Below are 118,680 nucleotides of genomic sequence, written 5' to 3'. Positions count from 1 at the left end.
TACTTCTGTTTCAGCAGTTTATTCGTGCTTTCACACATTTAGTGCTCACTAAACGAGTTTGGTCCCTTGGTTCGGTACGTTTGCGTTGGTGTGAATGCAACCACCTCACTTCGATGAGAACCAAATCAGCCGACCGAGACCTCCCTGAACAGCTGGTCTCGGTTCGCTTCCAAACGAACCCTGGTACGGTTCGCTTGAGATGTGAAAGCGAACGCACCTGGGTCCGATCCACTTCTACAAAGTATATGCCTCTTTGGACGTAACAGGCACTCGCTCAGCCGAGCTCATTATGGGAATTATTGTTTGATTAGCGGTAACTCCAAGACTAGCAGCAAATTGTCGGACCGTCTGGGAATTTGGGCACTATATCATCATGACATACACCTATAGGGGAGAGAGGAGGCCTGTTTCATCTCTCTCTCTCTCTCTCTCTCTCTCTCTCTCTCTCTTAAGGCGATTTTATAGGCAATACCTATGCACTTAGGTCAGTGATTTTTTTATGTATTAGCAAATATCTTTTGCATGAACATACCCTTATAGTCTTTGTTCCACTACAGCAAATTATATAAAATAGTGCACTTTCAGGGAGACTTGGGCCTAACACATTCAGCCACTTTGAACAGAAGAACACACCAGAATAGGCCTGTTTAGTAAGCAGGATTTGATGCCGCATTCCTACACTTATAAAATGCAATTCAATGTGGAAGTAATCCGAATTAAGTATTCAGAATACAATACTCAGATTGAGTGACGAAACGGAATACGTCACATATTACATTTTTGGGCATGTATTCTGTATTCTGTAACTGGATAAAAAAAAATTCAGAGTGAGGTTTGCAAAGACACTGCCGGGTCATCCGATCCCGGTCTTTTTTTTCTTTCAAACTGAACTGTTTTGCATATGGTACGATCGCCTTCAGCGCATGCTCAGAATTACCCAATATGGTAAGGACGGTCAGCCATACATTCCTTTAAGTATGTGGTCATCTCCTGCAGTTAATCTAAACAATGGGGGGACATCAGTACGCCTTGGCCCCAGACTCTCTGGCTCCGTGTGAGCCCCCCCTATGAATACAGAGGTGATTTTGCTGCTTTCCACTATTAATGTATATACATGATATATAGGCCTGATAATACTCATAGTTAATATCAAAGTAATGGTTAATTTCTCCCATACTGCTTCCCCAAACCCAGAGTCCAATCAGACTGACTCTGGGCAGGTGTGCAGCCTCGCCAGCCCCCAGGTTGGTTTTCAGTCATCCCTTCATCTCTCCCTCCCTCCCCCTCCCTCCTTTCCTCTCCTCCCTCTCTACCACCCTCCCTCCATCTTTCCCTCCCTCCCTCCCTCTCTCGCGCTCTCCTTCCCCCCTCCCTCCCCCCTCTCCCCCCCTCTACCACCCTCCCTACCTCCCTCTCCCTTCTTTCCTCTCTCGCTCTCTCTCCTTCCTCCCCCCTCCTTTCCTTTCCCTCCCCCTCTACCGCCCTCCCTCCCCCTCCCTCCATCCCTCCCTCGCACCCTTCATCTCTCCCTCCCTCCCTCCCTTCTTTCCTCTCTCGCTCTCTCCTTCCCCCTTCCCTCCTTTCCTCTCTCCCCCCTCTACCGCCCTCCCCTCCCTCTCTCCCTCCCTCCCTCTCCCTCCTTTCCTCTCTCCCCCCTTCTAGAGAAGTTGCTACTAAATGAAAATGTTGCTAAATGGCTTATGACTCTCACACTTGATGGAAAGACTGTTATAATGTACTTTTATTCTACTTTTGAGTGTGTGTGTGTGTGTGTGTGTGTGTGTGTGTGTGTGTGTGTGTGTGTGTGTGTGTGTGTGTGTGTGTGTGTGGTAACACACAGGAGGTCTCTCTCCTCCCAGAGAGGCTAGGAGGCGCAGGGGGAGCACACATGAATAGCAGCAACATGACGACAAGGAGGTCAACACAATCCCACAAGAGGACTCAAGTCCCGATTAATAATAAACAGTAAAAATTGTCCTCAGATTCTTCAGAACCTAAAGCAATAAGAAAAATAAACAATTGCTGCTCAAAATACGATCAAGCAGTAAAAACTGAATGGATGTAATACCTGTATTGTATTTTAATCCTCATTGCATGAATTCTTACTGCTCATACAATTGAAAAACTGTGTGCGTGTGTGTGTTTGTGTTTACCTTGGCACCTTTCTAAATAGGTGCCTGTAAAGGGTGCAGCAAGATGACTCGTACAGTAAATCTTGTGTATAAAACTAACCCTAACAAGTAAGAATTAGGTTTACCTTGCAAATTAACTATTGATATGATATATTTACTGTTTTTTACTGTTTTGTAGCGTCTTAATATCATATATATTAAATAATATATATATGTTAAATTGGGTACCAATTTTGGTAACCCTTCCCTTTACAGTACCCTAATTACTAGGTATTTACCCGGTAGATATATGGTAAATCGTAGTGCATTACTGGGTAATTACCACTGGTAATAAGAAGGTAAATACAGAGGAATTACAGCTGAAGCACTAAATAAAACCTCCACTATTACCCAACAACTCAACTAAGTACTGTGTAGTTGGAACTGTTTTAGGTTGGTAATAACTCAGATATTAATGTATACTTCCTAGGAATTTAGGCAACCAATTCTTAGAAACACCTATCAATTCAAGTTACACTTGTAGTTATCCAAGGTTTACGTTGGTAACAGCACTCTTTTAAGTTTAATGATGTACTATCTAGAAATTAGCATAGCTAAGGTAAATCGAAAGGGTTTATTCGATTAACCTTAGAATTACTTACCTGGTAACAACCTCCGCAGGAACAGTTTTCCTAAAGTGTCATGGTACATCTTCTTAAATACTGGGTACGAAGCCATTCGTTTCCATGGTATTACCAGGTTCTTACCATATAATTTGAAATAGATTCTTCCCTTTTCCATGCAATCAACACAAACTTGTACCATGCATGTTCTGCAACGTTACCAAATAAAACATGAACATTTACCCAGTAAGTAAGCTGAAAATGTACTGTAAAAGGAACCCTTGTTTGTTTCCATTGTATTACTAGGTTCTTACCATATAATTTGTAATAGATTATTCCCTTTTCCGTTCAATCAACACTAACTTGTACCATGCATGTTCTGCAACGTTAATAAGTAAAACATTGTGGTGACCCACAATTACTGTGTGAGACATTCACATTCAAGGGACTGTACCTTTAAGATAAACAGTTCCGGTTTACGTCAGTTTCGATTTGAACTCATGTGCGAGTATCACTCGTTTGTTTTGAAGTGGAGAGTAAAGCTGACTCGACCCATCTCCGTCTCTTGTCTCATCATTTACATACTCCACAATTGGTGACCCCGACGCGAGTTGGATACGACTGTAAAATGTTTCACATCGACGGTGATAACAACGCGCCCGCCGCGGCGCCGGCCGCCGCTGGCGGTGCGGCTATCGACGCGGCGAACGTCGGCGCTATCTATGCTGCCACCGTCAAGTTACCGGACTACCGAACAACCCACGGTCGTGGTTCCAGCATATCGAAGCCCAGTTCCAGCTGAGAGGAATAACACAGGACATGACTAGGTATTTCCACGTGGTAGCAGCCTTAGATGCCTCGACGACGGCCAGGTGTATGGCGCGGTTGGAGGCTCCTCCAGCTGTCGGCAGGTACGACGCGCTCAAGGCGTTCCTCGTGAACCTCTTTTAACTGTCGGAGCTGGAGAAGGCGGACCGCCTGCTTTCCCTGAACGGCCTGGGCGACGGCAAGCCGTCCGAGTTGATGGAGAGAATGCTGGCTGTGCTGGGCTCGGCGGATCCCTCCTTCCTTTTCACCCACATCTTCCTGCGGCAGCTTCCAGCACCCGTGCGCACCGCACTGGCCAGCTCACCTATCTTTGCCTCCAAGGACTACCGGGCGGTGGCTGTAGAGGCCGACAGGATTTTCCTCGCCAACAGGCAGCAGTTTGTTCATGCGCTGTTGCCCCCCCAGAACACATCGGCCCCGTTTCCGCCGCAGGGATACGACCCGGACACCGCAGCCGCTGTGACCGCCCGCCGACAGCATGACGACGGGTATTGTTACTACCACGCCAGGTTCGGGGCCAAAGCCAAGCAGTGTCGCCAGCCTTGCAGTTTTGGGGCCCCGGGAAAAGCCCGGGCCAGCGCTCATTAACAGCTGTGAGCGCTGGTCGGGACTGCAGGCTGTTGTTCGTCACTGACACCTTGTCCGGCCGGCGGCTGCTGGTTGATTCTGGGGCTCAGCGCAGCATCCTGCCGGCGACGCCTGTGGACACTATGGCTGGCGGCCATGGCCCCCCGATGGACGCCGCCAACGGCACACCCATTCGTACCTACGGCACGAGGTATGTGGATGTGTGTTTCGGCGGCCGGCGTTTTGGTTGGGATTTCGTCATGGCTGCCGTGTCTACGCCACTCCTGGGGGCGGATTTCCTCTGCGCATACAGGCTGCTGGTGGATGTTACGAACTGCCGCCTGATCGACGCCCTCTCCTTTGCTTCGTTCCCCTGCACGCTGGGGGGGGTGGGGGGGCTTTGTCTTGCGAACACGTTTGCCACCGGGGACCTGTATCAACGCCTGCTGGCTGAGTTTCCTGACATCACCACGCCAACGTTTTCATCGGCTGTGGCTAAGCATGGTGTGGAGCACTATATCACCACGGTTGGCCCCCCGGTCTATGCACGGGCCCGCCGCCTGGACTCCGCCAAGCTCGCGATCGCCAGGGAGGAGTTTGCCACCATGGAGCGCCTCGGCATCGTACGCCGTTCTAAAAGTCCGTGGGCCTCCCCCCTGCACATGGTGACCAAGGCTGATGGCGGTTGGCGTCCGTGTGGTGATTTCCGTCGCTTGAATAACGCCACCACCCCCGACCGGTACCCGGTACCGCACATTCAGGATTTCACCGCCCACCTGGCTGGCGCCGCCGTCTTTTCTAAGGTGGACCTGGTGCGCGGTTACCATCAGGTGCCCGTCCGCCCGCAGGATGTCCCCAAGACGGCGGTCATCACGCCCTTTGGACTTTTTGAATTCCTGAGAATGCCTTTCGGCCTCAAGGGTGCAGCGCAGACGTTCCAGCGCCTCATGGATTCTGTGCTGCGGGACATGCCGTTCCTGTTCGTCTATCTGGATGACATCCTTGTTGCCAGTGCGTCCGCGGACGACCACCTGACGCATCTACGGCAGCTGTTCGGTCGGCTCAGTGAGCATGGTCTCATTGTCAACCCGGCCAAGTGCGAGTTTGGCCGGTCATCCATTACCTTCCTCGGCCACCACGTCACTCCGCAGGGGGCGGTTCCCCTCCCGGCCAAGGTGGACGCCATCGCCAGTTTCCCACGTCCGCGCACTGTGAAGTCCCTGCAGGAGTTCCTGGGCATGGTGAACTTCTATAACCGTTTCCTTCCCCATGCGGCCCAGCTCATGCGACCCTTGTACAACGCCTTGCGGGGCAGGAAGCCTGCAGACGTGTTGGATTGGTCCACGGAAATGACGGCTGCTTTCGATGCTGCCAAAACCGCGTTGGCCAACGCTGCTCTGCTGGCGCACCCGTCTCCGACCGCCCCTGTTGCTCTTACTACGGACGCCTCTGATTACGCCGTGGGGGCCGTGTGTGAGCAGTGGGTGGGCGGAGCCTGGCAACCGCTGGCCTTTTTCAGCAGGAAGCTCCGCGACAACGAGAGGAAATACAGCGCTTTCGACAGGGAGCTCCTGGCTCTTTTCCTCGCCACCCGTCATTTTCGCTTCCTGCCGGAGGGCCGTCGGTTCACGGCTTTTGTTGACCACAAGCCGCTGACGTTCGCCATGGCGAAATCTTCGGAGCCATGGTCTGGTCGACAGCAGCGTCAGCTCTCCGCCATCTCGGAGTACACCACCGACGTTCAGCATGTGGCCGGCAAAGACAATTTTGTAGCCGACTGCCTCTCTCGGGTGGTTGTTGGTTCCGTCCACTTGGGTCTCGACTACGCAGCTATGGCTGGGGATCAGGCTATTGACTCTGAGGTGCAGGCCTACAGGACAGCCCCCACGGCACTCCTTATGGAGGATGTGGTGTTTGGCACGGCCAACACCGCGCTCCTCTGCGACGTCTCTACTGGCCAACCGCGCCCCATGGTGCCTGCTGGCTGGAGGCGTAAGGTGTTCGACACGATCCACAGCCTTTCCCACCCTGGGGTGAAGGCCTCTGCCAAGCTCGTGGGGGCGAAGTTCGTCTGGCCGGGCCTGCGGAAGGACGTCAGGGCCTGGGCTGCTGTCTGTGTGGCGTGCCAGCGTGCGAAGGTGACTCGGCATACCAAAGCCCCCTTGGCACTCTTCAAAGTGCCGGTGAGGCGTTTCGACCACGTGAATGTGGACCTGGTGGGCCCGCTTTCACCCTCCCGTGGTTACACCTACCTCCTCACCATGGTGGACCGGACCACAAGGTGGCCAGAAGTGGTTCCCCTGTCCTCCACTACAGCAGCTGAGGTGGCCCGGGCGTTCGTTATGGCTTGGGTGGCCCGTTTCGGCACACCGTCAGACATTTCCTCAGACCGGGGGCCGCAGTTCACGTCGGAGCTTTGGACTGCGGTCGCCGGGGTCCTGGGGGTGAAGGTCCACCGCACCACAGCTTATAACCCACAGAGCAACGGGCTTTGCGAGCGGTTTCATCGGGACATGAAGGCCGCGCTCAGGGCCAGCCTTACGGGCGGCTACTGGGCTGACCGCCTCCCGTGGGTTATGCTGGGCCTTCGCTCCGCCCCCAAGGACGATCTTCAGGCCTCGTCGGCAGAGCTGGTGTACGGCCAGCCCCTGCGCGTCCCTGGGGAGTTTCTTCCGGACGCCACGGCCCCCTGGTCGGCTGCCTCCCATCGTGCTGCGTCCCGGGACATTGCGGACGCTTTCATTCCCGTTCCGACGTCTCGCCATGGCCTCCCCCGGTCCTACGTTCCCAGGGATTTACCGTCGGCCAAGTACGTCTTCATCCGCCACGATGGCCACCGTACCCCGCTGCGGCCCCCCTACGATGGGCCCTTCCGCGTCTTGGAGGGTGGGCCTAAGAACTTTGTTGTGGATATGGGGGGCAGGCCTGAGCGGGTGGCTATAGACCGGCTCAAGCCTGCTCATGTGGATGTTGGCGAACCGCTCCAGCTGGCTCAGCCCCCGCGGCGGGGGCGCCCGCCTGCGGCAGCCTCGACCCCTGATCCTGCGGCGGCCTCGACACCTGCTCCTGCCTCTTGCCCTTTTCCTGTTAGGCGCAGCCGTTCTGGCCGCCTGGTCCGCCCCCCTAGGCGTTGATTTTTCTAGGGACTGTTTTGTACTAGTGTATTCTGTTTAACGCTAGTGGGTGTCTCTGTTGTTCTCTGTGTGTTACCTGTGTGTTACCTGTTCGGTCTGGACCTGTTGGTTTGGGTGAATTCTGGGGGGGCCTGTGTGGTGACCCACAATTACTGTGTGAGACATTCACATTCAAGGGACTGTACCTTTAAGATAAACAGTTCCGGTTTACGTCAGTTTCGATTTGAACTCATGTGCGAGTATCACTCGTTTGTTTTGAAGTGGAGAGTAAAGCTGACTCGACCCATCTCCGTCTCTTGTCTCATCATTTACATACTCCACAACATGATAATTTACCCAGTAAGTAAACTAAAACTTTACTGTAAAAGGAAGCCTCGTTTGTTTCCATTGTATTACCAGGCTCTTACCATATAAAATTATAATAGATTATTCCCTTTGCCATTCAATCAACACAAACTTGTACCATGTATGTTCTGCAACGTTACTAAGTAAAACATGACAATTTACCCACTAAGTAAGCTGAAACTGTAACTATAAAAGGAAGCCTTGTTTGTTTAACACAATTTTTACCATATATGCTCTGCAACATCGTTCACCAGTATTTAAGCTCTTTAATTTTAGTTATAAAACCCCAAACCACAGTTGATGAAAGGCATATTAAAATTAAACAAAATCAAAGGCTTTCAAACAATGAATATCTCACGAACTGAACACTGAAAAAATTGGAGAAAAAAAAGAGCCATCCACATCAGCTAAATTTAAATGTTACTGATGGTGTTTTGATAAAACACATGACAGTGTTATGGCAAGTGACCAAAATGGAGACTGCTTCAACCTCTACAATTTGAATAAGTGGCGAATGCCATGCAGCAATCTGCCTATGGGAGCATCTTTGTGGTCATTCGCAAACCAATGACTCCACTCGATGAATGAGAGATGACTCTTTAGTGTCCTCTCTGTGCGGTATCCCTGCAGTCTCCACACCTGGGATTTGTAGGCTGACCAAGCCCTGAACAGGTACCTCCAAATCTCCCCTTCCATACTGTAATAAAGAATCAGAAGACAAGAAAATAAACATTAGGACTGTCAATGTTAGGGAGCTGGAGGTGCAGGCAGGCAGGTAGGACCCAAACGCAGACGGTATTGAGGAGAACGGCACTTTAATCAAACCTAAAGGCTAAGGCACAGGAATCAGGGAACTCGGGAGACAACAGGGAACTCGAGAGGGAACAAGGAACACGGAACACGCAGGACTAACAACCAACACTAACCACAGCAAACCACAATGACGGCACCAGGAACAAAGGAAAGACGAGGGCTTAAATAACAAACACAACGAGGAACAGCTGAGACACATTAGGGGAGGGAACAGTAATCAACACAGGAGGGAAACACAGGGAAACACACACACCCTGACAGTACCCCCCCTTAAGGGTCGACTCCCAGGCGACCCACGACAAGCAAAAAAACAAAGAAAGTCAAGGGACGAGAGCCGAGGGACGTCAGGCGGGCGGCCAGAAAACTGCCCCAGGGCATGGCAGGGAGCCTCAGGCGGACGGCCTGGGGGGCAAGCAAAGGCAGAGTGACGGCGGAACCCTTCAGGAGGCCGGCGGCAAGGACGATGAGGGCTCAGTCCCTCAGGAGGAAGGAGAGGTAGAGGGCGGATCCCCTCTAGAGGAAGGCCAGGTCGAGGGCGGGTCCCCTCAGGAAGGCCAGGTCGAGGGCGGGTCCCCTCAGGAAGGCCAGGTAGAGGGCGGGTCCCCTCAGGAGGCAGGCCAGGTAGAGGGCGGGTCCCCTCAGGAAGGCCAGGTAGGGGGCGGGTCCCCTCAGGAGGCAGGCCAGGTAGAGGGCGGGTCCCCTCCGATGGAAGGCCAGGCAGAGGGCGGGTCCCCACAGGAGGAAGGCCAGGTAGAGGGCGGGTCCCCTCAGGAAGGCCAGGTAGGGGGCGGGTCCCCTCAGGAGGCAGGCCAGGTAGAGGGCGGGTCCCCTCCGGTGGAAGGCCTTTAAGGGGAACCCCCCTCGGGAAGGAGTGGAGGAGGGCCCCCACAGGCAGGAGCGGGGGGCGTGCCTCCTCTGGACGGTCTGGAGGGCAGACCCCCTCCGGCAGGAGCAGAGGCCGGTCCCCCTCTGGAAGGAGCAGGGGGCGGGCCCCCTCAGGCAGGAGCGGAGGGCGGACCACCTCAAGCAGGCGAAGAGGCCGGTCCCCCTCTGGAAGGCTAGGAGTGGGCTCAGGAACCGGACAGGGCTCGGGGACCGGAGTCAATGCGGGAGCTGGAGTGCCAGGAGGAACCGGGTGGTACCCCAAACTCTCCCAGCGATCTATTGCCTTCATAATAAATAAATCCTCCCACTCACGGCTAACCGGGTGGTACCCCAAACTCTCCCAGCGATCTATTGCCTTCATAATAAATAAATCCTCCCACTCACGGCTAACTTGATCGTCCGCTGGGTCCATTGTGGGTGCTGTCATTCTGTTAGGGAGCTGGAGGTGCAGGCAGGCAGGTAGGACCCAAACGCAGACGGTATTGAGGAGAACGGCACTTTAATCAAACCTAAAGGCTAAGGCACAGGAATCAGGGAACTCGGGAGACAACAGGGAACTCGAGAGGGAACAAGGAACACGGAACACGCAGGACTAACAACCAACACTAACCACAGCAAACCACAATGACAGCACCAGGAACAAAGGCAAGACGAGGGCTTAAATAACAAACACAACGAGGAACAGCTGAGACACATTAGGGGAGGGAACAGTAATCAACACAGAAGGGAAACACAGGGAAACACACACACCCTGACAGTCAATTAATGAACATTTCTAGAACATGTAAAACTCAAAGATTATTTTGTTTACCAGTTAAGAAAGGATGCTGGTCCTCTGGCCATTGTGTTTGGTCATATTAAAAAGAAAAAAAGGCATAGCCATAAATACAGTAAATAGGACGGGAGGGGACATGCTGTTAGCTCCGGTTAGCACCTTAGCATCGAGCTAGCGGAGCTTCTGTCATTCAAACAACTCGGACGTGTTGTTTAAAACCTATAACACCCAACTTATTAAAATATCTGGATTTAATCGGGCTCTCTCCTATAAGTACAGTTAATAGGACGGGAAGGGACAGGCTCTGTTAGCCCCGGTGTTCTGGACCCTATTCGTCGCTGTTTTTATGCTGAGGCTTTTATTTTATCGAGCCGTCTTTATTTGCTAGTACTTCCGATCGGACCGGAAGTGGCCATTCCGGAAGTGATTCCACTGACTGCTACTTACATTAACACTAGAGAAATCACATCTTCCACCTTCCTAGTCTTGCTAGCTGTTTGAACGCAATGTTTGTAAGTACTTCAGCTTGTTAGGTCCTTAGCGACGCATCAGCAGCATTATGTTTTCAGCTATGTTTTCCATATCTGTTTATTTTCTGTGGAGAGATAGAGTAAAGCTCCAACTTTCGTGCACTTAGTTATTGCAATATGTTATATTGTGTCTTGCATTTTCAGTGCATCCCGTTTTGTAACTGATATATATTTATGTTTGTGTTTCAGTTTCACTCTTTGAATTTGAGTAAACCTTCCTAATCGGCACCACGCTTCTTGGAGTTATTCATTATCAATTATTTTAGCTGAACTGGATAGTGGGATTGCTGCTCAGATCCACCCAGACCAGTACAGTGAAAGAAGAGCAGAACATTAAGCTGTAAGAAAGGAACGGCTGGAAGAAGGACTAAAGGACCGTAATACAGGCCCTGAGCAAGCTTACACGACACCCTCCCCCGACGTCTTCACCTCAGTGAACACACACCTCTCCCCTCACCATGGCAGAAGGGGGTTATGAATATACCACAGTGCCCGAAGAACGTTTCGAAGAAGAGGACCACAAGTCAATACGGTCTCGTTCCTCAAAAGCATCAAGCAGTTCTTCATCAACCCAGACCGCCATCAGAGCCCGAGCAAAGGCAGAAGCAAGTCGCTCCAAGTTTGCCTACATTCAGAGGGAAATAGAACTGAAAGTAGAGAAGGCCCACCTCGAACTAGAAAAGGTCAGACTGGACGCCACCCTAGAGGCTCTACAAACAGAAAAGGAAATGGACGCTGCCCTGATAGAAGCAGAAATTCAGGTTTGATAGACTCAGACCATCAGTCACACCGCAGTAGAGCTTCTAAATCTCTCTCACCCCAGACACGACTCCAGCGTACAGAACACTATGTACACTAATACTATGTACAGGAGCCATACCGCCTGAAGTCTAACTCACACAATCCACATGCCACATCTTATCAGGAGTTAACACTAGCTACAAGTGACATAAAGCAGCACGTTGCGCCCATACTTTACACAGCCCTGCCTATGAAAACAGAGGCGCCCTGGCAGAACGATAGAGGGATGGACGGGAGAGGCTGACAGCGACCCCTCAACAATCCTCATGGTGACCAGGGCAGAACAGTCAACCAAAGCAACCCTGACACCTCCACCGCCAACGACCTCGCCAGGTATCTCGCACAGAGTCAGTTGGTGACCTCAGGGCTAACCAATTTCGACGACAAGCCAGAGAATTTCTGGGCATGGAAGTCCACCTTTTATGGAGCCATCACAGGCCTGGGCCAGTCAGCCAAAGAAGAGCTTGATCTCCTCGTCAAATGGCTTGGCAAGGAGTCCTCAGAATAGGCAGGAAGGCTCAAAGCAGCCAGCATCAGGCACCCCCAGGTCAGATTGATGATGGTTTGGCAGAGGCTGGAAGAGTATTATGGCTCACCAGAGGCAATCGAAAGGGCTCTGTTTGATAAACTGGAGGACTTTCCGAAGGTGACGTACAAAGACCCTCACAAGCTCCGCGACCTGCTCCTAAAACTAGAAGCTGTGAAGATGGATGGCTACTTACCTGGCTTGTCTTACCTAGACACTTCCAGAGGAGTGGATCCCATCGTCGACAAGCTTCCATTCACCCTCCAGGATAAATGGGCTTCATTTGGTTCCAAATACAAGGTAAAAAACAATGTGGCTTTTCCCCCCTTCGCTGTGTTTGCTGACTTCACCCGCAGGGAAGCCAGTTAAAGTAGATACCATCTTCAACCTTCCACCTTCCCGCACAGCAGCTGAAAAGAAAGAGAGGTTTGACAGACAGATGAAGACAGCCATATCTGTGCACAAGACATAAGTGTCCCCGACAGAGCGACCGAGAAACATTGACCCTGGGAAGCACTGTCCCATCCATGACAAAGACCACCCACTGAGTAAATGTAGAGGCTTCTGGGAGAAGACCCTCGAAGAGCGCAAGCAGTTTCTAAAAGACAATCACATATGTTTCCAGTGCTGCTCCTCAACAAGCTACTTAGCTGGGGACTGCGTCACAGAGGTGGACTGCAAGGAATGTGGCAGGAACCGTCACACCTCAGCACCCAGGTCTAGCTCCCTGGAAGTCCAAGTCGTCGTCCCCTGCTTCAGAGAACGGGGAGGGAGGAGAACAAGCGGACAATCAGGAAGTCACCTCCAAGTGCACAGAAGTATTTGGAGATGGAATGTGTCTCAGGGCATCTTCCAAGATTTGCCTCAGCGTCTTTCCTGACGAAGGGAGGAGTCGAGATGAATGTACACTATCTTGGACGAGCAAAGCAACCGTTCCTTTGCGACGTCAGAGTTCTTCAGCATCTGCAATGTGGCGTGTGTCCATACACACTCAGGACATGTACAGTTCTCAAGGAGACAGCTGGCAGAAAGGCCCGTGGTTACGTTGTGGAGTCAGCCAATGAGAAGGCCAGTTTCCCTCTTCCCACACTCCTCGAATGCAACCAAATCCTAAACAACCGTTCGGAGATCCCAACCCCCAATGCTGCTCGACACCACGGACACCTGAGACGCATAGCAGACGAGATCCAACCCCTGCTTCCATATGCACACATACTCCTGTTTCTCGGTAGAGACATTCTCAGAGTACACAAAGTAAGAAGCCAAATAAACGGTCCACATGACGCCCCATTCGCCCAAAGCTGGACGTTGGATGCGTCGTCGGCGGCGACGTGTGCTTCGGGGGAGTGCACAAGCCACCCCACGTCGGAACATTCCAAACCTCCATTCTGGAAAATGGACGGCCTAGTTTCCTCAGCCCATGCAGCAGCACAACATGGCTCTCCGGACCAGCCTTTCTTCGGAATCCATCTCCCCACCCTCTCAAAGTCCAAGGGACATTCAACCTTGTTAACCCCGCTTCCGACTCCGACTTACACCCCGAGATTGCTGTTAACCTTACTGTAGTCTCTCGTCACCTTACAGACCCCACACGCTTTTGGCGTTGCTCAAAATGGACCGTCACCACCACAGTCGCACCTTTGATCCATGCTGCCCGTTCTTTTGCACTGCCGGCACAAAAGGGCAGCTGCAGAGGATGGCACATCTGTCCAAGGGGCCCCTCAGAGGAGGAGATGGATAGAGCCAGGATCTTCGTGATGAGACCGTCCAGCATGAGCTTTATGCAGAAGAGCTGAAGAGCCTTCGAACAAAAATCTCCCCCCTCGTAGCAGTCTATTGAAGCTACATCCTTTCATCGACAGCAATGGGCTTTTCAGAGTCGGAGGCCGCATAGCTCAGTCTAAGCTAGCAACAGAAGAAACAAACCCCAGCATTCTCTTCAAGTGTGTCACCTGCAAGAAGCTTCGGAAGAACACCAGCAAATGGCAGATCTGCCGGCCAAGCGTCTACAAGTAGACCCTCCAGGAGGACACGCCAACATCAAAAGATGGGCTGTCATGTTCTCATGTATGTGCACAAGAGCCGTGCACATCGAAGTAATAGAAGCCATGAGCTCCAGCAGTTGCATTAATGCCCTGAGAAGGTTCTTCGCCATCAGAGGCCCAGCAAAGCAAATACGCTCGGACCAAGGCACCAATTTCATTGGTGCCTGCCGAGAACGCAAGATGGATAAACCAAGCTCCAGCTCAGAGACCATGGAGAAATATCTCCAGGAGCACAACTGCACCTGGGATTCAACCCACCCCACTCATCTCACACATGGGGGCGCATGGGAGCGCATGATTGGCATCGCCCGTCGCATCCTCTACTGCTTGCTCCTTCAATGTGGATCGTCGCGTCTCACACACAAAGACTTGACTACCCTTAGGCTGAGATTACTGCGGTGATGAATGCAAGACCCCTTGTCCCAGTGTCTTCAGACCCGGAGTCTCCTCTCGTCCTTACTCCAGCTATGCTCTTGACCCAGAAGACCTGCACAGCCCCTCCTCCCCCTGGTGACTTTGGGGAAGGAGGTTAGCGCGATGCTAAAGAGCAGCTCTACCGGAGCATGCGGCCTCAACAGGTACAAGTTAGCCTCCGGTTTGATATTCGCCGGATATTCAGTTTTGGTTTACCACGCAATCGGATTCATCTACGCAAGTGCACTACATTACGGGCTAAGTATGTTGAGGACAGTTTAGAACAACGTATCGCGAAAAATCACAAAGACATGTTGTTGCTATCATGTCTGTGCAACAACGTCATCAACGTTCTGGCTGCTACCTGTTTTAGGGACCGTCTACAAATTACACTCGCAGACTGGTGGCAGAGACGTTACAATGGAATTGTTTCAGGAAAAAAAATAAAAATCAATAAAAATACATTTTGTCATTCTTATTGATGTAGTAGTTGCCAATGGTGGGCTGCTACTTACTACAGGCAACACTTTGCTTAAATATTGCATTATTGTTAAACGGAGGCAATTAATAGTTTCAAATATAGTTTAGTCGATTTTTGTCAAATAATAAACTATTAACTGCATTCTGATTAACTATAATGCAATATATTTGTGCGATTTATTTCCTGAAACAATTCCATGATAACGTCGCACGGTCGTAGCTCATTGGCGGGCCAAATTCTCTGGGCGGCCAAGGCAGAGAAAGGGGAGGTAACTTGGCCCCTTATGATGACATATGGGGCCACATTCCAAATCAGCTCGCCTGAGCTTTTATTTCTTCAATGGCGAGCAGGATACCTTGTGCTCGTTTTACACCGAACACAAGTTTTAGCTTCTTGGGGACGATAGGCAGACTACGGGAACTCATATTAATGTTAGAAAACCTTATAAAGTGAGATTTTCATGCCATTGGACCCTTAATAAAGTTATTATTCTTCATCACCGAGTGAAGTCATGGAACAGCAGCCAATAGGAGGCTAGTCTGAGAGGAGTGTGAACTGGGAGGAGAACTGGTCCAACTGGTTGGTTCACAGCATCATTTCCTTATAATGAGTCGGACTGTTTGTTGTGGCTCACTCCATTACAGAAGGAAGAAGACGAAGGTACTGTACTCAACTCTGATCCATTATTTATCGGTAAACACATGTGGTTCAAAGCGTTACTAATGTTTACATGGTACATGTTTGAACTGTAGCATACTTAAAATCTCTCACTGTGTCTCCGTCTTTCTATCTGAGCTTTTAGACATCATAGCTCTCTTTATATTTTAAGTCTTAATCACTGGCTAGATCCCAACAAACCTCATGTGTGACAAAGAGTGTGTTAGTGTGGGACAATGAGGGACACGTTACCAATGCAGAGAGGTAGTCTACAAACGTATCTTTCTACATTGAGAAATAGACATTCTCTCATGTTGCTTAACATCGTGTCCAGCGATGGACGTTGAAATCAAGTAACTCTGAGAACAACCTTGCTTTTCCCCGTTTTAAGGTATTTTACTGTCTTTTTTGTGAGCGCATTTCATTTTTCTTTGAGGTGGTTTCCAACATATTCCTCCTGAAACGGCGTAGCGTGAGACTTTTTGGTGACTGGATGTTCTGTGTTGGGCTGAGCACAGCAGGCAGCATAGACGGTGACAGGGTCACCTGCACTCAACCCTCCCCCAATGCGCAGTTTGATTGACGTCAAACAGACCCTTCTGATGACAGCCTTGCCTGCCTTCTTCACAGCCATTGGCTTCAATCCAGATTTTAGAAATGCTGTGTAGTCCCACATAGAGCAGTACATCTTACATTTGTAGCCTACAGTAAGGTCATTGAACAGCAGCCAATAGGAACTTAGTCTGAGAGGAGGGTAAACTTGAAGGGGAACTGGTCCAACTGGTTAATTCACAACATCATTTCCTTGTTACCGAGTTGGACGGTTTGGTGTGGCTCACTTCATTACAGCAGGGAGAAGACTCAGGTACTGTACTTCACTCATAAATATGTATAACTTATTTATGATATTAATAGGTTGATGGTTTGTTTTCTGGAAAAACAAATTGTTTAAAACGTTAATAAACATACGGTTGCATTACTATTTGTCAAAATTAATATTCCCCGTAATCTTTAAGGAGCAGGTAGGGGTTAGACAGTACAGAGACAGGCCATTAAGGAGCAGGTAGGGGGTAGACAGTACAGAAACGGGCCATTAATGAGCAGGCAGGGGTTGGACAGTACAGACACAGATGATTAAGGAGCAGGTAGGGGTTAGACAGTACAGAGACAGGCCATTATGGAGTAGGTAGGGTGTAGACAGTACAGAGTCTGGTCATTAAGGAGCAGGTAGGGATGAGACAGTACAGGTACAGGTCCTTAAGGAGCCAGTAGAGGTGAGACCGTATAGAGACAGGTCATTAAGGAGCAGGTAGGGGTTAGACAGTACAGAAACGGGCCATTAATGAGCAGGCAGGGGTTGGACAGTACAGACACAGATGATTAAGGAGCAGATAGGAGTTAGACAGTACAGAGACCAGCCATTATGGAGCAGGTAAGGGTTAGGCAGTGAAGAGACAGGTCAATAAGGAGCAGGTAGGGGTTAGATAGTACAGAGCAGGGGCATTGCTAGACCTAGAGCTTTACTGGGGCACGGGCCCCCAACTGCCAATACTCTTTTTCTTATTTTATGTTTGCACAATATGAAATAGATGGATACAGAAGGGTATATACAAGCTTCAAAATCATTATTGTCACTGTCATACTGTAGGCTATATTAAAGCACTGGTCAAGGTAAAGATTCAAAGATAGATTCATGAGTAAGTACAATGTACAATGTACATTGTACGTACAATGATATTTATTTAAACACATACACGCGTCAAAGATTTACAAACAATAAGATCCTCTTACTGCAACCATTTAAGATAAGAAAGACGAGATTATTAGCTACCTAAACCTCAATCCACAGTAGAAATAAGTATTTCAGGAAAATAAAGCAACTAACAAACAAATAGCAAAAAGTATTTTTATGACCTTCACCTCTTTATGAGGTGAAGTCTAAGATGTACATCTATACTTATTTACAAGCTGTGTGGAAAAAGCATAAGTTTGCCAGAACGACATGGACTAAAAAGGCAAGAAACAAGGTTTAAAACGAATAGAATTTCTGACTTAAGGTGAGGTGGCTCGTTGCCACCAATCAACCTGGAAAATGTTATAGAACCATCAAAGCTGTTAAATTTAACTAAATAATTCCATACACTACTGCATAGAGCCTTTATAAATGATTATTTTTTTCCCTATTAAGCTGTATCGCCTCGCCTTCATGGTGACAAAGTGGTCAATAACTTGGCTTTGACTCACTTTGCATAGTTGCTCCCTTTCAATGGACAAAAGAGGAAGTTAGTGAAGCCTTCCTTGCCCCATTGTTGACCTAAGTCAGGTGTGGAGCCTTCTCAACACTAGGAAAGATCGCTCACAACTACAACTGTTAAGAGGAATTGTGAGTGCAATCTGAATTATCTGTGTCAGTGTTGGGAACATTGTTTGATCCAGTATGTTAAAAACACCCTGTATATCCATAATTTCCTTTTTTTATGTTAAGGAAGTTTTTGGCCACTAATTTATCAGAGTTAAAAATATCATAATATCAAATGCTAACATTTGACCAAAGTGTTGTAGCAGTAGTAGTGGCATTTGAAAGGTAAACCCACTACTTCTGAATCTAAATTTAGAGACTAGCATGTAGGATCCCTTCCCAGCAGATGTAGCGCTAATCCACCTGTTGTCCTTAACCAAAGAGATGTAAAAAGAAAAATCACAATATTAAAATTAGCATTTTCAATATCGCTTCTGTGTTAACCGTTTTTCATAATAAAAATTCCCTTCATTATTCTACCCGATTGTCCTACACTAACTATTTAAATTGGATGACCTAATCTTCTTTTATTCTACCTATTGCCCGCATTTGATATTGTCCACACTTTGATTCACTCCTATGTACTCAACACGTCTCTCCGTGTTCTCCTTATCTAGTTTTTCTTTGATCAACATCAAGTCGATACATTATTTCCATTTTCTGATCATGACTGACTTGAATTCTCACCGTATGAACCCGTGATCGCCCACTCTCCCGGAGTCCCCCACGAGCCCCACCGTCACCTCTTCGGAACCCGCAGGAACGATCAGTCAGTTGACGAGTGGCTCGGGGATCCCAAGGAGAGTCGCGATCCTACTTCTGACACCAAGTTTGTGGGGGGAATTCTGAGCCACGTCAATCAGAACTGTCTAAACTGGGTAGAATAAAGAGTCATCCGAACTTGTAAGAATTATGCTTATACATTTGGATAATAAAGGTACGGTGACACACAATAAACAAAACAAAAACTGAACCTAAAGAAAAACAAATTCACAAGTTAGTTATTGGTTGACTCAAATGTTATCGTAATAAATTATAATAAAGACCATTTTAACCTTAATTAACCTTATTGTTTTTCCTGAAGTATTCTTTCAGTTCCTCTGAAAGAATAATTCAGAAAAAGCATGTGGTCAACATCTTCGGCTCATCTAAACATTAGGTTGAGGTCACGCCTTGACCCCAGAGTCTCTGGTGCCGTGTCAGGCCTTTGCTATGAATCCAGAGGTGTTTTAGCGGCTTTCTACTATTAATGTATCTATATGATATATAGGCCTGATAATATTCATAGTTAACATAAAAAGTAATGGTTAATTTCTCCTATATATCCCCCCTATTGGAACTAACAAACAAAGCAGTAATACTTCCCTTTTTACTTAAACCATCACTAAGACTACGTGCCAGGCATTTAGACCAGATTAGCACTACATTTGGTTATCAGGAAAAACCTTTAAGCTTTATCAGGGCTTTCAACCTGCAAAATTATCAGGGATTAATACCTGATTTTAGGTTTAAATTTTTTTTTTATATTTTGATCCCTGCAATTCGTTCATATGAAATAATAAAAACCTTTCAAATCATAACAACACAATGTTCCACATTCAGCATGCGATTATATCAAATGTGTACATAGAATTCCCACATAGTAATCATGACATAATATTTTCAGCATTAATTGAAAATTGGCATTTCAGAAATATGTGACATAATATACTCAAAAAAATGACATTTCAAAAATAGGAGACATAATAATACAATTTAAAAATGTAAGATTGTCTGCAGGCTTGCATGGATTTTAATAGCTTAGGTGACCTTCTTGTATTGGTGTGCTGGATACATATGGGTGGTTTTGGACATTGTCGTAGTCGCTTCTCCTGTTCGCCGTCATCAGGCCCTGGAGCCCATGAGTGCAATGTTCATCCCTTTCTCGTCTCGTTACCATGAGGGTCATTTCCTAGGAGAGCCTGGATGCTATCACAGATCTGACTATGGGAATACAACAGCAGAAAATCAATCCTATCAATGTTAATACTATCAAAAGCAATGTACCTATTTTGGCTAGCACCATTCCCCACATACCAAACCTAATTTCAAGCCATCCAAACATACCCTGGTCATGGCCTGCATTGTCCTTTACCTCCTTTCTTAGACATTTTAGGTTATAAATCAGGAGTGTGAATGATATATCTGGAGCAGTGTTATTTGGGATGAAGGTGCAACACATTTCACCTATAAGAGCACAAACTCCTCCCCTTTCTGCCACGCCACAGCGCTTGTGGCTCTCAGTTGTTCACCTAAAGCGCATAAAGCATCATCCGTGTAGTTAATAAACCTTTGTTGATTGTAATAAATGTAGTTGATCCATCCCGCATTTTTAGCGATTCCAATTGCTGGCAGTAGTGCCGCGAGTTCTGCTGTTCACTCCGTGCCTTGAATTTTTCGGGTATGCTTGTGGGTTGTCCTATTTTGTCAATTTTTATGTTCTCGTCTTGTTCATATGCTCTTTTCCGCCTGTTTAGTAATAATAATAATAATAATGGATTGAATTTATATAGCGCTTTTCTAGACACTCAAAGACGCTTTTTTACAGAGAAGGGGGAACCTCACTGACCACCACCAGTGTGTAGCACCAACTCGGGTGAAGCACGGCAGCCAATCTGCGCCAGAACGCTCACCACACACCAGCTTGAGGTGGAGAGTGAGGGAATTAATGAGTCAGCCAATTATACAGGAGGATGATTAGGGGGCCAGATTGAATGAGCCTGGTTGGGCCAGGACACCGGGGAAACCCCTACTCTTTGCGATCAGTGCCATGGGATCTATTATGACCAATGTGAGTCAGAACCTCGGTTTTACGTCTCCTCCGAAGGACGGCACCTTCCACAGCGCAGTGTCCCCGTCACTGCACTGGGGCATCGGGGTTGATGAGTAAGGGGGCCAGAGGGAAGAGTGCCACCTATAGGCCACCACCCGACACCACTTACAGCACCTGGTATTCCCAGGCGGTCTCCCATCCAGGTACTAACCAGGCCCGACCCTGCTTAGCTTCCGAGATCAGACGAGATCGGGCGTGTTCAGGTTGGTATGGCCGTGAGGTTAGTTTAGGTTAGTACTTTCTAAGTTACCGACAGCATAATTTAGTGGTGGTAATATTGCAATCTCTGCGCATCTACCTCTCCACATCTTAGCAAGTGTGGGACGAAGAATCTTATTTCTGCGGATCCAAAACTGATCTGCCTCTGTCCTGACTTTTGAATAGACTTTCATACCACAAGGTCGACATATATGCCCTGTTAGCCATTTGCCCAGGGCTTTGTAGGTGCTGATCACCTTTAATGACAGGTGGTTGTTTAAGCAGCGGTTTCCGGTTGATATCGTATATTGTGATATTCCAAATTATTCCACATTGTTCCTCTGGCATATGGCCTACATCGCTGACCTTCTTGCTTCCTTCGTCGCTTTGGTAACATTTTAAACCCCTCTTCTATATTGAAATATTTTCCTTTTGGCAGTGTCACTTCGCCTATTGCCTCTGATAGAGTTATGTCAATTTCTCGACATTTTTTCATAATTTTGTTCAGAGGATTTCAGTCCCATTTATCTTCATAATACATGTTGTAAATGTAAACACTCAATCCTAAGTACCATAAACATTGCAATGAACACACAATGTATTATCTTCTATTCGTGTTGTATTTGAATTGTCTTGCTCAGTGATCTGTTGTTTCCACTCTTCTATGCATAATTCCCAATTGAATTTACTATTTATTACGTACAATGCTTTCTGACGATTTCTACTACATAAATAACAATTATCTGTTTCTATGTGTTTTCCAGTGAATTCCACCCATTTATGCAAACTTTTTTTTTTTGCTTGTCTGAACAACTGGTCTGTTCTTACCCTAATGCGTCCATAGGGGTCAGGTTCATAATGTTTTAGGGTTCTTGCTGTTGAGTGGCGACCAATACTTTCAACATTCTTACTATCCTCAGGAATTATAGCCTGCTCTACAAGAGTCACTTCAAGAAACATGGGTGTCGATGTTAAGATTCTAGCCACAATAGTTTCGGATGTGAATGACGATATTGCGATCTCATTTATCATAGTTTCGGAATTTACCATTGATATTGCAGTTGCCAGTGTTTCTATATTATTCTCTTTTGGTGTCATTGTTGGGGTCACCTCTACTTCTGCTAGCATTGTTGTCTTTTTTATCTTACTCTGAACAGTAGCTGCTGTACCATTTGTTGCTAGTGTGTTTATTGGCTCACTCATGATTGTTGTTTCTTTTCTAATGGGATTTACATGAGTGATTGCCAGGCGCGTCGTTAGCAATTGAAAACATCCGGGGCTTTAGCCCGGGGGGGAGCACCATCCTGACTCCTGCGTGCTACGGTATCTTAATTAATTAAATAATTAATTAATTAATGTATCGATTAATTAATTAAGGGCGCCCCAAACACATAGGTCGCCTATGCCGAGCGCTAGGGCAAAAATAAGACATTAGAATAGCCTATATAGCCTGCGTGCACCTACCCGATGTCAAGAAGCCATCGCTGCTCCGACGGACCTTTCTCCCCCAGCCAGGCAACGGCAAGTAAGTAGTGGTCTGCTTTTATGTTTCATTTTTAAGTTATTACTTATTGTCCGTGTAGGTTTAATGTTACAGATAAAAACATGCTTTATATTTAGTCAGCATTTCAGAGTTCTAATGTTTTCCCGGAATATGCATTCCTAAACTGTTCACGTCAAGTTCTCTTTAAGATCGCATGAGATGATATGTGCTATCGCGCGACCTGTAACCAGGAAGTAAACACTCGCTTGCATGAAATGATATGCGCTATCGCGCGACGTGTAACCAGGTTGTAGATTTAAATAATGAAAAAATAATCTTCCCAGACTTTCTGTTACTTGCTTATGCTGTATGCAAGTTGTTTAAGAACCTTATCTCCATATAAATCTGAGCTGTACATGAATCTGTTAATGAAGTCTCATTTCGACTCCTTCCTCCACTTCACAATTCATGTTCTGTTGCTTGCAGTTAACTACAGCCGCCCTTCCTGGGTAACGCCACCACCAATCCCTGGTCATCCATTGAAGACATCTCTCTCACTCTGCACAGTCACACTGTTGCCGCTTCATTCTCATTGTCTCATAATCTCATTATTATGGCTGCTGTGGATGCTTTAAAAAATAAACATTTTTCTCTTAGGTAAAATCAAACCAGTGGGATGTTAGATTGAAAACCTCCAAAGCAATGTATTAAAATTTGAAAGACAGTCCTATGTGAAGTTTCTTTTTTGGGGATTTTCAAAATGAGGTACCAGAAGGGATTGTCAACCCACTGTTTCTCAACCCTCTCCGATTATTACTATGAGTAGTAGTATTGCATGTGTAACCTGCGTTGTGTTTTGTTTCCCTTCAAGCATTGGACTCGGACGCTCAGCATTGGATGCAGCGGTTTTATTGCCTGCACAATGGGTCAGCAACATAAAGGACAGGTTTAGAGCATTTCCTGGTCCGCCTGCAGCAGTTACCGTCTTTTCTGCTCTATAATTTATTATATATATTTAAAACAGTTGCGCTAAACAGCGCGCATAAACAGGTGATCCCTCCCCTCATGTGGCGACCAGCGGTATTGCATGTAAAAATGGCGGGACCGGCTAGATTTTGAATGCTAGCATTGAATGCTAGCAACGCCACAAGTGGGATTATAAACATACATTTAACTAAAACAACCTATCGGTTACCTGCACAATGGGTCAGCAACATAAAGGACAGGTTTAGAGCATTTCCTGGTCCGCCTAGACAAAATACATACAATATTACAAATGCAAACGAAAATCAAAACTCAAATAAAAGAAACAATACAATGCCAAATATATGAAGAGTGTATTACACAACCGTCTACAGATAAGTGACAATGATATTGATGAATTACTGAATCAATGAATTACTTTAATAAAAGTTTCATGCGGACACGTTTTATGCTCAACCTACCTGCAGCAGTTACCGTCTTTTCTGCTGCAGGATATCCGGAATACAACATTAACAACATATCAAAATAAAAGTCTTGACCCAATGATACAGGATTTAACTATACACATACTCATTTTATTTGTTCCGTTACATACACCTCCCTTAAATCCTGCTAAATTGGGGACGTAGCGGTAGAACACTCACCAAAATAAAGAGGTAGAGAGATAGAAACAAATAATAAAAAAAATACCTCCTAGGCCTCAAAACCGAGAAAAAAAAAAAAAAATTATACAGGCACTAACAAGTCAATAAAACCAAATATCACTAGCTGTCGATTAAGGAATCCTCCAACTAAGGAGTACTTAAGGAATGTGATGGCGCCATCCACAAGACCAAAAGTAGACTCTTGAGATGCCTGTTACACCTCAAATATTGCTATAAATGATACTTATCTCTAACTGTGTCTTACTGTGTCTATAGACTGACTACACTGACATCTAGTACCTATATGCTGAATCTCAAAACAAACTTTTAACTAAATAAATGAAAGAGTTCACTGTGGACTCTGAAGTGTCAAGGACTTGTTCATTCATTTCGCAAATGAGCCTCTCTGGAGGGTTGACAGCCCTGCCTCGTCTGGTTCGAGCTACTGTGTCTTCAACACCCAGAGGTTGAGTGCATACTGGAAGTGCATCTGTGGATACCTCTTCATGTGCAATGACCACGGGGTGGAGCTCAGCACTGTGTCGACCATTGATTATAGGGGGAACATCACTGTCCTCCAACCTCCGATCACTGCCGATGACACTAGCTGAGTGAAATGGCTCAGACACCCAATCAGACACATCAGGTCCTTCAGAGAGGCTAGTCTGTCGATCCTCCAACTCAGAATCATCAGGGCTGGACAGCACCCAGTGTACAGTCCGGTCAACGCTGCCATCAATCTCACCTGGGAGGTTGACTTTGGGAACCATCCCCTCACTGACATCCACCTCAACTACAGGATTGACTTCAGGCACCACCTCGCCTCTGTGATCTACTTCTTCCGAAGGGCTGACTTCAGGAACCACCTCACCACTACCCCTGGTGTGGGTGTCTTCTCCATCACCAATCGGTAAGAAGTTCACAGGAAGCAGTAGATTTCGGTGGACTACCTTCAGTTTATCAGAGGCAACGTCTTTGATCTTGTAGACATTGATGTCAGGGTTTGCAGCCACAATTTCGTACATTGTTGACTCCCATTTGTCAGCCAACTTCCTTCTCCCTCTTTCACCTCTGTTCGCAACGAGCACTCTGTCACCAATGATTAGAGGTGACCCCTTGACCTTCCTGTTATAGAGCCTTGCGTGTCTAGTCTGTTCTTTCTGACTGTGTCTTTGTGCAATCTGCACCGCTTCACGCAGGTCTTTCTTCAGGCGTGACACAAACTCATTGTGACCCACCACAACATCGTCAGAAACCACAGTTTGAAACAGGACGTCAACTGGGAGACGAGGGACTCTACCGAACATCAGATAGAATGGTGCAAAGCCTGTTGTCTCGTGCTCTGTGCAATTGTAACAGAAGGTGAGTAGCTGTAACATCTGGGGCCACTTTGCTTTGGATTTAGGAGGCAACGTTCTGATCATGGACCCAAGGGTCCTGTTGAATCTTTCAACCACGCCATTGCCCATGGGGTGGTATGGTGTTGTGTGCGACTTCTCGACACCCGAAAGAATCAACAGCTCCCTGATCAACTTGCTTTCAAAGTTCGCTCCCTGATCAGAATGAATCCTCCTAGGGAAACCGTATACGAGAAAGAAATCATCCCAGAGCTTCCGAGCCACTTGCTTAGCGGACTGATTTTTGCATGGGAATGCATGAGCCATTTTGGAAAAATGGTCAGTCACAACAAGCACATCCATGGACTTCCCATCATTGACCTCTGCAGACCAAAAGTCAATGCAGACCAGTTCCATCGGCTCCGATGTGCGGATGCTCTCAAGTGGAGCAGAAGCACCGGGCTCTGGTGTCTTTCCAACAACACAGCGATGACAGTTTTTCACATGATCATCAACGTCTCTTTTCATGCCAACCCAAAAGAATCTCTGCCTAGCCAGAGACAGCGTTCGGCTCTTCCCTTGGTGACCAGCGGAATCATGAATTCCATTCAGTACTTGCGCTTTGAGAGAGTTGGGCACGACAAAGAGAAAAAGTCGTCTGTTCATGCCTTGATCTTTTCTCACCTTGCACAGTAAGCCATCATGGATAACGAGCCTGTCCCAATACTTCAGGAGCTGGCGCACACTGAAGGACTCATCTGTTCTCTCATTTTTCGATGGCTTCCGCCGTCTCTCGATATAGTAGAGGACTCGGCTGATCGTACTATCCTGCCCTTGTTGGTTCACAAGACTGCTGTGAGGAATGGGGGAGTCAACCTGCTGCAGTTGAGGAACAGCCGGACTCGCACCCAGGACTTCACTCAGACCACCACTGGAATGAGCTTCCAGAACAGCTGAAACATCTGGAGCTCCGACCGAACCAGTGTCTGAGGCTTCGTCGGCGGACGTGTTATGTGGATTTTTGCCTGATCTCAGGACCATCTGATGATTGTTGGAGTACCTGAAGGCATTTTGGACTGTGTCATCCACAACACCACTGAAATTTCTCAAGAGAGACATGTATGGCTCGGTAACAATGCGGTGGCTTACGCAAGACTGGACGAAGGGTTCTCTGCTTAAAGCATCTGCCACAATGTTTCTAGGGCCTGGGACATACTTTATGTCAAAGCTGTATGATGCAAGTTTAGCCACCCATCGCTGTTCACAGGCATCCAGTCTGGGCTTTGTCAAAATGTATGTCAAAGGGTTGTTGTCAGTCCATGCTGTGAAATGTCTTCCCTTAAGCCAATGGCTGAACTTTTCACAAACAGCCCACTTCAGTGCAAAGAATTCAAGTCTATGAGCAGGGTAGTTCATCTGTGACCGAGACAACGTTCTGCTGGCAAAGGCTACCGGTCTTGCTATCTCCTCACCAGGAGGGACTTGAGAGAGGACTGCTCCAACTCCGTCAAAAGACGCGTCAACAGCCAGAATGAAAGGCTGGTCGAACATTGGGTGAGCTAAGGTCACACTCTGTAGCAGATCTGACTTCAGGACTTCAAAGGCCTGCTGACAAGCAGGTGTCCAATCAGTAGGGGCGAGTTTAGTGACACTCGGCCGTTTTTTTGGCTTTCTCCCCAACTTCCCACGAGTCTGCTTACTGGACCCTGCTGTCAACTTGAAGAGTGGCTTGGCCTTCGCAGAACATCCCTCAATAAAATGTTGATAATACATCACCATACCAAGGAACGATCTGATCTTCTTTGAACATGGTGTCTGCCCGTCAGCCTCCATCAGATCAACTCTCTGGATTTTGCTGATGGCCTCGACCTTGTCTCGATCCGTCTCAATGCCTTTCTCACAGATTATGTGGCCAAGGAATTTAACAGAACGTCTTAAGAAGAAGCATTTCTTTGGGGCCAGCTTCAGATTGTGACTCGACAGACGGGAGAAGATCATTTCAAGACGCTGAAGGGCCACAGACTCGGAAGGAGCAAACACCATGAGATCGTCCAGATAGCACAGGACACTGCTGAAGTTCTCATCGCCAAAGATTGACATCATCATTCTCATGAATGTGGCTGGACTGTTTGAGAGACCCTGAGGCAGTCTGTTGTACTCGTGCAGGCCGAAAGGAGAAGAAAAGGCTGTACATTTCTTATGCTCTTCCTGCAAAGGCACATTGTAATAGCCTGATGTCAGATCCATTGTGGAAAAGAAGACGTTCCCGCCCAGTGCAGCCAACACATCAGACTGGTGAGGCAACGGGTAGGCGTCTCTGACCGTCCGAGCATTCAACCACCTGAAATCTGTACAAATCCTTAAATCGCCATTCTTCTTCCAGACAAGCACGAGGGGAGATGCATAATCACTGTGTGACTTGCGAATGATTCCCTTCTCCTCCATGTCGTTCAGAGTCGTCCTTAGTTTAGCATACTGGCTTGGTGGTATACGCCTGTAAGGCAAACGAAAGGGTCGGTCATCAGCCAGATGAATGCGATGGACAAAGTCACTGGCTTCTCCACAGTCCATTTTGTCTCTTGAGAATATTGACTCATATCTCTCAATGGTCTGGAGCAGCTTGTCTTTCCAGTGTGCCGACACCTCACAAGACTCCAGATCGATGTCAGGGAGGTTCAAACTGCACAAGGCACGTTTCATCTCTTCCTCTGACCTGGGAGTTGAGGGAGTTGAGGGGCTGCTGTCCGTACACTGCACATTTGACTTGATCTGTTCTGGCTGTGGCAGGTCTTCCACAGCAATGCAAGGTGACACGTCGGCTATCTTAGCATTTCTCCTCAGGACTATTCTATGATTGGTTGGGTTTATAACTTTCATCGGAATGGAGCCATCACCCCAAAGCGGTGTGATCACTCTGCCAACCATTATCTGCTTAGGTCTTGATCTTGACTTGGTCGGCTCAACGATGACTGTGCTACCCACAGACAAGGCTGAAGACACGGGTAGCTTACCCCAAACCAGGTGCTCTGTTTGTGGCTCTAATGTCACACTTCTCATGAGCTTTACAGTGCCCACTCTGTCTGGCACAGACTCACCTCTCCACCTCTGAGTGTTGGAGAAAAGGGACAAAAACTGAGAGCATTCATCACTCTGGTTATTGCTGGGCATGGACGTGAGCTTCCAATTGCCACCTGCCTCTCTCAGACACGTCAAAAGCCTTTTGATGACGTTACTGCCCAGAATCATCTCCTCAGATTGACCTGGGACAACTAAAGTGGGAACAGTCATTGAATAACCGTACACACTGACTTGGAGGTCATAGATTGCTGTTGGAGTGACACGATGGCCTCCACAGCCAACAATCACAATATCTTGAGCTGACTGCTTTGAAATGCCTGGAATGTATTTCAACAACATGGCTTCAGCAGACTCACTAAGAGTACACGCCATGGATCCACTATCAATAAGCGCTTTGAAAGAGAGTCCATTCACTATTGAAACTGATGTGTAAAATAAACTATCAGACCTGGGAACTGTCTGCAAATTCTGAAAAATAACTGTCTTCTCTGACGAACAATCACTACTGTACAACTGACTAAGAGATTCATAGTCAGAAAAAGCCTCAAAGCTAGAATTGGGAAGCACACTTTCACAATCTACGTGGTCCTCCCCCACACGCAGATCTGTTAGTTTGACGCCTGGCCACCGGGTACTGCACTCTGTCCCCTACGTGGACATCTGTCCCTTGCATGGTCAGGAGAAAAACACTGGAAACACAGTCTGTTATCCTTACAGTGTGACAAGGCAGAATGAGAGGGGTCTTTGCAAACTAAACACGGTGTGTCTTTAAGACCTTGAATACGAGGTAGACCACTTGTCCTTCTATCCGCTGATCTGGACTGAGCAGTATTCATAAGAACCTTCTCCATCATACCAATCATCCTCTCCAGAGCAGAGTGATCAGCTGATGTGGACTGTGGTGTTGGCTGAGCGCTACACAGGGGAGCTAGGCTACTCTCCACCTCCATCCTGTTCACAGCCACGTTCTTCTCCCCAACAGCCCCATCTTTCCCTACCCCTGCTGCTTTGATGACCTTCTCTGAGTGGTACTCATCCAAAACTTCTTGCACTTCTGCAGCCGACCACTTGTCGATGGTCTTAGAACGAAAAGTGAGCAATAGACCTGAATCTGGGCAGTTCCTAATGAACATACGTGTGACCTCAATGGACAAGCTGTCTTGCTGCTTACCCTGTTCCAGGAGACACTCGGCAGCAATATCAGCAGCACAGTTAAGGCGAAGCCAGTAGTCAAAGGGATCTTCCCGTGGTTCAGGGAAGGTTGTGTAGAAGTCTTGCAGAGGCAGTGGTGAAAACTGCTTGCAACTGAAATGCTTCCTTAAAAGGCTATAGATAGAAGCTGGACTATGTCTGATGTCAACGCCACTTGATTTAATGCCCACTTTGACTACATCCTTGGCCTTGCCCCTTAAATGGATGAGAATCTCTTCCCCCTGCTCTCCAATAGATAGACCTCCCTTCTTTATGAAAGTTTGCATTAGCTCAATCCACTCTTCAAGAGTAACTGAGTCTGAATTCTCACCTCTGAAAGTAGGGGGATCTCTCACCTTCCTCTGACTCATTACATGTAGCTGAGATGATGACACAGAGTCCTGAGCTGGAGCGTAGCTACCACTGTGTACACTTGGAGTAGACAAAGCCGCCGCAGGACTAGACCTAAGGAGTGGAAGTGCAGGGGGCCTGTTGCGCAGGGAAACTATTTTGTTCTGTGTGAGCAGCGTGTGGTGTGTCACTAACAACAGGACGTGGAGACCTCGCTGCCATCCCTACAGTAGTACCCACAGACGCACTAAGCTGAGGGAAAGGGATAGGCAACCCCAACACACCTCTACCCCGACCCACACTAACAGGAGTCAGAAAGCCTTGAGCTCCAGTAACCCGTGAGCCAGCCATGACAATGGAAAAGACGGAGAGAAGAAAAAAAAATAGTAATAAAAAAAAATACAAAATGTCGATGTGCACTAAAACAGTACCCAAGTGTTCTCAGTTGATCTCCAGTGTGGGAATGGTAACAGGCCCTCCGGTAAGGGTTGTTGGTCAGCGACCAATCAGTTGAATCCGGGATCACGGCACCACTGTAACCTGCGTTGTGTTTTGTTTCCCTTCAAGCATTGGACTCGGACGCTCAGCATTGGATGCAGCGGTTTTATTGCCTGCACAATGGGTCAGCAACATAAAGGACAGGTTTAGAGCATTTCCTGGTCCGCCTGCAGCAGTTACCGTCTTTTCTGCTCTATAATTTATTATATATATTTAAAACAGTTGCGCTAAACAGCGCGCATAAACAGGTGATCCCTCCCCTCATGTGGCGACCAGCGGTATTGCATGTAAAAATGGCGGGACCGGCTAGATTTTGAATGCTAGCATTGAATGCTAGCAACGCCACAAGTGGGATTATAAACATACATTTAACTAAAACAACCTATCGGTTACCTGCACAATGGGTCAGCAACATAAAGGACAGGTTTAGAGCATTTCCTGGTCCGCCTAGACAAAATACATACAATATTACAAATGCAAACGAAAATCAAAACTCAAATAAAAGAAACAATACAATGCCAAATATATGAAGAGTGTATTAAACAACCGTCTACAGATAAGTGACAATGATATTGATGAATTACTGAATCAATGAATTACTTTAATAAAAGTTTCATGCGGACACGTTTTATGCTCAACCTACCTGCAGCAGTTACCGTCTTTTCTGCTGCAGGATATCCGGAATACAACATTAACAACATATCAAAATAAAAGTCTTGACCCAATGATACAGGATTTAACTATACACATACTCATTTTATTTGTTCCGTTACACATGCATACAGTACTCACATCAGCGCCACAGTAAGCCTATAGAGGCTGCAACCATTTGCTTCTCAAAATAATGTAGTGTTTTAGAATGAAAAACCACTAGAGAGACAAGACAAGACTAATTTTGATTGAAAAGTTGGCTAGATTTATATATGTATTTATATTATTTTTTTATTTATAAGAATGAAAGAAATTGTGTAATGAAAGAATAAAACAATGATTGATGCATTTTTGTTTGAATAACATCTTGCTCCCGCGGCCAGTGCCAGCGCCGGCATTGCAAGGGGAGGGATATTACGTACATTAGCAGGAGGCGGGATAAGTGCGGCCGCTGTCACTCAGGTTTGTTTTGGTTTGACGCAGACAGCATGGAGGTGTCACGTTAAAATTGTACCGGGGGCGAAAATTGTACCGGCCTACGTCATCGTTTGTTTACATCCTGACAACCTGACAACCTGCCCTGCAACAGACGACGCGATGCAGAAAACATGTTTCCAAACGACGAAATAACATAATACAGATAGCGGATCGCTATCTGAATTATGATAGATAGCGATAACACTTGTTTTTACTTTATATTTGTATTGTATTTAATTGTTTAATCGAAACAATAAAGAAAATTGCCCGCGAAACGGGCGATCGCGTCAAATGACGCGTCAAATCACGTAGGAAGGTTCTTGAACATTCTAGACTATGAAACCTGCTTAAAACACTCAGTTTACTAGCTAAATTCGATTAAACAATTCAATACAATACAAATATAAAGTAAAAACAAGTGTTTTCTAGCGATCCTGACGCGATCGCCCGTTTCGCGGGCAAAACATTTGTCATTTGACGCGATCGCCCGTTTCGCGGGCAATTTTTTTTATTGTTTCGATTAAACAATTAAATACAATACAAATATAAAGTAAAAACAAGTGTTATCGCTATCTATCATAATACAGATAGCGATCCGCTATCTGTATTATGTTATTTCGTCGTTTGGAAACATGTTTTCTGCGTCGTCTGTTGCCGGGCAGGTTGTCAGGATGTAAACAAACGATGACGTAGGCCGGTACAATTTTCGCCCCCGGTACAATTTTAACGTGACAGAGGCAGAACAGACCGCAGAAGTCAACGCGATCGTCTTCAATGTTGCTGCAACGATGCAGCATATATTCAGAAGAGCAGCCAGTACTTACGTGTATGAAAGCAGCTATATATATATATATATATATATATATATATATATATATATATATATATATATATATACTTTTTTTTTTTTTTTTACGGCAGAGATCCGGGGCTGATCCCAAAAGATCCGGGGCTATAGCCCCGAATGCCCAGGTCTAACGACGCGCCTGGTGATTGCTAATATTGTTGTTTCTTCTCTAATTGAAGTTACATTAGTGATTGCTAATATTGTTGTTTCTTCTCTGATAGAAGTTACATTAATCTTACCTGCATCTAGAGTCAAATTTAATCTATTAGCGGTTACAAGTGAATCTTTCCCAATATATCTATCTGGAGCTTGATCTACTTTATCGATGGCTGTGGTTGTATTTATTTTTCATTATCTGGAGTTTTTCCTGAATTACTTTGGTCAAATTCAACGACCTTATCCAGTTGATTTTTGATTGTACAAGGGACTTCTGCTTCTAGTGTAAAGTTGAATGTTCTTTCTGACACCATTTCATTGGTTTTGGCTGAATATACACTTTACAGTGACTTTTCCTCCAAGCTAGTTCATACATCCGGTGGAAAGTTAATACACATAACGATTGGTTACCTGACATAACAGTAAACATATTTTGTTCATTAACTCGGTTTTGCGGTGGTATCTGAGCATATAAGACTATTCTCTCTTCCTTTTTAACTATTCCTGAATGTGACGGGGCTGGATTGTCCTGTGTTTCTCTTAAGCTTCCTTCAGTACCAGCCCCTGATTCCTGGCTGTTCCAGGTCTGTGTTGTCTCCGTAGTTTCAGTCTTCCTCGGGATCAGTCCTTGCTCCAGCGGAATCTGGCCCAACCCGTAGAGGATCAGGAGTAGGTTTGCCAATTTCAGCATCATCGTGTGGCTGTTGCTCCTGGCTCGGCTGGGTCTGGTACTTGGGTAGTTGGTCAGGCCCGGGCGTGTCTGCATCTGGCTCCTCCTCACGCCCCTCACGCTTTTCCCTTGTCCTGGGTTGAGCGGCTATTGTGCAATGGTTGAGGTGATACCATGTGGCACTTCCTTCCACCTAGATGGCTGTAGGTGTTGCGTTGGTGACTTTGTATGGTCCTTCTCTCCTGGGCTGGTTCCATCTCCTCCTGAACACCCTTAGATACACTTGGTCACCTGGCTCCACCCCTCTTGTTGGTTGCTCCTCCAACTCTGGAACTTCGTGTTTCTTTCGCTGGAATTACAAACTTATGTACAGCAGTTAGTTGTTCAAACATATTTTCCTTAATTCTTTTTTAAATTACTCTAATAATGGATGTCCCTTATGGGGCCCTCGAATGATAGGTGAAGGAATGGGTCGACCAGCAAGCATTTCATGCGGGGTTAGATGCAGCGTTTTCTTAGCTTGCATGCGATAACTCATTAGTGCCAGTGGTAGTGCATTAGGGCTTTGACTCCGAACTTCGTTATTCAAATATAATTTGAATATCAAAAAATAAATCAAAATTCGAACGAATATTAGGCAGCCCTTAATATTCGAACCTGTTATGGGCAGGCCAAGAGGGAGAGACGTCGGAGAACCCGACACAGTCTATTCATAATATTGTAATGACCACGGAAGAGGCAGTGAATGAAGTATTGATTAGACAGCGATTTATTAGAAACCTAATAAATCGTTGGAACACGCAAGACCGGTAACCATAGCAACGCCGGTAAACAAACCTCGCGAAGCCCAATCCAGGTCTTACTGAAGGCATTTAATGGTCAAAATATTATTAATAAATATTTGAATATATTCGAATATTAATATTAATAAACAAACAAACTTCGAATATGATTTTTGGGCAAAAGTCAAAGCCCTATAGTGCATCAATCCAATTCAATTTAGTGCTTGCACAAATGTTGTTGATTTTTGTCTTGAGCGTCCCATTCACTCTTTCCACCATACCTTGTGATTGAGGATGAAGGCCGCAACCTAGTCTTTGTTTGACATGCAAATGCTGAATCACTTGTTTGAGTGTTTTTTGAATAAACGCTGCCCCATTGTCTGAGCTTATTTCTGACAGAATTCCAAACCTTGCCATGACTTCTCTAGTCAGAAACTGGATAACAGTATCCACCTTGATTTATTTTCAAACTACTTCCCACCTTACGCATGGCCAATGCCATGTGCATTAAATGATAAGCAGACCTAACAACGCTGTTTGTGCAATCAACTTTGAAGTGCCTAACCTTAACTATCTGTAAAATAAAACTAATCTATTGGGAAGGGAGATCGAAGGCAGTGTATCCCAAACCAACGGTCGATATTGGTGGGTTTACCATCAGCCGCCTTGAAACCACACTGTTCCCAAAGTCATGCACTTAACCGAAAACATTACATGCGTCAGTAGGCCTATATATCGCAAAGGTTAAATAAAATAAAACGCGACATGCCCCGTTCCAAGTCCACCACTTCTGCGGCCAGATCTGACATATCTGACTCCTGTTCCTCCTCCAGCTTTCACCAACCGGCTCTTCCTATGATGGTTGCAGCTCGTTACTTCATGATCAAGTGAGCCAGTGCTCACAGTGACCCTGCCAAGTAATCGTGACTGTGCCTGCCTTAGGTTGTCCCAGCCTTCAAGGTGGGAACTTACCCGTCGTTGGCTAACCAGCCTTCCATACTGGCTTATTGCAGGATGCCGTGCCTGGGATACAATCAATCCCCACCCATAAGGTAGTATAGATTGCAAAGTGGAGGGATGGAGACAGAGTCTTCATTCCCAGCTACCAATGCAGCCAAGTGTGTGCGTAATGGATACACATCAGGGCAATTACCCTGTGTGTGTGAGGGGGCGTATGATGGGGTAAATCCGAAGGTAATTTATGAGAGTTAAAAATATCATATCAAATGCTATCATTTTATAAAAGGGTTGCAGCAGTAGCAGTGGCATTTGAAAGGTAAACCCACTACTTCTGAGTATAAATTGAGAACCTAGCATGTAGGATCCCTTCCCAGCAGATTTAGTGTCAATACACCTGTTGTCCTTAACTAAGGAGATGTAAGATAATCACAATATTAAAACTTTCAATATTAGGCAACTCACTTCTGTGTTAATGGTTACTCATTATCACAAATCCCTTCATAATTCTACCCGACTGTCCTAAACTAACTATTTAAATTGGATGACCTAATCTTCTTTAATTCTACCTATTGCTGGCATTTGATGTTCTCCACTGTTGATTCACTTCTATGTACCCAACACGTCTCTCTGTGTTGTCCTCATCTAGTTTTTCATTGGTCAACATCGAATCAATACATTATTTCCATTTTCTAATTAACCTTATTGTTTTATCTGAAGTATGCTTTTAATACCCCCTATTTTTTACTGTGGATAACATCAATTAGAAATTTGGATAACATTTTATCGTACTTATTTAGTCTAATTTTAAGGATTGCTGATTATTATTTCTAGATTGTACGATCACTTTAATAAAATGTCTGTTATTACCGTAATGCCTAAGGAAATATTTTATTTGTGTAGTAATTTTGGTACTACTGTTGTACTGTGTATTTCTACCGCGCTCCCGCAGAGTCCTCAATAGGTTGGGTGTTCACAGTTCCTCTTTGGTGAGTGAAACTGTATTTACCCCAGCTCTGGTTGATCCCTGGACTTCTGTGGACGAGCGGTGTGCATGCTATGGACAACTTTAAATGCCATTTGTTCATGTTATGTGATCACCATGTAACTCTAATACTCCAATACAGGAGTATACTCTCCCCTGATTTATTATCTCTGGGTCGGTCCGCACCCGCCCTCTCTGCCTTCTTTACATTCCTCTCCCTTCTCCCAACACTTTCTCCCTCTGAACCAACCCGTGTTTCACCAGTGCTCTGTGTACCAAGATCTATTGATCCATATCACATGGCGCTACGATGTGATGAAAAGTCTCCAAGGTTGTTGCGACACACAGAACCACAGAGTCCATGATCCCAGTGTTGGTTCTAGGATTTTTCGAAAACAGGGGCCATTAAGGGGCCACAGGTTACATATAGGGACCAAGTACAGAGTACATCCAAGCACACAAATAATCTATTCAGTACAGTGCAAATTCATTTTCTCTCTCTCTCTCTCTCTCTCTCTCTCTCTCTCTCTCTCTCTCTCTCTCTCTCTCTCTCTCTCTCTCTCTCTCTCTCTCTCTCTCTCTCTCTTTTTCTCTCTCACACATATACACCTCATATTCAGTACAGTGCAAATTCATTTTCTCTCTCTCTCTCTCTCTCTCTCTCTCTCTCTCTCTCTTTCTCTCTCACACATATACACCTCAAAAATAAGAATTATCCAATTGTCATGCTTGGAGCTGAAACACATGACAAATTCATCCAAATCAAATGCCCTGGGGCCTCATGTACTAAGACTTGCGTGGATTTCATACTGAAACTTGCCGTACGCCAAAACCCAGAAACTGTCTTACGCACAAATAAATTCAGATGTATCAAAGTGTGCGAACGCATGGATCCAAGCACGTTTCTTTTGTACATCTCGATCAACGTGGAATTGAGCGCACATGCCGAGGTGTCCAAACTCCTCCCTGTCCACGCCCTCATTTAAATATGCAATTTCATTTAAATAGGCCTCTGGACCTGAGATTCACCTCTTAATCCGATCACCTGGCACCATGAACAGAGGCAAAAAACGAAAAAAAACTTCACGGAGTCCGAGCTCGAGATTTTGCTCCACGAGGTAGAAATGCGCAAGCATATGCTATTTGGAACCCTGTCAACAGGGATAAATGCAAAACAAAAGAGAAGTGAGTGGGAGCGTGTTTGCGAGGCCGTCAATGCAGTGGGGTCTCAGCAGCGCACACACTCTGAAATTAAAAAAAAGTGGTCAGACCTCAAGGTGGAGGTGAAGCGGAGGGTTTCTGCCATACGCCGAAGCGTGACCGCAACAGGAGGGGGGACGGGAGTGGGGGAACTCTCCCCCTTCGATTTGAGAGTGGCCGCTTTGATCGGTGACACCAGTGGCGTAGCCAGAAACTAGTGGTGTTCCTGTTTTTTTTTTCAAATTTATTAACTCCAAAATAATACATTAACCATGTATTTTAACAAAGAACAAATGCAACCGCTGCAAAACATAAAGGGACGCAGTGCCCAGAGATGAAGAACACATAGAACGTGTGCGCATACTCATGGAGCCATACTATTACGCATGGTTAACAAACCCATTTAATCAGTATCTGAACAACACCGCTGCTGGGTTAAGAATGTAACGTATTTGCTGCTATATTTGCGCTGCAACTGAATTCACAGGGCAAGGCGGCGTGGCTCGGCTTTGAATGCATTAATTATCTCATATTAATGCATTAATGCATATGAGGCCGGTCTGGACTCATATTAATCTCATATCATGATTCCGTCCCACACAGCTGGCATGGCTCGGCTCAGGGTGGACTGGCACACTCCTGACCGATCGGCCAGCTCCCGCTGGAAGGCCCCTGTTGCCAGGAACCCCAGCGTGGTCGGCACCTGTGTGGGCACGGACAACCCCTGGCTCCTGGCTGTGTGGCGCTCTAGGGCCGGCCGCAGCTCTGCGCACAGCTCCAGTAATACTGGCCTGGGGAAACGAAATCGGCTCATGAGCCAATCATCATCATTTGCGAGTAAGTCCTCGCGTTCCCTAAATATACGTTCCCTTCGGATTTGACCATTTGCGATGTCCTCTAACAACGCTAACGCAGCCATTTTTAAAACAATTTTCTTCATCCATTGCGCATGCTTTTATAGTCACCCATATAATTGCAAGGTGTGTTAATCGTTCATTAGTGTGTCTCTGATGTGCAAATCACTCTGATGAGTCATGGTTTTCACCTTTTTTCCCAGTTTCCCAGCGTCACCTCTAAGTGTCGCCAAAGGAACAATAGCTGTAGAAACGTGCGTACGACAGCTCTGGAGCTGGCGTGGGGACCGCACATTTTTACGGTCATTTCACGTTTTGTACATCTGAACGTGAGCGTGGAAAAGGACGTACGCCACGTTTTTGTGCGTACGCAACCTTAGTACATGAGGCCCCTGGCCTGTCAGGATTCACTTTTAGGAGACACTACCAACCACACACACACACACACACACACACACACACACACACACACACACACACACACACACACACACACACACACACACACACACACACACACACCAAGGACACACACACAGACACCAAATACAGCACAGCAAATTCAGAAAAAGGTAAAAAAGTTTACTGACTTACAAGATTAGTTGTTTTCCACTTCTGTTAGCTTTGTAATTTCTTATCATTAATACAATTGAATTTAATTGAATTAATACCTCCATGTCCCTATACATCACTGCATAAAAAGTCCTTCCCACGGGCCATATTGTGCCTGATTTAGCGGTCCTCTTCTCCCATTTCTCTTTATTATTTATCTCATCTTTGAGCAATAGACGGTCTCTACTCAAAATTGTTCGTTAATTTGACGAGACACTTTACCTGCTGTTCAGCGTTCAGACAGGGCAGGAACAGATAATAATAATAATAATAATAAATTTAATTTATAGTGCCATTTTCATCCGAAGATCTCAAAGGGCTACAGGTTAAAAGCAAAAATAAAAATAAAAAGGGGGTTTTAAAAACATCTAAGAGTGGGAGCCAAAGGTTTTTTTAAAAAGAAATGTTTTAAGACCTTTTTTAAAACAATCAGTGGATCGTGGTGACCTCAAAGTGTCAGGGAGGGCATTCCACAGGCGTGGGGCGGCAACACTGAAGGCCCTATCTCCCATGGTCCTCAGTTTGGTTCTGGGTATGTGGAGGAGGTTAGAGTGAGTGGAGCGGAGGGAGCGTGTTGTGCTATGTATGTTGAGAAGTTCTTTGAGGTATGGGGGGGCATGTCCATGGATGCATTGGTGAGTGAGGACGGAAACCTTGTACTCAATCTGGGTGGAAACCAGAAGCCAGTGGAGTGAGTGGAGGATGGGGGTAATGTGCTCATGCTTGCGCACTCTCTTCAGGATCCTAGCTGCAGAGTTTTGTACGTATTGAAGCCTCTGCAGGCTCTTGCTAGGGATCCCGATGAGTAGGGCGTTACAGTAGTCCAGTCTGGAGGAGATAAAGGCATGAACTAGTTTTTCGGAGTCTGAGAGGGAGAGAATGGGGCGGAGTTTGGAAATGTTGCGGAGGTGATAGAAGGTGGTCTTGCAGAGGTGGTTGATATGGGATTCAAAAGTGAGCTGGGGGTCCATTTTTACACCAAGATTTGTTACTGTTGATGAGAGAGGGATATTTGAGCCAGAAAAGCTGATGCTGGTTGTGGATGATGATTTGGTCTGGTGAGAGGTGCCGATCAGGATGGCTTCGGTTTTGGAGCTGTTGAGTTGGAGGAAATTGTGCTCCATCCATACCTTTATCTCCTCCAGGCACGTGGTGAGTTTTGATGGGGATGACGGTGATGTTGAAGGTGGGCTGGCAGCTGTGGCATTGACATAGAGCTGTGTGTCGTCGGCATAGCAATGAAATGAAAAACCGTGGCGGCTGATGACCTGACCAAGGGGGATGAGGTAGAGGATAAAGAGGATGGGGCCAAGAACTGAACCCTGGGGGACACCGCAAGTGACTGTGTGTGGGTTCGATTTGGAGGGACCCAGGGAGATGCATTCTATCCGGTTTTTGAGGTATGACTGAAACCAACCACCACTGGGGAGTGCCAGTGGTGAGGTGGAGGCGGTTTAGAAGAATGTCATGGTCGACTGTGTCAAAAGCAGCAGAGAGATCCAGAAGGATGAGGAGGGAGGGGGAGCCAGCGTCGGATGACCTCAGGAGGTCGTTTGTAACTCTTACGAGTGCTGTTTCTGTGCTGTGGGTGGGGCGGAAACCGGACTGGAATTTTTCATAGAGGTTGTTTAGTTTGAGGTGGTTTTGAAGGTGGGTGGCAACTGCTTTCTCAAGTACTTTGGATATGAAGGGAAGATTGGAGATGGGCCTGTAGTGTGATAGGACTTTTGGGTCAAGGGTGTGTTTTTTGAGCAGTGGTCTGATTATGGCTTTCTTTAAGACGGGGAGAACGTGACCAGTTTGGAGAGAGTGATTTATAACAGAGGCGATCAGGGGACTTAAGACTGTGACATGGGTTTTTACCAGGGAGGTTGGGAGAGGGTCCAGGGCACAGGTGGAGGGTTTCATCTTCCTGATGATGTTCTGCACCTCTTCTGATGAAACCACAGGAAAGCAAAGTTTAGGGGTTGTGAAATGGCATATGTATATGGGGGAACGGTTTGGGTGGGAGGACCAGAAAGAGCAGAACGAATATGTGCAATCTTTGATTTGAAAAAATCCATGAAGTGATTGCACTGTTCTTCTGTGGTGCCAGTAGGTGGGGGGGATTGTGGTTTGAGAAGATGGTTGACCGTAGAGAAGAGCCGTTTGGAGTTTCCTGGATTGTTTCTGATGGCGTCAGAGTAAAAATTTGACCTTGCCTCTTTAAGGGACTTTGAATACTGTAGTTGGTGCTCCCGGTAGATTTGATTGTGAACAGTGAGGCCAGATGTTTTGTATCGCCGCTCAAGGACTCGCCCTGCTGCCTTCATCTTCCGCAGCCCATCTGAAAACCAGGGAGCTGGGCAGGTGAAGGTGACTGCTCTGGTTTTAACAGGTGCATGGTGATCCAGGAGGCTACTCAGATGGCTGTTGTAGTAGTCCACTGCTTCATCAGCTGATAAGAAAAGTGTGGAGAGATGCTGAAAGTCTGCTGACAGGTGCTCTTGGTTAATGTTTTTGAGATTTCTAAAACTGATATTTCGTCTAGGCTTGGAGAGGCTGGATGAGGATGGCAACTCCATAGAAATGATCTTGTGGTACACCTGCAGGTTTGTGAGAGGGGCAGAGTTTGTGATGACCAGGTCCAAAGTGTGCCCCCTGGTGTGTGTGGGGACATCAACAAGTTGCTTTAAATTAAAGCAGTCCAATAGCTGAAGAAATTCAGCAGCAAAGCGGCAGGAGGGGGTATCGACGTGGATGTTCATATCACCTAAAATGATAACGTCGGCAGAGGATGTGCAGAAAGTTGTGAGAAGATTTGACATCTCAGGGATGAAAGATGTGTTCGGTTTTGGTGGTCGGTAAATAAGGAGGAACAGCACAGAGGAAGGGGGCTTACATTTAAAAGCAAGGCATTCAAATGAAGAGAGTTCAGGCAGGGGCTGCAGAGATAACTCCAGATCACTGCGATGGATGACTGACAGGCCGCCACCACGACCTGTACTGCAGGCTTTCTGGAGGTAGCTATATCCTGGGGGACAGCTCTCATTTAAGGAGGAGAAAGTATGTGGTTGGTGCCAGGTCTCTGTGATGCACATAAAATCCAGACATTTATCCAGTATATGATCATGTATTAGGCAGGATTTGTTGCTGATTGATTGGGCATTAAAAAGTTCAATTTTGCTGCTGGATGAAACAACCACTCCACGTTTTCCATCCAATTCCCTGAGAGGTGTTGCCATGGAGATGCCCAAACTACTTATCCAGTAGGAGACAACGCTCTGATGACGTATGTGAGGTGCGACAAGTCGCGTGACTGACCAGTGAGCCGGGATGGCAGGACTTTTCGGTGGGTTGAGGAACTTTCTTCGGGAGCCTCTGTGGATATAGCGCCGACGGCGGAGAAGTCCAAGTTGTTTAATCACTGTAATGTCCGGTGGAGTGAAGCATTTTTGAGATTCATCAGCTGGTTGACGGAGTAACTCAACATAGTGGTGCCGGCGGCAACGGGGGGAAAAGTACACTGCAGGTAGTGTGCTAGCAGCAACAGGTAGGCAACCGATAGACGTGAAAAGGTCTACTGGTCGGACGCGGATAGTAAAATAGTTTAAAAAGGTTAGAAAGATTTAAAAAAACAATTTAAAAACAAAACAAAACAATGTTGTTTTGGCTCGACTGGAGAAGCGGCGAAACAGAGAGCGCCAGCGTCCTCCCCAACGAGTTTCCTATGTGTGCTGTCATCTGTCCACTTCTGACTTGTGTTCTGTCATCTGTCATCCCTAGTGTGTGTGTGTGTGTGTGTGTGCGTTTGTGTGTGTCAAATCAAACAAATTTTCCTATATATGGTAAGAACGTAGCTTACCGTCTGAGCTCTGTTGTATGACCCGTTCGCACCCTGTCCGGCAGCCCAGCAGCTGGGCTGTCTCTGATCTTCAATCCTGTTCGTGGCGCCAAATATGTAGTAGAAAATATCCGAGTTCTATCACTTCAACTTACTAAAAGAGCATGAGGAATCGAGGAGTCCGGAGCAAGTATGACATAAGACTTTATTGTTGAACAAGCAACAACAAAGCAGAGTAGTTTGCAAGACACTGCCGATCATAAGATCCCGGCCTTTATATCCTCACAAATGAAGCTGTCCACCATATGGTATGCCCACCCCCAGACAGTCAGCCATACATTCCTTTAAGCATGTGGTCAACATCCGCAGCTAATCTGAACATGAGGTTAAGGTCAGTACGCCTTGACATCAGACTCTCTGGCGCCGTGTCGGGTTCCATAGTACGCGCTGACCCCAGTCTCTCTGGCGCCGTGTGTCAAGCCTTTGCTATGAATCCAGAGGTGTTTTAGCTGCTTTCTACTATTAAAGTATCTATATGATTTATAGGCCTGATAATACTCAGAGTCAACATAAAAAGCAATGGTTAATTTATTGGAGTTCTTTTTTCTGGAGTAAAATAACTCCAAATATGATGTTGTGGAAACTACAAATTTAACAAAGCCTAATAGCCCTAAGAGCCCTTATCTGTACTGCTGGAATATATTATATTTTATGGCACAGGGCCACCACTCAATTACAGTAGAACACACTCTCTATCTGCCTCCTCTGTGCTGTGTATATATACATATATATATTTATATATAAAAATGCATATACATATATGTATGTATGTATGTATGTATGTATGTATGTATGTATGTATGTATGTATGTATGTATGTATGTATGTATGTATGTATGTATGTATGTATGTATGTATGTATGTATGTATGTATGTATGTATGTATGTATGTATGTATGTGTATGTGTACATGTGTGTGTGTGTTTGTTGCTCACTAATATTGTTTGATATGGTGTAAGCTCAAATAGTGGCTCCCTGAACTCCTCTTTCTCAGTATCTCTGTCCCTAAATTCTTCTTGAAACACTAATGGAAAGGACTCCTGTTTTCTGACCTATTTCCTGTACCCTCTCTATCTCTGTCTACACACTACCAGGTTGGAATGTTAGAAGGTTGGCCTTCTCTCTCATACAAAGGGTAATTAAGACTCTTCACCCATACACGCATGCATTAGTACATATTAGGGTTATTTACAAAAACTGTTATCATTCATGCAAGTTGGCTTAACTCCTCAGAGTTCGAAATGTATATTGCATTCGTACTCAGTCAACATCTTATCACTATTACAAGTAACTTTACTGTTTCCCCCAGATTTCTATACGCAGTTTTTAAAACCTGCGTCTAATTGTCCGTTCCATATCAATCTGAACTGTAATGGACCCCCCAGATTTCGATACGCACAGTTTTAAAACTTACATCTGTACTATGTCCATTCAATATAAGTTGGACTGAATCAAGGCTTTCACAGGCTGATTCCGAAATGCCCTCAAGGGTCCTAAGCTCTATCCAATTCTGGCCTTTTGCTTCCTCTATATGATCTTAACATTTTAGGCAAGGCAAGGCAAGGAATTCTCTGTGATTGTTTAAATTCACTTCAAGTTATGCCTTTCTAATCCCAGGACCGGGACTACGGAGCTTTAAGGAGTCTTTAAGACTATGGGCCATATTTTAACGGTCTGAAACGCAAGTGGAAAGCGCAAAGCGCAAGTCGTTTTGTGGGCGGTTCTACGGCGCTATTGCTATTTTACAGGCGGATAAATGACACTTGCGTCGTGGCGCAAGTGTCAAAAGGGTTGGTCTGAAGCAGCCTAGTTACCCGTAGGTGTGGTTTGGGCGTAACGTCCAACAAACCAATGAGAGTGCCAGCTCACATCCCCTTTAAGAGCCATGAGCGCATTTGAATCGGACGAGTTGATATTTTGAAAGCGCGTCTGCAGTCTCTGATGAGACAGATGCACATGAATTTCAAACTGCAAATGGCTCAGTTTATTGCCAAATAATATGGCCTAATTCACACATGGAATAAGGGGTTTTCTTCCACAACTACAGAAATACTGAGTCCTCAAATAAATTTCGGCAAAGAAAACGTATATGATATAACATATGATATGCGGTAACTGTGGTTCTATTTAATGATATGCGCAATACATTATAAACATTGTTTCTTATCAGTATTGTATGCTATCCTAATATGCATGTGTCCCCGCGGTATTAGACACTGCCATTGATTGTATTATGCGTTACGTGTTTAGTTTGCGTGTGTTTAAACAGAGCACACACGCGCGCCCGCATTCATTCATTCTTTTTAACACTCACTCGCGGTAAAACAATGTTTTTCACGATCAAATACTCATCAATCCTAAAAGTTATGGGCATGTAGGCCTACACGATGTCTTTGTCAAGAAAATATGTTTTTGCTGTACGGTGTTTGCAGATGCATTGATTTAAAAGTACAACTTATTACCGCTGTTATTATTATCAGCTGTTCTTTCCCAAATAATTTACCAAGAATGTGCGGCTAGGTAGATGGGAGAAGCAAAGTGTATGCGCGAGGTGCACAAGCAATCCGTATGCATCGCATGCGCCTGTATGCATGCGCCCTTAAAATAGCATCTGAACAACGCCCCACTGACTTTAAACCAGGTATTTCCTGGTCAGTAGCGCAATGGTATTCAGAAACGGCAAAATACCGTTTGCGCCAGAACACGCCTCCTCCTTCCGCCGAACCGCCCCTTGGGGCGCATGATCAATCCCTAATTTACCGGCGAGTGGCGGTGGTGGGAAAAGAACGCTCTGCGCCAGTTGTAAACTAGCAACGACACATGCGCCAGTGACTAAGTCACTTGCGCCGGATGCAAGATAGGGCCCTATATGTTCTGCTCACTTGGTTCTATGGGCCCGTGGAAGGTATAGTAAGCCTGTCGCTCGACTTCGATGAGTCCCAGCACTCGGCTTTTCCTCAGAATCACGTAGGGCAGGGGTGCCCAACCTTTTTTGACCCAAGATCTACTTTTCAAGTAGCCAACCTCCCGAGATCTACCAGCAAACCTACCTTCAAGCCGGGGGGGGGGGGGGGGGGGGGGGGGTAGAGAACAATTGTTGACGGGGGGGGGGGGGGGGGGGGGGGGTTGTATCGTGAACCTACGGACTTCAATGGGGGTTTCATTCCGTCTGCGCACGGCACCTTCTCAACGATAATCAATAATCTTCCTCCCACTCAGGGTGAAAATGGTAGGTCTTAGCTTGTTTCCCCTCAGCCATGCCAACGTTTAGGAGTGTGTAACTACTGTTGACGGCTTTCAACTGCTGTTAACAGCACATGCGCTACCGCGCGTATATGCTACCGCGCAAATTTAATTTCATTAAAAAAAAAAAAAAAAAAATTTTTTTTTTTTTTTTTTTTTTTCTTCACCCCTTCGCGATCGACTTGGGATCTGTCGGCGATCTACTGGTAGACCGCGATCGACTGGTTGGGCACCCCTGACGTAGGGGGTCACTTAATTGTCGTGTTCTTTAGAAAGGGTAATCGAATTGGGATTGCTTTTAACTCACTTTATTTGGTAAAGTTTCTGTATGTTAACTATGAAGTAAAAGGAGGGGAATTGTACATACACGCGTGGAGAGACACTAAGCTGGTCATCCGTGGTGATGAGCTGCCAATAGGGTTTCTGGTATCCTCCCGCCTGCGTGCTGTTTAGATACGGAGTAGGCGTTGCCTATATGACATAGTACATGCTCTGATTGGCTATGGTTTGGAGAGCCCGCCTTCGGCATCCTCATATGTGTGATGGTGCTGCCATCTTAATAATAATAATTAATAATTCATTCATTTTCCATAGCGCTTTTCAGTGACTTAAAGACCCTTACAAAATAAAACACGAAGAGGAAGATGACAATCAGGGGGGACAAGCGGAAGACAGCACAACAGAAAACAGAAGCAAGGTGGAGTGTGATAGTAGATAGGGATACGGGTGGTTATGGGTAGGGGAGGTCATAGGCTTGGGAACAGAGGTAAGTTTTTAAACGGGATTTGAATATGGGAAGGGAGGGAGAGTCGCGGACCGGTTGGGGGAGAGAGTTCCAGAGTCGGGGTGCTGTTCGTGAGAAGGCTCTGTCAACAAAGGTTTTAAGTTTGGATCGTCGGACAGTCAGAGTGAGAGTGGAGGAGGATCTGAGGGTTCGGGATCTTGTGGCTACGTGCAGTTATTACAGCTTATATGTTTGGTCCTGCTGCTCTTGTGGCTATGTGCAGTTATTGCACCTATATGCTTATTGTTGTCACAGAACTCAAGCGGTTAATGTTAATTTTTTCAATTGTTATTTAAAGGTTGGGTACGCGATTTGCGAAACGCCAGCAGATTTTGAAAATACACAACTCAAATGGTCCTACCCCCTCTCCTTCAACGCTGACTCTGACTCCACCCATTCCAAGTACCTGGACGCGCAATCATGCACGAGCGCGAACAGAGATGCGCGAGAGCGAGCCAGGCTAGCGTAGGTTTTCGTTTAACAACATGGCACTACATTCAGCTGTAAATTACACCCAGTACCGCGGGAAGTAGGGGTTTTGGGGGTGCTGCAACACCCCCTGTCCGAGGCCCTGTCTTATCACAGAAAAAGATCATTTCTAAAAACTCCAGCCAAAGTGGAGATTTCTGAAAACGCCGGTTATGTGTTGTCGTATCAACGGGGAGAAACGGGATTTTAGGTTCTGAAGCGTCACATTATGCACCAGGAAATGCTTAACGTCATGTGAGCGTCCGCTGTACCGTATTGGTCCGAATATAAACACAAACCCCATTGATACGACCTATATTTGGAAAAAAGATTTGAAGACCAGATCTTGATTTCATGAATAAATAAATTGTATTAATTGAAATAATATACGAAAATAAAAAGGCATAGAATAAAACACTGCATTGCCACTAAACAGTAGTGCAAAAAGGCCGTACTGATGTGTACACCAAAGACTTCCTGACACTCCTCTGCCCCGCTGTGTTCGCTCTGGCTGTGGTCGCTCCGAACTGTTTCGGCCCGTGGCAAAGCGAGTCATCCTCGCTGCTGTCCAAGGCATGTTGAGACGCAGCATTTATTTAATGCTGATATGTCCTAGTGCTGAAAAAAGGCTATATGAAAAAGTGTGAGGGTAGCGGTGGTGCGCTAAACTTGTTCTGTGAGCAGCTGGATGTGAACCATGGTGTGAAGGAAGTGAACACAACGATCGATTTTCAACTTTGCGAGCATGCACTGGTGTAATTGAGCTGCGCTGCTATATATCTTTTTTATCAATGTGACGAGTTGCGAGTCTAGTGCAGGCCGGGTTTTTTTTTCCAGCACCCCCTGCTGAGAATACGTTCTCGCGGCTATGGTTGCACCAGATGTTATAAACATTAAACGGTCACATAAATCATTACTATTTTTAGAAAATGTATGTTTGTTTCATATAATTGTATTGGAAGTCCTGGTTTTCACTAGGGTTGCCGCGGTGTGGACATTTTCACACCGAGTAATACACTCGTCTCAACACCGGTATTACCGAGTATAAACGGTATAAACTTTGAAACTAGGTCAACCGCCACACAAGCATCGGTTTTTAGACCCTTCTCGTCCTTCAGTTGCCGCCAACGTTCAAAAGCAGCGCCTAGGATTATTCTTGATTTCAGTTTTTCTCTTTCAGCGTTTTTATTATCAATTACTCTCTGAAAAAGAGTTTTCCTTCTCTTTGCTGGTGGTGGTGGTGGGGATGGTGGCGTCTTGTCTGCCATGGAAATTGTCTTCTACTGCTAGGTCCAAATGTGGATTAACTAGTTCCAGACAGATACCGCAGGATAACAACAAACAGGAGCTTGCTCTGGGTCACGAGCTCTGGGTCACGAGTACTGCACGAAGGGGTCGCGCGCGGGGCGCGGGGGAGTGCAGTACGACCGTTTGATTGACGTACTTACTGTCCAATGCAACGAGGTGGCAATCCAAATGATTGGCTGGAGTTTTTCGAGCCCTGCCCGTTCCACAGATGATTGACAAGTTTAATTTTCATGTCAGTACTTCTGACTCAGTGGCTGTAAGCGGGTTATGATAAGGATTTCAAGTAATTTTGCAAAAATGGCCAAAAAAGCGAATTCCGTACCCAACCTTTAATTTTTCTTCTTATTTAGGATTTGTGTCCATTGGGAACTTTAAAGGTACTTGGGATATAATCTACATCTGTTATAATTGTGATGTTATGATTACTATTATCATTAGTCAGGAAGACTGCCCTCTTGGTTAGTTAAGGTGTTTAACCCTCATCATGTTCTTGGCCTTGTTCTCTGTGGGCCCGGATCACCAATCTGGTAGTGATGTCATACGACATGCGGAAGTCCACACATGGTCATGCGCTCAAAGTGGTGCAACCAGCACAGGGAACAGTAGGTATGATATCCACATGGTGGGCTGGATCTTGATCTGACACATTTGAAGCCCTTAGAGACCTCCTGTGCGGGATTATAAATAGTTATTGAAAATGTCTCTGCAGCATCTCCACATCTTTCACTTATTAAGTATAACAGGGTCTATGAATCTGTGTCTAGGAATGACCTGTCCGCCTCTTCTCCAAAGTAAACACAGACAACAGCCCCCTTAATAGGCAGCTTATATAAACGCAATAAGTAAATAAACTCTGAAAGGCCGTAGAAACAATATGGAGTTGTGTTTTTGTCCAGGTCTCCAGTCTGCTATGGATGAGGAGAGAGAGGAGTGGGGTCCTACCTCTATAACCACTCTGTTTGGGGAACATGGCCGCCAGAGCGAAGCTAAGAGGTAAGAAGAGGATCTCTCAGTGTCTGTGACTGTTGTCCATCTCAGAGCTCAGCGGTGATACATCATGACTCCATCATTGGTCTGAGCAACATCTGTGTTGTGTTGTGTTGAAGCCCAGAGCAGCAGGAGAGAGCAGACTCCCCTGGACCCAGCTGTGTCTCCATGAAGAGTGACTGCTACATAAATATACCTGTTTACTTCGAAGATGGAAATCAGTCTATTGAGAAGAGGTGAGGATATAAACAGTGATCGCTCAGAGCTGGTGTGAATGAGAGGAGGGATAAGGCTGTTTTAGTGATGTGGTTGACATGGTGTGAATGAGAGGGATAAGGCTGTTTTAGTGATGTGGTTGACGTAGCGATAATGAGAGGAGGGATAAGGCTGTTTTAGTGATGTGGTTGACATGGTGTGAATGAGAGGAGGGATAAGGCTGTTTTAGTGATGTGGTTGACATGGTGTGAATGAGGAGGGATAAGGCTGTTTTAGTGATGTGGTTGACATAGCGATAATGAGAGGAGGGATAAGGCTGTTTTAGTGATGTGGTTGACATGGTGTGAATGAGAGGAGGGATAAGGCTGTTTTAGTGATGTGGTTGACATGGTGTGAATGAGAGGAGGGATAAGGCTGTTTTAGTGATGTGGTTGGCATGGTGTGAATGAGAGGGGGGATAAGGCTGTTTTAGTGATGTGGTTGACATGGTGTGAATGAGAGGAGGGATAAGGCTGTTTTAGTGATGTGGTTGACATGGTGTGAATGAGAGGAGGGATAAGGCTGTTTTAGTGATGTGGTTGACATGGTGTGAATGAGAGGAGGGATAAGGCTGTTTTAGTAATGTGCTTGACATGGTGTGAATGAGAGGAGGGATAAGGCTGTTTTAGTGATGTGGTTGGCATGGTTTGATCCCGGTTCTCTATTTCTAGAAGAGAGCAGCAGGAGAGAGCAAACTTCCCTGGACAATGCTGTGTCTCCATGAAGAGTGACCACTCTATGGATCCACTTGTTTACTTTAAAGATCAGTCTATTAAGAAAAGGTGAGGATTTATCAGAGATTGTTAAAATACACCATCTATCAAACATCTAAAAATCCTGTTTTTTGTTTTTTTTAGTAGAGTCCAGCAAGAGAGAGCAGACTCCCCTGGACCCAGCTGTGTCTCCTTGAAGAGTGACTGTTCTATGATTCAACCTGTCACGTTTAAAGATGGAAATCAGTTTATAGAGAAAAGGTATGGATCTACCAGATGTGATAAAGATGCAGCTCTATCAAACACCCATAAATCCTGGTTCTTGTTTTTCTAGAGGAGTCCAGCAGGAGAGAGCAGACTCCCCTGGACCCAGCAGTCTCTCCATGAAGAGTGACTGCTATATAAATATACCTGTTGACTTCGAAGATGGAAATCAGTCTATTGAGAAGAGGTGAGGATTTAAACAGTGATCGCTCAGAGGTGGTGTGAATGAGAGGAGGGATAAGGCTCTTTTAGTGATGTGGTTGACATGGTGTGAATGAGAGGAGGGATAAGGCTGTTTTAGTGATGTGGTTGACATGGTGTGAATGAGAGGAGGGATAAGGCTGTTTTAGTGAAGTGGTTGACATGGTGTGAATGAGAGGAGGGATAAGACTGTTTTAGTGAAGTGGTTGACATGGTGTGAATGAGAGGAGGGATAAGGCTGTTTTAGTGAAGTGGTTGACATGGTGTGATCCCGGTTCTTGATTTCTAGAAGAGAGCAGCAGGAGAGAGCAGACTTCCCTGGACCCAGCTGTGTCTCCTTGAAGAGTGACTGGTCTATGATTCAACCTGTCACGTTTAAAGATCTAAATCAGTCAACAGAGAAAAGGTATGGATCTACCAGATATTAGAAAGATGCTGCTCTATCAAACTCCCATAAATCCTGGTTCTTGTTTTTCTTGTAGGGTCCAGCAGGAGAGAGCCGACTCCCCTGGACCCAGCTGTGTCTCCATGAAGAGTGACCAGTCTATGGATCCACTTGTTTACTTTAAAGATCAGTCTTTTGAGAAAAGGTTTATCAGAGGATCCAGCTGTGTCTCCTTGAAGAGTGCCAAGTCTATGGATCAACTTTTTCACTTTAACAATCAGTCTATTGAGACGAGGTGAGGATTTATCAGAGATTACTAAAATACACCATCTATCACACATCTATAAATTCTTTATTTTATTTTTTTTAGAGATCCTGGTTTAAAAGATGGACACACCTTCAGAGAGGAGAGGTAGGAGTTTCAAACAGACGATGAAAACAGACCAGTTGGTTGTTATCAGACTCTACTGATACTGATGTTTACAAGTTAGGATAAATGAAATAGTGTGTGTGTGTGTGTTCCATAGGCATCCCCATGAACCGGCTGATACACTGTTGGGCGGTAAGAGACTCTTATTTTGAAAACAGAATGAATAATGATTTTGAAGTGCAGAAGAGACTCTAATTTGTTCTGTTCTGACTAAATGACATAATCTGAGATTTTTTTGCACCCCTACATTTTCAATGTCGAGATATCTTTCCTCAGGTTAGGGTAAGGGTATCAGGTTAAATGGTTCGATCCAGATATGCAATGTTATTGTGGGGGAATAAGGTTAAATAGTTTGATCCAGATATGTAGGGTTATTGTGAAGGTATAAGGTTAAATAGTTTGATCCAGATATGTAGGGTTATTGTGGGGTATCAGGTTAAATGGTTTGATCCAGATATGTAGGCTAATTGTGGGGTATCAGGGTAAATGTTTTGATACAGATATGTAGGGTTATTGTGGGGTATCAGGTCAAATGGTTTGAACCAGATATGTAGGGTTATTGTGGGTCTGTCTTGTTAAATGGTTTGATCCAGACATGACCGGTTATTGTGGGTTCATCAGGTTAAATGGTTTGATCCACTCATGTAGGGTAACTCTGAGGTATCAGGTTAAATGGTTTGTTCCAAATTTGTAGGGTTATTGTGGGGGTTTCAGGTTAAATGGTTTGATATGTAGGGTTATTATGGGTCCATCAGGTAAAAGGTTTGATCCATACATTTAGGGTAACTCTGGGCTATCAGGTTAAATGGTTTGATCCAGATATGTAGGGTTATTGTGGGTCCATAAGGTTAAATGGTTTGATCCAAACATGTAGGGTAACTCTGGGGTATCTGGTGAAATGTTTTTTTCCAGACATGTAATAATAATAATAATAATGGATTGAACTTATATAGCGCTTTTCTAGACACTCAGAGACGCTTTACAGTGAAGGGGGACCTCACTAACCACCACCAGTGTGTAGCACCCACTTGGGTGCACACATATCTTGTTCCAGATATGTAGGGTTATTGTGGGTCTATCAGGTTAAATGGTTTGATCCAAATAAGTAGTGTTTTTGTCTGTCTATCAGGTTACCGAATGATAACAATATGCTGCAAATCAACAGCAGAAAACCTCAATGGAAGAGATGCAGCGCTATCTTGTTATATCAGCATAGCACTCACGGTTCCGTAACTAAGTCGTTGATAATTTTTTTACGTGTAGTGTCAGGACCACTCGGCTCGAGTAGAGCTGACGTAACACAGGGAGACCACGCTGATTATAAAGATGGCACAATTATTTATTTAAAGTTCTAAATGCAAAACATTATCAGTAACGGGAAGCCAAATCAAAAAGTGTAGTGCATATCTGTAGTTGTAGTATAATGCAAAGTGAGGTAAAAATGAGGAGTGAAGCTGCAGCCAGCCATTACTCGTCAGGCCATAACAGCAGTGAGAGAAAGCCCGAGCCGAAAGGAAAGGCGTCTTTTATCTTCCGCTCAATCCGCCCAGTCATTAGCCAGGCACGGCCCATAGAGACAGCTCCCCCTAGTGGCGATAGATGAACAACGGATAATCATGACACGCCAATCAAGGCAGGTAGAGAGGCACATCCAGCACGGCAAAGCTGGGCGTGACAGTAGGGACCCTAGTTATGCTATTGCAGAGGTTTTGTGATATGTTGAGTTGTATTAGTGGTTAAAAAATGTCGATTTGTAAGCTTTTGGCGCACCGCCCCTAGCTAATGAGAGTTAGCCATTTGGGCTATCAGCGTCAGACTTACACTTTAATAATCCTCAACATTTTTTATCTGTCACGCGCATTTCGTGCTATGACCAACTTTGTCAACCGAAGTTAAAAAGCTACTAAGTATCGTGAAGTTGATCATTTATGAGGAAATATTGAAGTTTCCACTGATTTCACCATCCACTAACTGATGTCTTCTGTTGTTTTCTCATTTAGGATCTGCTGCTGCCGAATGCCAACTTAAAATCAAGTCTCATTTGAAGAAGAAGTTCAAGTGTGTGTATGAGGGAATTCCTAAAGCAGGACTGCCAACAGGTCTGAACGACTTTTACACAGAGCTCTTCATCACAGAGAGAGGCAGTGGAGAGGTCAACCAGGAACATGAGGTCAGACTGATTGAAACAGCTTCCAGGAAGCTGGCCAGGGAGGAAACACCAATTAAATGTGAAGACATCTTTAAAGCCTTACCTGAACACGATCAACGAATAAGAACAATGCTGACAACTGGAGTGGCTGGCATTGGTAAAACCCTCTTAACACACAAGTTCACTCTGGACTGGGCTGAAGGCAAAACCAACAATGACATACACTTCACATTTCTCCTCACTTTCAGAGAGCTGAATTTACTGAAAGGTAAAGAGTTTAGCTTGGTGGAACTTCTTCATCACTTCTTTGTTGAGACCAAAGAAGCAGGAATCTGCAGATTTGACCGGTTCAAAGTTGTCTTCATCTTGGATGGTCTGGATGAGTTTCGACTTCCTCTGGACTTCCAGAACAACCAGATCTGGACTGATGTCACAAAGCCGACTTCAGTTGACATGCTGCTGACAAACCTCATCAGGGGCTACCTGCTTCCCACCGCTCGCATCTGGATAACCACACGCCCTGCGGCAGCCAATCAGATCCCTGCTGAGTGTGTTGACATGGTGACAGAGGTGAGAGGGTTTAACGACCCACAGAAGGAGGAGTACTTTAGGAAGAGATTCAGAGAGGATAATCTGGCCAGCACAATCATCTCCCACGTCAAGACATCAAGAAGCCTTCACATCATGTGTCACATCCCAGTATTCTGTTGGATTACTGCTACAGTTCTGGAGGACTTCTGCAAAACATCCCAGACAGGAAAGAAGATGCCCAACACTGTGACTCAGATGTACATCCACTTCCTACTGATTCAGTCCATGCAGGGGGACTGGAAGTACCATGGGAGAGCTGAAACAGATCCAAACTGGAGTTCAGATAGCAAGGAGATCATTGTTTCTCTGGGAAAACTAGCTTTTAACCAGCTGGAGAAAGGCAACCTGATATTCTATGAGGAAGACCTGGCCGAGTGTGACATCAATATCAAAGCAGCCTCAGTGTACTCAGGAGTGTTCACCCAGATCTTTAAAGAGGAGTGTGGGCTGTACCAGGCCAGGGTGTTCTGCTTTGTCCATCTGAGCATCCAGGAGTTTCTGGCTGCCCTTTATGTCTTTCAGTCCTTCATCAACACTGGTGTCAATCTGCTCTCAGGAAAACTAAGAAACCCCAGGACAGATCAACTCTTCCTCTACCAGAGTGCTGTGGACAAGGCCTTACAGAGTGAGAACGGACACCTAGACTTGTTCCTCCGCTTCCTCCTGGGCCTCTCTCTGGAGACCCATCAAATTATCCTACAAGGTCTGCTGGGACAGAAAAAAAGTACATCACTGATGACACAGTTTAAAGAAAAGCTCAGTGAACTGATAGGAAGAAACTCCCTGACCAATCAGACAGTCGGTTACATCAAGAAAAAGATAAATGGAGATCTCTCTCCAGAGAGAAGCATCAATCTGTTCTACTGTCTGAATGAGCTGAATGACCATTCTCTAGTGAAGGAGATCGAACAATACCTGTCATCAGAAAGACTCTCCAGAAAATCTCCCTCCCCTGCTCAGTGTTCAGCTCTGGCCTTCATCTTACTGACATCAGAAGAGGACCTGGACGTGTTTGACCTGAATAAATACTCTGCTTCAGAGGAGGGTTTTCTGAGGATGCTGCCAGTGGTCAAAGTCTCCAAAAAATCTCTGTAGGTTCACTAATAACATGTATTACAATACAAACACATGGCTGAGATAACCCCCACTATGAGACTTGTTGTGGAAATACCAAAGATGTCAGAGAACCCGACGTGTTATGTGCCATAACACCAACAGGTGTTATAGGGATTGTTGCCAGCAATTGACTCCCGCCGGAGCCCCACTGCCTGCTGCCGAGAGGCACCACCGCACTGCCCACTTCTGAGACGGTGGTGCCTCTCGGCAGCAGGCAGTGGGGCTCCGGCGGGAAACAATCGCTGGCAACAATCCCTTTCTCCCACATGTCGTGGTTCATGTAGGCTACTTCAGGGAGTCAAAGCCAAAGTTCCTTTACCCCAATGCCTTCTCAACCATGGCTGAGATAACTCCCACTACAAGTCTCGTTGTGGAAATATCAGAAGCGTCAGAGAACCTGACGTGTTATGCGCCATAACACCAACAGCAGAATGGTTATCCAAATAACAAAGAAGTGTACCACAGTCGTAGCTTATTGTCTCATTGGCGGGCCAAATTCTCTGGGCAGGCAAAGCAGAGAAGGGGAGGCAACATGTTCCCATATGACGACATGAGGGGAAAATTCCAAATCGGTGCGTCTGGGCTTTATTTTTTCAAAGGCAGAGCAGGATACCTAGTGCTCGTTTTACACCTAACGCCATTTCAAGCTATTCAGTGACCATAGGCAGGCTAGAGGAACTCATATTGATGTTAGTAAACCACATAAAGTGACATTTTCGTGCCATCGGACCTTTAAAGATCCAGGTTATTCATATTATTTACATTTTTTTCATGTATGTAACAAGACTGGTTACAATTCTCCGAACATTTAATCACATTTCCTAACATGTTCTGTTTATTATGTGTGAAGGCTGAATGGCTGTCATCTGTCAGAGAGATGCTGTGAAGCTCTGGCCTCAGTTCTCAGCTCCAACTCCTCTAGTCTGAGAGAGCTGGACCTGAGTAATAATGATCTGCGGGATTCTGGCGTGAAGCTGCTATCTGCTGGACTGGGGAGTCCACACTGTAAACTGGAAACTCTCAGGTCAGTTATCAGTTCTTCTTCAAACTGTGTCTTGGGGTTGTTAAAAGGTCCCATGGCATACTACTTTATGAATGTTTCATATGGCTGTTAGTGGGCTCCTAATACAGTACTTGAAAAGGTTAAAGAAATTCAGCCTTGGTGCAGAATTACAGCCACTACGAGCCAGTCCTACTATATACTATGTGTATACTATGGATCTATAATGGTAAAAAAATAATGATAAAAAAATAAATACAAAACATGACGGTAACTCTAAAGTCACACCTTGCAATCTGAAGGCTCTACTTAACCACTCCCCCTACTCACTTCCCCCAATGCAAAGCTAACAGAACTGAGTAGGGGAGGGCGTAGCCTAACTAGTTTGTGAACGACCCAGAGGAACTCAATGCAAATTCAATGTGAACATGTATGAGGCTTTAATACAATTTTAAAATTCCGCCAGACTTTTTTTTAAGTGTCTCAAAAAGAGGGCATGCCCGGGCAAAAGAGGACGTCTTGTTACCCTACGTACGGGGAACCCATTTGATGTGGATACTTTTGTACGAACTGCTCTGAACCAGATATAATAAATGGGGTGATTGTAGCCAATGTGTGTGTGTGTGTGTGTGTGTGTGTGTGTGTGTGTGTGTGTGTGTGTGTGTGTGTGTGTGTGTGTGTGTGTGTGTGTGTGTGTGTGTGTGTGTGTGTGTGTGTGTGTGTGTGTGTGTGTGTGTGCAGGTTGTCTGACTGCCTGGTCACACAGGAAGGCTGTGCTTCTCTGGCCTCAGCTCTGAGCTCCAACCCCTCCCATCTGAGAGAGCTTGACCTGAGCTACAATCACCCGGGAGACTCGGGAACTGCGCTGCTCTCTGCTGGACTGGAGGATCCAAGCTGGAGACTGGACACTCTCAGGTATGGAGAGGACAGCTCACCATTCAGGGACAAAGTCTCCTGCAAGGATTCAAGCCGCTGCTAGATGAAGTGGTTTGAAGAGGCAGCTGTAACTCATGTTGTGTAGAAAGTGATGAGACAGCAGATGATGAAGGTGAATGTTTCAACATGCTGCTCTCCCCTTCCCCCCCCCCCAGTGTGGAGCATGGTGGATGGTGGAGGGTGAAACCAGGTCCACAGAGGTGTAAGTGTCTGTTTAGTTTGATTCATCAAGACACATATATGTATGTATGTACTAGGGATGGGCACGAGTAGTAAATTCCAAACTCGAGTGATCGAATTAATTCCTCGAGGATCAATCGAGTACTCGTTTAAACTAATCTACTTTTAGAATGCAACGCATCTGCAGCAGGAATAGGCCTCATGATGAACGGCAATATTACCAACCAAACATGTAATGCTTATTCTCAATCAAAACAGTCAAGAGTTATCAGAGTATTCATTATTTATTTTGTCAAACGTTCAAAACACATTTTCCTTGCAAAAATAAATATGCGTCTCACAATTTAAACCACGTCGAACAAAGGCCTGTAACGGTTTTTAAAAAGAAAAACGAAACAAGTAGCCTAACCATTGCAAATAATTTAAAGCTGCAAATAAAACGGCAGCAAATGAACTAAAAAAATACTCAGCGTTGTGGTCTTCTATACAAGGCCGGGATTATAGCTGCGTCTTGCGGCGATGAAAATAACCAACACACTTGGTTGCTGCGGGTCTGCTTTCCCGAACTCACCGTTGTGTTTCAGGAGCATATGTTGCCGCATAGTACTTGTAGTACTCTGGTAGCTCAATTTCGCTTGGCATATTTTACATTTCACCTTATGATCTCCAATTTCTGTAAAGTATTTCAATACTTCGCTGCGCTTTGCTCTTACCGCCATCTCTTCACTTTTTGAATTCTGGCGTTGTGCACACACGGCACGGCACGCGCCACACAGAAATTTGATACATTTCATTTGCTTTGTGCACGGCACGCGCCAGTGGTGCCACACAGAAAATGTATACATTTGCTTCAGAAAACATGTCTGTGTGTGTATATGCAAACTCAAGTTTGCCTGTCCACCAACCGAGTTCATTTGTAACGAGGAGTACTCAAGTAATCGATTCCTCACGCCCATCCCTAGTATGTACATATGTATTATGAGGGGCCGCCTGGGACAGAATTCATACTTGGTCTTACACACACTATTATAATCTCGCATATACACCAGTATACTCATACACACACACTCTCACACACACATTATTATACTCCTTTTACATGTATGTATGAGAGTGTATAGTAGTGTATGTGGGAGAGTATAGTAGTGTATGTGAGTGGGTATTGTTGGGTATGTGAGAGTATAGCAGTGTATGTGAGAGAGAATAGTAGTGTAAGTGAGAGAGTATAGTAATGTTTGAGGGAGCATATACAGTAATTGGGTATGTGAGAGAGTATAGCTGGGTATGTGAGAGAGTATAGTATTGTATATGAGAGAGTATAGTTGTTTATGCAACTATATTATTTAGATATAGAGCTCCTTGACTCCCGCCAGAGCTCCCGGAGTGTTCTAGATTAGAATATTTGATAGAACGGATGATATTATGAATCCTAAACAACTGCGTCGACATTTCTGACGTCTCGGTACATCCACAACACGTAGAGACTGGCCAGGGATTAGAATGAATTGGCGGTCACAAGAGGAAGCCTCTCTCAATTTCAGGCGACCACGTGAACAAGCGACCAAATAATTATTTTGTACGAACGCAGCATAACAAAATCTCTGCAAATTCCAGAGTGAAATGACAGGGCAGTATTTTGAGTGCCAGAAGCTACCATTTAAATTTTTTACATTTAGAGCATTTAGCAGACGCTGTTATCCAAAAGCGAGCTACCGCCTCTTCTGTCAGCCAATCAGGAACTGAGGAATCAAACTCGCTTCTGTATCAGTCAAACTCTCTCACACACACTACTATACTCTCTCTCACACAATACTATTCTCTCTCACATACACTGCTGTACTCTCTCACATACACAACTATACACTCTCATATATACATGTAAAAGGAGTACCATAGTGTGTGTTTATGAGTATACTGGTGTATATGCAAGATTATAATAGTGTGTGTAAGACCAAGTATGAATTCTGTCCCAGGCGGCCCCTCATAATGTATACATGTCTGTACGTATACATGTACATATGTATGCATACATTTTTACATGAATTTATTAGTGCTGTCAAGCGATACACATATTTAATCGCGATTAATCACATTAATGTCATAGTTAACTCACGATTAATCGTGATTAATCGCAAATCTTTTTTCCATGCTAAATATCCCTCTATTTCTAATGCTCGTATCAACATGGAGAAGAGCATCGGCTTGCCTTGTGAAAGTGTTTTTTTATTGATAACAACATTGTCATATACTGGTCATATAACAGGACGATACAAAAAAAAGCCTATAGTGCAATTAAACGATGAACATACAAACATACTGCCTTGAACATAGCAGTCAGGCTACTGCTTCTTTGTTTTGAGCCAGAGAAAAAAAAAAATATATATATATATTTTTTTTATAATAAATTGCGTTGATCGCGCGATAAAAAAATTAACGCCGTTAAAATTGGTTTGCGTTAACGCCGTTATTAACGGGTTTAACTGACAGCACTAGTATTTATCCATGTATGTTTATGTATACATATACTGTATGTAAATGTGTATACATGTGTACATGTATGCATGCATATATATGTATATACACAAACCCAACCCAGTCGCCAAGAAAAAACGTCAGTGGTGTACGTTTCCATGAACACTGGATACGTAGCATTTCAACGTAAAAAATAGCGTGTTATACCTATGGTATCCACGTGTGCCGCTGTGGAGGCGGGTTTCGGGGTTTGGGTTTCACGGCTTTCGCGGCAAATTGTGGACGCGATTGTTTAGGGGGGGGGGGGAGACTGTTGTTGACCGGGGAGGGGGGGGGGGGGAAGACACGTTTGTTGAGGGGGGACGACGACACACGATTGTAGGGGGGGGGGGGGGGACACGTTAGTTGAAGGGGGGGGGGGGGGGACACGTTTGTTGAGGGGGGGGAGACACGTTTGTAGGGGGGGGGGCACGCTCGACAACGAGAGTTGGTTTTTATTGAACGCTCGACAACGAGAGTTGGTTTTTATTGAACGAGACTTCAACACGGAACAGCTGCGCGAAACGATGGTCACGTCACTCTCGGTGACAGTGTCGACAATAATGAACACACGAACAATGTTTATAGAACAACACACAACCACATAACATCCCGAACCCATTAACCCCACTTAATCCTAACAACAAAACAAGTTAACAAAAGCCCCATTTGTCAACTGAGAACCCCAATTCCCAGAATCCCCCGCGGCTCCGGAACACTGCGTCGCTTATATTAATCTTTATTATCTGAATGGGAAATGCAATATTTTAGGACAGATACACCATTAAACGCGTTTCTAATGACATTTCTAGCGAGAAATGTACATTTTCCTTACATAATCTTCAGTCAGTGAATGTGTATGATGATCTTTATTAATCTTTATTATCTGAATGGGAAATGCAATATTTTAGGACCGATTCACCGTTAAACGTGTTTCTAATAACATTTCTAGCGAGAAATATACTTTTTAATTGCATCTTCAGTCAGTGATTGTGTCTGATCTTTAGTTTTATAGTTATTAGGAGTTGATCGGCTCGCTCGCATGTTTCAACGACGTCAGGTTGCTTTCGCTAAACTAGCAGCTCACGTGCTTCCTGCGTTTGTGTTATTAAACTGTTACTTTATGTAACTTTTAATGATATCATCTTGTTAGAAACACGTATATCTGAGAGCCAACCCAGTCGCCAAAATCATACCTACGTTGACAGTGTACGTTTCGTGAACACTGGATTACGTCGCATTTCAACATAAAATAGCGTGTTATACACACACACACACACACGCACGCAAATACACAGACACACACACACACAAGTACACACAAGCACACACACGCACGCACAGACACACAGACACAGACACACACTCACACACACACACACACACACACACACACACACACACACACACACACACACACACGCACGCACGCACACACACACACACACACACACACACACACACACACACACACACACACACACACACACACACACACACACAGTGCATTTCGCAACAAAAAAATATTCCCTCAAATATTATTACTTTCAAAACGTTGGCCAAAATGGCCAATAATATCTTTTTTTTTTGGGATGCTTCTAGGACATTTTGGGTGGATTTTGAACGGTATGTGGGGGGCACGTTTTTTGCAGGACCTGGCAACCCTGGCCTGTTGCCCGAGATCTGGATCCACCCCGGCGTGGTGCCGTCTCCTTTTGACCTTTTGACCCCAGACTTCTGGGGGGATAGCTGAATCAATTCATTAGTCAATCAGAAGCTTGTAAATATCTTTCCGGTGGCGTTAGAGGACGAACAAGTGTCCTTCAACATCTACGCTTCCAGGCGATTGCAACGGTGCCACACATGAGCATATTCGAACATGTTTAATGGTAGTAATTAGCTGTCGAAATTGGAGGCCTTAATCAATACTGAGCAGCTATTGATTTGCTTCCCGATAAAGATTTGTCACAAATGACATGTTATTTAGCATCTACACGTTGAGCTGAGTCCAATGACACCAAGAACGACACTCTATCTAATGGTAACATGTATTTTACATGGTACACCTAGGTCTAGGACATGATCTCGGTGTAGCAAGAGGCCGAGCTTGATCTCATTGGACTCAGCTTAACGTGTAGATGCTAATTAACATGTAATTTGTCAAAAATCTCCATCGGGAAGCAGATCTATAGCTGGTCATTATTGATAAAGGCCTCCAAAATCGACAGCTAATTACTACCCCGAAACATATTCAAATATGATCATGTGTGGCACTGTTGCAATCGTCTCGAAACGTAGATGTCAAAGGACACCTTGTTTGCTCTGTTGCACCACCGGGAAGATATTTTCATACTTCTAATGGATTGATTCATATTTTAAGGTTCTCGGAGTGAGACTTTAAGTGGCTGCAGCAGAAGTGTTGAGACGAAAGATGATATCAAGAGATTTATAGAATATTCCCATTCACATTATGATTCTTCGTCGTAACATCCGACCAAACATCCTCTACATTCACAGAGCGAAGATTATGAAAGTCCAGGCTCAGCAAGTGCTCCATCTCGTTGCACCTGCACCCAGCGGCTCGCTTGCAAGATTTTGGCCTGAAGTTCTTCCCAGACCAACACCCTAGCCATCCAACATGCATATCTGAGAATCAGGCCTCTCTTTAATAATGACAAAAAGTTATGAGAGAAACACACATTAACTTTTTGTTATCTCATAAGCGGCGTGGTGCCGGCTCCTTTTGACCTTTTGACCCCCGACTTCAAAAACGTGACCACAGGCCAGCTGTGTCTACACACCTTTAGCCACAAATGTACACCTCCATCCCACAAAAAATGGGGACTAGAAACTAACCTCTGTCTTATGTACATTTACTGTACTGTTGGAGGTCACGCCCCTTTGCCGACCTTTTCGAGATAGCTAGGGATGCTAAAATGTTTACACACATTTCCCGGGGCCCCGTGTACGACATATCCAAGATTTGGAGTTCTAGAGAAAAAAAGCTTTCCCAAATGGAGTGTCATTTGGACAAAGCCCCTCAGAAGTGTAGCCTGCAAGACCTAATGGTTCAGAATGTGGTGGAAAAACAGTTTTTGAGATAGGAAGGTCCTACCGCCCTGAAATTTTAATACCTTATTCTAGGGCCTAACTGGGACCTCCGCACCGAAACTTGGCCCGGTCGGACCCCGAGGGCAGGAAGGGGGGGCCCTTCCTGCCTGAGACTTGGCCCGGTCAGACCCCGAGGGCAGGCCCCCCCTTCCTGCCCTCGGGGTCCGACCGGGCCAAGTTTCGGTGCGGGGGTCCCAGTTAGGCCCTAGAATATGGTATTCAAATTTCAGGGCGGTAGGACCTTCCTATCTCAAAAACTTATTTTCCACCACATTCTGAACCATTAGGTCTCGCAGGCAACACTTCTGAAGGGGCTTTGTCCAAATGACAGTCCATTTGGGAAAACTTTTTTTCTCTATGGGCTAGAACTACAAATCTTGCATATGTCGTTCTCGGGGCCCCGGGAAATGTGTGTCAACATTTTAGCATCCCTAGCTATCTCGAAAAGGCTGGAAAAGGGGCGTGACCTCCAACAGTACAGTCAATGTACATAAGACAGAGGTTAGTTTCTAGGCCCCATTTTTTGCAGGATGGAGGTGTACATTTGTGGCTTAATGTGTGTAGACACCGCTGGCCTGTGGCCACGTCTTTGAAGTCTGGGGTCAAAAGGTCAAAAGGAGCCGGCACCACGCCGCTTATGAGATAACAAAAAGTGAATCTGTATTTCTCTCATTACATTTTGTCATTATTGAAGAGAGGCCTGATTCTCAGATATGCATATTGGACTGTTAGGGTATAGGTCTGGGAAGAACTTCAGGCCAAAATCTTGCAAGCGAGCCGCTGGGTGCAGGTGCAACGAGATGGAGCACTTGCTGAGCCTGGACTTTCATAATCTTCGCTCTGTGAATGTAAAGGATGTTTGGTCGGATGTTACGACGAAGAATCATAATGTGAATGGGAATATTCTATAAATCTCTTGATATCATCTTTCGTCTCAACACTTCTGCTGCAGCCACTTAAAGTCTCACTCCGAGAACCTTAAAATATGAATCAATCCATTAGAAGTATGAAAATATCTTCCCGGTGATGCAACAGAGCAAACAAGGTGTCCTTTGACATCTACGTTTCGAGACGATTGCAACAGTGCCACACATGATCATATTTGAATATGTTTCGGGGTAGTAATTAGCTGTCGATTTTGGAGGCCTTTATCAATAATGACCAGCTATAGATTTGCTTCCCGATGGAGATTTTTGACAAATTACATGTTAATTAGCATCTACACCTTAAGCTGAGTCCAATGAGATCAAGCTCGGCCTCTTGCTACACCGAGATCATGTCCTAGACCTAGGTGTACCATGTAAAATACATGTTACCATTAGCTAGAGTGTCGTTCTTGGTGTCATTGGACTCAGCTCAACGTGTAGATGCTAAATAACATGTCATTTGTGACAAATCTTGATCGGGAAGCAAATCAATAGCTGCTCAGTATTGATTAAGGCCTCCAATTTCGACAGCTAATTACTAGATCTCGGGCAACAGGTCAGGGTTGCCAGGTCCTGCAAAAAACGTGCCCCCCACATACCGTTCAAAATCCACCCAAAATGTCCTAGAAGCATCCCAAAAAAAAATGATATTATTGGCCATTTTGGCCAACGTTTTGAAAGTAATAATATTTGAGGGAATATTTTTTTGTTGTTGTTTTAGCAGCGAAATGCACCGTGTGCGTGTGTGCGTGTGTGTGTGTGTGTGTGTGTGTGTGTGTGTGTGTGTGTGTGTGTGTGTGTGTGTGTGTGTGTGTGTGTGTGTGTGTGTGTGTGTGTCTGTGCGTGCGTGTGTGTGCTTGTGTGTGTGTGTGTCTATGCATGTGCGTGCGTGTGTGTGTGTGTGTATAACACGCTATTTTATGTTGAAATGCGACGTAATCCAGTGTTCACGAAACGTACACTGTCAACGTAGGCATGATTTTGGCGACTGGGTTGGCTCTCAGATATACGTGTTTCTAACAAGATGATATCATTAAAAGTTACATAAAGTAACAGTTTAATAACACAAACGCAGGAAGCACGTGAGCTGCTAGTTTAGCGAAAGCAACCTGACGTCGTTGAAACATGCGAGCGAGCCGATCAACTCCTAATAACTATAAAACTAAAGATCAGACACAATCACTGACTGAAGATTATGAAATTAAAAAGTATATTTCTCGCTAGAAATGTTATTAGAAACACGTTTAACGGTGAATCGGTCCTAAAATATTGCATTTCCCATTCAGATAATAAAGATTAATAAAGATCATACACATTCACTGACTGAAGATTATGTAAGGAAAATGTACATTTCTCGCTAGAAATGTCATTAGAAACGCGTTTAATGGTGTATGTGTCCTAAAATATTGCATTTCCCATTCAGATAATAAAGATTAATATAAGCTACGCAGTGTTCCGGAGCCGCGGGGGATTCTGGGAATTGGGGTTCTCAGTTGACAAATGGGGCTTTTGTTAACTTGTTTTGTTGTTAGGATTAAGTGGGGTTAATGGGTTCGGGGTGTTATGTGGTTGTGTGTTGTTCTATTAACATTGTTCGTGTGTTCATTATTGTCGACACCGTCACCGAGAGTGACGTGACCATCGTTTCGCGCAGCTGTTCCGTGTTGAAGTCTCGTTCAATAAAAACCAACTCTCGTTGTCGAGCGTTCAATAAAAACCAACTCTCGTTGTCGAGCGTGCCCCCCCCCTACAAACGTGTCCCCCCCCCCCTCAACAAACGTGTCCCCCCCCCCCCCCCTTCAACTAACGTGTCCTCCCCCCCCCCCCGCGCCTACAATCGTGTGTCGTCGTCCCCCCTCAACTATGGAAAGCCAAGAAGGCCACAATCCGGACCTAGAATGGCGCGGTAAAAGTGCAAAACCGCACGGAATCCGTACGGAATCCGTACGGTTTGGCAAGAATTCCGTACGGAATCCGTACGGTTTTGAATGACTAATAGCCGCGGCTATTAGTCATTCACTCCGGCTATTAGTCATTCACTCCGGCTATTAGTTATTCACTCCGGCTATTAGGTATGCAGAACGAGCCCCTCCCTCTTCTTTGCTTGACCGCTAAGTTTGAAGGCTGTCTAACCGATCAGAGCTGCAGTGCCTCGATGTTTCGCTGTAACATAAAGCTGTGTTGTCTTTACTAGTTTCACTACAATGTAATGACCACCATTAGCTAGTGGAAAATACATTTGTGTCTAGTACAGTGATATATTTGTATATGTTAGGCTATATATTGAGATGGCAGTGTGCGAAATACCCGACAATATTCGGGGATGTCCTCATCCACAGATTGTTCTCGATATGCAGTAGCCTGCTAGGCCATAACATTACATAACATGAACATGAACTGAATAAATGCCAGGTATATAGCATATCGGAGACGGGCACACAATCAGTGCATTTGCAAATGAGAGCCTGCAGTATGACCGATCTTGTGACATGTGGTCGGAGAGAGATCGTGTGTGTGTGTGTGTGTGTGTGTGTGTGTGTGTGTGTGTGTGTGTGTGTGTGTGTGTGTGTGTGTGTGTGTGTGTGTGTGTGTGTGTGTGTGTGTGTGTGTGTGTGTGTGTGTGTGTGTGTGTGTGTGTGTGTGTGTGTGTGTGCGTGTAGAGCAAGTTGTTGAAGGAAGTGTTTCTATTTGACGTTACAATATTTCATGGATGCAAGCAAGCCAAGACAATCAATCTCTATATCTATAGCCTACATGACAACACACACACACACACACACACACACACACACACACACACACACACACACACACACACACACACACACACACACACACACACACACACACACACACACACACACACACACACACACACACACACACACACACACACACACACAGACACGACACGCACACACTGGTAAAGCAATAGGAGCCTGCATTGGCTAAAGTTGTTGCGATGCGCGTTATTTTATAACAGGGAGGGGCAAAGTTGTGCATTACATTGATCCTGAAAGCCTATGTCCTAGAATAATTCATTTGTATTACGTTTTAGGCCATCTCACTAAAGGTCACTTAATTGTCGCATATTTAAGCTCACCAAGTCCAGTATTCAGAATGAAAAGCATTTATTCACAAATAGGCCTACGTTCTATTTTTTTGACAAGCGGAGCCGATCGTCATGTGCAAGTATGCAAATTAGCCATGTGCGGCAAACAGAAGATAGACGCAATGAACTGATTTTTGTGCATTGTTGTGGATATGTAGGCTGTTTAGTTGTGGTTGTTTGTGGTCGTATTATTGAAACAGTCTTGCCTTGGAGTTGGAGAAGTTGGAGTGATTGTGTGAATGTGCGAGAGAGAGCGCACCTGCCGTGGTGATGTTGGGCTTGTAATGGGCTTATATGTGATCAATGATGTATCTGTCTGATCGTATTAGCTGTAGATGGATGGTTAAATAATGTCACAAGATCGGTCATACTGCAGGCTCTCATTTGCAAATGCACTGATTGTGTGCCCGTCTCCGATATGCTATATACCTGGCATTTATTCAGTTCATGTTCTTCTGAGTGCGCAAGAACGGTGCCAATTATTGTCGTGTTTGCATTGTAATGCACAACTTTGCCCCTCCCTGTTATAAAATAACGCGCATCGCAACAACTTTAGCCAATGCAGGCTCCTATTGCTTTACCAGTGTGTTTAAAGTGTGTGCGTGTCGTGTGTGTGTGTGTGTGTGTGTGTGTGTGTGTGTGTGTGTGTGTGTGTGTGTGTGTGTGTGTGTGTGTGTGTGTGTGTGTGTGTGTGTGTGTGTGTGTGTGTGTGTGTGTGTGTTGTCATGTATAGGCTATAGATATAGAGATTGATCGTCTTGGCTTGCTTGCATCCATGAAATATTGTAACGTCAAATAGAAACACTTCCTTCAACAACTTGCTCTACACGCACACACACACACACACACACACACACACACACACACACACACACACACACACACACACACACACACACACACACACACACACACACACACACACACACACACACACACACACACACACACACACACACACACACACACACACACACACACGACTCTCTCCGACCACATGTCACAAGATCGGTCATACTGCAGGCTCTCATTTGCAAATGCACTGATTGTGTGCCCGTCTCCGATATGCTATATACCTGGCATTTATTCAGTTCATGTTATGTAATGTTATGGCCTAGCAGGCGACTGCATATCGAGAACAATCTGGGGATGAGGACATCCCCGAATATTGTCGGGTATTTCGCACACTGCCATCTCAATATATAGCCTAACATATACAATTATATCACTGTAGGCTACTAGACACAAATGTATTTTCCACTAGCTAATGGTGGTCATTACATTGTAGTGAAACTAGTAAAGACAACACAGCTTTATGTTACAGCGAAACATCGAGGCACTGCAGCTCTGATCGGTTAGACAGCCTTCAAACTTTTAGCGGTCAAGCAAAGAAGAGGGAGGGGCTCGTTCTGCATACCTAATAGCCGGAGTGAATAACTAATAGCCGGAGTGAATGACTAATAGCCGGAGTGAATGACTAATAGCCGCGGCTATTAGTCATTCAAAACCGTACGGAATCCGTACGGAAACCGTACGGAATCCGTACGGAATTCTTGCCAAACCGTACGGATTCCGTGCGGTTTTGCACTTTTACCGCGCCATTCTAGGTCCGGATTGTGGCCTTCTTGGCTTTCCATACTCAACAAACGTGTCTCTCCCCCCCCCCCCTCCCCGGTCAACAACAGTCTCCCTCCCCCCCCCCCCCCCCCCCTAAACAATCGTGTCCACAATTTGCCGCGAAAGCCGTGAAACCCAAACCCCGAAACCCGCCTCCACAGCGGCACACAAGGATACCGTAGGTATAACACGCTATTTTTTACGTTGAAATGCTACGTATTCAGTGTTCATGGAAACGTACACCACTGACGTTTTTTCTTGGCGACTGGGTTGACAAACCATACGTTTATTTACAGCCTGTATGTGTACTTATGACTTATGATGTTTATTTGTAGGTATCTATCTGTACATTTCTAGTTACATATAATATGTATGCATGAGTACATATCTATGTATATAGAGTAAGAATGTATGAGTAGGCCTACATGGCTATCTATGTATAGTATTTATGTATGAGCACATGTCTATGTACATATAGTATGTATGTATGACTACATGTCTATGTATGCAGAGTATGTATGCATGAGTACATATCTATGTATATATAGTATATATGAACCAGTTATATGGTTCATCAGTTAATCTCCAGCCACTATCTGAGCTCAACTTGTTCAGTCTGTGGTTACACATGTGTCCATTTGAAGGCTGAATACAACATGTGTGTAAACATTTTGATGCATAATATAGGTTTACGTAGTGTATTTATTGAGGGAGTAAATGCACTTTGTACATTTGTCTTGGTTACAATGTTTTGATTGGGACAACCACTCACACACACATGGTATTTATATTTAACTTTAACTAATTATTTTAAACACAATGTGTCAAATTGCTTAGATCGACAGCACATGATTCCACTATAGTACCTATAACATGATCATTTTTTGTCTTTCTATGTTAATATTTGAAGAGCAGAGCGCTACCAAAAAAAGAGTCTGAAAGAAAAAAAATAGAAGAATGCAGGAGAACAGTACAAGTGATGATGATAATGATGATGTTGATGAAGAATTGTTCAGCAGCTAATCATGTCTTGTTCTCCATCAGATGCCTGTGAGCTCACACTGGACCCAAACACGCCCCGCGAAGGACTCTCTCTGTCTGAGGACAACAGAAAGGTGACGCGGCCTGGAGACCAGCGGTTCCCTGATCACCCAGATAGATTTGACTACTGGTACCAGGTGTTGTGTAGGGAGGTTCTGACTGGCCGCCATTACTGGGAAGTAGAGTGGGAAAAACGCGTTGAGATAGGAGTGACATACCGAGGGATCCCAAGGAAAGAAAGGGATGATAAAAGCTTGCTTGGACGGAACAACATGTCCTGGACTCTTGTTTGTCGTGATGATGGTGGTTACGCTACCGTGTTCAAGAATAGAGAGACAGCTAGAAATCTCCCCCCCGCTGGCTCTACCAGAGTAGGAGTGTATCTGGACCGGCCTGCTGGCACTCTGTCCTTCTACAGAGTGTCCCCAGATGGAGGAGGGTCCTCAGACACACTGACACTCATCCACACCTTCCAGTCCACCTTCACCCAGGAGGACCTCCTCCCTGGGTTTTGGGTATGGAGTGATGCCTCAGTGACTCTGCGTCGGTGGTAGAATAAAAAAACGGGCGGGCGGGCAAAGACACACACACACACACACACACACACACACACACACACACACACACACACACACACACACACACACACACACACACACACACACACACACACACACACACGCACAAACACGCACACACACACACTGCTTTTGTGTTGGAGGATGAGTGGCATTTGATGAAGAGGGTTTGGAGGCCTGAGAGGACTGATGACGCATTGCTTCTATGGAACTTATTGTAGTCTCTCGCTCTCTCTCTTTTCCTCTCTCTTTTTTTTCTCTCAGTTTTGGTCTTTAGGGCTCTGATATCAATATATTTGTCATAATCCTAACATGGAACGTGATTTGAAGCGAATTTTTTATTTTATTCATAATAACCAAGAGGTCTATGGGAAATGTTACATGTTGTAAATAACTTTCACCTGAATCTTGATTTTTTGTGGTCTGTTGGGAACCAAACCGCCACAGACATATTCAGTTATTAAAGATACTGCAGTGTCCGTGTGCGCATTGCGCACGCTCAACCTCTAGTTAAACCCATAGCAATAATGTGGAAACCCCAGTCGATAATGTAACAAATTTCTGAGCGCATAATATAATTTTTTTTTTCCTATAATGTGTCACCGCATAACATTTTGGTTCATCTATTACGTAATGAGGCAAGCATAATCATTTTCTACTTATAAGGCGTTTTCAGACGTTTTTGCCGAGTTTGTATACCAGGAGATTTTTCCCTGAGGGCGATTCACACTTGATGCTTTATATGCGGACATCGATGTCGTTTAGACATCAGTAGAATCAACGGGGGGTTTAGGGGGGTGGGCTTGCAAGGGGCAGGATATTACATAGGGCAGGGGTTTTCAAAGTGTGAGAGAGTGAGCCCCCCCTCAGAGAAAAAAATTCAGCTGAGCCCCCCCCCCCCCAATTTTTTTTTCTAAATACCTGTGTTTTGAAAGCTATTTTAATTATTTTACACATTTCAAACATCTCCGATCATAATTTTAAAACATTTGGAACATATTTTTGAAACATTTGAAACAAATTTTTTAACATATTTTTCAAACATATTTCTGAAACATTACATCTTTTTGCGTTTTTAAACAACAAAATGTAACAACTTTATCTAAGCATGTTTAGCTTAACCTTTTTTAAATACATTTGAACATCTTAATCTGTGTAAACTGCCAGTTTACAGATTCATTCAGGGACTCTGAGTCGAATCAGATCTGCCTTTTCAGTCCAGAGATTCGACTATTCGGCGGGGTTTGTTTAACGGCGTTGCTATGGTGACCTCAATTATTATAACCAACTGAAAACGACGCCGGTTTGAAAATAAAACTGTGATTCTGAAAAAAGTATAAATGCTATCAAAATTCCGTTTCGATAGTATTGAAGATACAAGTGTTTAGATTTGTTTAATGGTTTGAACGATGGTAAACGGTTGAAAAAGGAATGAGTTACGATGTCTAGAAGTAGGTGTATCAGAATGGGCTGACGTCTTCAATGAAAACAGCTGAAAACGAAGCAGTATGAAACTAAAACTGTGATTCTGAAGGCATTTTAAATTATATCGAAATTCTGTTTCGATATTATTGAAGATACAAGTGTGTAGATTTGTAAATGGTTTGCACGAAGATAAACGGTTGAAAATTGATTTAGTTATGTTACTTCTACAGTTGAAGTACGACTGATGATTTGAATCATCGTCTTTCTATGAGGGGCCGTTTAGGACATAACTCATTGAGACACTCTCACACACAGACCTATGAAACACTCTTACACTCACTACTGAAATGCTCACACACTCACTACTGAAACACTCACACATACATACATACTCGTCTGAAACACTTACACATACATATGAGAAACACACACGCATACATACATACATACCTCTGTGGCATATACACATACATATGAAATGCTTACATTCATACAAGTGAAACATTTATACGTATCTATCTGAAACACTCATGCAAGCACATATTTGTATAAATGTTTCAAATGTATGAATACGTTTTTCAGTTATATGTATGTATGCTCTTACATGAGGATGTGCAAGCGTTTCACATGTAGTATTCATACCAATAATTTCAGTAGTGACGGTGAGAGCGTTTCAATAGTGAATGTAAGAGTGTTTCATAGTGTGCATGAAATTCCAAGGTCAAGGTCGGCATTTAAACCGGAAGGCGGGAACAAAGAGTGCCGGTTTCTAAGCCAACGGTGAAGAGCGTGACATTTCAGCCAATCTAAGCCAACGGTGAAGAGCGTGACTGACATTTCAGTTTTTTTGGCTCAGATTGGCGCGCTCTGGCTGTTCAAAAATGCACTCTTTGTTCCCGCCTTCCGGTTTAAATGCCGACCTTGACCTTGGAATTTCATGCACACATACCTATGAAACACTCTTACATTCACTATTGAAATGCTCTCACCGTCACTACTGAAATTACTGGTATGAATACTACATGTGAAACGCTTGCACATCCTCATGTAAGAGCATACATACATATAACTGAAAAACGTATTCATACATTTGAAACATTTATACAAATATGTGCTTGCATGAGTGTTTCAGATAGATACGTATAAATGTTTCACTTGTATTTCAAATAAGTAAGCATTTCATATGTATGTGTATATGCCACAGAGGTAAGTATGTATGCGTGTGTGTTTCTCATATGTATGTGTAAGTGTTTCAGAAGAGTATGTATGTATGTATGTGTGAGTGTTTCAGTAGTGAGTGTGAGCGTTTCAGTAGTGAGTGTAAGAGTGTTTCATAGGTATGTGTGTGAGAGTGTCTCAATTAGTTATGTCCTAAACGGCCCCTCATATCTTTCAGGTTTTTCTTCGGGTTTATTGTTTTCTCACGTCGCGCCCCCCCTGAAGAACTCTGGCGCCCCCCAGGGGGGGCGCGCCCCACAGTTTGAAAACCACTGTCCTAGAACACTCCGGGTGCTCCGGCGGGAGTCCGGGAGATCTATATCTAAAGAATATCATATTATACATAGATATCTATATCATATAATATATATTATCACGGCCAAAAGCTGTGTGAGCCACCAGACGATATTCTGAATCTCAAACAACTAGGGCTGTAACGATCCACCAACTCACTATTCGGTTTGTATCACGATTTTTGACCCACAGTTCGATACATCCTACGATTTTTTTAAATTTAAAAAGCACTTATCAGTGGCGTAGCACAATTATCCGGGGCCCCCCTGCAGAGTCCAACCATAAGGCCCCTCCCACAAACCAACATAAGCCTACCACTCACTTTGCAGATTTAAGTGCAGAATTCCACATTCCTTGACTGGCTGGCTATGTGCCCAAGATGCATTTACGTTTACACTGTATGAAATAATGAATATCATTATCGAAATAAATGTCAAAGGAGTGCTGTCTAATAAGTGTCCATATTCATTTGTGTCAATATTTGTTTATGTCTGTTAAAGGGGACATATCATACCACCAGGTGTGAGTGTCGTTAGCCATTACAAGCAGGTTTGAAAATGTGCAGCATTGTGACATCACAGGTGGGCGTGTCCACCTAGATGTGTGCTGGATAGATCAGTCTACCGGCCTACCCAGTGGACTGAAGTAAACGTTGCTCATCTATCCGTCACGCAGCTAGGTGGACACGCCCAACTGTGATGTCACAATGCTGCGCATTTTGAAAACGGCTTGTAACGGCTAATCACACTCACACCTGGTGGAATGATATGTCCCCTTTAAGCAATTGTAGGTTCATTAAATACAAAGGGCTTATTTCTAGACAGAGAGAGGAAAAGAGAGAGAGCGAGAGACTATAATAAGTTCCACAGAGACATTTCTACCATACAGTTATAAAGAAAATATCGCAGAATATCGCATGTACATAAAAGAAAATAAATAATTTAGGCTGGGCCTAAGGCAGGCAGGCAATAGTTTTTAACATGCCTTAACAGTGTCTCGCTAGCCTACTAATTCAGTTCCTTATTAATTCACATTGCAACATTGTTCATACATCATAACAAAAGAATAGGCCTATAACAAAACAAGGGGGAAAATAAGACTAATCAGGCAGCCTGGCAAGGCTTTTCTGTGCATGAAGCCAATAATGTCCATATTATAGATGTAAAATACAAACTACGTGATGATACGGATAGCCTATCACAAGAGAGCAAATGACTGGTGCTTAGCAACGGGCTGCTCAGCCTCTTGGCTGCTTGCAGTCTTGTTAGAGACTAATGTTAGAGGTGGCTAAATAGTTTGATATTATTTTCAGTTTGTAACTTAGATTTTTATAAAAAAATAAAATTAAAATAAACATTTCTGTGATGAGAAAAAAAAAATTGCAAATAAATAAGTGGGCACTGGGCGCAGTGTGGCGCCCCTAACACTGGGGCCCCATGCACCGCGTAGCTCACCTCATAGCAGCCCGACACAGTGTAGCCTGCTGATAAATCCAAGGAAAATGAAAAACACGACAAATAAACAAAGAGCAACAACGTCGAAGAAGGACGGCAAACTGTCATTTTCTTCAAAAAACAAAGCTTTCGCCGTTGTCCAGAAATACTTTGCGGGTAATGTGTTTGCGGAAGTGACTATTCTGTTGACCAATCAACGGACGGCGGTTGTAGCTTGAACTTAAGGCACCCTTTTAGAAGTCTCAGTACCCAAACGGAGGAGTACTGTGAGATGAGTAAGGCTCATCACGGCTCAGTCCGGACCAAGCCCACCTTTTGCGGTGGAGACGCGAACCGTGCCGCACCTTTGCATACCGAACCGACCCGCATCCGCCGATGAAAACGTGCCATAATATATATTTGCATTTGGTGGGGCTGTCTTGAAACAGTGATCGTGTCACAGCTTGTGCTGGGAGGTGACCCCAAACATCGAGATCAGACTCAGAACAGTCGGTGCAAGGCAGCTTTACTTCTTATAAACAGGTAGATAGAAACAAACCTACAACAAACAAGGAACTGACAAACTAGGGTATAAACTAGACTACTTAAATACGTGGAACACAGGTGAACCGAATGACTCTGACAACCTCCCGCATGATAGAGGGAGCTTGACCCCATGACCCTAGACTCTGGCCCTGTGATGCTGCGCAGTCCTCTGAACCTCTGAACTGTGACATACATTCACACGCTCATACTAACAGGCCAAATACGTCCTTGGAGCCTAGGGAGGCGTCCGCTCCACGCAAGGAGCCATTCATTCATGTATCAATTCTGGAGATACAAGCAGGCCAGGGGTCTGAGAAATCCAGACACTCAAGGCCACAAAAACAAGTGTAGTGCCCACACTACACTTGTAGCCACAAGAGGTCAGCACCAAGCCACTAACCCACTTGTAATGCCCACACATAGCCACAAGGGACAAGCACCGAGTACACATACGGGCCTCAAGGAGGTGGGAGCACCATGCTTAGCCAATCAGAGCACATTACGGAGGCCACGCCTGCCCAATATTAAAGTCACAACACATAGCCCAGGGGGGGAGAACGCTCCAGGAAGGGCATCCACGGATACCCAGCTAAGCGTATCTCCACGCGATCATATACAATTCCTCTCCTTTTGCTTCATAGATACCATAACGAACCTTTACCAAATAAAGTGAGTTACAAGCGATCCTGAGGGGGGCACTTTTTTCCAAAAAGAACACAGCAGAACCCTGGGGTCATGAGACTTAGGCCAGATTCACCCCATTGCACGTAGTTAACACACACACACACACACACACGCACACACACACACACACACACACACACACACACACACACACACACACACACACACACACACACACACACACACACACACACACACACACATGTGCCACGCACACACACACACACACACACACACACACACACACACACACACACACACACACACACACACACACACACACACACACCCACACACACACACACACACAAACAAACAGACACAAACACACACAGTCTAACCTGTAAAACACTTTCAGAAACACCACAGATCAAACCAGGAAACAGAACAGCAACAATAAGGTTGAAGTCTTTAAAATAATCAGTGTATTAAGTACGAGGACAATTTCTTTGTATTTATACATACTAGAGCTTCCAACCTCTAGTGGGTCATGAGTTTCAGAATCCTTTGATTGTCATCGCACACATGTGTGGAGACAATCAATGGTAATCTATAGCAACTCCTCTCAGTGTGCCAAAAGATTAAGTGCGAGATCAAATCACAAAATAAATACGTAGACCCAGTCACACAGTGAAGTGAACTGGTAACATTGTATTGCAAAAATGTTCACAGGGTAATATGTATCACTTTTTCGTCAGCCACAGTGCACTGAGAGCAGTTCTGAATACACAATGTTGTCTGTCAGGCCGTCCTTGTGGTCTCCAACAAACACCCTTACGGCTCTGGCACACTTCCCTCTGCTAAAGGCAGTGTAGAGCTGCCCATGTGCAAACACACTTTGGGGCAGGAACACTCCAACTCGATCATTTTCTTTCTATCTTCCAGACCAGGGAGACTAGGGCTGCTGCTGGCTGTGCTTCGCTGCACCTGTCCTCCACCCTCCACACACCTCCACCCAAAGCTCAACTCCACCTTAATGGTGTTGAAACGCAAGACGCAGTGCAGTGACAAGTGTTTCTCCACTTCTCTGAGTCTTTCAGTCACTGTGGGGAAAGGGTGAGGTCTATTTATTACATAAAACTGGCACACATTATGGCCTGAATTGGATCGCCTGTTCATTTAATGATCACCTGGCCCGATATTTCAAATATTTATATTCAATATTTGACCTTGCTTTGCCATAAGTTTCACAGTGCACAGTGCACGTTTTGAGTTGTTGGCCTAACTTGGACCCTAATATTATGTTTATAAACTCCCCCGCACCATAAAAGAACAGATATTGTTCTGTCCTCGAACTAACTTTATTGTAATTTAAACCTCTTGTCTTCATTGTGGAGGGGGTTATTTTTCATCGTGCTGAGTTATCCCTGCGAATTTCAAAGTTGAAGCTTAATTTAAATTAGGGTGACGCCCAATAAAGCAAGGAAATTACCATCCGACTGACTAAAACATTTGTTGATTTGCTGTATTTACTTGTACTTTTACTTTCAATACGTCAGTACATATACTATCAGAAAATTACCTTTGATACTTAAGTGCAATTAATATCAGATGCTTGAAGACTTTTACTCAAGTCATATTCTATTGGGTGCCTTTTAATTTTACCAGTGCCCTTTTCTGGGAAGATATCTACTTTTACTCAAGTATGGCTTTTAGGTTCTTCTTCCACCACCTGCTGTTGTTGTGTGTGTGCACGCTCACACACGTGTGTATCAAAGAGTGTGTGTCTGCCATTGAGTATAGATATACATATACTTCTATAAACAGACACGAGAGGACGAAGATTTCGGCAAACACTTTTATTTGATTTTATATAAATGAATTGGCAGTTGGGCCCAGGTGAATTGAAACAAAGTGTTTACGTCCAACATCGGATGGGACCCGACCAGGTCCACATCGATGTGACATCACACTGGAGAGAAACCGCAGCTTGGTCCAAGCGCAGGTGAATTTAAACAAAGCATTACACACCTCAGTGTGATGTAACACCGATGAGGACTTGGTTGGGTCCCATCAGATGTTTGACTACTTTGTTTAAATTCACCCGGGCTCAGACAAAGCTGGGGTTTCACTCCTTCATGATGTCATATCGATGTCGACCTGGTCGGGTCACTTCAGTTGTTTGACGTACACACTTTGTCTGTACAATGGTGCCGTAATACATTATATTGTGCATTTTTTTATTTTTGTTTTTAATATGCTATTTTTTTTTCTTTCTTCTTTCTTCTTTTCTTTTTTACTACCTACAATGGAACCGGGCAGCAAATGTTGAAAGGTCCTTGATTCTAAGGTTCAGCCACTTGCTGATCCGAGGCCTAGGGCCCTTCCCCTCAGCCTGCTTTGTGGCTTCCCCTTCCTCCTCAGCCTCATTGACCACATCCTGCTGTTCAGGGGTGTTCGGGGGGCGTCGGTGGGGACGACGGCCTTGGTTTCGGCCCAGGCCGTCTTAATACGCCTGAAGGGGTTCTGGCGTGAAGGGCGGCCCAAAGGCTTCACCTCCTCCTGATCTGGCAGGGCGGTGGGAGTTGTTCCAACCCTCTGCTCTCTTAGTGCCCTCACCCGGACCCTCACGTTCCCCATGACCTGGGACAGGTCCTTTCTTGGGGCCCTGTCTGCTGTCAGAGACGGTGAGAGAGTCGCTCAGTCAATGATTCGTGATTATGGTGACATATAAAACTCAAAAGATAAATGCAAACCACGCGCGCACACACACACACACACACACACACACACACACACACACACACACACACACACACACACACACACACACACACACACACACACACACACACACACACACACACACACACAAACAAACATACACACACACACAAACCCACACACACACACACACACACACACACACACACACACACACACACACACACACACACACACACACACACACACACACACACACACACACACACACACACACACACACACACAAAGGTAAACACATACACAAGCAGGTAAAAACAACAACGCAGCGAACTCACCAGGTTCCTCAGGGATCTGGCTTGGGTCCGGGGCGGTCTGGCCTGGGAAGGGGCTCCGGCCTGAAGGGCGGCCCAAAGGCCTCTCCTCTTCAAGCCGGGAGGTGGTTCCTGGTTCAGCCCTCTGCTTTTTGAGGTCCTTCACCCGGAACCTCAGGTTCCCCATGACCTGGGCCAGCTCCTTTGTGGGTGTTCTGTCTGGTAAACACATACACAAAAAGGCAAACACACACAAGCAGGTAAACAGACACTCACAAGCAGGTAGACACACACAAGAAGGTAAACACAACAATGCAGCCAGCTCACCAGGTACATTGGGGAGCTGGCTTGGATCCGGGGTTCGAGGGTCCATGGGTGTGAGGCCCTTAACCCGTACCTTTAGGTTCCCCATGGCCTGGGCCAGGTCCTTCCATAGTGGCTGCTGTGTGTTTGTTGCTGCTATGGGTTCTGTTTTAGTGACGGTGAATGTAAGAGTCGGTCAGTCAATGTTTTGTGATTATTCTGACGTATAACACGCACACACACACACACACACACACACACACACACACACACACACACACACACACACACACACACACACACACACACACACACACACACACACACACACACACACACACACCCAAGCAGGTAAACACAACAGTGTAATGAGCTCACAAGGTTCATCGGGGGTCTGGCCTTGGTCCGGGTTGGTCTGGCCTTGGTCCGGGTTGGTCTGGCCTTGGTCCGGGTCGGTCTGGCCTTGGTCCGGGTTGGTCTGGCCTTGGTCCGGGTTGGTCTGGCCTTGGTCCGAGTTGGTCTGGCCTTGGTCCGGGTTGGTCTGGCCTTGGTCCAGGTGGTCTTGCCTTGGTCCGGGTTGGTCTGGCCTTGGTCCGGGGCGGTCTGGCCTTGGTCTGGGGCGGTCTGGCTCACTTTCAGCCCTGACATCTTACACTCTGCGACCAACTCCGGGTCATTCACCTCCTCATTCGTCTCCATCCATCTGCTCACCGTCTAGGACACAAACACACTGCATCAGGAACTCATCTCATCTCATCTCATCTTCGTCCGCTTATCCGGGGTCGGGTCGCGGGGGGAGCAGCTCAAGCCGGGGGCCCCAGACTTCCCTTTCCCGGGCCACATTGACCAGCTCTGACGGGGGGATCCTGAGGCGTTCCCAGGCCAGTGTTGAGATATAATCTCTCCACCTAGTCCTGGGTCTTCCCCGAGGTCTCCTTCCCACTGGACGTGCCTGAAACACCTCCCAAGGGAGGCGCCCAGTGGGCATCCTTACCAGATGCCCGAACCACCTCAGCTGACTCCTTTCTAAGTAAAGTTAGGTTTAGTTTGTTTTCGTAACAACGGTGCGGTAAAGCGAACGCAATACCGCCCCCGCTGCTCCGATTCTCCGGCCAATCTCACGCTCCATAGTACCTTCACTCGCGAACAAGACCCCGAGGTACTTGAACTCCTTCACTTGGGCTAAGGACTCATTTCCTACCCGGAGTAAGCAATCCACCGGTTTCCTGCTAAGAGTCATGGCCTCAGATTTAGCGGTGCTGATCCTCATCCCAGCCTTTAGCATTTCTAGCTGGATCTCATCAATCCCTGGGGCTTTGCCACTGCGGAGATGTTTGACTACCACAGTGACCTCCACCAGGGAAATTGACGACGAAACAGCATCAACCTCGAGCTCTGCCTCCAACATAGAGGGCATGTTATTCGGATTCAGGAGTTCCTCAAAGTGTTCCTTCCAACGTCCGACGACCTCCTCAGTTGAGGTCAACAGAGTCCCATCATTACTTTACACAGCTTGGATGGTTTCCTGTTTCCCCCTCCTGAAGTGCCGGATAGTCTTCCAGAAACACTTTGGTGCCGACCGAAAGTCCTTCTCCATGGCCTCTCCGAACTTCTCCCACACCCGCTGCTTAGCCTCCGACACGGCAGCAGCTGCAGCCCTTCGAGCCTGACGGTACCCTGCAACGAGTCAGGAGTCCTCCAGGATATCATATCCCGGAAAGCCTCCTTCTTCAATCGGACGGCTTCCCTGACCACCGGTGTCCACCACGGTGTCCAAGGGTTACCACCCCTTGAGGAGCCTAATGCCGCTTTTCCACCGCACATGTAGCTCGACTCGACACGACTCGACACGACACGACACGACTCGACACGGTAGCAGCACGGGTCCTTTTCCACCGCAAATAGTACCTCCTGGACGTGGGCGGGGTCGGCTGCGCGAAAGGGCCGTGACTTATTTTTGTACGCGACGCAAACAACACCTACGCAACCCACACATGGACAGAACCCACATAACAACAATGGAGGACATCGATGCGATGGTATTCGTGTTCGTATTATTAGCTGGCATGTTGAAGTAGTTGAAGAAGTGGAATATGTTGGCTGCGGCGCTACTAAGGCTGTTACCAGCATGGTTGCCACGTCGCTCTCGTGACTTCGTCACACTCTCTGGCCAATCAGTGGCCGGCCGTCTGCCGACGTCACCTTTTAGCATCGGCTCAGCTCGCTTGGAACCTAGAGCGAGGCGGTACTAGAAAAAGCAGCCACTTCAGGTACCAGATACCATGTTTTCGCGGTGGAAACGCAAAAAATGCGAGCTGAGTCGAGTCCAGTCGAGTCGTGTCGAGCTGGTACCATGCAGTGGAAAAGCGGCATAAGACCCTGAGGCCACAGCTAGCCACCGCAGCTTCAGCAATGGAGGCTTTGAACACCGCCCACTCCGGCTCAATGCCCCCAACCTCCACAGGAATGCCAGAAAACTCAGCCGGAGGTGTGAGTTGAAGATAACTAGGACGAGGGCCTCCTCCAGACGTTCCCAATTCACCCGCACTACTCGTTTGGGCTTACCAGGTCTATCCGGAAATTTCCCCCATTCCCTGATCCAACTCACCACCAGATGGTGGTCGGTTGACAGTTCCGCTCCTCTCTTAACCCGAGTGTCCAAAACATGCGGCCTCAGATCAGATGACACGATCACGAAATCGATCATCGATCTTCGGCCTAGGGTACTCTGGAACCAGGTACACTTATGAGCACCCTTATGTCCAAACATGGTGTTCGTTATGGATAATCCATGACTAGCACAGAAGTTCAATAACAAACGACCGCTCGGGTTTAGATCAGGGAGGCCGTTCCTCCCCACCATGCCTCTCCAGGTGTCTCCATCGTTGCCCACGTGGGCGTTGAAGTCTCCCAGCAGAACTGCGGAGTCCCCTACTGGAGCCCCATACAGGAGTCCATTCAGGGTCTCCAAGAAGGCTGAGTGCTCTGAATTGCTGTTTGGTGCATACGCACAAACAACAGTCAGAGTTTTTCTCCCCTACAACCCTTAGGCGTAGGGAGGCGAGCCTCTCGTCTACCGGGGTAAACTCCAACACCACGGCGCTCAGCCGGGGATTTATGAGTATCCCCACACCCTCGCCCGCCTCACCCGCCTCACGCCCTCGACAACTCCGGAGAAGAATAGAGTCCAACCCCTATCCAGGAGTACGGTACCAGAGCTGAGACTGTGCGTGGAGGTAAGCCCCACCAGATCTAACTGATAGCGCTCCACCTCCCTAACAAGCTCCGGTTCCTTTCCCCACAGCGAGGTGACGTTCCACGTCCCCAGAGCCAGCTTCTGCCGCCCGGGTCTGGTCCGTCGAGACCCCTGACCTTCGCTGCCACCCATGTGGCTGCGCACCCGACCCCAAAGGGTCTTCCCACAGGTGGTGGGCCCATGGGATGAAGAGAGGGGGGGTGCCACGTAGTTTGTTCGGGCTGTGCCCGACCGGGCTCCGTGGCAAACCCGGCCACCAGGCGCTCGCCATCGAGCCCTCCGTCTGGGCCTGGCTCCAGACGGGGGCCCCGGGCTTCCTCCGGGCCGGGTCACATCTCCTCTTCTTATGTTATTCATTGAGGTTTTTGAACCATTCTAAGTCTGGCCCCTCACCTGAGACCACTCTGCCATGAGAGACCCTACCAGGAGCACAAGGCTCCAGACAACACAGCCCTCAGGTTCACAGGGACACGCAAACCTCTCCACCAAGATAAGGTGACGGTTCCAGGAGAGGGGTTCCATCAGGAACTCATCAGGTCAAACACGAACCGACACTGAAGACCCATGACAGGAAACACAAAGACGTCTCAGTCGCTCCGTGTTGGTGTCCTCTCCTTCCTCACCCGTCTCAGATGTTCTTTCTCTTGCGACGAGGTGGAGACCGGATGGGGGGGGAGGGAGGTCTGGAGAGGGGGAGGAGGAGTACGGATCGGGGGAGGCCTCTTTCTCCTGTCGGAGGAGATCCTCACCGTTAAGGTTTCCTCGCCCCTCTCTTCTCCATAGTTCCCTCGCTCTTTGCTAATTTGCCTCACTGGCCGCTGTGCTCGCTCTCTGATCACCAGGTAACGCTCATCGCTCCACTCTCTGATCACCACTGAGCACAGCACTGAGGAGCGGTGACTTATATTTTACTCACTATTCCTGAGTCCCGGCTAGCTGCTAAAGGGGACTGGTCTTTTTCTGTGTAAGCCCCAAAGCTTTAGAATGCATTGCCTGAGAAAATAAGGTTAGCTGATTCTGTGACATCTTTTAAGTCCCTCCTTAAGACTCACCTGTACCGCAAAGCCTTTAAAGAGTTTATTTAAGTTAAATGTTATTTTTTATGTTATGCCTGGTACACCTTTCGTTGATTGTATTTCTTGGTGCTGACACATACGAACGTGAACAAGGAAATTGTGAGCAAGTGACGTAGTTCCCACCCAGACGCTGATTGGCTGATACGTTTGCCACTTTGCATATTGACTTTTTGGAAAACGTTTGAGATTACGTTTGGAAAACATTTTGCAAAACGTTTTGCCAAATCTTTTGCAAAGCGTTTGGCGGATTGAAATGTAATTTGAATATCGCAACACACGGAGCGTGGCGAAGTGGATTGCAATCACGGGGACGCTATAGCTTTTTAATTTGAATAAAGGAACTCAAAGAATTTGACAAAATGTTATTCTATTTTTATTTTTACAACTTTTGCAAATTTAATTGAGGATTGCATTGTCACTTTGCTTTTTAAAATACACTTTGAATAACGTATTACATTACATTATAAAATTGCATAATGAATTGTCAATTGCATAATGTAATGACTTATTGAAGTGCAAATTGCAAATTACATTGCCATTTCAATTTTGCTACATACATGCTTCCATAGATTACCATTGATTGTCACCGCACATATGTGCGATGACAATCAATGGATTCTGAAACTCACGACCCACTAGAGGTTAGAAACTCTAGTATATATAAATACAAAGAAATTGTCCTCGTACTTAATACACTGATTATTTTAATGACTTCAACCTTATTGTTGCCGTTCTGTTGCCTGGTTTGATCTGTGGTGTTTCTGAAAGTGTTTTACAGGTTAGACTGTGTGTGTGTGCGTGTGCGTGTGCGTGCGTGCGTGCGTGCGTGCGTGCGTGCGTGCGTGCGTGCGTGCGTGCGTGCGTGCGTGCGTGCGTGCGTGCGTGCGTGCGTGCGTGCGTGCGTGCGTGTGTGTGTGTGTGTGTGTGTTAACTACGTGCCATGGGGTGAATCTGGCCTAAGTCTCTTGACCCCAGAGTTCTGCTGTGTTCCTTTTGGGAAAAAGGGGGCTGAGTCAGGATCGCTTGTAACTCACTTTATCTGGTAAAGGTTTGTTATGGTATCTATGAAGCAAAAGGAGAGGAATTGTATATGATCGCGTGGAGGTACGCTTAGCTGGGTATCCATGAATGCCCTTCCTTGAGCATTCTCCCCCCCTGGGCTATGTGTTGTGTCTTTAATATTGGGCAGGCGTGGCCTCCATAACGTGCTCTGATTGGCTAAGCGTGGTGCTGAGCTCCCGCCTCCTGGAGGCCCGTATGTGTACTCGGTGCTTGTCCCTTGTGGCAATGTGTGGGCATTGCAAGTGGGTTTGTGGCTTGGTGTAGTGTGGGCACTACTCTTGTTTTTGTGGCCTCGAGTGTCTGGGTTTCTCAGACACCTGGCCTGCTTGTATCTCCAGAATGGATATGTGAATGAATGGCTCCTTGCATGGAGCGGACGCATCCCTAGGCTCCAAGGACGTATATGGCCTGTTAGTATGAGTGTGTGAATGTATGTCACAGTTCAGAGGTTCAGAGGACTGCCCAGCATCATAGGGCCAGAGTCTAGGGTCATGGGGTCAAGCTCCCTCTCTCATGTGGGAGGTTGTCAGAGTAATTCGGTTCACCTGTGTTCCACGCATTTAAGTTGTCTAGTTTATACCCTAGTTTGTCAGTTCCTTGTCTGTTGTAGGTTTGTTTCTGTCTACCTGTTTAAAAGAGGTAAAGCTTCTATGCACCGACTGATTGTTTTAAGACCCACCAAATGTAAATATATATTATGGCGCGTTACCACCGGCGGATGTGGGTTGGTTCCGTTGATTGGTCAACAGAATAGTCACTTCCGCAAACACATAACCCGCAAGATATTTCTGGACAACGGCGAAAGCATAGTTTTTTGAAGAAAATGACGGACAAAAGTTTGCAGTCCTTCTTCGACGTTGTTGCTCTTTGTTTATTTGTCGTGTTTTTCTTTTTCCTTGGATTTATCAGCAGGCTACACTGTGTCGGGCTGCTATGAGGTCACGATCAGTGGCGTCGGGGAAGCCCCCCCAGATCTCGCGGTGCAGGGGCCCCCAGTGTTAGGGGCCCCACACTGCGCCCAGTGCCCACTTGCCCACTTATTTATTTGTGAAACTTCTTTGCCTCGTTACAGAAATACTTAAAAAAATAAATAATAATAATAATATAAATCTAAGTTCCAAACTGAAAATAATAACAAACTATTTAGCCACCTCTAACGTTAGTTTCTAACAAGACGGCAAGCAGGCAAGAGGCTGAGCAGCCCGTTCCTAAGCACCAGTCATTTGCTCTCTTGTGATAGGCTATCCGTATGATCACGTTTGTATTTTACATCTATAATATAGACATTATGGGCTTCATGCAGCCTTTCCAGGCTTTTCTGATTAGTCAAATTTCCCCCCTTGTTTTGTTATAGGCCTATTATTTTATTATGACGTATGAACAATGTTGCAATGTGAATTAATAAGGAACTGAATTAGTAGGCTAGCGAGACACTGTTTAGGCATGTTAAAGCCTATTGCCTGCCTGTCCCGATATAGCCTTAGGACCAGGCTAAATTATTTATTTTCTTCTATATACATGCGATATTTTCTTTATAACTGTATGTGCACTGTTCTGAATACATTTTGTAAATAGATGTATGTTCTGTAATGTCTTAATTGGTTAGCACTGGTATAATGAAGCCCTTTGTGTTTAATGAACCTACAGTTGCTTAACTAGCATTTATTTTCGATAATGATATTCATTATTTCATACAGAGTAAACGCAAATGTATCTTGGGCACATAGACTAAATGCGCTGGCCAGCCTGTCAAGGAATTTGGAATTCTGCAGTTAAATCTGCAAAGTGAGTGGTATGCCTATGTTGGTTTGTGGGAGGAGCCTTATGCTTGGACTCTGCAGGGGGGCCCCGGATAATTGTGCTTCGCCACTGGTCACGATGCTTACGTACCTGCCGTGGCTATCGCATCCTGCTTAAACCCCGCCCCACCGTAAGGGTATTGTCGGCGGCGGAAAAGTGAGCCGTAACTCAACTTCCCTATTGGGCCAAGGCATGCTGGGCCGAAGCGACAACCACCGGTCGAAACGCGCCATCAGTTCATACCTGAAAGGCACTAGGACCCAGGACCACGGCTTCCCCAGGGTCCTAGCACCTGTCAAGTTGTCCGCCTGCACGTTGGATCTCCGACTCCCCTTATCACTAACTGACCCGGGCACTCAACGAACTCCACGAGCACCACCACATATCATCGCCATGACGCTAGACTCTGGCCCTATGATGCGAGGCTAACCTCTGAAACCTGAGGTCATGAGACAAAATTATTATTAAGACTGCCACGGTCCCACTGCCCAAACACATTTGTCCCGTAGTGTAACTTCATTCCAAACATCATTTAGCATTTTAGTTATTGTAATGACTTGTAGACATAAGGGGTTAATGTTTAAAGCCGGTTTATTGTAGAGTTTGCAGACAATGAGACATGAAGATAGTGCTCCATATTGCAAAGTAGGTAATCTCCCTGAGTGCAGCCTCAGCCAGCCCCAGAGTCCAATCAGTCTGACTCGGGCCAGGTGAGGCTGCCTCAACCAGTCATCCACCACACTCACTCCACAAACCCCCAACACCAAATTGAAGCTGTGGAGAATCCCCAAACCGATGTTTACTTTCCCCAAATTAACAACCACTAACCCAGACTCAATAAAACAAAATACATAAGCTTTTCTCTGACCAGGGTAACTGTACCCAAATGAACAACAGACTCTTTACCATACTTAAAATAACCAAATTAATAAAACAATTAATTGTCCCCACACCTGCCCAGAGTAACTCTGACTGGGCATGTGTTGCAGGGCTTTCCGGATGGGCTGACTGAAGTGGGGCAAATTATGTTATTGATTTATACAGTCAAATTATTGGTCTCTTGGTCACTGATATTAGAATGACACAAAAAAACAAATATTAGCTACGCTACATTCATATGCAAAATAAAGACAAACCAGCAAATTCACTACTGGTTAAGGTGACATTAATAAAACGCAATCTTATAAAGATTGACCTGAAAACATGTTTTGCACATTCTCAAATGGCGTATCTCTGTGTTTGACCTGCTTTGATCGTCTGAATCAACAATAAATATAACCCCCTTCAATTCCCTCGATACAACCTTATCAATCAAAGTTTGAGATGAAACCCTACTTTTGTGCATAGTTTCCGAATCAACCAAGCCAGATAGCGATAAAAGTCAACAGATACTTTATCTAGTCTTTTGATACCATCTTGAACCCATGCATGACAGTCCTACATCTGCTCATAAATAAGGTAATTGATTATATACCAAAGGAAATATATCGTTTATGCTATGCTTGAACAAAATATGGCCTGTCACAAAGCCTAAAATGACAAAATGCAGAACTAGCAAGCTACCAGACACTCTGAGCTAAAGCTTCTGAACCTTCACTCTACTTAGGACATCTTCGGAATCAGCCACTTTATTCCCCAATGAGGCCAAGTTAGGTGCAGCGAGTTTGATCCTCTCTTGTGGAACTATAGAAGCGCAACTTATTCACTCCTTCTGTTGGACCTGCGGAAAAATAAATATAAGAACGTGAATTAAGTTGGTGGAAAATACCTACTGCTCATCACAATTCTAGGTTGGGCGTAATACTCATGAGGACTTTTATTTTCCCAAACAGGAAGCGCCAACCTCTAACTATTTCCAGCTGTTTTTAAATGTTAAAAAGTTGACTGTAAAAGGAGATACTTTATCAAGATATTATCTGAGACCCCCTTGTGCAGGTAGAACATGCATATATTTGGCTTGATAAGGACCTGGTAATGGCTCTATAGGCTGGGCATCGACCTGTGAAACAGATGAAGTTAAGATGTTCTTCACAGGAGCGTTGCCTCCATGTGGAAGGTTCCACGCTGGACACGCCCCCACAGGGGGAGGGATGGTGTGAGCCGTCGTCCCATTGGCTGAAGTCCATCGGGTCACCGGACATCCAAAACCAGGAGCTTCCTGAGAGGGACCTACCAACATTGAAAGAGATGAAAGAGTTTCCTGGGTGGAAGGAAGAATAATGTGGCTCAATATTCAGCTTTTGTTAGTTTCACGGTATTTAATAAGACAAAGTGATGGACGGACAGATGACCATGAGGCGTCGGTTCCACGGCGCCGACGCAACGCAAGGACCACACAGACGCTACGACGCAGTCGTGAACCTGTTTTTGGTTCAGGGTCGCGTTTTAGTGAGCGGACCAATCACAGCCCTTGCTGCTGCGTCGCCGCGACAGAAGGTTAACATTTTTGGGAGGGTGCACGTCAGGCCTTGTCGGGACGCAAGGAGGGTCCGCACGGACATACTGGGTCTGTAAACCCCCTTGTGTTGCGTCGACATGGAACCATAATCAGTCCTTAAGGCCTGGCCAGTACCTGCGCAGGCCCACCCAGAGGTGGCTGGTTAGTGGGAAGGGGGTGCGAGCCACCAGCTCATCAACCATCTCCTGGTCTTCTGGGCCCAAGAGGCTTAGCAGGTCCCAGTGAGAGTCTCTGCAGTAGAGCAGGGCGTCTGACCAGCACAGCGGCGTCCCCACCAGAGTGATGTTCCTCCCCATCACCTGAGTGCTCATGGAGGGTGCAGCAGGCTCTGGGGAAGCAATTGACAGTGTGGTGTTGAGGGAGTTCTACTCTCAGCTCTGTAAGTCTCCCTCTAAGTATCTGAGCAACACACCTCATCCCTACCCACTATTTACTATTAAGACACGTATCCTTGATTACAAAACAACCCCCTTATTATGGTCCGCCCCTGGTTTTCCCATTCACCTGCCTGCCACCCTGATCTCCCCTAATTAACCCAACCACCTCCACCTGTGATCCCTCTATATAAATCCTCTCTCTCCACTCAGGCACCCGTTTACACGAAGGGAAAACGCAGATATTTTCACACGGTTTGGCCTCTCATTTACACGAAAACGCAGTTTTTGTCACAGAAAACGATCATTTCTAAAAACTCCGGCCAAAGTGGAGATTTCTGAAAACGCCGGTTACGTGTTGTCGTGTCAACGGGTAGAAACGGGGTTTTAGGTTCTGAAACGTCACATTATGCGCCAGGAAATGCTTAACGTCATATGAGCGCCCTATGTTTACAGTTTGTTTGCTACAGGAAGACGCTCGTGTTATTCGTTGTAGTTGATTCTGAGGATTCTGATTGGCTTGCATGGCTTTATCCTTCTCCCTACACTGCCGCCCATAGGTTTGGCATAGTTATAATGTCGCTCGACGGCGTATTTATGCGTTTTGATGTAAACGACATCTTTTTTGAAAACGGAGGGGGGGAAATATTTGTTTCTATAAATACCCTGCTACGTATAAACGTGGCCTCAGTCTCTGCCAGATCGTCTCTTGTTCTCACAGAGCTTTCCCGCAACTCCTGAACTGTTTCTCCTAAACTGTTTCTCCAACACTGATCCTCCAACACTGATTCTGCCTGTTTTCCCTGTCTGACCAGCCGCCTGTTGTCGAGTCCCTGCCAGCCTGTCTGCTTCCCTGTTTCCTGCCCCTCGCCTGCCTGTCTGCCCTCCCGTTGTCGACCCATCGACGATTCCCTGCCCACCTGTCGGTGACTTTACTGTTTGCTCTCTGCCTGCCTGATCCTGTACCGAATTAAATCCTTGAAACTGTCCTCAACTGTCGTCTGTCCGTGCACTTGGGTTCTGCCTAACACCCCCCGTTACACCCCTAAGCCTGGCAGTGTTAATGCCATGCTCTACCATTTGAGCTATCAGGACCAGCAGCATTTGACCAATAATGGATGACCAAAAGTGGTACTGGTACACCCATACCCCATTGATGATTATGTAACGATGGTCTGGTTTCCTACCTCCGTACACTTTGACCTCACAAAACGTCAAAGCGTCTGCTACATCAAAGGACTGGTAGAAGTTGACGAACCTTCCTTCCATTCCCCAACACTTGACAGTCTGAGTCAAGCAGCCTGGGTCATCGTTGATTATGGCACACCTGAGGCAAAGAGACGTTGAGAAGATGCAGTAGTTTAGTGAAGGGAGGTTTCAGAGACTAAATTCCAGTAACTGGGGTGTGTCCGGGTGTATTTGAGCAGAGCACTGGTTGTGTTCCCTTATTTTCTGGGAGTAAACTATTCTATACTTTTTATCCAAAGACACTTAAAAACAGGTTGAGGTCATTGGGGATCAAACCCAGAACGTTTCGGCTGGGAGTCTAACAGTATTGGGTGATAGTAGGGTAGGTTTTACCAGTGATTCACCTTGAGTTGTCGTTTCCGTTGTTCACCACTGAATTCCCGATGAGTATTTCAATGCCGTTCAGCCTCTCCCTATTGGTCTCCCTATTAGTGACCTGGATCTCTGACACCCGGTACACACCAGGCAGCTCCAGCCTCCACCATGGTTCAGCCTCTTCCTCGGTACGGCTGCAGCTGGTGTGCGACCACACAGTGTCGGTGTTCCCATCAATGGAGTGTTCAGCCTTCCCGCGGTCTGAGCTGGTTGTAGACTGAATAGCCGTGCCGCTCAACGCCACGTTAATGCGGGATGCAGCTTAATTGATAAAGAAACCACAGGATAGTTGATCAAGTTGAAGAACTTGATCAACTCATCTGCCCCTAAATACGGAACATAGAAATACCTGAAAAGCCGGTCGGCTTCCACAGGAGGACCACGACACCTGGGGATGCCAACATACTATTTACTTAACAAAATGTATACTTGGCTTTGCTAATATCAGGCAATACTATCAGGAGCATATATCCTGCAACTATTGTATCCATTATATATTCTAACTATTCGTGGTGGGAATCTTACACATAAACATAGGATGAGATCTTATTACCTACCAATGAAACTACAGATGAGATGACTGGACCCCATTATTCTGGAGGAAAAACATGGTAAGTCGATAAATAATACTAGCTATTTGGTTTACATTCCTTCATATTCTTACAAGTGAAAACAAATAGATCGTTTGAGATGGAGCCATAAGTAATTTACATGTAAAATTATTCTTAGGAGTCCAAAAAGGGAAGAATCTACCCTTACAGAGCAAAACAATGAAACAATAAAAAATATGGTACTCACCAGCAGAGTCAGTAGGTCAATTTAAAGGAACAACAAGAAATAGAGTGGAGACACTTGTCCTTTTTCCCTTCATTACACAACAATATAATACACACAAATCTGCTCCTATCCTTGCTGCAATGGGTTGACGTTCCTCACAAAGTAATGTAGCCAATGGCTGTCAGGTGAGATCAGACAGTAAATTGAGCAATGCCACAGTCCAGTCATTAGTATTCTTATACCTAATAGTCTATACAAATAATGTTAGCAAATATCCAAACAAAATAAGTGTCAGCGTTTATTTGACTAATTGTACCTTTCACCTCTATACATCTGCTGTTTTTAACCTCTAACCTAATGCCCACATTTAACCTTCTTACCAGCTAAAATAAGCAATATATCAAATGTATTTTAGAAAGCCGAAGTAGCTTGTAGCTACTCACTACTCACACTACTTCTACTAGTCCTTGATATGCTTGCAAACGGCTTCTTGTTTTGTTGGTACTGGCATTCCTTTTGAATTAGTGACTATTCTGAACATTGTCAGTCTTTGTAAATTAAAAACGTACTTTTCTCACATGAGGAGCTGAAGCTCTGCAATTCCTTGAAGACGCCTAATAGATAACCAATGCTTACAAAGAAAAAACACCCCTTCTAGACTCGCACTAAATTAAACATCTCATCTAAATTCAGGTAAGACAGATAAATGCAGATTTCTCGACGTATCCCTTTAATAGTACCACTGAAAACACATTGTCTAGGGTTGTGGTTTGCCACAGCTGGCACTTTAGTCATGCTGATGATATAATGAACAGACTTCCCTTTGATTTGTTGAGATGTCAATGAGTTATTTTAATTACCAGCTACTGCCTTGTCTTTCTCTGTTTGCCTCTGTACCGTCCTCTCCAGTTTAAAATGCTAAAAATATTCAATGGGATAGAATTATTTTTTGGTATTTTTCCTCCATGCATTCATTATAAATTAGTAATGAGTACCATTTTAGAATTAAGAGTTAGGATTTTCTAATGATATGTTATTCTAAGTAAAACATTTATTTTTCAAACGCTTTTGGATCTAGGTAGGAAGTACAATCAAAGCACAAGATATAGTACGCAGATAGATAAAATGGAGACATTACGTGCAACTGCGCCCATTAAACAGGGAAGACTGAAGGACGGTGAATATTTGCAAACATTATTTGTATAGACCATTTGGTATGGAACAAAGTACACTGAATACCAGACTGTGACGTCGCCAATTTAAATGTCTGATCCTGTGTCTGAGCTCTTGTGACAGGAGGTGACTCCAGTTGGGTCAAGTGAAACGCGTCAGCTGGATCTGTCATGTTCCCTACTGGCTGTGGCTTGTGTGTGAGGCGTGAAAGTCCATCCGTGTTTCCGTGCTGTTTTGTCCCTTTAAAAGAATCATGAGAATGAGAATCTCACTTTACGTATGAGATTTTCTAAAAAGAACTCGGAGTTTTCTGCATTATTATTAGGGGTCCGAGCGCTTGGCCCCTATTGTTTCTGTAACGTGTTTTTCTTCCCCTCAAATTCTGTAAAAGTAATACTTTAGGTATCGTTACCAATAACCCCCTATACCCATAAACCCAAATTTGTGGTACTGCACCTAAAGGCGGCGCTATAGTAAAAAATCATGAATTAGGCTTAGTTCTCCTCAACAGATTGACCTGGGGTCTCATTTATAAAACTGTGCGTGGGATCGTTACTAGAAGTGTACGTACGCCCAAAAGCCAAGTTTTGCGTGCGCCAAAAAATATTCAGATTTATAAAACCCTGCGTACACACACCGTACGCAATCTTTTCTTTATAAATCACAGACTGCATACAAGTGTGCGCAGCTGAATCAGCTTCACGTTCCGCCCTGTACACGCCCCTTTTTAACCATAAATGGTCAATGCAAATGACCTCATGAATCCGATCTGCATATAAAACAGACTCAGATGCAAGTATTATGTCTTGTCGGAAACAACGGCAGAAGTACTGAGAAAAGCAAAAAAGCGAAATTTCAAGGAGGTTGAAGTGGAGACACTTGTGGGTGAGATGGAGGCCCGAAAAGTAGTTTTGTTCGGCGGTCACGGGATTGGGATCGCCAACAACAAAAAGCAGAGTGAGTGGCAACATGTTGCTGCAGCAGTGAACTCTGTCAGTAGCACGGAGCGCACAGTCCCAGAATTAAAATTAAGTGGTCTGACATAAAGTTACATATTTTTATGTAGCCTACCAATAAATCGTTATGGTCCCTAAAGACCCTCTCCCTCCGAATCCTGCCATTTGCATGGTCCGCCAGAAGTGCCATATGGTGCAGCATTACCACGGCACTCACCTCTGTATTTATAGGGTTACGGTAATAAGACTGACCGAGAACACCTTGGATAATCAGTTTGTAATTACCCACGTAAAATGTTCTTGAACATAACCCCTTTTTAATGCCTGATTAATGAAAAGCATCAAGAGTAACGGACAACGATTGTGATGAGGAGTGTGGCTTGGTTTTCCACACTTGGGATTTAATTGACATTTGATTACCTGTTTACAGTGTCACATAAAAATATTATGTTATTGACACATGTTGGACAGATGCTTTATTCCATGCAGTCGCGCCGTCAGTGGACAGTATGGAGTGACGGGATTGAATATAGAGAATTTTTTTAAATTTATATTCTAAGGAGATGTTTCTGGAGTTATAACTGAGAAATAACGCCATTGACATAAATTATTCTAATTACATAGATGTAACGCATGATACGGGTTGAAATTTAATTAATGAAGGGCGATGATGAAACATAATCGTTCTTCTCACTCTACAATTCTTCGGTCTGACTTCAGTTCACCACGTACGCAACGGTTATGAATGAGACCCCTGGACTCAAAATTGAAAAGATTCACAGGCTACAAAAATTATCAAAAATTACAACTTACCACATACAATCTTTAGACCAAGCCTCACAAAAATCATTTAACAGAATTTGTTTTACTTTTTTTCCATTTGAGAAATATTGGCCAATAATGTTGGAGCAGTTAGCCCATTTTTCTTATATGACCATTTTGTTATTGTATAAAAAAACATGAGACTATTATTAGGTGGATACCAATACCCCCCACTACTAATAAACCCAAATTGTGGTTCTGCACCCAAAGGTGGCGCTATTTAAAGAAATTATGAACTAGCCTTATTTCTCCTTAAGGGATTGACCTTGACTCAAAGTTCTTTCATCACATTAATCTCTAAAATCAGATGCATCTTTTTCACCCTGGTCTTCTGCTCTAAAAATTTTGACTTTTCCCACAATTTCATAGAAAAGCTGAACGTCCAGAGTCTCAAACCATTTTGCCTATACCATTTTGCCATTTTGTTATTGTATAACTATCACACGGCTATCATTAGGTGGATACCATTAACAGTGCACATTTTCAGATCTGTACTCTTCTAAGAAGGCCCTTAATTCTCTTAACTCTCTCAGTTTTCTTGATGTTGTGTGCTTTTTAATCGACATTTTCACGATGTGATTTGAGGCTTCATGCAGTTCAGGAATGTCAGTGGCTCAACGGGATCATGCCGTGTACTGGTGATCCTTAGGTTGAGAGTGCGAATCCTGATTAGAGCATTATGAACAAGCTGTACATGACATTCTGTCATTGCCACTCATTTAAGAAGCACAACATTGAACAGCACCTGAAATTCAAACTACAAATGTTTAATTTCCCCTGAATTTCAAAGATTTTTCAGGTATATGCTTTTAAGAAAGCCCTTAATTAATTTGAGAAATGTGTGCTTGGAGGTTTCTGGATGTTGTATGCCTATCAATGGACATTCTGACCATGTGAATGAGGCTGCAGTTCAAGTTTATCAGTGGCTCAATGGGATAATTCCTTGTACAGGTGATCGTTAGGTTGAGAGTTTGAATCCTGATTATAGCATGCTGAACATGAGTCATGACATTCGGCCATTGCTTTGCAGCTTACCAGAAAGCCGAGGCACAGTATTGCATCAAGTGGAACATCTTTCCTTCATAATTATTTGTCATATATATATAGCTGCCATTAGTGTGTTCTTGACTTTTAATTTAGCTTTTTAATCACCACGTGCGGTTATATTTATTATTTTATTTATTTGGTAGGCCGCCGCCTTCTCCACCCTTAGCGAGATGGACTCTGAACCACTCTTTTGTCATTGGAAGGCCGTTGGGCAAAATAAAGAGGGGTGATTCGGGGGACGCGCGTTGCCGAAGCCTGAGATAGTGGAGCATGGAAGCGTAAGGACAGAATGAGTTGTTAATATATGATGTCGAAATAATGATGGTTAAACCTGCCCTTAAGCTATCGCTTTTAGACCGTTTTAAGAAGATGGAAAAAGGCCTCGGAGAGAAAGTGATGTTGGCGAAAGCCATGCCCCGTGGAGGGAAAAATATCTGAGTCGGTGACGTCTATTCTCCTGGACGCATAAAACCATTGAACGTTGTGAGAAACACTGTCTCGAGTAATATGTTAAAATAAAGATGGAATATCCCAGTTCTGAGAGAGCACACTAATCTATTCAAGATATCAAAATATTTATTTTCATTCAAATCAAATAAATATTTATTTATTTGATTTTAATGAAAGCCCAGCAGGAGAGAGCTTTTCTCTGCCTGCTCCTTTAATTAAGAAGGACAGCACAGCAACGTCATTATCGGCAAAATAAGTGATCAGCAGAGAAATAGTCTGCCAAAGACGTTGACGTCGCTTAGCAACCGGACACGCTGGGGTTGATAAGTTACCGGACTACTTGCGGAGTGAGAAGAAAGACGTGATTCAGGCCAAAAAAGACACTAACAAGCATCACTAATTTTCGTTTCCACATTTATGTTTTAAAAATGGCCCTTTGAATGACTTTTATGCATGATTACATGCAATTGACAGACAATGTTGATCTTGACAGGTATCAGTTTATTATGTTATGTTATGTTTATGAATGGCAGTGGCATGGCCACCCTACTCACTGTACCTTGCACATGTTTAAAATAAAAACATGAATATATGAACCTGTGTATTATTTCAATATCTTGGTATTGAATACGAAATAACAAGGTACATGGCACTATAGGACAAGTTTAATATAAAACACAATTTTAGATAATATATAAGTAGGGGGTCCCCTATCAATCAGTTTCGGGGTCCTTGGCCTGGAAAACGTTGAAGACCCCTGTTCTACAGTACTGTCAAAACAATCCAGCATACATTTCCAAACATTTTCACTTGTTTCGTTTCTTTTCACTCACTCAGTCCTCCTCCTCCGTAGCGTTTCAATTAAAGTAGCAGCCATGCGGGTGGGCAAACAACGCGATTCTGACGGCCATCAAAGACAAATTTGTCCTGTCTTTTGGAGCATTGCACCACGGAGATACAAAACGATTCTCGTCGGCAATTGTTATATATTAACTTCAGTAATAGCCGTAATAAGAATGTTGAAACCAGGAGCTGCAGTCAACATAGCTCAACTGTTCAACATACATGAAGCACAAAACACTGCGCACACATAGCACCCAGGTAACACATACAACATGAAGTAGTTCCTTCATTATGTGGGTAACAGATTATTGCTAGGCATCTCAAGTAGTTGTGTGTTTCATAATTTATGTTTGTTATATACGTGGAACAACTAGACAGAGTGCAGAGTCGCTTTAGGGTGCAGAACACAAGATTAGCATTTTAATTACTTATTATTAGTGGCACTGAAACATAACATTAGAGTGACAATGGTTTATTTAATCAACAATTTAGCTTTTCAATAAAGGCAACTCATTTAACTGAATTATTATGATCCTAAATTACATATTCAGATTGCCGTTGTGAATGACCCTGGTGACGTGCAGGCCGCATGTTGCACCCACCTCGATTTTTGTGTGTGTTTGGTTGTGTGTGTGTTTGTGGTTGTTTTTGTGTGCGTGCGCACGTGTCTGTGTGTGTGCGGGCGTGTGTGTGGGAGTGCGGGCGTACGTATGGGTGTTTGTGCTTGTGTGTGCTGGGTTGTGTGTGTGTGTGTGTGTGTGCGTGTGTGTGTGTGTGTGTGTGTCGATGTGTGTGTGTGTCTGGGTGTGTGTGCTTAGAGTGTGTGTGTGCTTGAACGAGTATGTGTTCTGCCTTAAAACTGGAGTTGATGATTTTAAACAAGAATCATGTAAACTTTATACTGTATTCCTGGATTTTAGAGATGCCTTTGGAACACTATCCCAAAAAACGATGCTGAGTGCACTGGAGGAGATCCATGTACCTCAGCCCTTTGTAGACATCATCACTAGCGCGGCTATGGCGCTGCGCTAGTGGCAGCCTGTTGCAGCAGCTCCAGTTGCGTTTTAAGTGTTTTTAAGTGATTTGTTTCGTGTCAAGTTAATTGTTTTAGCCTACGATTTAGTCGAGATGGACACTAAGTGGATCAGTTGAGTTTTTCTTAGGAGGCTAAGGAGAAGACGCCGAGGATGTTGAGCCGGTAAGGAGGAACGCAAGGAGGAGAAGGTTCAAGCCCTGCGTCCCCTCGATGGTCAGGGGGAATGTGAGGTCATTGGTGAACAAGGTGGACCAACTCGGAAGACTCATAAGATCACAGCGTGAATATCGAGAATGCAGTTCAATGTGTTTCATCGAGACATGGATGCAGGAGAATATTCCGGAGGCAAACACAACTATGAATGGATTTATGACGAGCTGACCGGGATCACAGGGTGAGTGGTAAGAAGAGAGGAGGCGGGCTCGCTCTGCTTGTGAATAACCAGTGGTGTCATCCTTCCCACATTACGGCAAAGGAGCGCATCTGCACCCCTAACATCGAACTGTTAGCCGTTAGTCTGCGTCCATACTATCTCCCGACGGAATTTACCTGTGCTGTTGCCATTGTTGTTTACATACCGCCGTCAGCTGATGCTGACACAGCATGTGATGTCATCAACTCAGTCACTGCTAAAATGCAAATGCTTTCGTTGCAATCTCTGGGGATTTTAATCATGCCTTTCTCTCTACATCACTCCCCACTTTTCACCAATTTGTCATGTGTCCTACCAGAGACAATAAAACGCTGCTTTTACTTTATGCAAACACACTGGATGCATACATATCCACAGCCCTTCCTCCCCCTGGCAGGTCAGACCATAACCTGGTTCTGCTTAGTCCCACCTGCACACCAATTGTTCAGTGGCAACCGGTAACCACAACGACAGTCAGGAGGTGGTCTCAAGAAACCAATGAGCTCCTGCAAGGGTGTTTTGATATAGAAGGCAGATGGGGTTCTTTAATCGGTTCCGCAGAGGGCCTTTGATAGCCACACAGACCCTACGTCCTCCCCAAGGGCCCCTGCTAATAGCGTACCAGACCCTTCACACATTCACATAACCTGGGGATAAACACGCATGATATGGGCTGTGGACCACACAGTGCGTGTGCGTGTGTGTGTCTGCTCCAGTTGATCTACAAGAATAACACTCAACCTTGTGTTTGAATATCAAGAGTTGATCAAAGAAAAACGAATAGCCTGACTAGTCTTTCTTGGCCCCACTGTGAGTGTTAATGCAAATGTTTGGGTATAAAATATATATAGACTTGGAAACAGCTTATGGACATGGGAGAACAAATTTCAAATGGTGACTTTGTAAACACAAGTGTGTTTTTGTCTACTTTTTGTGTTAAAGTAATATTCGTATTTCAGTGGTTTCCATTTGAGTTATTGAAAGGCATATTCTAAAGAGTGCAATAAAAAAAAATCCTGTTGCCTGCGACGACGAATCAACATCAGGTGCCACCTCTGGCCAGCGGAACCCGACCGGCCTTTGTGTCATCACCGCCTCTATATAAGTCCCCGCTCCTCAGTCTAGTCCTCAGTGGTGATCAGAGACGCAACGACAGAGGTGTCATATCAATAACCAGCGATTGAAAAAACTGCGAGATCCACAATGGTGAGGATGAGACGAATCAAGAGACAGGAGGGAGACCAGGAGACCCTGTGTGGGGACTCCTCGACGCCCCCGGAGAACAGCGTCCGGCACAGGTGAGGAAGGAGAGGACAGGCACACCAACCACACACGCACACTTTGAGTATGCAGACAGTACCGCGGGAAGTAGGGGTGCTGGGGGTGCTGCAGCACCCCCTGTCTGAGGCCCTGTCTTATCACAGAAAACAATTATTTCTAAAAACTCTGGCCAAAGTGGAGATTTCTGAAAATGCCGGTTATGTGTTGTCGTGTCAACGGGGAGAAACGGGATTTTAGGTTCTGAAGCGTCACATTATGCACCAGGAAATGCTTAACGTCATGTGAGCGCCCGCTGTACCGTATTGGTCCGAATATAAACACAAACCCGACCTATATTTGGAAAAAAGATTTGAAGACCAGATCTTGTTTTTATAAATAAATAAATTGTATTCATTGAAATAATCTACGAAAATTAAAAGGCATAGAATAAAACACTGCATTGCCACTAAACAGTAGTGCAAATAGGCCGTACTGATGTGTACACCAAAGACTATTCCTGACACTCCTCTGCCCCGCTGTGTTCGCTCTGGCTGTGGTCGCTCCGCACTGTTTCGGCCCGTGGCAAAGCGGGTCATCGTCGCTGCTGTCCAAGGCATGTTGAGACGCAGCATTTATTGAATGCTCATATGAAAAAAAGTGCTGAAAAAAAGTTATATGAAAAAGTGTGAGGGGAGCGGTGGTGCGCTAAATTTGGTCTGTGAGCAGCTGGATGTGAACCATGGTGTGAACACAACGATCGATTTTCGACTGTGCGCGCATGCACTGGTGTAATTGAGCTGCGCTGCTATATATCTTTTTTTATCAGTCTCGAGTCTCGTCCAGGCTGAGTTTTTTTTTCCAGCACCCCCTGCTGAGAATACGTTCCCGCGGCTATGTATGCAGATGCACATTTGTATTCTGTAAAAACTTGTGGTTGTACATGATTATATGAAGGTAGGATCAAACTGACTTTCCTCTACATAAGATAATAATAATAATAATAATAATAATAATAATAATAACCTCTATTTATGCAGTGCTTTTCTACACAGAGCTACAAAGTGCTTTACAGATAAAAAGAAAGAAAGCAAAACAACCAAACAAAAATAAATGTCTAAGAACAATTGTATCACAGGTCTTTTTTATTTTATTTTTACAATTGTAAAACAAAAAATACAATCAATGAAAAGTATACCAGGCAAAACATAAAAAATAACATTTACATTAAATCAACTCTTTAAAGGCTTTGCGGTACAGGTGAGTCTTAAGGAGGGACTTAAAAGATGTCACTGAATCAGCTAACCTTATTTGCTCAGGCAATGCATTCAAAAGCTTTGGGGCTAACACAGAAAAAGACCCGTCCCCTTTAGCAGCTAGCCGGGACTCAGGAATAGTGAGTAAAATATAAGTCACCGCTCCTCAGTGCTGTGCTCAGTGGTGATCAGAGAGTGGAGCGATGAGCGTTATCTGGTGATCAGAGAGCGAGCACAGCGGCCAGTGAGCCAAGTTAGCAAAGAGCGAGGGAACTATGGAGAAGAGAGGGGCAAGGAAACCTTAACGGTGACGATCTCCTCCGACAGGAGAAAGAGGCCTCCCCCGATCTGTACTCCTCCTCCCCCTCTCTGGACCTCCCCCCCCCCCATCCGGTCTCCACCTCGTCGCAAGAGAAGGAACATCTGAGACAGGTGGGGAAGGAGAGGACCCCAACACGGAGCGACTAAGACGTCTTTGTGTTTCCTGTCGTGGGTCTTCAGTGTCGGTTTGTGTTTGACCCGATGACTTCCTGATGCCTTGTGTTTGTGTCCTAGACCGGGAGCAGATGGATGGAGACGAATGAGGAGGCGAATGACCCGGAGTTGGTCGCAGAGTGCGAGATGTCAGGGCTGAAAGTGAGCCAGACCGCTTCGGACCAAGGCCAGACCGCCCCGGACCAAGGCCAGACCAACTCAGACCAAGGCCAGACCGCCCCGGACCAAGGCCAGACCAACTCGGACCAAGGCCAGACCGCCCCGGACCAAGGCCAGACCGCCCCGGACCAAGGCCAGACCGACCCGGACCAAGGCCAGACCAACCCGGACCAAGGCCAGACCAACCCGGACCAAGGCCAGACCAACCCGGACCAGGGCCAGACCTACCCGGATCAAGGCCAGACCAACCCGGACCGAGGCCAGACCCCCGATGAACCTGGTGAGCTCATTACACTGTTGTGTTTACCTGCTTGGGTGTGTGTGTGTGTGTGTGTGTGTGTGTGTGTGTGTGTGTGTGTGTGTGTGTGTGTGTGTGCGTGTGCGTGTGTGCGTGTTATACGTCAGAATAATCACAAAACATTGACTGACCGACTCTCACATTCACCATCACTAAAACAGAACCCATAGCAGCAACAAACACAGCAGCCGCTATGGTCATCACTAAACACAGTTTTGTCGTTCATTTCTGACAGAACCTCAACACCAGAGAGAAGACTCAGGCCCTTTCGTGGCCTGGCTGCCTCCGACCGCAGACCGGCCCCCCAGGAAGGACCTGGCCCAGGCCATGGGGAACCTGAAGGTCCGGGTGAAGGGCCTCAGACCCATGGACCCTCGGACCCCGGAACCAAGCCAGCTCCCCAATGTACCTGGTGAGCTGGCTTCATTGTTGTGTTTACCTACTTGTGTGTGTCTACCTGCTTGTGTGTGTTTATCTGCTTGTGTGTGTGTTTGCCTTTTTGTGTGCGTGTGTTTACCAGACAGGCCCCCCACAAAGGAGCTGGCCCAGGTCATGGGGAACCTGAGGTTCCAGGTGAAGGGCCTCAGGAAGCTGAGGGTCAAACCAGGGACCACCTCCCGGCTTGAAGAGGAGAGGCCCTTGGGCCGCCCTTCAGGCCGGAGCCCCTTCGCAGGGCAGACCGCCCCGGACCCAAGCCAGATCCCTGAGGAACCTGGTGAGTTCGCTGCATTGTTGTTTTTACCTGCTTGTGTATGTGTTTACCTGTGTGTGTGTGTGTCTACCTGCTTGTGTGTGTGTGTGTGTGTGTGTGTGTGTGTGTGTGTCTGTGTATGTTTGTGTGTGTGTGTGTGTGTGTGTGTCTGTGTGTGTCTGTGTGTGTGTGTGTGTGTCTGTGTATGTTTGTGTGTGTGTGTGCGTGTGTGTGCGCGTGTGCGTGTGTGGTTTGCATTTATCTTTTGAGTTTTATATGTCACCATAATCACGAATCATTGACTGAGCGACTCTCTCACCGTCTCTGACAGCAGACAGGGCCCCAAGAAAGGACCTGTCCCAGGTCATGGGGAACGTGAGGGTCCGGGTGAGGGCACTAAGAGAGCAGAGGGTTGAAACAGCTACCACCGCCCTGCCAGATCAGGAGGAGGTGAAGCCTTTGGGCCGCCCTTCACGCCAGAACCCCTTCAGGCGTATTAAGGCCGTCCCCCCCACTGACGCCCCCCCGAACACCCCTGAACAGCAGGATGTGGTCATTGAGGCTGAGGAGGAAGGGGAAGCCACAAAGCAGGCTGAGGGGAAGGGCCTCAGGCCTCGGTTCAGCAAGTGGCTGAACGTTAGAATGAAGGACCTTTCAACATTTGCTGCCCGGTTCCATTGTGGGTCGTAAAAAAGAAAAGAAGAAAGAAGAAAGAAAAAAGAATAGCGTGTAAAAACAAAAAAAAATAACTGCACAATAAAATGTATTACGGCACCATTGTACAGACAAAGTATTCACGTCAAACATCTGATGGCACCCGACCAAGTCCACATCGATGTGACATCACACAAGAGGGTAACCCCAGCTTTGTCTGAGCCCGGGTGAATTTAAACAAAGTATTGAAACATCTGATGGGACTCAACCAAGTCCTCATCGATGTTGCATCACACTAACGTGTGTCATACTTTGTTTAAATTCACCTACGCTAGGACAATGCTGGGGTTTCACTCCAGTGGGATGTCACATCGATGTGGACCTGGGCTGGACTTATCTGATGTATGACGTACATACTTTGTCTGGGCCAAGGTGAATTTAAACAAAGTATGTACGTCAAACAACTGAAATGACCCGACCAGGTCGACATCGATATGACATCACGAAGAAGTGAAACCCCAGCTTTGTCTGTGTGTAATGCTTTGTTTAAATTCACCTGCGCTTGGACCAAGCTGCGGTTTCTCTCCAGTGTGATGTCACATCGATGTGGACCTGGTCGGGTCCCATCCGATGTTGGACGTACACACTTTGTTTCAATTCACCTGGGCCCAACTGCCAATTCATGTATATGAATGTGTCCTCTCGTGTCTGTTGATAGATGTATATGTATATCTATACTCAATGGCAGACACACAATCTTTGACACACACGTGTGTGAGCGTGCACACACACAACAACAGCAGGTGGTGGAAGAAGAACCTGAAAGCCATACTTGAATAAAAGTAGATATCTTCCCAGAAAAGGGCCCTGGTAAAATTAAAAGGCATCCAATAGAATATGACTTGAGTCAAATGTTTTAGTCAGTTGGATGGTCATTTCCTTGCTTGATTGGGCGTCACCCTAATTTAAATTAAGCTTCAACTTTGAAATTCGCCGAAGGGAAAACTCACGATGAAAAATATCCCCCTCCATAATGAAGACAAGAGGTATAAATTAAAGTAAAGTTAGTTTGAGGACAGAACAATATTTGTCCTTTTGTTGTGTGGGGGATTTTCTAAACATAATATCAGGGTCCAAGTAAGGCCCCCAACTCAAAACGTGCACTGTTCACTGTGAAACTTACGGCAAAGCAAGGTCAAATATTGAACTGTCGGGCCAGGTGAGCATTAACGAACAGGCGATCCAATTCAGGCCATAATGTGTGCCAGTATAATGTAATAAATATACCTCACCCTTTCCCCACAGTGACTGAAAGACTCAGAGAAGTGGAGACACACTTGTGACTACACTGCGTCTTGCGTTTCAACACCATTAAGGTGGAGTTGAGCTTTGGGTGGAGGTGTGTGGAGTGTGGAGGACAGGTGCAGCGAAGCTCAGCTAGCAGCAGCCCTAATAAACCAGTGATGATCTTTGGTTAAGAATTGATTATTTGACTTTATAATGATTTCAACAGAATTGTCCCTGGTCTGTTCTCTGGAAGAACTTTCAGTTTCTTGCACAATCTTCGGGCACATTGCACATATTGTTATTTTTCCATTGTCATATTTTGCACATTCCTGCACAATTCTACAGCTGCATTCTTCTTTTTGTCTGTGCATATTTTTTCTTATTGTAAATGTTTTAAATGTATAAATCTTTTTTCATAACCATGCATCGTTATATATATATAGATATATATGTATATAATAGCAGGCCTGTCACACCAGTTACTCAAGTTGGTCAGTGCGCATGTGCCTAAGCGCCTGCAGCTCACACACACAAAGCACGCGCGAACGCACACATACACCGAAAGCACGCATACACACCGCACACACACGCACATGCGCACCAACATACAAGGAAACGCACACACACACACAAACACACACACCACAGAATATGGTTTAACAAACCTACCTTGAATGAACCTTTCATTATGTCTCGTGCACCCTGCAGAGGGTGGTGCGCTCGGCAGAGTGAACCTGACCTTAACCATTACCGGCCCATCTCCAATCTCCCTTTCATCTCCAAAACACTTGAAAGAGTGGTTGCCGCACAACTACAGTCCCACCTTAACACAAACAATCTCCACGAACCGTTCCAATCTGGCTTCCGGCCAAAACACAGCACTGAAACAGCCCTAGTCAAAATCACCAACGACCTCCTCCGTGCAGCCGACTCTGGATTACTCACCATTCTCATCCTCCTCGATCTCAGCGCAGCATTCAACACCATCTCCCACCCTCTGTTCCTGGACCGCCTGGCTGGCATTGGGATCACTGGTGCTGCACTCTACTGGTTTACATCCTACCTCACCGGCCGTCAACAATTTGTTCAACTAAGCAACCACAAGTCTGGGTGTCCAGGGGTCTCATTTATAAAACTGTGCGTGGGATCGTTACTAAAAATGTGCGTACGCCCAGAAGCCAAGTTTTGCGTGCGCCAAAAAATATTCGGATTTATAAAACACTGCGTACGCACACCTGTACGCAATCTTTGCTTTATAAATCAAATACTGGCTACAATTATGCGCAGCTGAATCAGCTTCACGTTCCGCCCTCTACACGCCCCTTTTTAACCATAAATGGTCAATGCAAATTACCTCATGAATGCGATCTGCATATAAAACAGACTCAGGTGCCGGTATTATGTCTTGTTGGAACTTGGAAACAATGGCAGGACAGAGAAAAAACAAAAAAAGAAACTTCACGGAGGTTGAGGTGGCGACACTTGTGGGTGAGGTTGAGGCCCGAAAATAAATTTTGTTCGGCGGTCGCCGGTCACGGAATCGGGATCACCAATATTAAAAAAAAGAATGAGTGGCAACATGTTGCTGCGGCAGTGAACGCTGTCAGTGGTACGGAGCGGACAGTACCCGAATTGAAAAAGAAGTGGTCCGACATAAAGGTACATTTTTATTTCCTCACGCACAGCACGTTTATAATTAATTGCTCAAATGTAACTGGTCGTATAGTGAAGATCGTTAATTACAGGTGGGTGCAAAGCAGAGGCTGTCCTCGCACCGCCAGAACGGTGAGAGGACATTCTCTGCCAGTACCAGTACTCCTGACCTAACCCCGATTGACAGGCAAGTTGCATCCATAATTGGCACCGCAAGCGTGAGTGGCATCGTGTCCGAAAGGGAAGGGGACACTGACAACACAGAAGAACAAGGTAAAGCTGATTTCTGTTTTTTATAGATTTATTATCGATCATGTAGGCCTAGTGCAAGCTATTTTGCTTGTGCGTCCTCCAGAGTCAGCGGTCGGTGGAAGGAGGAGGAAGATGATGCCGGCGAGGGGCCCTCGGCTGCAGGTCATCCGGCTGCCCCAACCCCCAGCACCAAGCGTCAGTCCGCTGGTCGGGTCCTCACAGACAAAGTTCTGCAGCTACACAGGGAAACAATAGATGCAGTCAACAACTTGACTGAGGAGATGAGGCAGATTCGACATGTCATCACCGAAATTGCCACAACATTAAAAGATGCTTAGAAAAAATGAACCTTGAGTCGTCTTCATTTCATAAACGCCGCATGACATCCGCACGTACTCTTGCACCCTGTTGAAATCCGACTTGCCTCGGAGGGGGCTGGGTCTCCGGGTCAAGCTCGGGGGGAGGGAGGTCAGGGGGGAGAGGGATGCCGTTCCTCTGGGACAAATTGTGCAGCACGCCGCAAGCCCTTATAATGCGGCACACTTTGGCAGGCTGGTATAAAAGCCTCCCCCCCGACGCATTCAGAGCGCGCCACCGGCACTTCAGGAGGCCGATGGCGCGCTCCACCACTGAACGAGCACGGCCATGGACCTCATTATAACGTTGTTCCTCGGCGCTTTGCGCGTTCAAAACTGGGGTGAGGAGCCAGCGTCTCAGGGGGTATCCACTGTCCCCTGCAATGCAGAAAATCATTAGTTATGTCAAGAACCACAATGTTACATTCCTCTTTAAAAAAAACTCACCTAGAAGCCAGCCATCCCGCCCCGCGCCTGACTGTAGTCTGTTCCCTACACTACTGTGCGTCAGAATAAATGAATCATGTGTTGCACCAGGCCAACGTGCCACTATGTTTGTGAAGTTCATATGGGCATCACATACAACTTGAACATTAATAGTGTGCACGTGCTTGCGGTTGACGTAAGCGAACTCATGTTCAGATGGAGCCCTTATAGCAATATGAGTGCAGTCAATTGCGCCGATTACGTTTGGGAAATCGGACATTGCTGCAAATTGCCTTTTAATCTCGGCCTGTTCTTCCACTGTGTAGGGAAACCTTATGTATCGACTGCCCATATGTATGATGCCATTCAAAACGCTGGGCATTAGGGCACTGAGGGATGGCTGTGATATACCGGATCTACAGGGTGGAAAACAAACAAAATTAGCACAATTATGCTTAAATGTGAAAGCAGGTTGTAAGATGCAGCTATATGAAACACTTACCTGTCTGCCAATTCCCGTTGGAAACAGCCGGTTGCCAGGAACCCCAAAGTGGTGAGGACCTGCGTCTGCACCGGGATTGCGTGGTTCCTACGTGTTGCCCTTTCCAATGCTGGACCCAGTTCAGCACATAGATCCAAGAGCATAGCTCTAGGGAATCTAAAACGGCTCATTAGCCATTAGTCATCATCATGGGCCAATAAGTCGTTATGGTCCCTGAAGACCCTCTCCCTCCGAATCATGCCATTTGCATGGTCCTCCAGCAGTGCCAGCAGTCCCAGCAGTGCCATGGTGCAGAATTACGCACTGGGCTCACCGCTGTATTTATAGGGTTACGGTAATAAGACTTACCGAGAACAGCTTGGTTAATCAGTTTGTAATCACCCACGTAAAATGTTCTTGAATATAACCCCTTTTGAATGCCTGATTTGTCATGAAAAGCATCAAGAGGAACGGACTATAATAAAACGATTGTGATGAGCGTGTGGCTTGATTTTCCACACTTGGGATTTAATTGACATTTGATTTTGATTCTGTGTTTACCGTGTCACATAAAAATATTATGTTATTGACACATGTTGGACAGATGCTTTATTCCATGGAGTCGCGCCGTCCTCTCCTCCTCCTGCGATCCGGGAGTGGACAGTATGGAGTGACGGGATTAAATAGGCCCATAGAGAATTTTAATTTTAATTTAGATTCTAAGGAGATGTTTCTGGAGTTATAACTGAGAAATAACGCAGTTGGCTAAAATTCTTCTGATTAGGCCCTACTATGATTTAACACATGATACGGGTTGAAAACATAATCGTTCTACTCCCTCTACATTTCTTCAGTCTGACAAATTTCCTTTTCCTCCAAACCATGCGTACGCATAGGTCAGAGTTTGCTTAGGGCTGCGCACATTTTCCCGCCAAGTTGGTTTTTTATAGATCACAACCTTGGCGTGGAAAGTCACGTACGCCAATTTCAGCCCCGTTTTGTGCGTACGCAACGGTTATAAATGAGACCCCAGGTGTCTCACTGGGTGTCCCCAAGGGGTCAGCCTGTGGTCCACTCCTGTCCACTCACTGACCTCCTCCCGCTGGGCACACTCCTCCGTCACCATGGGGTCCATTTTCACTGCTACGCTGACGACACACAGGTCTACATCTCCACCAAACCCACCGCTGCCATCCCCCCCACCTCCCTCATCACATACCTGGAAGACATCCGGAGCTGGTTGAGCAGAAACTTCCTGAAACTCAATGGAAACAAGGCAGAGGACCTGCTCATCGGCTCCAAATCCACCCTCACCAAATCACAACACACCCCAGCTCCACTCATAATCATCGATGGATTCCCAGTACCCTCTCATTCACGCTCATATTCACAACATCACCCGGACTGCATTCTTCCACCTCCACAACATCGCCAGACTCTGCCCATCACTGACCCAATCCAGCACTGAAATCCTGGTTCACTCATTTGTCACATAACGCATAGACTACTGCAACGCCCTCCTCACCGGACTCCCCACAAAACTCATCAACAGACTGCAGATCATTCAGAACTCAGCCGCCCGGATCATCACCCGCACCAAATCATCTGACCACGTCACCCCTGTCCTCATCCAACTTCACTGGCTCCCAGTACACTACCGCATCCAATACAAAACCCTACTCCTCACCTACAAAGCTTTCATCAAGCTCTCCACAACCTAGCCCCCAGTTACCTCTGCGACCTCCTCCAAGAATACAATCCATCCCGCTCCCTCCGCTCAACCTCTGCTGGACTACTATGTATCCCCACATCACGACTCATTACAATGGGTGCCCGGTCATTCAGCTGTTCAGCAGCCAGGCTCTGGAACTCCCTCCCCCCACACATAAAACAGTCAGACACCATTACAACCTTCAAGTCACAACTCAAAACTCACCTGTTCAAACTCACACACAACTTCTAACTGAATTCTGTCTTGATTGTTTGTTTGTTTTGCCTTGTTTTTGTTTAGTTTTTTCCACAATGTCTTGTTTTTAAATGATTTATGATGACTTTATGCTTTGTAAGGTGACCTTGGGTGCCTTGAAAGGCGCCTCTAAATTAAATGTATTATTATTATTATTATTATTAACCATCAGAGGCCTGTTTCAGGTAGCTGGTTTTGAGGCAACCCCGAGTTTGTTCGCTCTGAGTTAGTGGAAACTCTGGGTTTTCCGTTTCAGGTAGCAGGTTCAGCGCAACCGAGAGTTAGTTGCTGCGGCAACATACGCCGTGGACCTAACCTGCTCGGGAGGTGGTTAGACCTACTCTGAGTTTGTTGTCTATAAGGCTGAAGGCAGCTCTCCGACAGAAGGAAGTGTTAGAAATGGCATGTCCTTTTCTACGAGAGCCTGTGGGCGTAGAGGCTGCGATCCTCAGAAGGAATCTCCGTGAGGAACGATTATTAAGACCCCGGTTGGATATACTTTATTTTCCTGATAATTTTCTTCACGACCGCTATCGTTTTTCAGTGCAATCTATCATTTATTTAGACCACCTTCTCAGTCCCCATGTTAACTGTCAAACGCACCGGGGGCATGCTTTAAGTTTAAGTTGGGTTTTTTTACGCAATTAACGCATGTGCAGAATGATCCGGCCGTGCATCCCACCCGCTCTGTACTACAGTCACTTTAACGTTGTGGCTTTCCCATGATCAGAGTAGCTGACTAACCACGGACCTATAACTGCTGCAAGTCAAGAAACTCATTTTAAGAATGCAAGGCAGAAAAGACCCTGGTACTGCTTTTAACCAGATGCTGTTCTTCTCTACATGCACATGCTCAGCATAATCGTCTGCATTGTTCACTGAAGTAAAACCCTTTGAGTAAACTGTTCAACAAAATAACTTGTCCTACCACAGCCCGTGTTCAAATAAAGACAATCTACTTATTATGAGGATTCCTTTATTTCCTGAAAGCACAAAAAAAATAAAGTAATTTATATTGGGTATGTTTTTAGAGCAGGGAACAGTATCCCAGTTTGCACCTCCCCCACCTTTAACTTATGTTCCAAAATTTGGATCTCCAAAGCATCCTTTTGCATCTTTTGAATTGTTACAATTGCATGGAAGTTGGTGAGGGCATCTGGTTCAAGTAGGGCGATGACGCCATCAGATGATTAGACAGTGCAATTATTACTTGAGCCAGAATATTGCCCCATCTAATTTGCAACGCGCAGGGTTGCGTGTACATATTTAATTATTTTGAATAACCAACCTCTTATAAAGGCACTTCTATCCTGGGGGGTGGGGGGGATCAGAGGAGCTCCCCGCAGGGATGCCCTCAGCCACAGGACTCATACTCTGTTGGCTGAGGGCCATCTCCTCAGCCTCTGTGAGGGCTGCAGAGGTGGACCCCCTCCAGTCTGCCGGGGCTCTGCTTTTTTTCGATTTGCTAACATGGAGGAAAATGTTACCCTAATATTCAGTAAGCGCTATTTTGTATATATATATATATATATATATATATATATATATATAATGCATTTTGCCTAGGAGTAGCCTTCTAATATATCTAAATCCTATTAAATATTGGCAGTGTTGGGGTGGCTGGGAAATGTACTAATTTACTGCTTAAATATAGTATACAAATATATAATACATGTTGAACATAGCTGTTAAATTAGGTAGAGCAGGCAAAACAGCACAATTGATTTGATTTCAATTAAACATTAGTTTACCTGTTTAAACTATATTTTTGTACTTCATTTGCTGCTAAGTCCTCGTGGGGCAACTCGGGGTTGCGTAAATTGACACACACACACACACACACACACACACACACACACACACACACACACACACACACACACACACACACACACACACACACACACACACACACACACAATTAACACATTGAATAAGTGGAAGATATTCAACTTCCTCTTATTTTATTTTATTTTACTAATTTATTTTACTCTCTCTCGCGCTCTCGCTGCCGCGGCGGAATTGCTTTTATTTGTCAATAAAAAGTTAAAATGGGTAACTGCTCGGCATACGCGTTCATTAGAATTTCCAATTCCGTGGGGGAAAAGTAAGTGGATCTACGCTTTTGGTCCATGTTTGATCATGTTATCAGAGATCCATTGATGATGGCTCTTCATAGTCAACAGGCACGCCCTCAACCCAGAGTGAACATACTCAGAGTTGATTAACCCAACGCTGATCACCTGTTCTGAAACCGAAAACCCAGAGTTGCTTTTCAACCCTGAACTCTGAGTCAACCAACTCAGAGCGCAGGATTAAACTCAGAGTATGTTAAACCAGCTACCTGAAACAGGCCTCAGGTTAACCCTCCCTACCCTGGAAGATAAATACAGCAAGAGGGTGAGGGCAAGAACCAGGAAAATCAGGCAAGACGCCTCTCGCCCAAATGCTGGCCTCTTCACCCTGCTGCAGTCGGGCAGACGCCTAAAGCTCGGACTGAGAGACAGAGGAGCTGCTTCTTTCTGCAGGCAGTTCGACTGCTTAACTCTGGTGGACTATAACTGGCCCATTTGCACAATTTTCCAGGCACTTTTATTTATTTATTTTTTATGGAACCAGCTCATTAAGGGATGTCTGTTTTTTGGATTTACTATAATTTATTATTTATTCAGGATCCAGTAAGTTGCACGATGACAGAGTGATAACCCCTTTTTAATTTCACAGTATGTACAATTTGTATCTTTTACAAGCATGTTACCAATAAAAAAAACTTTTAAACTTTGAACTTTATGTTCATTTATTGGGATTGGGTTCCTGTTGAGTCTTTATTTTCTGTTCACCTGCTTGTTGTGGTGTGTGTTGAGCGCCAAAGACTCTTCAACCATTCCAAACACATCTCCTTCACCTTAATCATGTTGGCCAGAAGGTGAATTGCACCGATTCACAGCTCCCTAGTGGCTCCACATGCAATAACAGAGTACTGAAACTTAGCCTTAACAAACAGCCTCATATATTACTGTTGAATCTTTTATAAAACATGTTTATCCAAAGCTTCAGACAGTGAATACAGATCCACATGGGCGTCATTAAATGATGTTTAAACGACAAGGCCAATGTTTTATATTTTGTATCTGTGAGAATATGACCCCTTGTTAACTGACAGAATGGAAACATTATTAGCAACTGCAGCCATTTAAGAGGGAAATTGGAAGGTGGTTGGATTTTTCAAACATTTGTATAGACTATTTGGTATAAGTATACTGACGACCGGACAGTGACATTGCTCATTTTAATGTCTGACCCAATCTGACGCGTATTCAGCGAGCCATTAGCCATATTACTCTGTGTGGGAGACGTCAACGCATTGCAGGAAGGATAAAAGGACATCACTCTGTGTGTTATATTGTTGTGTGATGAAGGGAAAACCGACACACAAGTTCTCAAGCCGTGGCTGAACTGCGTTGATGGAATGGCTTTAGCCTCAAGTGGAATGGCTTAATCAACTATGCGCCGCTTTCATTAGCGACTTTGATGGAATACCCTTCTGGTTAGTTTGGTCTGGAAAATTGCCATGATTACTCAGCGGTCATTTCCTTAAATCACGTTAATGGAACGCAACTGAATTCTAGCTGAAATTAGTTAGGCAAAGCAAAATAAGCCCGGCTTTGCTTTTAACTTGGTTGATGGAATACCTCTCTGGCCTGCCGGAATCTCCAGAATTTATATGTGAATGAATGGCTCCTTGTATGAGCCGGACGCTTCTCTAGTCGCCAAGGACATATGTGGCCTGTTAGTATGAATGTGTGAATGGATGTCACAATTTCCGCCTCGGTCATCACAGATGACCATTCTACAAGCAATGTAACCACGTAAGGTAATACTTTATATTCAGATAGGCATATTAATAAGCACCTAGTTAATGGAAAATATGTGTTTATTAATATGCCTATCAGTATACTGTCCCTTTATTAGTAATCATTACACATATTAATACCTCATTCTGTATAACCTTATTTTACCCTTAGTACTCAATTGATTAAGATTTCACCCAATATAATCACCTAATTATTGTTTAATTACCGTCAATAAAGCCATTATTGGATATGAGTGCTAATAGCCAAGGCATCATTGGGGCCTTGTAAAGGGGCAATAGAACAGGAACAGTCATTACCTCTATATTACTCTGAATTAGTATAGTCTATTCTTATGGAATACAACCGAAAACTAAAAGTGGTTGTATTACCTGTATTATTAATTAAGTCAAAATATGTTCCCTTTTCTAAAGTAGGATCTTGTTCATCCATTTAGCTTTAGTACTTTGACCCTTATTAACCCAAACATGCTCCCCATTCTAAAGTTGCAACCTCTTCGCTTCTAGTTAAGTCATTAGAGCATACAACTAGTAGTAAGAAGCCTGATATAACGTGCGTCTTGGTGGGACCTCATGCTGCTTCTGGTTGGGCTGGTCGCTCTTAAAGCAAAAGCGACATCTAGTGGTGAGGGACGAGACTACATGAAACATGGGTTTAAAATTGTATATAATGGCATTGCTCGACTGTAAGGTAGAGTACAGCATGATATGGTAGGCACACGTGTTTCTTACTTAATTTCTTAACTTTAGTTTGCCCTTAGCCGATCCTGGGTACAACATTGAAGAGCAAGTCTGAACTTTGAATCAGAATAGCATCTCCAAGCTGGGTGGTCAGTTCTCAGAATAGCAAAACAAAGTCCCATAAATCTATGATCTGATCTCATTCATAAAGAAATCATTAGATCAGTCTACTAGCCTATCCAGTGGACTGTAGCAAACGTTGCTCATCTATCCGGCATACATCTAGGTGGACAGTCGTGATGTCAGAAGAGGGAGATTTTCAAAACGGCTTGTATCGGCTACAAAAAGGAAATCGGAATACAATACAGACAAAAAAATAAAACTTTACTTTTAGTAATGTTGAGAAATGACAAGTGTGGGTTCCAGAAGGGCTATTGACAGACGATATAAAATTATGAACAATATATATTACAAACTGCATAACTTGACTGTCTCCATACTAGTCAGCGAAGAGGCTGTATGGATTTCCTTTTCCTCTCAAATCCAATTTACTCATTGGAAATAAACAATCGGAAAATCAAATCTCGTGACTGCGACGAAAAAACACTGAGAACAGCCAGGGTTTTCATCTGTGAATCCGATAAGATAACAACCAAATCTGATTTTAAATAAGACAAAAAATACCATTCCACAACTTCAGAAATCCACACTAAACTTTCCCGACCTCGCTACAAGTTGCATTACAGTTTACAATCACGGCTCAACCCAGGTTGTTTTTAATCGGGTGCACCTAACGTACAGCATATAAAAACAAGAGTTCGAAAAATATCCAAAAAGACGTGCACCTGGGTCTCATGTCCATGACCGGAGAACCCCAAGTCGGATGTTCCGACTTTCCGATATTTTTTTTTCCCCCAGACATTTTTCCTCCGCTGCGCGACGCCATCCCCGTCCGATCAGCGTGCGTTTGCGAGTCCCCTGAGTCGTGCGACGGTGGAGCTGTAGGTCGGCGCGTTGGTGAACACCGTCCCCACGAACACCGGCGTTCCCCTGAGCACGTGACGGATCACTGTGCACGAGCCCGACGCCTCGATCTGGAAGCCCTGGTGCCGCCGGTCGCCCTTGGCGACCACCGACGTCGGGAGCACCGATCCGAAGAACTGGAAGGGGGAGGAGCCAGGGATAGGTGATGGATGTCGGGTTAATGCCTCTTTACAGGGAAGGAGTTCGGATTAGGGCTGAATGATTTGGGGTTAACAATCCAATTGCGATTATTCCAACCGATATTGCGATTGCGATTTTTCTTTTTTTAAGTTCTGTATGTTCTATATTATTAACTAAACAACCTGCCCGCTCTTGTGATCTGATTGGCCACACTGTGTACCCCCCAACAGCCCACCCCCCCCCTCCTTTACCATTGGCTCTTACAGCTTAGTTATGGTTCCACTACGATGCAACGCAAAAAAAGGCTGCTGGCCAATGATTGGCCAGAGTGACGCCAGATTTTCAGAACGGCTTGTAACGGCTAATCGCACTCACACCCGTTGGTGTAATATGTCTCTTTTAACAATGTTAGCTCAAATCGGCTTAAAACGGGCCGCAATGATTGAGCGTAAATGGGTAAGGGGTTGGGGTCAAAGGGTCATCTTACGGCCGCTCCGGTCATGGGGTCAATGAAGTCGGCCCAGTAGCCCGCAGTCCACAGAGCGAAGCACATTTCTTTGGCGCCGGTCACAAACTATTGTAGAAAAAAAAAGATTGTTAAAGGGACACTGTGTAAAAATTACCCCCATCTAGTGGTACAATTGTATATTGCATTCAAACTAATAGTGCTCGCTTGTTCAAAAACTACGGTTGGCAGTATGTGCCAAGAAGCTGTGTGATGACATCCAATACTACCTCATCGAGTCATTCGAGTGATGATGAGATTCGTTATTTCAAACAAATTTAAAACTGCATTGAATCATAAGCTGATGATGTATGCGTAATTATTCCTCAAGCAAGATAGTGAATTATTTCAGTCATCATTCACGCTGGCTCAGAGTGAAAACGCGTTTGCACTTCCTGTACCAAGTAGTGTTTTTTGTCCCTTTCGGCAGTTCATAGACCGGAAGAACATGGAAGCCTCCATGAAGCTTACCCGTCCTATGTAACTACATATTAATTAACTCTGAGATTTTTGGCAGAGATAATTTTACACCAATGAGGACTTATTTATGAATGAATACGTTGATTTGAGGTAATAAATGACTTAAAATATTACACAGTGTCCCTTTAAGTTAAATCACAAAAAAACAATCTGGGGAGGGGGGGGCTTTTGGCGGGAGCTCTCACTTGACCGAGAAGCTGTTCTCCGCTCTCCTGCGGCCCGCTGAGCCTCTCGTTTCGCTGCGTTACCGTGACAACGGTGATGCCCCCGGTGGGCACTGCGGGGAAGTACAGGTCGAGATCTGGGGGAAGAAGGGAGCACAGGATGTTGGTTCAAAGATCCTGTTTCATGCTTTTTTTTAGGGCTAATAATTGCATTTGGGGGGGGGGGGGGGGGTTCTACTAGAATAGGGTTACCTGCCTGTATGTTAAAGGTGACATGATACACTACCAGCTGTGAGTGTTATTAGCTGGTACAAGCCGTTTGGCACAGGGAAGGAATGAGGAATGATCACAAGTGAGCGTGTCCAACTAGATATACAAAGGATAGAGGCGCGTTTACTCTCCTGGTGATAACGAGACAGCTCACTAGTGATGACTCTCACGCTTACGTGTGTTCCCGACAGCGACCGTTCATGTGCACTTGGAAAAAAGCCGGTAGGGATTCTAAAAGTTCTTCACAGCAGGGGATTTTTATCCAATAAAAACCAGTCAGAACTAAACAGTACTTACTTAGGATCAGTTTCAAGTTTGCATGCCTTTATTTCCTTGATGCCTATCCCCTACTATCCTTTTGCTTTTATTTATGGGAAGCACATACAGTATTGCCACTGTATGGAAGGCAACACTTGCCGTTATCTAGAGCTGGTTTACTAGTACAAATGGGCGTCAGTTTTGTTTGAAATGTGCTGGGGACGCAATCGGAAGTGCATTTTCAGAAGTGCTGGGATCAATGAGGATTCACTCTTTTTTTTCTATTTAGTTCAGCAGGTTATCACTCGGATACTGGTACTAGCAACCTGCTCTGGTGCTTTTTACCTATGTATTCAGGCTAAATTGACTTGATTGTCTGATGCCTCATCATTGCATCCGAGTATTGGTATTATTAGCATTAGCATCTTGCCAAAATGAAAAAATAACTTCACACAGTGTGTCTTTTTACAATGTATTTGTTATCATTCGTAGTGTTGATCAGCAGAGGAATAGTTTGCCAAAAACGTTAACGTTGCTATCAACCGAATACGCTGGGGTTGATAGGTAAACGGGCAACTTGCGGAGTGATACGGAAGACGTGAATCACATTCACTTTCCTTGACAGCGGACAAATATGCTGGACGTGAGCGTACCACGGCATTGAGAAGAGCCGTGTAATAAACAAAAATAATTGACAGATGAAAGTTGGAAAGGCCCATACAAGTGAATGAAGCAGTCTACAGCATTGAGAAGAGCTGTGTAATAATCCATAATAATTCAACTCAAGTGTATTTTTTTCTTTTCTATTTTTACAAGTGGTGTGTACAAAATCAATCTTGCCTAAAACTGGTGGGCAATCGTTCCAAGCGGAATTGACGCCTATGCCAGTAGACAACGATTAAAACTGAGCAAAGTCATGCCAACAGACATTACAACCTCAATCAATATCTTGGTGGTAGTAGCAAATATTCAAACTATTTTCAAGATTAGTATTATTTTTGATTATTCAAATTTGATTAAGATGCTGTGATCCGTAAAGTCCCCCATCGAAAATGATTGATCCAGCAGTGGGGAAGGGAAATACGTGTGCTCAGCTAAGTGCAGTATGTGATATGATGATTCTTTTATATTAAGTAAAACCTTCATGCTCCGCCATGTTCATGCGCGTCACTAGATAACTCTGTTATCAAAATTTGGCTCGAGTTGCCGAACGGAAGTAGAATCATAACAGTGTCATGAGGTGTCGTTCACGTGAACTTTCAGACGTTGTGAAAATGTTTTCCCCATAATTTCCAGTGATGTGAACGCACCATAGATGCAGAAGTCTAGGTAGACACGCCTACTTGTGATGTCGCTATGAAAATCATTCCTTCCCATCGTTTTCGCCCAATCGTAATTGGAACGCCCTACGTACTCAAACTAAATGCAAATGTAAATGGACTGCATTTATATAACCATGGACTGCTTTTCTAACCATTGGCCATCCAAAGCGCTTTACAATATTGCCTCACATTCACCATTCACGCGAACATTCACACACCGACGGCAGTGTCAACCATG

General features: G+C 45.3%; 5 protein-coding genes and 1 non-coding gene across 13 annotated transcripts in view; 1 reads left to right on the top strand and 5 right to left on the bottom strand.

The window, feature by feature from the left end:
- The first annotated feature begins 15,393 nt into the window (after positions 1-15,393).
- Positions 15,394-72,513, top strand: LOC130385201 (NLR family CARD domain-containing protein 3-like). Of its 5 annotated transcripts, XM_056593582.1 has the most exons (16): positions 15,532-15,538; positions 37,799-38,032; positions 49,244-49,340; positions 49,454-49,570; positions 50,261-50,371; positions 50,447-50,563; positions 50,637-50,753; positions 51,057-51,173; positions 51,250-51,447; positions 51,523-51,564; positions 51,680-51,714; positions 53,583-55,413; positions 56,289-56,462; positions 57,180-57,353; positions 57,530-57,576; positions 69,876-72,513. In XM_056593582.1, the coding sequence occupies exons 2-16, from the start codon at positions 37,804-37,806 to the stop codon at positions 70,424-70,426; spliced, it is 3,957 nt and encodes a 1,318-aa protein (XP_056449557.1). In that variant the 5' UTR covers positions 15,532-15,538; positions 37,799-37,803; the 3' UTR covers positions 70,427-72,513. The 5 variants fall into 5 exon arrangements, with proteins under 5 accessions (XP_056449558.1, XP_056449557.1, XP_056449556.1 ...); XM_056593583.1 differs by lacking the exon at positions 37,799-38,032 and having other exon boundaries at positions 15,394-15,538; XM_056593581.1 differs by lacking the exon at positions 15,532-15,538 and having other exon boundaries at positions 36,777-38,032; positions 50,264-50,371.
- LOC130386721 (5S ribosomal RNA) lies at positions 20,809-20,927 on the bottom strand. Its single transcript, XR_008896183.1, has one exon. It is a non-coding gene; the product is annotated as a 5S ribosomal RNA (ribosomal RNA).
- Positions 72,514-77,842: 5,329 nt separating the features above from the next.
- LOC130385202 (uncharacterized) lies at positions 77,843-79,492 on the bottom strand. 2 transcript variants are annotated; one of them, XM_056593584.1, is made up of 3 exons: positions 79,356-79,492; positions 79,053-79,247; positions 77,843-78,665 (listed from the first exon to the last, which is right to left on the bottom strand). In XM_056593584.1, the coding sequence occupies exons 1-3, from the start codon at positions 79,438-79,440 to the stop codon at positions 78,343-78,345; spliced, it is 603 nt and encodes a 200-aa protein (XP_056449559.1). In that variant the 5' UTR covers positions 79,441-79,492; the 3' UTR covers positions 77,843-78,342. The 2 variants fall into 2 exon arrangements, with proteins under 2 accessions (XP_056449559.1, XP_056449560.1); XM_056593585.1 differs by having other exon boundaries at positions 77,843-78,662.
- A 7,625-nt stretch (positions 79,493-87,117) lies between these two features.
- Positions 87,118-99,585, bottom strand: LOC130385949 (uncharacterized). Its single transcript, XM_056594734.1, has 6 exons — positions 99,520-99,585; positions 90,950-91,197; positions 90,545-90,684; positions 89,098-89,311; positions 88,525-88,694; positions 87,118-88,245 (listed from the first exon to the last, which is right to left on the bottom strand). The coding sequence occupies exons 1-6, from the start codon at positions 99,583-99,585 to the stop codon at positions 88,175-88,177; spliced, it is 909 nt and encodes a 302-aa protein (XP_056450709.1). The 3' UTR covers positions 87,118-88,174.
- A 6,391-nt stretch (positions 99,586-105,976) lies between these two features.
- Positions 105,977-108,105, bottom strand: LOC130385916 (putative nuclease HARBI1). The gene is made up of 4 exons (XM_056594697.1): positions 107,783-108,105; positions 107,302-107,696; positions 106,848-107,232; positions 105,977-106,734 (listed from the first exon to the last, which is right to left on the bottom strand). Exons 1-3 carry the CDS (start codon positions 107,950-107,952, stop codon positions 106,865-106,867), a joined length of 933 nt encoding a protein of 310 aa, XP_056450672.1. The 5' UTR covers positions 107,953-108,105; the 3' UTR covers positions 105,977-106,734; positions 106,848-106,864.
- A 3,630-nt stretch (positions 108,106-111,735) lies between these two features.
- Positions 111,736-118,680, bottom strand: part of LOC130386328 (methylmalonic aciduria and homocystinuria type D homolog, mitochondrial-like) — an 18,768-nt gene continuing 11,823 nt past the window's right edge. For 2 of the 3 annotated variants that reach the window (XM_056595180.1, XM_056595179.1), the window contains exons 6-8: positions 116,614-116,729; positions 115,931-116,017; positions 111,736-115,439 (exon numbers count right to left, since the gene is read on the bottom strand). In XM_056595180.1, the coding sequence (XP_056451155.1) occupies positions 115,236-115,439; positions 115,931-116,017; positions 116,614-116,729 (407 nt within the window). In that variant the 3' untranslated portion in view covers positions 111,736-115,235. The remainder of the gene's footprint in view (positions 115,440-115,930; positions 116,018-116,613; positions 116,730-118,680) is intronic. The other variant, XM_056595178.1, reaches the window with a different exon arrangement.

Source organism: Gadus chalcogrammus, chromosome 7 (assembly GCF_026213295.1).
Source record: "Gadus chalcogrammus isolate NIFS_2021 chromosome 7, NIFS_Gcha_1.0, whole genome shotgun sequence".
In the NCBI taxonomy this organism is placed as follows: domain Eukaryota; kingdom Metazoa; phylum Chordata; class Actinopteri; order Gadiformes; family Gadidae; genus Gadus; species Gadus chalcogrammus.
The sequence above is the reverse complement of the archived record's forward strand: the minus strand, read 5'-3'. Positions and strand labels throughout refer to the sequence as shown.

Coding starts and splice junctions, on each gene's coding strand:
- LOC130385201 (XM_056593579.1), top strand. CDS start 37,780: ATGATTCCGTCCCACACAGCTGGCATGGCTCGGCTCAGGGTGGACTGG. Junction 49,341..49,453: donor CGCCAGAGCGAAGCTAAGAG/GTAAGAAGAGGA, acceptor GTTGTGTTGAAG/CCCAGAGCAGCAGGAGAGAG. Junction 56,463..57,179: donor TGTAAACTGGAAACTCTCAG/GTCAGTTATCAG, acceptor GTGTGTGTGCAG/GTTGTCTGACTGCCTGGTCA.
- LOC130385202 (XM_056593584.1), bottom strand. CDS start 79,440: ATGGGGAACCTAAAGGTACGGGTTAAGGGCCTCACACCCATGGACCCT. Junction 79,248..79,355: donor CCAGCTCCCCAATGTACCTG/GTGAGCTGGCTG, acceptor TGTGTTTACCAG/ACAGAACACCCACAAAGGAG. Junction 78,666..79,052: donor CCAGATCCCTGAGGAACCTG/GTGAGTTCGCTG, acceptor CGTCTCTGACAG/CAGACAGGGCCCCAAGAAAG.
- LOC130385949 (XM_056594734.1), bottom strand. CDS start 99,585: ATGACACAAAGGCCGGTCGGGTTCCGCTGGCCAGAGGTGGCACCTGAT. Junction 89,312..90,544: donor TGAGGTCAAAGTGTACGGAG/GTAGGAAACCAG, acceptor TTGCTTCCCCAG/AGCCTGCTGCACCCTCCATG. Junction 88,695..89,097: donor CTCTGGGTGGGCCTGCGCAG/GTACTGGCCAGG, acceptor CAATGTTGGTAG/GTCCCTCTCAGGAAGCTCCT.
- LOC130385916 (XM_056594697.1), bottom strand. CDS start 107,952: ATGAGCCGTTTTAGATTCCCTAGAGCTATGCTCTTGGATCTATGTGCT. Junction 107,697..107,782: donor CAACGGGAATTGGCAGACAG/GTAAGTGTTTCA, acceptor TCCACCCTGTAG/ATCCGGTATATCACAGCCAT. Junction 107,233..107,301: donor GCGGGATGGCTGGCTTCTAG/GTGAGTTTTTTT, acceptor TCTGCATTGCAG/GGGACAGTGGATACCCCCTG.